At 39.7% G+C, this 144,179-nt stretch overlaps 3 protein-coding genes and 1 pseudogene across 10 annotated transcripts; 2 read left to right on the top strand and 2 right to left on the bottom strand.

The window, feature by feature from the left end:
- The first annotated feature begins 42,333 nt into the window (after positions 1-42,333).
- Positions 42,334-42,503, top strand: LOC129136981 (COP9 signalosome complex subunit 9-like; annotated as a pseudogene).
- A 7,182-nt stretch (positions 42,504-49,685) lies between these two features.
- On the top strand, positions 49,686-66,211 carry GNPNAT1 (glucosamine-phosphate N-acetyltransferase 1). 4 transcript variants are annotated; one of them, XM_063793395.1, is made up of 8 exons: positions 49,705-49,967; positions 56,725-56,892; positions 57,908-57,970; positions 59,487-59,614; positions 60,657-60,718; positions 62,388-62,464; positions 62,547-62,638; positions 62,938-64,262. In XM_063793395.1, the coding sequence occupies exons 2-8, from the start codon at positions 56,739-56,741 to the stop codon at positions 62,995-62,997; spliced, it is 636 nt and encodes a 211-aa protein (XP_063649465.1). In that variant the 5' UTR covers positions 49,705-49,967; positions 56,725-56,738; the 3' UTR covers positions 62,998-64,262. The 4 variants fall into 4 exon arrangements, 3 of the variants coding, with proteins under 3 accessions (XP_522857.2, XP_063649465.1, XP_054521996.1); XR_010151115.1 differs by lacking the exons at positions 62,388-62,464; positions 62,547-62,638 and adding an exon at positions 65,460-66,211 and having other exon boundaries at positions 49,686-49,967; positions 62,938-64,570; XM_054666021.2 differs by lacking the exon at positions 62,388-62,464 and having other exon boundaries at positions 62,938-66,211.
- A 203-nt stretch (positions 66,212-66,414) lies between these two features.
- On the bottom strand, positions 66,415-111,193 carry STYX (serine/threonine/tyrosine interacting protein). Of its 2 annotated transcripts, XM_001159524.7 has the most exons (12): positions 111,113-111,193; positions 110,791-110,863; positions 96,443-96,475; positions 94,859-94,912; positions 90,557-90,654; positions 84,786-84,846; positions 84,043-84,079; positions 83,617-83,656; positions 83,475-83,525; positions 81,645-81,717; positions 72,476-72,569; positions 66,415-70,374 (listed from the first exon to the last, which is right to left on the bottom strand). In XM_001159524.7, exons 2-12 carry the CDS (start codon positions 110,845-110,847, stop codon positions 70,301-70,303), a joined length of 672 nt encoding a protein of 223 aa, XP_001159524.1. In that variant the 5' UTR covers positions 110,848-110,863; positions 111,113-111,193; the 3' UTR covers positions 66,415-70,300. The 2 variants fall into 2 exon arrangements, with proteins under 2 accessions (XP_001159524.1, XP_016781580.1); XM_016926091.4 differs by lacking the exons at positions 110,791-110,863; positions 111,113-111,193 and adding an exon at positions 107,157-107,187.
- A 2,132-nt stretch (positions 111,194-113,325) lies between these two features.
- Positions 113,326-134,417, bottom strand: PSMC6 (proteasome 26S subunit, ATPase 6). Of its 4 annotated transcripts, none has more exons than XR_010151114.1 (14): positions 134,007-134,417; positions 132,924-133,003; positions 132,790-132,829; positions 132,496-132,548; positions 130,149-130,216; positions 129,793-129,907; positions 127,325-127,412; positions 123,162-123,223; positions 122,952-123,075; positions 122,266-122,327; positions 120,325-120,445; positions 117,431-120,196; positions 117,269-117,340; positions 113,326-113,821 (listed from the first exon to the last, which is right to left on the bottom strand). XR_010151114.1 is itself a non-coding variant. In XM_001159476.8 (14 exons), exons 1-14 carry the CDS (start codon positions 134,131-134,133, stop codon positions 113,703-113,705), a joined length of 1,212 nt encoding a protein of 403 aa, XP_001159476.1. In that variant the 5' UTR covers positions 134,134-134,417; the 3' UTR covers positions 113,326-113,702. The 4 variants fall into 4 exon arrangements, 3 of the variants coding, with proteins under 3 accessions (XP_001159476.1, XP_054521994.1, XP_054521993.1); XM_001159476.8 differs by having other exon boundaries at positions 120,116-120,196; XM_054666019.2 differs by having other exon boundaries at positions 120,116-120,196; positions 133,782-134,383.
- Between the last annotated feature and the right edge of the window lie 9,762 nt (positions 134,418-144,179).

Here is a 144,179-nt window from a genome sequence, read left to right as displayed (position 1 = left end):
ACCATCTTTTCATTTTTCCTTCAAAGATGGACTGGCCAGACAATATCTGAAAGAAATGTTGCCAGGCCTGGGGAAGTGTCTACTGCTGCCAGGACAGCATTAGAATAAACAAAAGAGGGCCGGGCCCCATGCATGCACATCTCTGGATTACTCATGCTCACTCCCAGGGCCTCTCCCTGGCACAGCTGTGAAGTAGGCAAAATTTATCTTTAGACTCTCCTACTTCCCCTTCTGGGTCTTGGTCCTCTCTCCTGGTTCCATCCGAGATACTCAATGCCTCGTGCTGTCCAGGGTAGCACCACACCCAGGCACCCACATTCCTCCTTGGAAGCTGACCTTGTCCCCAAAGCAAAGTTTCTTCCTCTCCTTCTCCTTCTCCGCAACCCTCCACTAAAGTTAAAGTTAAAATTTCCCCCCTCTCAGCTAATTGCCTGGCAGGAAAGTAATATAAATGAATTCATACCGGCATGTGAGTCACTAATATTCTTTATTCCTCCCATGTGTACTGGCATTTTAAAAGTTTGTTAAGACAGGGCCAGGCACGGTGGGTCACACTTGTAATCCCAGCACTTTAGGGGGCCAAGGCAGGTGGATCATGAGGTCAAGAGATCAAGACCATCCTGGCCAACATAGTGAAACCCCGTCTCTACTAAAAATACAAAAATTAGCTGGGTGTGGTGGTGGGCACCTGTAGTCCCAGCTACTCAGGAGGCTGAGGCAGGAGAATCGCTTGAACCTGAGAGGCAGAGGTTGCAGTGAGCCAAGATCACACCACTGCATTCCAGCCAGGAGACAGAGGAAGACTCTGTCTCAAAAACAAACAAACAAAATGTTTGTTAAGCTAAAGGAATGTTTCCTTTAGAAGGAAAACTCCATCTGTAGGATACCCAGCAAAAAAAATCTGGGGAGGCCTGAGTTTCCTCAAACCATCCAAAGGCCATGGAGCCAATAGAGTCATTCCCTAGACCAGGTCTCCTCACCCCTACTGCAGGCAAGTTCGTGACCCACATTGACTCTTGGGCAAAGGGCTGCTGAAAAAACTGTGGCAAATGCATGGATTTTGAAAATGTATTAAAAAGTGAAATATAAATCTAAAAGGTTAGATTTAATTCTAACAGTTTTCTCAATGTCAAATAAAACGGAATGATTAACAAGGATATCAAGACCATTCAATGGAGAAAAGGACAATCTTTTTCAACAAATGGTGGCGGGAAAACTGAATATTCACATGCAAAAGAATGCAACTGGAGCCATACCTTATACCACATACAGAAATTGACTCAAAATGGATCAAAGACTCAAGTGTAAGAGTGAAAACTATAAAACTCTTGGAAGAAAACATAGGAGTAGGCTGGGCACAGTGGCTCACACCTACCATCCCAGCACTTTTAGAGGCTGAGGCAGGAGGATTTCTTGAGGCCAGGAATTCAAGACCAGTCTGAGCAACGTAGGAAGATACCATCGCTACAAAAGACAAAAAGTTAGCCAGGCACCGTGGTGGCAGGCGCCTGTAGTCCCAGCTACTAGGGAGGCTGAGGCAGGAGAATGGCGTGAACCCGGGAGGCGGAGCTTGCAGTAAGCCAAGATTGCGCCACTGCGCTCCAGCCTGGGTGACAGAGCAAGACTCTGTCTCAAAAAAAAAAAAAAAAAAAAATTAGCCAGGCACAGTGATGCACACCTGTAGTCACAGCTACTCAAGAGACTGAGGCAGGAGAATAAAACTTCATGCTATTATTGGATTTGGCAATAATTTCTTGGATATGGCACCAATAGCATGGGCAACAAAAGAAAAATAGCTAAACTGAACTTCATCAAAATGTAAACCTTTTAAAGGAAACTATCAACAGACTGAAAAGGCAACCCACAGAATGAGAGAAAATATTCACAAATTGGCTGGCCATGGTGGCTGACACCTGTAATCCCAGCACTTTGGGAGGCCGAGGTGGGAGGATCACTAAGCCCAGGTGTTCAAGACCATCCTGAGTAACATAGTGAGACCTCATCTCTGTGGAAAAAGTAAAAAAAGAAAATATTTGCAAACCATATATGATAAAGGATTAATATCCAGAATATATAAAGAACCCCTAGGATGGATATGGTGGCTTACACCTGTAATCTCAGCACTTTGAAGGCTGAGGTGGGGGGATCGCTTGAGCTCAGGAGTTTGAGACCAGCCTGGGCAATATGGCGAAACCCTGCCTCTACAAAAAATACAAAAATTAGCCAGGCATGGTGGCACTCGCCTGCAGTCCCAGCTACTCAGGAGGCTGAGGTAGGAGGATTGTTTGAGCCCAGGAGGTGGAGGTTGCAGTGAGCCAAGATTGCATCACTGCACTCCAGCCTGGGTGACAGAGTGAGACGCTGTCTCAAAAATAAAACAAAGTAAAATAAAGGAAATTCTAACATATGCTACAATGTGGATGAATCTTGAAGACATTATGCTAAATGAAATAAGCTAGTCACAAAAGGACAAATTTTTATTATTATTATTATACTTTAAGTTCTAGGGTACATGTGCTCAACGTGCAGGTTTGTTACATATGCATACACGTGCCATGTTGGTGTGCTGCACCCATTAACTCGTCATTTACATTAGGTATTTCTCCTAATGCTATCCCTCCCCCTGCCCCCCACCCCACAACAGGCCTCCGTGTGTGATGTTCCCCACCCTGTGTCCAAGTGTTCTCATTGTTCAATTCCCACCTATAAGTGAGAACATAGCAGTGTTTGGTTTTTTGTCCTTGCGATAGTTTGCTGAGAATGATGGTTTCCAGCTTCATCCATGTCCCTACAAAGGACATGAACTCATCAAAAGGACAAATACTATATGATTCCACTTCTATGAGGTGCCTAGAGTAATCAAATTCAGAGAGTCAGAACCTAGAATGGTGGATACCAGGAACTGGCGAGGAGAGAATGAGGGGTTACTGTTTAAGGGGTATAGAGTTTCAGTTTGGGGTGATGGGAAAGTTCTGGAGATAGTGGTGAATGTGACTGTACTGAATGGCATTGAATTGTACATTCAGAAAGGGTGAAAATTGTAAATTTTATGTTTTGTATATTTTAACACATACACACACACACACACACACACACTCACACACAAAACCTACATGAGCTTTTAAGATAACTATCTCACCCCACAAGGTCAGGTTTATAATCTAAAATGCATTTTCAACTTTTTAATATCTAAAACTAATACAAGGTGATTTGATTAGTCCATTTTGACCCTAGAATATAAATCAAGACTTCCAAGTCTCTCTGGATCCAGTTTAACAGCAAATTGTTTGGCTGGGCTGCTAGAAGACCTGGAAGCTCTGGCTGGCACCTGAAATAACTGGCCCAATGGCTGACCCTGCTGGCCCCAGCAGCACTAGTATCTACCCTTCAGAAGAGACATCATGGCCCTCGCATAGAAGCCCTGTGTTTATTACCTCCCAAGCACAAGTCTGAGAAATGCTTTTCCCCCTCTCAGATTAACGGCACCAGAGCCTTCATTCCCCATTTCTGCAGTGGAGAATCGTATTTAGTACATATGACAACGGCCTTCTCCTTCGCCACGCTTTGGTCAGACTCCTCTGAGTCCTCTTCTCAACCATGCCTGGACCTTGGCCCCTGTTGTTACCAGTTGAGGGTGTCCAGGCTCTTGCCATTTTGAAAAAAGAATTGGACAAAACGCACAAACAAAGCCAGGAAAGAATGAAGCAACAAAAGCACACATCTAATGAAACAAAAGCACACTCCACAGGATGGGGGCTACCTGAACAAGCGGCTCAAGGGCGGGGTTACAGAATTCTGTGGGGTTTAAATACCCCCTAGAGGTTTCCCACTGGTTACTTGGTGTATGCCCTATGTAAATGAAGAGGCTGAAGTGAAGTTACAAAGTTATTTACTTGTTGTACCCCCTATGCAAATGAAGAAGATGAAGTGAGGTTACAAAGTTATTTAGTTGGTGTACCTCCTATGCAAATGAAGAGGATGTTTCCTGTCGTAGCTGAAGTAGAGTTACAAAGATATTTACTTGGTCTTAGAAAGCTGGGGCTTTTCTGTTGGATTTAGCTCTAGGAAATCCTTAGGTTCCCTGCCCCAGACCCTATTCGCCTGCCTCACTGTCCTTGCTGGGTCTCCATAAACCCAGTTTTAGCAAGAATCCTGGAGAATCCCCACCCCTCAATATCTGATCAAGTTCCTCATCCCCGACCTTTGACATGTAAGTCCTCGACCTGTCTTCAGCAAGAATCCTACGTTATTAGTTTAGCAAGAATCCCCTTATCCTTGATATCTCTTAGTAATTTCCATCCACTGACCCCCTCACTCTGCTTCCTGGCCATAAAAACTCAGCTGTCTGGATTATATTCAGAGTTGAGCTCAATCTCTCTGTTTCAAAGCTCTTACTACCATTCTCCTGAACAAAGTCTGCCTTACTATATATATATATATATATTTTTTTTTTTTTTTTTTTTTTTTTTGAGATGGAGTCTTGCTCTGTCGCCCAGGCTGGAATGCAGTGGCGTGATCTCCGCTCACCGCAAGCTCCGCCTCCCAGGTTCACACCATTCTCCTGCCTCAGCCTCCCGAGTAGCTGGGACTACAGGCGCCCGCCACCACGCCCGGCTAATTTTTTGTAGTTTTAGAAGAGACAGGGTTTCACCGTGTTAGCCAGGATGGTCTCGATCTCCTGACCTCGTGATCCGCCGCCTCGGCCTCCCAAAGTGCTGGGATTACTGGCATGAGCCACCGCGCCCGGCCTGCCTTACTATTTTAATAAGTGTGTCAGATTAGTTTTTTCTTTAATACACAGCAGGAACCTTGGAAGGCTTTAAAATGTTGGCATTTCAAAAGCAATAGTCCCATGGGAATCATAGTTACTGGCAAAGTAACCAATAATTTATCTGATCATCTAATTGCATTCTGGTAAATAAAATCCAACAGTATTTGTCCATAGAACCCATAGGTTCATGACCTTCTAAAAGCTAGAAAATTTAGTGATTATATCCAAGCCCTCCTGGGAGAATAGAAAAAAAATTATTCAGGCTGGGCACGATGACTCACACCTGTAATCCTAGCACTTTGGAGGCCGAGGCAGGCGGATCACCTGAGGTCAGGAGTTCGAGGGCAGCCTGCCCAAAATGGTGAAACCCCGTTTCTACTAAAAATACAAAAATTAGCTGGGCGTGGTGGCAGGCACCTGTAATCCCAGCTACTTGGGAGCCTGAAGCAAGAGAATCACTTGAACCGAAGAGGTGGAGGTTGCAGTGATCCGAAATTGCACCATTGCACTCCAGCCTGGGCGACACAGAGAGATTCCGTCTCAATAAATAAATACATTAATTAATTAATTAATTAAATCAGGGATTTAAAAAACAATGCCTAAGGCTTGAAATCCTGTTGCAGGCAATCAAAAGCCTACACCCATTTACTATCACCACCTGCCTACCCCACCCCAGGCCCAGCACCCTTTCAACCCTCGCCCCCACATACGGGCACACACGCTGCTCTTGTTAGACAGGTGAGGCGCAACAGTCCTCAATTACCCGCATTTCCCTCCCACTCTGTAGGCTCCTTAGACATGTTCCTTGGTTTCTCAGGGCTGCGGCACCTGGCAGAGTCTGCAACCCACTCCAAGAAATTGGAGGGGGCTGCCGTCACTGTCGGTGACGTGGGAGGCCATTGAGACGCCGCCCTGTCTGTGCTTAAAAGAGAACACGCCCTGGTGGCTGGAGGGTGTCTGTCTGCATGACTCACTGGAGAAGCTGTCTCCTTGGGAGGAAGTGTGGAGCAGCCTCTCTAAATTTCATTTAGGTAAATTAAGGGGTGGAAAACCACTTGAAGTAGGAAGGCAAAGGCCAGAATTTATCCCTGGACATGCAACTGCTTTCTACATTTGGCCAGTACAGATTCATTCAGATGGAAACAATTTATTTCCTTCAAACCATGAGAAAGAAGCATGCCTTTGTCCTCTGTCAAGGTGTCCAGGGAGTCACGGGTGGCTCTCATTAATGAAAATAACTGCTTTGCATTCACATCACACCTAATCTCCTGTATGGTAAATAATGGAAAGTACTTTAGAAAAGTGCTTGGAAACCTCTTCTCTGCAGGTAGTATTAGCAGATCTCCCTTTGGCCCAAGGCCATTTGGGTTTCCAGGGAAGAGGCATTGATGGGATTAGGTAACCGGGCCATTTGTCTTCATTAACTTTATTACTAACTTCCTGACTCTGGTTATAGGCCCCACAATTAGTTTGTTTCTAAGGGAGAATCGTATTTAGGTTTTTCAATGGCAATTGTTTTATTTATTAAGTTTTCTAAGTAACACAAAAAAGCTTTCTTTTTCACAAAAGTAACATCTGCTACCTGGGGATTTCTGCCTGGTAATTAGCTAACTGGTAATAACCTAAATATGTACCCCCCCTCATCAAATTCTAATATTTTTCCTGTTGTTTTTTCTTTAAAAAAAAAAAAAAAAAAAAAACACTAAGCTATTTTCATTGGCCAAAAGAAAATGCCTTTAGTTTTTTTTAATGCCTAATAATTCAGAATTCTCCTTAATCACGTTCTGTTCTGTTATCCAAAGACATATTTTCTAAAGTATGATGTGAACCATCTCTACATTCATCTGTAGCGAAAACATGCCAACACAATGAGTCAGCCAAAATGAAGATGTAATGTGATACACTATATGACTTCCATTTTTGGTCCAAAGAGTTCCATGGCAGCAATTTCAACTGGACTATAAAATATATTGCAACCAGCACATAAAAATGTATTTCAGATGCAAGACCCGTTTCCTTAGTTATCTGTATTACATCATGTGATTCTTTGTTTCCAATTAACTATTCAATGTTATCTGTCTTTATGCATCTAATGGATTTTTCCCCCATCAAATGTTTTCAGATGAATAGTAATTTAATTAAATGTTCCCCTCTGTTTAAAAAAAAAAAAAAAAAAAGCCAGAGCTTGTTATGGGCTAAATGTAGCTTAATTATATTTAGTTTTTTATAAAATACATTAGATAAGGCTTAAGAGAACATATTTTGGAAAAGCCTGTTGCCAGTGACTTCAATGTCTTCTCATTAATTTTTTAAAAACTGAAGCCCTTAGTTTTGTCTTATGTTGTGGACTAATTAGCTGAAGAACAGATCTGGTTCTAATTCCCAAGTCCAGCTCTAATTCAGAATGAACTCTTTAGTCACTAAACTTCAGACGAAAAGTCTGTCGTACCCACTGACTGTGCCCAAGGCAAAGAGGAAAACCTAGATGAGGAAAGCGTAGTAGAGAACCATGGGGCCACGAGATTCATTTAGTCAGGCATCAGTAGGGTATATGTTTCATATCAAGGATCCTGTGCGATCCTAATGAAGTTCTAGTGGGGAAATTACATCTGATATTGATTTGACTCTGAGTTTTGTGAAAACTGCCTTTAACTGAACAATTTCCCTAGAAATTTTGCATCAAAATTGATGGCACCTGGAGCCGGGCGAGCCGGCAGGGGGGGAGGGGTGGGGGGGCTCATGCCTGTAATCCCAGCACTTTGGGAGGCCGAAGTGGGTGGATCACCTGAGGTCAGGAGTTTGGGACCAGCCTGGCCAACATGGAGAAACCCCGTCTCTACTAAAAACACAAAAATTAGCCGGCTGTGGTGGCGCGTGCCTGTAATCCCAGCTACTCGGGAGGCTGAGGCAGGAGAATCACTTGAACCCAGGAGGCAGAGGTTGCGGTGAGCTGAGATTGTGCCATTGCACTCCAGCCTGGGCAACAAGAGCAAAACTCCGTCTCAAAAAAAAAAAAAAAAATTGATGGCACCTATGTTATACAAGACAAGGGAAGGTCGTGGAAATGTTCCAGATTAGAAAGACATGGTAACTTGATCTTATACCAAATAAAGGGGGAAAAATGCTTTAAAGGGTAATATTAGACTAATAGATACTATTGGAATACAGATTATGTCAACGTTAAAATTACTTTAGTTGTTAACTGTATTGGATTAGCAAGAGACTATCCCTATTCTTAAGAAATACACACCAAAGCATTTAGAGGAAAAGACTTGTAGTATATGCAACTGACTTTCAAATAATTCAGAAAAAGAAATATTGTAAGTTGCATACATGAGTATGTGCACAATGACCAAGTTAATGGGTCAACTAGGTGAAGCTGGGTAGAATATACAGGTTTTCTTTGTATTATTCTTGCAACTTTTATGTAAAATTATTTCCAAGTAAAAAGTAAAAAATCAATGACAAGTATAGTCTGATTAGGAGACTTTAAGCACAGCGGTTGACTGGCTAAGTTATTTCTCCTTTAAGATCTGTCACTTTTTCAAATTGATAACTAGTTAGTAGTTTCCTCAGAGGTTACTATAAAAATGATATAGCCCAGTGAAATATCTTACAGTCTTGTTATCCTTTATTGTAGATTTCTTTTTTTTTTTTTTTTTTTTTTTTGAGACAGAGTCTTGCTCTGTCGCCCAGGCTGGAGTGCAGTGGCGTGATCTCGGCTCACTGCAAGCTCTGCCTCCCGGCTTCACGCCATTCTCCTGCCTCAGCCTCCTGAGTAGCTGGGACTACAGGCGCCCGCCACCATGCCCAGCTAATTTTTTTGTATTTTTTAGTAGAGACAGGGTTTCACCGTGTTAGCCAGGATGGTCTCGATCTGACCTCGTGATCCGCCCGCCTCGGCCTCCCACAGTGCTGGGATTACAGGCGTGAGCCACCGCGCCCGGCTATCGTAGATTTCTCATACCTCTTAGCCAGGGTTCTGGAGAGAAACAGAACCAATAGGGGAGATACACACACACACACACACACACGTACACAGACTGACTTTAAGGAATTGACTCACGTGGTTGTAGGGGCTGGCAAGTCTGAAATCTGAAGAGCAGACCAGCAGGCTGGAAATGCAGACAAGAGAGGCTGTTGCAGTCCGGAGAATTAATTCCACAGGGCAGCAGGCTGGAAGTTTGGGCAGGGTTTCCGTGTTGCAGTCTTGAGAATTCCTTATACTTTAGGGAGCCTCAGTCTTTGCTCTCAAGGTTTTCTACTAATTGAATGAGGCCCACCCATATTGCAGAGGGTCATCTGCTGTACTCCCTGCCTATTGATTTAAATGTTAATCATCTAAAACATACCGTCACAGCAGCATCTTGACTGGTGTTTCACCAAACAACTGGGCACTATAACTTAGCTAAGCTGACACAGAAAATTAACTATCAGACTACTGGAAACAGGGTATTCAGGACCAGAGAGATTTAAGCCCTTGTAGGAAAATGGCAATAAAACCTAGCATGCTCCCTGCCTTCAAGAAAAGGAAACTCTAGGGACAAGCCTGTACCAAGTACACACGAAATAACTATATGACAATTTTAAATGACAACGAAACCCTCAATGCCAAGGTGCGGAGCACAGGGGTTCACGACAGGGGAGAAGGGTCGGGAAAGGGAGAGGGCTCAGACGCAAACGAGTAGGCAAGATTTAAGGATGAGAAGGCTTCCTTTGGGGGATGGGGCCACGGGTTCTTCCAGATGAACTCAATCAGCCCCTTACTCTATTCTTTTTACTTTCTCAAAGTATTAAACAAGCAAAGAAACATAACCCTCAGTAAGTAGCATTATGTTATAGGGTTTTATGCCCTACTAAATCAGCATCCTCAGTTCATAAATCCAGCAGATTTATAATGGAACTTTCATACTATAAAGGACTACAAAATTGAGAGCCTGATTCATAATTTTCCGATTGTCTTAATTACTTAAATATGTAAAATTTTAGAAGCCTTGTTTGCCTTTAATAGGAATGTCATATAATTCAATTTTCTAATTCAGTATTTTTTACTCAATAAACGTTTTCAGACCTTTAAAACTTGTTATTACTTTGTCGTGGTTTTCTTAATTGAAAACTCAAGCATAATTTTAAGAGTCTAATCACTATATCTAATTACAAAAAAGCTAAGTAGTGACATTATTTAACTTAAATACAACTTTTTAAAATAATGACTCACAGATGGACAGGAAGCTGCCATTAGAACAGCTGGAGTTGAAAGATGCTTCTGCCATTACAGAAGCCCTCTTTAAAATCTCAGCTTAATCTATGTTAACTTTCCAATTGCATTTGTCAATTCAATTTTAAAATACCAGGAAAATTTTGGAATCTAGGCCTTTGACTGCTTTTTTTCTTTTTCTTTTCCTTTTTTTTTTTGGTCAATAATAGCTCTTCCACAAGAAAAATAAAAAATGTGCCTCTACAGAAGACAAACACCCTTTAAAATCTGGAGTAACTTCATACAAGTCAATGGGAGTATTGAGAAGTCTTCTTAAATTACTTTTGCATCTACAAATAGAGAAAAACCTTGCACTACTCCGTGCCTTGCCCATATTAAGTATTTACTCATTCAACAATCATTTATTATATGCCTGTCTGGATTACTTTTGTCTCTCTCTCTCTCTCTCTCTCTTCCCCACCCCCCGCCTCTCCTCCGCTCTCTCTTTTGGTTTCCCCCACCCCCTCCCAAGTTCTGGGGTACATGTGCAGGACGTGCAGGTTTGGAACATAGGTACACGTGTGCCACGGTGCTTTGCTGCACCTATCCACCAGTCGTCTAGGTTTGAAGCCCTGCATGCGTTGGCTATTTGTCCTAATGTCATCACCTGACGCTGTTCTTCCTCATTTCTATTACAGCCCCTTAAAATGAGGACTCTAGGGCCGGGCGCAATGGCTCACACCTGTAATCCCAGCATTTTGGGAAGCCAAGGCAGGAGTATCACTTGAGCCCAGGAGTTCGAGACCACCCTGGCCAACACACTGGTAACTTCCCCCTGCCAGCCCCACACCCCATCTCTACTAAAATTAAAAAAAAAAAAAAAAAAAAAAATTGGCCAGGAACAGTGGCTCACACCTGTAATCCCAGCACTTTGGGAGGCTGAGGGGGGCAGATCACCTGAGGTCAGGAGTTCAAGACCAGCCTGGCCAACATGGTGAAACCCTGTCTCTACTAAAATTACAAAAATTAGCTGGGCGTGGTTACAGGCGCCTGTAATCCCAGCTACTCCAGAGGCTGAGGCAGGAGAATTGCTTGAACTCGGGAGGCAGAGGTTGCAGTGAGTAGAGATCATGCCATTGCACTCCAGCCTGGGAGACAAGAGTGAAACTCTCTCTCAAAAAAAAAAAAAAAAAAAAAATTAGCAGGTTATGGTGGTGTCCAACTGTGGTCTCAGTTACTTGGAAGCCTGAAGCAAAAGGCTCACTTGAGCCCAGGAGGTCAAGACTTACAGGGAGCCATGATCGTGCCAGTGCACTGCAGCCTGGGTGACAGAGTGAGACCTTGTCTCAAAAAATAATAATAATAAAATACAATTGCTTTCCGTGGTTCCCTATCACTGGCAAATTAAGTCTTTATATGTATATACATAAAAGATAATGTGTGTTGTGTGTCCATGTGATGTAAGCACTGGATTTCCAGAGAAGGCCCCTGAGGCCTTTTCAAGGCAGGATAGTATAGCATTTAGGTGCACAGACTATGGAGTTTGAATGCCTGAGTTCAAATCTCAAATTTATATCCCACCACACCCTCCTGCATCAGCTCCCCTGACAAATTCCGCCTCCCAGGCTTTCTGAACTGCTTGTCTTTCTCTGAGTAAGCTACGTGAACATGTTTGTGCCCTTACCCTTGGCTCTGCATGTCTCTTACTAGATATTTTTCCTCTAACTCTTAGTGGTCCTTCTTTGAGCACCTCCCCAGAACCTCTTAGGCTGTGGAGAGCACCAGGGCTCCCTCAAGCCAAGCACTTGCCTCACAGCTGCTTTTCTCCCCGTCTAGACCACGAGGACAGGTGGCACTCCCTCCGGTAAGTGTTCCCTCCTTGGGCAGGTCTCCCCTGACATTTCCAGACAAAACCAGGGGCTCTCTCCCAGGTGATCTCTTGGAACCTCAAGCATATTTCTGTGTGTGTAGCAAGACTCTGTAATTATCTCTGTCTCCCACTGACACTGAGAGGGACTTTGTCTTATTCCACTTAGTAGCTTCAAGCACAAACATAGTTCTCAGAACACAGGGGGTGTCTGTGTTCAAATAGATAATTTGTCGAACAAATGGATACATATCTACAACATCTAAGAATACTTTTAAAATACAGAAGAGGAATCACAGAAAAATCAACCAAAAACGTCAAGTAAATTGTAGATTTCCCTAGGCAAGCTCTGGCCAAAGAAGTTACACTATAATATTTATCTGAGATGCCTAGAATTCTGTTTACTCATAATCTGCTTTTGTCTTCATCTCTAATTAAGCTAAATTTAAAATGATAAACTGGTAAGTTTATAATTTCACTATGTTTATAAACCATGAGTAGCTCTAAGAACTTTGAGAGAAAATAAAGCCTATTCATTGTTTATAATTTACAAGGCTAAGGCATAAAAATTTCCCTTTTATTTAACACACTTTTACACTATCTTGTTTAAAGGTGAATTATTTCACTATTAATGCCTTTAAATATAGTTACAAAACAAAGCACCCAGAGATAAACATAAGAAGTCTGCCTATAAACACACTGATGGCCGAAAATGGAATACAACTCAGTCCAAAGAAATCATTTTAAAAACAGCCACAAAGGAAATCTTAACTTGAAATCTATTCTTCAACAGCTACTCGAACGTACCAGGCAAAGTAAGTGACGACTTAGTGATTTACCATCAAAGCATGGTATGTTGATAATACTGGAATGAACACAGACGTAAAGATAGATGCTCATGGTGTTAAAAGTAAATGCCCTTGGCTGCTGTCTGAGGCACTGTCACAGTCTACTGTTTCTTAAATCTGATTTTTGTTTGTTTTGTTTTTTGTTTTTGAGGCAGTGTCTTGCTCTGTCACCCAACCTGGAGTGCAGTGGCACAATCTCAGCTCACTGCAACCTCCGCCTCCCAGGTTCAAGCAATTCTCCTGCCTCAGCCTCCTGAGTAGCTGGGACTACAGGCACACACCACCATGCCTGGCTAATTTTTTTGTATTTTTAGTAGAGACGGGGTTTCACCATGTTAGCCAGGATGGTCTCGATCCCCTGACCTCGTGATCTGCCCACCTCAGTCTCCCAAAGTGCTGGGATTACAGGCGTGAGCCACCGCGCCCGGCCTTAAATCTGTTTTTTTAAAGTCTCATGGTAGCCTCACCAACGTTTTTGTTTGAACTTTATCCTCTCTGCACTATGAATATTCCTGTTCTCCTTGGGTTGGATTTTCTCCACTTTTTGAAGAATGTCTTTATAATCTGCAGTAGCCTTCAAGAGCCAAAGTTAAGTATAGTAATGTTGGCCTAGCCGGCAATGTGGTAGGTATTTCTTTCTAGATGAAGAACCCTGTCTTGTGTCCCCTCGAATCACATCACGTAGGTAGCCATCTGTGTACTCTATCTACATTAAGGTAGGCCCCAGGTAGGGAGGAATAGGGAGACAATGCAGGAATTTAGACACTAGAGCTCTGCTAACAATTCCCTATGCATGACTGCTGCATCCTTCCAGAGGTGTTTGTGACTGAGACAAGACAGTATTTTAGGGGTTCAGTGGCAGTTTCTGTGCCCCTAGATCTAACACTTAAGCAGTGTTTTCTCTGAGTAACTGTGTTAGTCTTTAGGCTGCTACCACAAAACACCATCAACTGGGTGGCTAATAAACAATAAACATTGATTTCTCACAGTTCTGAAGGCTGGGAAGTCTAAGATCAAGGTGCTGGCAGATGCAGTATCTGCTGAGGGCCTGCTGTCTGGTTCATAGATGGCATTTTCTAATTGTGGCCTCATATGGTGGAAGGATTAAAATGAGTTCTCTGTGTCTCTTTTATTAGGGCACTAATCCCATTATAAGGGCAGCACTTTCATGACCTAATCACCTCCCAAAGGTCCCACCTCCTAATGCCATCACCTTGGGGATTAAGTTTTCAACATGTGAATTTGCGGGGGGTGGGGCACAAACATTCAGATCCTATCACTAAGAAAACAGAAGCAAACAGTGGCTTCTAAACTGATGGGATCTGGATGCAAGCTTGTAAGACAAGGGCCCAGGAAGTTCCTTTTGTAGACATCGTCATGAAGGGACACAGCAGAAAAGCATTTCAGAATCAGAAGGGATTTTTTTTTTTTTTTTTTTTTGACAGGGTCTCACTCTCTCACCCAGGCTGGAGTGCAGTGGCATGATGATGGCTCACTGCAGCCTCAATCTCCACGGCTCAAGTGATCCTCCCACCTCAGCCTCCTGAGTAGCTGTGGCTACAGAGGCAATGCCACCATACCCGGCTAATTTTTAAATGTTTTATAGTGATGGGGTTTCATTATGTTGCCTAGGTTGGTTTTGAACTCCTGGCCTTAAGCAATTCTTCCACTTTAGCCTCCCAAAGTGCTGGGATTACAGGCGTGAGCCACCACGCCTGGCCAGAAGGGATCTTAAACATATGGAAGTCATGTGACCCAGATTTTCCACTGCAAGCACAATTCCAAATATTCTTCCCCTCCATCAGACTATGAGCCATATAGGTCACCTGGGCTACCATCTTAATTTAATTTTATTATTATTTTTTGAGATTTAGTCTCACTCTGTCACCCAGGCTGGAGTGCAGAGTGCAATGGCGCGATCTCAGCTCACTGCAACCTCTGCCTCCCAGGTTCAAGTGATTCTCCTGCCTCAGCCTCCTCCCGAGTAGCTAGGATTACAGGCGCACACCACCATGCCCAGCTAATTTTTGTTTTTTGTTTGTTTGTTTGTTTTTGAGATGGAGTCTCAGTCTGTCGCCCAGGCTGGAGTGCAGTGGCACGATCTCAGCTCACTGCAACCTCTGTCACTCGGGTTCAAGCAATTCTTCTGCCTCAGTCTCCCAAGTAGCTGGGATTACAGGTGCCTGCCACTGCACCTGGCTATTTTTTTTTTTTTTTTTTTAAGTAAAGATGGAGTTTCACCATCTTGGCCAGGCTGGTCTTGAACTCATGACCTTGTGATCCACCTGCTTTGGCCTCCCAAAGTGCTGGGATTACAGACGTGAGCCACTGTGCCCGGCCAATTTTTGTATTTTTAGTGGAGACAGGGTTTCACCATGTTGGCCAGGCTGGTCTTGAACTTCTGACCTCAAGTGATCCACCTGCCTCAGCCTCCCAAAGTGCTGAGATTACAGACGTGAGCCACTGCGCCCAGCCCCATCTTAATTTTATAGGCAAAGAAACTGAGCATAAATAATTTGCCATTGTGGAAATGTGGATGGTGAAAGAAAAATATATTAAAACAAACATTTTTTTAAAAATTGTCAAATATCACACAAATAGTTAGTGCCAGATGGAAATGCTAAACTGTTACTTCCTAACTGTCCTTCTAACCAATCTCTAGGACACATGTGAAGGTCTCTTGCAGTGTAATTCTAGACTTTTTCACTACTTACACTGAATATGCATTTTATGATTTTCATCATTAAGAAGACAATCTGAATTTTAAAAAGAAGTTTCAGATGAACCAATATTTTCTCCTCCAAAAATGAATGAATGTTTTAAGTTTAGTATTGAGAGCTAGCAAGAGTCTAGTTTAAGTTGAGAGTCTTTTTAGTAACCGGTTTTAGGATAAACTAAGGAGAAGCTAACAAGACATCTGAATGTGTGAGCTTCACATTAGAACACTTGATGAGTTATCATGCATACAATTAAGTTGTAATAATTGAGTCAATTAAAAAAAATCATAAAATAAGGCTAGGTGCAGTGACTCATGCACTTAGGGAGGCCAAGGCAGGTGGGTTGCTTGAGCCCAGGAGTTTGAGACCAGCATGGGCAACATGGCAAAACCCTGTCTCTACAAAAATACAAAAATTAGCTGGGCATGGCAGCACTCGCCTGTATTCCCAGCTACTGGGGAGGCTGAAGTGAGAGGATCGCTTGAGCTGGGAGACTGAGGCTGCAGTGAGCTGAGATCGCGCCACTGCACTCCAGCCTGGGCGACAGAGTAAGACCCTGTCTCAAAAAAAAAAAAAATTCATAGAATAAAATGCATGAGGGAGAGGGAAAACCCTGAAGAAGAAAAGTGGATAATATATATATTCAGGGAGATTTGTTTAGACATGATTATTCACTGCTGTCTAAAATAAACTTTAGATTTTAGGGTTTTGAAGTTTTCTCAATCATAATCAAAGAGCGAAAAGGGAAAGCCAGTGAGACATAATGATTCTGACTCTAGGAAATGAAGCTGTGTGTAGCATTTCCTTCTCATTCTCACTGCCAGTCTAAGGGAGGAGAATGGGAAAGCTGAAAAACTCTCAGCTGCAGATGATCGAATGACAAGTTTCAGAATGATAGGTTTCAAAATCACTCCAAATGCTACTTATTTCATTTTAAAAATAACATTTTTTCTGTCTATAAAGTACTATTTATACTTCATAGAAAACTCGAAAAATAAAAGAAAGTTGAAAGAAGTAATAACTCATACTCTTCATATTCAGATAACCTTTGTTAATATTTGAATGTTTTTCATTCTTTTTCTCCAAATACTGTAATACCAAATACCAAATACCAAATACTGTAATACCAAATACCAAATACAGCTAATACCATGCTAATAGATTTTAGTCTCCTAATTTAGGATAGTATTATGAATATTTTCCTATGTCATTTAAAATTATTTGCAAAAAGTTTGTAAATGGCTGTGAGATATCATAACCATACCCTAATTTATGTAATGATTTTCTTATTTACAAGTACCATATGTAATGATGTAGTCAATATCTTTGCACATAAGTTTTCCATATTTCTGTTTATTTCCTACAGAGAGCAGACTAGAAGTTGAACTACTACGTCAGAGTTTGAAGAATTTAAGGTTCTTGATAACATCTGTCAGATTAACTTTCAGAATATTGTACTAATTTATGCTCCTACTGCCCGTGGGTGAAATGCCTGTCTTACCACTGACTCAGCATCTCTGAAAGATGATCACTTTATGGACATTTTTGCTCATCTGAAAGGGACAAGGGGAGACCATGTTGCTATTCTAGTTTTTGATTCTTAGTGATTTTGAATAGATTTTCATGTAAGTATTACCAATTTTTATTTCCTTTTCAGCAAGTTATCTGTGTTCTTTAACCATTGGGAGTTTCTTTGATAAAGTAATTTAGATGTACACATAATGATAGTCTATTATCTGTCATTACTATCTATTTTCATCTTAATTTGGAGAATCATTCTCTTTTAGAACTTTCTTTTTTCTTTTTTTTTTTTTTTTTTTTGAGACGGAGTCTCGCTCTGTTGCCCAGGCTGGAGTGCAGTGGCACGATCTCGGCTCACTGCAAGCTCTGCCTTCCAGGTTCACGCCATTCTCCTGCCTCAGCCTCCCAAGTGGCTGAGACTACAGGTGCCTGCCCCACACCCAACTAATTTTTTTTGTATTTTTAGTAGAGACGGGGTTTCACCGTGTTAGCCAGAATGGCCTCGATCTCCTGACCTCGTGATCCGCCCACCTTGGCCTCCCAAAGTGCTGGGATTACAGGCGTGAGCCACTACGCCCGGCCTCTTTTAGAACTTTCTAAGAAAATGTCATAAATCAATAAAATAAAATTTTAAACTTGTCACAACTGTGTAATACTGCTTGCAATAACTTTGGAATGACAATACTTTTTGTAAAATGATTCGTACATTAAACACTTTACCGAAAAAAGGCTTTAATCCTGGCTCTGCCTCAAACCAAAATTTTTATCTTAAAACAAAATTTCAATGAATCTTAGTTTATCTGTAAAATAAGATGGTTAATCTTTGAGTCCATCCAATTTAAAAACTAGGCAACTTGTGCTTACAAAAAACAATACACAGCACCACCTAGAGGTAAAAAGGAATACTTTTGTACATTTTTCATTTATTAAAAATGATTTTTTAGCCTTAACAATACAATATTAAGTCAATATATTTTATACTTGCAGAAAGTGCCTGGGTAAATATATGAGAATTGTAATAGGTCTATCACATCGGATAAAACTTTTAGAATGAATGTGACAGTTGTCAGGCCTCTGAGCCCAAGCTAAGCCATCATATCCACTGTGACCTGCACTTATCTATCCAGATGGCCTGAAGCAACTGAAGATCCACAAAAGAAGTGAAAATAGCTTTAACTGATGACATTCCACCATTGTGATTTGTTTCTTCCCCACCCTAACTGATCAATGTACTTTGTAATCTCCCCCACCCTTAAGAAGCTTCTTTGTAATTCTCCCCACCCTTGAGAATGTACTTTGTGAGATCCACCCCCTGCCCACAAAACATTGCTCCTAACTCCACCACCTATCCCAAAACCTATAAGAACTAATGATAATCCCACCACTCTTTGCTGACTCTCTTTTCAGACTCAGCCCGCCTGCACCCAGGTGAAATAAACAGCCTTGTTGCTCACACAAAGTCTGTTTAGCGGTCTCTTCACACGGATGCGCGTGACAATAGTAGCTGTAAGAATTCTTAGCTCCTATATGAATCTAGGTCATTTTCTTTCCCCTATCATGACTTTTTCTTTTTTTTTGAGACAGAGTTGCATTCTTGTTGCCCAGGCTGGAGTGCAATGGCGCGGTCTCGGCTCACTGCAACCTCTGCCTCCCAGATACAAGCGATTCTCCTACAGGCACCTGTCACTATGCCCAACTAATTTTTGTATTTTTAGTAGAGACAGGGTTTCACCATGTTGGCCAGGCTGGTCTTGAACTCCTGACCTCAGGTGATCCACCCGCCTTGGCCTCCCAAAGTGCTGGGATTACAGGTGTGAGCCACCACGCCCAGCCTATCATGACTTTTTAGGGGATCAACTATTCTTTTTCGCATTCCTTAGGAAAATCAGTAACACTCTCTTTTAAGTCTGATACTAAGGATCAAAGATGTCTACCTAATACTGTGATATATTGTATATACAATATATATTGGGTACACTGGATACATTCTTTACCCTGGGGGCTTTGTGGATTTGCTGAAACTATGGTCACAAAAACAGTTCCTCCATGGTTAGATACACAATGCCATTCTAGGGTTCAACTTCAGGGAAGGAATCCCTAAATTGGAAATGTGGCTAGCAACAGAAAATTCCAATGGTGGCACCCTGAATCTACTGGGACTTGAAGAAAAATGTAATCTCTGCAGAAGTGTGACATCTATAGCAAACGTCTGGTCATTGTTAACATCTGAATTATCACCACAGCTTTTTTTCCACACCAATGTTAGCAACGGCTTCCTCCTTATTACCACTTTTGGAACTGTGCTTTTTATTTTATATTTATTTATTTAGAAACGGAGTCACACTTTGTCACCCAGGCTAGAGTGCAATGGCTGATCTCAGCTCCCTGCAACCTCCACCTCCCAGGGAACTGTGCTGTTTTAACTTGTAGTTTCCAAATTGTTCTGAGCGTGTTCTTCAGCTTCATCATGTTTTGCTTCCAATTAAATTGTAAACTCACCAAGTGAAACTGCATCTTCTAACTGTCCTGGCTCCACTGCCCACCACGCCCCCAGGTGTGCCATAATATGAACACTTACGTGGACTAGGTGGCATTGCCTTGCTAGGAATTATGAAATACAACTCTTCGCCAACACGAAGGTGAATGTGCAAGGTTAAACGGAGTTCAGGCAAATAAACATTCAATATTTGTTGTGACAAAGTTCATGAACAGTGTTGCCTCAGATCTAAGTTTACCCTTGAGTGGTGTAACTTAGATTAAAAGAAAAACAACAAAATCCTTTCTGAATCTTCCTCCAGTTTGTATGATCTCCAATTTCTAATTCATATTTTGGGAATAGATTCTGTCTGGGAAATTGCATAATAACTTTTTTTTTTTTTAAACAGGGAAGAGTAAAAAGAACCATATTTTTTTATCCAAGTTTTTATTTTGAAAAATTTCAAACATCCTTAAAAGTTGGGAGAATAGAATAATGGGCACTCATAAACCCGCCACCTTCATCTGGCTATTAGTAACAGTCTTCTTTATCTATTTTTATTTCTGATCCCATTGAAAGTAAGTCACAGATATCATGACACTTTTTTCCTAACATTCCCTGAAGCATCATTTAAGAACAAAGATATTCTCCTTCATAACCCCAATGTCATTATCAAACCTAAGAAAATCAACAGTAATGCCCTCATATCCAGCTTAAATCGAAATGTCTGTAATTGTCCCAATGATGTTCTTTATAGCTTTATTTATTTATTTATTTATTTATTTAATGAGAGTGTCACTCTGTCACCCAGTTTTGAGTGCAGTGGCACGATCACAACTCACTGCAGTCTTGGCCTCCTGGGCTCGATTGATCCTCCTGCCTCAGCCTCCTGAACAGCTGGGACCACAGGTGTGTTCCACCATGCCTGGCTAATTTTTGTATTTTTGTAGAGATGGGGTTTCACCACGTTGCCCAGGCTGGTCTCAAACTCCTACACTCAAGTGATCCTCCTGCCTTGGCCTCCCAAAGTGCTGGGATTACATATATGCATGAGTCTTATTTTTTAAAATCAATGTTTAATCTAGATTTACACATCTCATATGTCCAGGCCATCTTCGAAACTCTCATTCATTGGGCAACTACCATGTCCCAAGCTACACAGGCCATCCTATTTATTTTCACAAAAAAATTTGAGATAGTTTTTGTTTTTACTTAAGATGGCGATAAAGTATCTACTTCTGAGTATTTCGATGTATTTTAGTTTTTTGTTGTTTGTCTTGTTTTGTTTTTGAGATGGAGTCTTGCTCTGTCACCCAGGCTGCAGTGCAGTGGCGTGATCTCAGCTCACTGCAACCTCCACCTCCTGGGTTCAAGCAGTGCTCCTGCCTCAGCCTCCCAAGTAGCTAGGACTATAGGTGTGCACCACCACAACTGGCTCTTTTTGTATTTTTAGTAGAGATGGGGTTTCACCATGTTGGCCAGGCTGGCCTTGAACTCCTGACCTCAGGTGATCCGCCAGCCTCAGGTGATCCACCAGCCTCAGCCTCCCAAAGTGCTGGGATTACAGGCATGAGCCAATGTGCCCAACTGTATTTTAATTATTTACAATTACATTCACAGAGCTTATTAGCACAGAGCCTTGCACATACATAGGTACAAATACATAGCTGTGGAATCAATGAAACATCATGTGCTTTTCCATTCTGGTAAGAAAACTACAACAACAACAAAAAATGATGGTATATTACCTAATTTGTTGTAATGACACACCGAGGTAGCCTCTCATCCACACTCTCCTGCTTCTCTAGGAACTTAAGGGAAAAGTTTCAGAAACCTAACGTTAGCTGCCTAAAGCAACCTGCTGCAGGATAACAATTAAAATTCATGCCAATTTTGCATCTGTTCAATATGTTTTGCTTTAATATTTAAAATGATTTTCAATTTAACATCAAGGAGGAAGAGTTTCCCATTTGTCTTGTTTGGTCATAGGGTGTATCAGATTCAGACACTGAAATACATGGAGCCAATACCAAATATCAGATTTAGCATCCAGGCAATTTCTTTTTTCTTTTTCAGGTCACAAGATTTTGAGAACCCAGATTCAAATAAAGAAATAGATATGGCCAGGTGCGATGGCTCACGCCCGTAATCCCAGCACTTTGGGAGGCCGAGGCGGGCGGATCACGAGGTTAGTAGATCAAGACCATCCTGGCTAACATGGTGAAACCCCATCTCTATTAAAAATACAAATAAATAAATAAATAAATAGCCGGGCGTGGTGGTGGGTGCCTGTAGTCCCAGCTACTCGGGAGGCTGAGGCAGGAGAATGGCGTGAACCCGGGAGGCGGAGCTTGCAGTGAGTCGAGATCGCGCCACTGCACTCTAGCCTGGGCAACAGAGCGAGACTTCGTCTCGGAAAAAAAAAAAAGAAATATATATAAATGGCAATAACATTTTAATCTTTGTGAGTTATGATAGGCTAATCCCTAACAAGATATACACAGATTTATTGCAGTAAAGGGGATAGAGTAAAGCAATTTCAGCCTAATTTTGGTATATTTCTTGACAAGTATTATCTGGTGGGAAGGTAAGTCATTTATGTCATTTGCTGGGCTAAAGGTTCTCTGATTTTTTGTCAGTCTCTTTTAGAATCTAGGAGACATATTTGTCAAAGAACTGTTAGGAAAGAAAGATGTCTAATAATGATTTTTACCATGACTACTATAATTTCGATGACATGTAAGTGAAGAGTCTCAAATAACTCCTAGTAATCTATGATAAATATTAATTACAGCAATCTTGTACAGAAATGTATAGTATAGCCTTTCAGGTGTTAGCTGGATCTGCTAAATAAGCCAGCTTTGTAAGTCACCACCTGCATTTAAGGTAAGCAGTGAAGTCATTCACCTTATTCAGATTTTTATATTTTTTTGTGATACATTTTCCATTCTCTATGAAGGAAAATAATCTAAACCTGAATTCAAAGAAACCATCATTTCCTTCTGCTAAGCCAGCATACATCTATCCAAATGAGCAATTTTCATTTTTTTGTGTGTCACTAGTTTGTATTAAATGGTTAGTATTGATCAGACTGAACGTTTTTACCTTTTTCTTTTAAACCATCCCACTTCACATACTGAGAAAGTAAAAAGTCAAACTCTCTGGGATGAAGTGTTTTCGGGAAGGATGCAGGTTGACAAGTGCATTCAGAGTGTGCTGAAGCTTGGCCATTCCTGCAGTTTTGCCTATCAGAAATTTGACCTTGGCCGGGCGCGGTGGCTCACGCCTGTAATCCCAGCACTTTGGGAGGCCGAGGCAGGCAGATCACGAGGTCAGGAAATCGAGACCATCCTGGCTAACACGGAGAAACCCCGTCTCTACTAAAAATACAAAAAAAAAAAAAAAAAAAAAAAAATTAGCCAGGTGTGGTGGCGGGCGCCTGTAGTCCCAGCTACTCAGGAGGCTGAGGCAGGAGAATGGCATGAACTGGGGAGGCAGAGCTTGCAGTGAGCTGAGATCATGCCACTGCACTCCAGCCTGGGCGACAGAGTGAGACTGTCTCAAAAAAAAAAAAAAAAAGATGATAGATATAAAGAAAATAGATAATAGACCAACAGAGCCAAGCAGATAGAGAAACAGGTTTATATTTACATAGCTATCCGATATATGACAGACGGCATTACAGATCAGTGTGGAAAAGATGGATTAATCAATACATTCTGTCGGGACAATGGCATATCCATATTGGGATACATTTAGATCTGCACCTCACACTTAAATACAAATTAATCCCAGGGAACCTAAGGCTATAACTATGAAAAAAAACACTTTCAAACTCTTAGAAAGACACATGCCACAGTGAAACTTGAAGACATTATGCTAAAAGAAAGAAGTCAGTCACAAAAGGAGAAATACTGTATGATTCCACTCATACGTGGTACCCATAGTCAAACTCATAGAGACAGCAAGTAGAATGGTGCCAGGGGCCTGGGTTTTGGAGAAAATGGGGAGCTATTGCTTACTGGTTATAGAGTTGCAGTTGGGGGAATGATGAAAACTCTACAGGTGAATGGTGATGATGGTTGCACAACATAGTGAATGTACTTAAGGCTACTGAAGTGCACGCTTTAACATGGTTAAAATGATAAATTCTATGTTTTGTATATTTTACCACAATTTTTAAAAAAACTCTTAGAAGACAATGTTACACTCAGCAACGGTATATTGTTATACAGACAGCATCTCCCACTGATAACTAAAAATACTTAATAGACATTAAAAATATTCTTTAAAACATAAAATAACTCACCGGAGGGTAAAATCCAGGCCAAAATCTATGCGAAAGTGGGAACTCAGAGCAGATTGCAAGAGAAGATGTCTTGGTGCTTAGAGGCTTAGGTAGAATAAGAACACGTTCCTAAGAAATTGTAACTAAAACCTGAGCCTCACCTGGGTGTTCTGCCCAAATTCACATCAGCTGATGATTCTCAAAGCCTGCAGCTACCACGTTAAAGTGGTCCTGGGTTAGTAGACCTCTAAGCACCTGGTAGAAGTAAATATAAATACTCTTTGAAGGGATCCACCTTCATCTGAGGCCTCACAAAATCCCCCATAAATAATTTTCTAGGGATAACGAACAGCTTACAGTTAAAAACAAAACAAAACAAAAACCAACCACACAAGAAACAAAGTGCATGAGGGAGAACCAGCAGAAACAAGACCCCAGAATAGGACTCGCAGAGATTATTAACAGAAGGAACAGTCTAGATAGTCTGAGATGCAGAAAGGAGGTAGCAAATAGGTGAATGTTGATTATATAAAATAAAAACAATGATTTATGGTGTAAAATTTGAAAAGACAGAATTAAAATACACTGCAACAATAATATAGATCAGGAGGAGGGTAAATGGAGTTAAAGTGTCCTAAAGTTCTTAGACCAAAGGTAAAAGTATTGCTTAGCTACAGACTTTGATAAGTTAACATGCACGTTGAAACTTCTAGTAACCCCTAAAGAACAGAAACAGTGTGCTTATAAAATCCAAAGGGGAAAACATGTAATGATTATTCCAGAAACCTCAATCAATTCAAAAGAATTCAATAAAGAAGGGAAAAAGAAATTGAACAAATAGAAATCCTGGATGGCTTACTAAGCAAATTTTATCAAATATTCAAGAAATAAATAATTCCTAATTGTTTCAAGGGATAGCATAGCATGTTAGTGCAAAACTTACAAGAAAAGGAGAAAAGATAATTATCCACCAATCTCATTCGCAAACATAGATATAAAAATCGTAAGCAAAATAATAGCAAATCAAATCAAGCAATGTATAAAAAAAGGAAAATATGATGTAACCAAGTTGGGTTTATTTTAGAAGCACAGATTGGCTTCACTTTTTTAAAAAAATAATTCACTACATTAACATATTGAAGTGAAAAATCATACAAGTATCTCAATAAATACAGAAAAAAGCATTTAATAAAATTCAGTATATATTTATGACTTCAAAAAATCTTAGCTAAAAAGAAATAGATTTTTTTTTTTTCTTTTGACACAGGGTCTTTCTCTGTCACCCAGGTTGGAATACAGGGGCACACTCTTGGCTCATTGCAGCCTCAATCTCCCAGGCTCAAGGAATCCTCCCTCCTCAATCTCCCAAGTAGGGGGGACTACGGGAGCAGGCCACCACACCTGGCTAATTTTTGTTTTGTTTTGTTTTTTTGTAGAGACAGGTTTGCCATGTGGCCTAGGCTGGTCTTGAACTCCTGAGCTCAAGCAATCCACCCACCTCCACTTCCCAAAATGCTGGGATTACAGGCGTAAGCCATTGTGCCTGGCCTGAAATAAATAGACTCTTACCCAATGAAATAGGGCAAGGAGGCCAGGCGCAGTGGCTCACGCCTGTAATCCCAGCACTTTGGGAGGCCAAGGCGGGTGGATCACGAGGTCAGGAGATTGAAACCATCCTGGCTAACAGTGAAACCCCGTCTCTACTAAAAATACAAAAAAAATTAGCCGGGCGTGGTGGTGGGCACCTGTAGTCCCAGCTACTTGGGAGGCTGAGGCAGGAGAATGGTGTGAACCTGGGAGGCAGAGCTTGCAGTGAGAGAAGATCGCGCCACTGCACTCCAGCCTGGACAACAGAGCGAGACTCTGTCTCAAAAAAGAAAAAATAAAATTAATGAATTAATAATTAAAAAAAAGAAATATGGTAAGAAAAAATATGTAAGGATTGGAAATAAAGAAACAAAGCTATCGTTATTCTAAAATGATATTTATAATCCAAAATAATACACTATCAACAAGGTTACTGGATAGAAAAATCAATATACACAATTTTTTTCTTTATACTGGCAATTAGTAGGTAGAAAATAAAATTTTAGAATGATACAATTTCTAATGGCATAAAAGCATGAAGATGTGGAAATAAATCTAAAACTAGCTGCGTAAGACATACATGGAGAGATCAAATAAGACCTAAATAAATATACAGGGGCTGTAAGCTTCCTCATTGTAAAGATGCTGAGCTCCACTACTGACCATGAAGTAACTGGTACAGAACATCCTCTCCTATGGTAAACAACAAGAAAACTGGACCAAAGATATGAAACAACTGTTTTCTCATACTGTGACAACAGGCAGGGAAAGACTGAACTTTAAGAGAGGGAAAACAAGATGAACCTTTCAATTGCCCCAGCTTCTTATCTAGGGACAACTTTGAGCTTAGAGGACAGGGAAGGAAAACCTAAAGAAAGCACAATGGCGTCATTAAATTAAGGAGATAGAGACTGGATCTGTGGGATGTGAGACAGCTGGAATCTGTAGGGTAAAGTACCAGAGAGGAGGAAGCTATACAGAGAAAGAACTCCCGAAATTGACACAGGGGTCTTCTTAGGTCTCTGGCTGAATAACCAGTCTGCATATTCATAGAGTGAAACTCCACACACTGGGCAAAGAACAATTGCTAGAGGCTAGAAACTGAACAATTCTCAGAGCACAGAGGACTAAGAGGTGCTCAAATCCTACTGAGCCAGAGAGACCTCACTGAGCCATAGGGCAATCAATAAAAACCCCAGAAGGATCAGGGCTTAAAATAAAAGCTAAACTAGCCCTACAGTAAAGGCTATTCTAGACACACTCTAACGAAGCTTAGAGGCAAATAAAAAAAAGATCTGATTTCATCTAAAGTCACTTCCACAGCTTGATCTTTTTAAAGTTCTTACACTTTTTTATTTATTTATTTTTTAAGACAGAGTTTTGCTCTTGTTGCCCAGGCTGGAGTGCAATGGCACGATCTCAGCTCACTGCACCCTCCTCCTCTCAGATTCAAGCAATTCTCCTGCCTCAGCCTCCCAAGTAGCTAGGATTACAGGCATGCACCACCACGCCCAGCTAATTTTGTATTTTTAGTAGAGACGGGGTTTCTCCATGTTGGTTAGGCTGGTCTCGAACTCCCAACCTCAGGTGATCCACCCGCTTCAGCCTCCCAAAGTGCTGGGATTACAGGCATGAGCCACCGCGCCTGGCCATTCTTATACTTTTTATTTTCTTTATTGGATTCTATAAGAATATACTCAATTACTTTCTATTGTCTTCCCTATATTGTACCAACCTCCAAAACTAAATATAAAACAAGAAAACTATTTTGAAGGAAAAAGCATGTTTTATCACAAGCCATTATTGCTAATGTTTATGTGGGACACCTGTTTTACAGTAACAAAACAAGGTTTAACTGAATTCTTTCAGTCTTCTTAAAAGGTATAGCTCAAAACAATAATATAGAAAAGTTGAAAACAGTAAGGAAGAGAATAGCAGGCAAATACTCAACAAAAAAAAGGTAGCATAGATCTATTAATATAAGAAAAAAGCAATATTTTAAGGCAAAAGCATTACTAGAGATAAAAGGGTCACTAGATATGATAAAAATAATCCAAATCCAAGAAAGAGAGGAATTAGAGACAAATCCCACAATCATAATGAGAGATGTTAACATCTATTTCTATAGTGATAGGTCAAGCAGACAAAAAGATAAAATCAGCTGGGCAGGTGGCTCACGCCTGTAATCCCAGTGTTTTGGGAGGCCAAGGTGGGAGGATCAGTTGAACCCAGGAGTTTGAGGCTGCAGTGAGCTATGATCATGCCACTGTACTCCAGCCTGGGCGACAGAGTCAGACCCTGTCTTAAATACATATATACTTACATAATACATAAAATCAACAAGGATATAGAAAAACAATATTTTTTAAAGCCAATTCTTCTCAAATTGATCTATAGATTCAGTGTAATTTTAATCAATCTCCAAAGTTTCTGTCTTATTTTTGTGTAATTTGACAAGCTTTATCTCATAATATATCAATATATTACTACAATCTAAGACTAGAGGAACGATTATAGCAACATTGAAAATCTTAATATTGAAAATCCTAAATAAGTTCAGTTAGAAAATGGAAGCTGACAGCATATAAGAAAGATATACCCATTACCGGGATGGGTATATCTCACAAATTCAAGATTAATATTAGAAACAAAACATGTGTCGGCTGGGCGCGGTGGCTCACGCCTGTAATCCCAGCACTTTGGGAGGCTGAGGCAGGCAGATCACGAGGTCAGGAGATCGAGACCATTCTGGCTAACACGGTGAAACCCCGTCTCTACTAAAAATACAAAAAATTAGCCGGGAGCGGTGGCGGGTGCCTGTAGTCCCAGCTACTCGGGAGGCTGAGGCAGGAGAATGGCATGAACCTGGGAGGTGGAGCTTGCAGTGAGCCGAGATAGTGCCACTGCACTCCAGCCTGGGCAAAAGAGCAAGACTCCATCTCAAAAAAAAAAAAAAGAAACAAAATATGTGTCTTAGTCAATTTTCTGTTGCTATAGCTGAATACTACAGATCAGGTAATTTATAAAGAATAAAGGTTTATTTAGCTTACAGTTCTGAAGACTGAGAAGTCCAAGAACATGGCATTGGCATCTGGCAAGGGCCTTCCTTACATGGCAGAAGGCATCACATGGTGAGACAGAGAATGCTTCTAGCTCAAGTCTCTCTTCCACTCCTTATAAGCCACTAATCCCATCATGGAGGCCCCATTCTGATGACTTCATCTAATCCTAATTACCTCTCAAAGGCCTCACCTCCAAATACCATCAACATATTAATTTGGGGTGTTTCCAACACATGAACTTTTGGGGGACACATGCAAACCTTAGCAACATGTTTCATAAAATCTAACACATTAGGATTAAAACAAGAAAAAAAAACTCCACAAATAAGGAATAGAAAAGACCTTTCTAACCAGATAAAGGTTATATACCAAAATACTTATAAGAGCTAACATCCTTATTGTTATTATTATTATCATTATTATTATTATTTTGAGGCAAGATCTCACTCTGTGTCCCAGGCTAGAGTGCAGTGGCACAATCATGGCTTACTGCAGCCTTGAGTTCCCAGGCTCAAGCAATCCTCCTACCCCAGCACCCGCTAGTAGCCAGGGATACAATACAAGCATGCACCACCACATCCCGCTAATTTTTAAATTTTTTGTAGAGACAGGGCCTCACTATGTTATCCAGGCTGGTCTCGAACTCCTGGGCTCAAGTGACCTTCCTACCTCAGCTTCCCAAAGTGCTGGAGTTACAGACATGAGCCACCATGCCCAGCCTCTATGTGTGTGTGTGTGTGTGTGTGTGTGTGTATATATATATATATATATATGTATATATATATGTATGTGTGTGTGTATATATATATATTATATATATACTTTTTTTTTTGAGACAGTTTCACTCTTTCCCCCAGGCTGAAGTACAATAGTGAGATCTCAACTCACTGCAACATGCGCCCCCAGGGTTCAAGCGATTCTCCTGCCTCAGCCTCCTGAGTAGCTGGGATTATAGGCACCCGCCACCACACCTGGCTAATTTTTGTATTTTTACTAAAGACAGGGTTTTGCCATGTTGGCCAGGCTCATCTCAAACTTCCGACCTCAGGTGATCCATCTGCCTGGGCCTCCCAAGTACTAGGATTACAGGCGTGAGCCACCATGCCCAGCCAATATATTTTTTAAAGCCAATTCTTCTCAAATTGATCTACAGATTCAATGTAATTTCAATCAAAATCCAAAGTTTTTGTTTTGTTTTTGTGAAAGTTGTCAAACTCTAACATTTGTATGTAAGATCCAGAAACACACTTCTAAAGATGAACAAGATAGGGAGATTTACCTTACCAGATTACCTTATTAAAAAGCTATAGTGGCTGAGGCGGGCAGATCATGTGGTCAGGAGTTTGAGACCAGCCTGGCCAATATGGTGAAACCCCGTCTCTACTAAAAATACAAAAATTAGCCAGGCATGGTGGTGCACGCCTGTAGTCCCAGCTACTCAAGAGGCTGAGGTAGAAGAATTGCTTGAACCTGGGAGGCAGAGGTTGCAGTGAGCCGAAATTGCGCCACTCCGTCGTACTCTAGCCTGGGTGACAGAGTGAGATTCCATCCCCCCCCAAAAAAAAAAAAAAAAAAAGCTATAGTAATTAAGGCAGTGTGGTGTTGATTCAGGGAAAGAAAAAATGGCCAAAGAGAATCATAAACCCAAACAGATCCTTACCTACTGGAAACTTGTTTTGTAACAGGCTTACTTTGTATATTAGTGGAAGAAAGAATGGACTTTAAAAAAAAGTGTTAATACAATTTAAAAGCATGACATTAGACCCCGACCTTCCACTGTGCACTAAAATAAATTCCAAATAGATGAAAGGCCTGAATGTGACAGTCAAACTAAAAAACTTTTAGAGAACCATATTGAAAAATATTTGATGGATTTGGAGTGAGAAAAGATTTATTTAAAAAGATCCAAAAAACATAAATTTTTAAAAAATGATAGCCCAAACCATCTTGAAAAAGAAGACCAAAGTTGGAGGACCCACACATTCCAATTTCAAACTTGTGTAACAAGAAATGTATATGTTTTGGCCTTTGTCTCCAGTTTATGCTAATAAGATGACTTAGAGTGGAACCCCTAGATAACCTCAGGATGAGGCTGGCCACCAGAAAGACCATGTGATTAGATTATTAGAAGGATGGAATTCAGCTCTAAACACCAACCTCAAGGAAATGGGGGAGTATTAGAGCGGGTATTGGAGATCAGGCCTTATAAAAACCCTTCGACAATGAGATTTGATTTTTGGGTTGGTGAAGGCATCCACAGTGCTGATAGGGTGGCCCACCTCATCTCCACTGCAATAGAAGCCCCTGTGCTCCGCCGGGCATGGTGGATCACGCCTGTAATCCCAGCACTTTGGGAGGCCGAGGCGGCCGCGGATCACCTGAGGTCAGAAGTTTGAGCGAGCCTGGCCAACATGGTGAAACCCTGTCTCTACTAAAAATACAAAAATTAGCTGGGCGTGGTGGTGGGCGCCTGTAATCCCAGCTTCTCGGGAGGCTAAGGCAGGAGAATCGCTTGAACCCAGGAGGCAGAGGCTGTAGTGAGCCAAGATTGTGCCACTGTACTCCAGCCTGGGTGACAAGAGCGAAACTCTGTCTCAAAAAAAAAAAAAGAAACCCTTGTGCTGGAGACACTTCCAGATCTTGCCCTATGTAACTCTTCATCTGGCTGTTCTTCTGTGCCCTTTGTAATTTTATTTTATTTTATTTTATTATTTTATTTCATTTTATTTTTGAGACCAAGTCTGGTGGGACCTTGGCTCACTGCAACCTCTGCTTCCCAGATTCAAGCAATTCTGCCTCACCCTCCCAAGCAACTGGGGCCACAGGCGTGAGCCACCACTCCCTGCTAACTTTTGTATTTTTAGTAGACGGTGTTTCACCATGTTGGCCAGGCTGGTCTCCAACCCCGGGCCTCAAGTGATCCGCCCATCTAGGCCTCCCAAGGTGCTGGGATTACAGGTGTGAGCCACTGCTCCCAGCCTGTAATATTCTTTATAATAAACCAAAAAACTCAAGTAAAGTGTTTCCCTAAGTTCTGTGAGCCATCCAAGCCAATTATTGAGCACAATGAGGGGGCATTGTGGGAACCCTGATTTGTAGCTGGTAGGTCAGAAATACAGGTCACAGCTTGGGACTTTCGAGTAGTGTCTGAAGTGGGGAGGTGGGGGGCAGTCCTGTGGCACTGAGCCCTTCACCTGTGGGATCTGACACTCTCTCCAAGTAGATAGTATGGAATTAAATTGAATTCTAGGACACCCAGTTGGTGTCTGCTGAAGAATTCCTTGGTGTGGGGAAGAGCCCACACACATCTGGTCACAGAAGTGTGCTGCGAGTGTGTGGAGTAGAGAGGAAAAATGGTCTCTTTTTCCTTTTACAAAACTATGGTAATAAAGACAGTGGTACTGGCACATAGATAAACATACAAATCAATGGAATAAAATAGAGAGTCCAGAAGTAAACCCTTGTATTTATGGTCAATTGATTTTCCAGAAGATTGCCAAAATAATTGAATGAGGAAAAAAATTGTCTTTTCAACTATTGCTGGGACAACTGGGTATCCACAGGCAAAAGACTGAAATTGAACACCTACCTCAACCATACATAAATAATTACTAGGAGTCCATCATATACCTAAATGTAAAAAATAAAAATAAAAATAAAAACACCCTAAAACTACTAGAAGGGAAACATAGGAGTAAATCTCACCAAAAGCACATGTGATGAAAATAGATTTGCTAAATTGGACTTCATTAAAATTAAAATCTTTTGTGCCACAAACTACACCATCAAGAAAATGAAAAGACAGTCCACAGAATGGGAGTAAGTATTATTCAAGGATGGCAAAGAAAGCCCTCTGATAAAGCAAAAGATGCGAATTTTGGGGAAAGCAAACCCCCATAACTTTCTTTTTTTTTTTTGAGACAGGGTCTCTCTCTGTCACCCATGCTGGGCACCATCTCAGCTCACTGCAACTTCCAACTTCCGGACTCAAGCAATCCTCCCACCTCAGCCTCCTGAGTAGCTAAAGGCATGTGCCACCATGCCTGCCTAATTTTTATATTTTTTTTGGTAGAGACGGGGTTTCGCCATGTTGCCCAGGCGGGTCTCAAACTCCTGGGCTCAAGTGATTCTCCTGCCTCAGCCTCCCAAAGTGCTTAAAGGGATTACAGGCATGAGCCACCACTCCTAGTCAGCAAGCCCTCTTAATATTAAGGCCTAAAAGCACATGGGAAGGACACCAGTAGCATCTGCTATGCAGTACCTGACTGTCTTCAGGGATTAGACAGATCGTAGTTTTAGCTTGTGTTTCTCCAGAAAGCACAGTCTGAGGCAAAAGGCTTATATGCTATTACTTTATTAGGGAGAGCAGTTCCAAGAAACAGGGATAGGGAAAGGGTAGTGAAGTGAGGAAGAAAGGAGAACCAATATGAGATTGCATTATGGAGCTGGCCATCATTAAATGTCACTGATTGCTTGATCTCTTGGGATAGTTCTTAAGAAGCCTCAAAAAGCCCTGGGACTTACCTAAAGACTCAAAAAAATACCTGAATAAAAAAAATTTTTGTAATGTTTCTTTTCCGCTGCAGGTGTTAGTTGATATTTGTAAATTAAGACTCTCTGAGACCTCATTCATAACTTGAGTTCCCTTTAATCACCATCCAGCTCCTAATTGGTAGTAATGGATAGCAGGGATAATTGAAATCCACAGAATAACAGCTACCATTTAGTAAGCGCAAGGCAGTTTTATATAATGTCAAATCCTCACAAAGTAGCTTTTGTTATGCCATTTTATTAATGCCCAAAATGAGATTCAGCTAACATGAGGAATGTGGCCAAGGTCATGGAACTAGTAAATAGCAGACCAGGTTTCAAAACCAGGTACTTTTTTTACCCCCAAAACAATGCTGTTTCTGTTACACCATGATGCCTCTTAGGTGAAAGGATTGAAATTCCTAGATCTTCTCTTAGCCAATACTTTTAAGTTTTTGATTGATTTTTAAAACTAGGTCATACAAACCAGTGGTTCAAAATTCAAGAAATATAAGAGTTTTCACTGAAAACTCCCTTTTTGCCCTGCCCATTTGGTCAGTCACCCAGTGACTGCCACTAATACTGCCAGTTTCTTGGGTATCTTCCCAAAAATGTTTATGTTAAATATATTATTTTCCCCCTTTAACCGAAATATATATAATATATATTATATAGTATATACTATATAATATATAATATATAGTATATACTATATATATTATATATAGTATTATGTATATATATATGTATGTGTATATATATATATATGTATTATATGTATACCATTCTCACCTTGTTTTTTGTTTTTCACTCCACAGTATATCCTACATAAAGCTTAGTCAATACTTTGAAATGTTCTCATCACTAAACCTTTTATTGTTAAGGAGTACAAGATAAATTGCACCAAAATTTATCCTTGTCCTACTTATTCACTACTGAAAAAATAAACCAAAAGCAAAATGGCTGAGGATCAGGCAACAGGAAAGGGATGGAGAAGCACGAAATAACCACAGGCCGATCAGTGGCTTTACATCAAAAGGCTTTTCTTGTTTTTGTTCTTGGCCTATTTTGGCCCTACTTCATTCATAATTTTCAGGTGTGTTTCACAAAGCAATTGCTGTAACTCTTCCCTTCTACATTTTCTGTTCACATGCATGAGTGGAATGTGAATGTCTATTTGTCCTTTTGGCAGCTTGGGCCATCTGACCCCAAAAATTCCAAGATGAGAAGACAGTGTTGTCAAAGTGAGTGGGAAACCTAGATCTTGTTCTTCTCCAGATTTCATAGTCCTGAAGTCTGTATCACACCATATAGCACTTGACTGCATTTAGTCCAATACTTTTCACTGGTTGTTTCTTTTTTTTTTTTTCTTTTTCTTTTATCGAGACGAAGTCTCGCTCTGTCACCCAGGCTGGAGCGCAGTGGTGCGATCTCGGCTCACTGCAGGCTCCGCCTCCCGGGTTCACGCCATTCTCCTGCCTCAGTCTCCCGAGTAGCTGGGACTACAGGCGCCCGCCACCATGCCCGGCTAATTTTTTCGTATTTTTAGTAGAGGCGGGGTTTCACTGTGTTAGCCAGAATGGTCTCTATCTCCTAACCTCGTGATCTGCCCGCGTCGGCCTCCCAAAGTGCTGGGATTACAGGCGTGAGCTATCGCGCCCGGCCTGGTTGTTTCTTTTGTGTAGTAAATTACAATATAAAATTCCCGGCCGGGAGCAGTGGCTCATGCCTGTAATCCCAGCACTTTGGGAGGCCGAGGCAGGTGGATCACAAGGTAATGAGTTGAAGACCAGCCTGGCCAATATGGTGAATCCTCATCTCTACTAAAGATACAAAAAATTAGCTGGGCATGGTGGCACCTGTAATCCCAGCTACTCGGGAGGCTGAGGCAGAAGAATCGCTTCAACCCAGGAGGCGGAGGTTGCAGTGAGCCGAGATCGCGCCATTGCACTCCAGCCTGGGCGATAGGGCGAGACTCAGTCTTAAAATAATAGTAATAATAATAATAATAATAATAATAATAATAATTCTCGAAGACAGAGCCCACATCTCACAGCATGGCAGTAAGTTGTAGTAGGTGCATATTAGTAAGTACTAGGGGATAGAAGATAAATTCGGTGATCCTGACAGTTCCTCCTGCATTGACAAAAGGCCAAGACAACTGGTGGGGTGTAGGGAGAGGTGAGGATAAAAGTAGGTCGGAATCACAGGAAGTTTTCTTAGCATATGTGTATTAGTCCGCCCACACTGCTCTGTCAACATCTCAGTTAGCAAGGGTGTGGGAGATATATATTCTGATAAAGCTCCCTAGGTGATTCTCATATTCTACCATCCTCACACTCCTGATTTATAATTACGGTTAGAAGAATGGAGAGATGCAAAGACAAGAGCAAATACCAAATACCCACTTCAGCTGGAAATTATTAAACAATTTTTCTAAAAAGAAAGAAGATAGGTCTTCCTTTTTCTTTTCTACTTTCCTTTGTGCTTCTTGCCATAGTAGTAGCAATAATACAAAGAAGGATATGCGTATCTCCATGTCTCAGATGGTAAAAAAGAAAGACAGAAGGAAAGAAAGAAAAGAAAGGGCACATTGTAATACCAAAAGCTGCCCATGACTATCCTCAACGAGGCTCAGATGGCCTATTTTTGCAGATCCAGGTGTTCTTCTTGTTTGGTTGCAGTTGTTCTATATTCTTTTTCATATCTTCCTGAAAAATTCCCTCAGAAAGATCCCGGGTCCATGACATTAATGTCCACTAGTACACTAATATTTTCTAATTTGGTAGTTCTTAAATTTGAACAAGATTTTGAATAACCTGAAGGGCTTGTTAAAACACAAACTCCTAGAATCTACTCCTATAGTTTCTGATTCAGTAAGTGTGGGATGGCTGGGTGCAGTGGCTCACGCCTGTAATCCCAGCACTTTGGGAAGCTGAGGCAGGCAAATCACGAGGTCAGGAGATCAAGACCATCCTGGCTAACATGGTGAAACCCCATCTCAACCAAAAATACAAAAAATTTTAAGTGTGGGATGGAATCCAATAATTTATATTTCTAATAAATTCCCAGATGATGTGGATGCTGCCGGTCTCAGGACATTTGAGAACCACTGTTCTGCTTATTAGTAACGTCATACTTCCCATTGTAGATGGGAGGAAATATCCCAGGAACTAGGAAGGGTGATTGGGAATGCCAATCCCAACAGACATTAATAGCAGAAGACTTGATATTTGCGTGGGGAGAATAAATGCTCTTTTAGAATGATCATGTTCAGAAGTTTCACCAGCATTTGGATGAGACTGCTATGTAGTACTAGTGAGATTTTTAAACTAAAATTTGTCTTCCCTGTTTGAGATTTCTCATTTAAAAAAAAATGTGGAGAGAAATTTACAGCCCATGAAGATGTCCCTTTTCCCCAATCTAGCATGAAATATATTTTGGAGCCACCTACCTTGCCGTATCTTTTTTTCTGTAACACTCTGAAACAATATCATCTCTCTTGGGGCATTAACATTGAAGTTAGCCAAGGTGAAAAGCACTGGAACAAAAATATAAATGTGTATATTTATATATGACATATACTATCTATATACAATGTTTATATATTTGAACATTGTGTATTATAATGTTAATATTAAACTGTGTCTACATAGATATAATTTTCTGGTTCACAATTTGCTGCTTTTTTTCTTTTTTTTTTGAGATGAAATCTCCCTCTGTCACCAGGCTAAAGTACAGTGGCATGATCTGGGCTCACTGCAACCTCTGCCTCGGGGGTTCAAGCAATTCTTCTGCCTCAGCCTCCCAAGTAGCTGGGATGACAGGCACGTGCCACCATGCCCAGCTGATTTTTGTATTTTTAGTAGAGACGAGGTTTCACCATATTGGCCAGGCTGGTCTCGAACTCCTGACCTCGTGATCCGCCCACCTTGGCCTCCCAAAGTGCTGGGATTACAGGCATGAGCCACTGCGCCTGGCCTGCTGTTTTTTTTTTTTTTTTTTGAGACAGAGTCTTGCACTGTCGCCCGTGCTGGAGTGCAGTGGTGCGATCTCAGCTCACTGCAACCTCCACCTCCCAGGTTCAAGTGATTCTCCTGCCTCAGCCAGCCTCCCAAGTAGCTGGAATTACAGGTGCCCACCACCACTCCCAGCTAATTTTTTTGTATTTTTAGTAGAGACGGGGTTTCACTATGTTGGCCAGGCTGGCCTCAAACTCCTAACCTTGTGATCCGCCAGCCTCGGCCTCCCAAAGTGCTGGGATTACTGGCATGAGCCACCACGCCCAGGCCCTGCTACTTTTTTTCTATGTCTGATAATTTCTTATTGGATATCAGACATTAAATATTATGTTGTTAAGTATTTAAATTTTGTTGTCTTTTTTCAGAGTTTTGAAGTTTATATTGGCCCACAGGTTAGTATTACAGTCAGGTTAGTTGCCAATCAACTTGATTGTTCGAAGGATTTCTTTTTTTTTTTTTTTTTGTGAGACAGGGTATCGCTCTGTTACTCAGACTGGAGTGCAGTGGAAAGATCATAGTTCAGTGTAACTTTGAACTTCTGGGCTCAAGTGATCCTCCCACCTCAACCTCCCTAGTAACTGGGACTACAGGCACATGCCATCACCCTTGGCTGACTTTTACTTTTTATTTTTTGTAGAGGGAGGATCTGGCTGTGTTGCCAGGCTGGTCTTGAACTCCTGGACTCAAAGGATCCTCCTACCTCAGCCTCCCAAAACACTAGGATTACAGGCATGAGCCATCTGCCTGGCTGATTTTATCTTTTTGTCTGCTTGACCTATCACTATAGAAATAGATGTTAACATCTCTCATTATGATTGTGGGATTTGTCTCTAATTCCTCTCATTCTTGGATTTGGATTATTTTTATCATATCTAGTGACCTTTTTTATCTTTAGTAATGCTTTTGCCTTAAAATACTGCTTTTTTCTGATATTAATAGATCTATGCTACCTTTTTTTTGTTGAGTATTTGCCTGCTATTCTCTTCCTTACTGTTTTCAACTTTTCTATATTATTGTTTTGAGCTGTACATTTTAAGAAGACTGAAAGAATTCAGTTAAACCTTGTTTTGTTACTGTAAAACAGGTGTCCCCATAAACATTAGCAATATTAGCTTGTGATAAAATATGCTTTTTCCTTCAAAATAGTTTTCTTGTTTTATATTTAGTTTTGGAGGTTGGTACAACATAGGGAAGACAATACAAAGCAGTTGAGTATATTATTATAGAATCCAATAAAGAAAATAAAAAGTATAAGAACTTTAACAAGATCAAGCTGTGGAAGCAATCTTTAGATGAAATCAGATCCTAAGTGCAAGGCCAAAGGATAAGAGAAAAAAACAAGAAGTTTTGAAATCTATAGAAAAGAAAAGACTCCAAAATGTGCAGTTTGAAGCTCCAACCACTACAACACCCAAGACCTGGTCTGAAAAGATCAGAAATGCCCATGAACAGGATTGGAAGAGACTATTGAAAGGAAAGAATCATCCAGAACTTATAAAGCAAGATTTAGTGAGTAAGCCATAAGTATGATTTTTATGAGAACCTGTGTTTGCACACATGTGATTTGCACCCTGAGACTTTAGTACTCTCACTGGCTTATTGTGTATTCATGTGATGATCAACTATGATTCACGATTCTCCTTCCCAAGCCTTCCCCTCCTTGAGTATTCCCTGTTTAAGTAAATGGCCTCCACCCATTAGCTTAAGCCAAAAATCTGAAAGTCATCCTTGATTCATTCATCCTTACCTCACGATCTACTGATCCTATTTCTTAAATATCTCATGAATCAGTCCATATTTTCCCCCTTCTCTGTCAGTCCCCAATCCATTTCCTCCAGCTGCCTCCTAATTGGCTTACCCACATATATATTACAGTGTTTGTGCGCCATCATCTCCTCCATTCTGTACATAGTGCCCAGAATGATCTTTTTAAAATGCAAGTGATGACGTCACTTCCCTGCTTAAATATATAAACCAAAAAGCAAAGAAACAAACAAAAAACTTAAATGGCTTTCCACTACCTTCAGTACAAAGGCCAAATCCTTTATAAAGCCTCCAAGATCTGGATCCTGTCTCTCTACAATGTAGCCATGTTGGCTTTCCTTTCGACACTACTTCAAAATCAATTCAATGCTGGATCCTCTGCCTAAACTACTTTCCCCTGTTAGCCAACTAAGAAGTTTCTTAGACAACTCTTCTTCATTTTTCATGTTTTAGCTTTGATATCTCAGGCTGAAGTGGAGGATAGCCTGAGCCTGGGAGGTCGAGGCTGCAGTGAGCTGTACTCCAGGATGGGTGACAGAGCGAGACCCTGTCTCAAAACAAAGACAAACAAACGAAAAACCCAACAACAACACAACACAACACAAACAAAACAAAACAACACAAAACACAAAAAAGGTATTTTGTGTTTCCATTTTTCAGATGAGAAAATTGAGGTTCAGAGATGAAAACTACTGTTTATGGCCTCAAAGCAACTTGGGTGACTGTTAGATTATGATTATGCCTTATGTTTTCTGTGTTTGACACTGAGGTATGGCCACTATTCCAAAACTGTTTTTATGATTAGATAAAGGCTATGCTTAGATAGTCTGATACTAAAAAATAAATCATTCCAAATCCTAAAAATGTTTCCAACTGCATGTCAGCATAATGCCGTAACCCTTCCTTTCTAAGGTAACAACATTGTTCTCAAAATAGAGATTTTGCCTCATATCAAATAGGTTACAATTAGGGTGAACTAAATTATGAGAACCAAACTGAAAACAAAACACAGAGCTTTTTTAAATGTACCAGTCTTCTAAGTTATTCATGTCATGAAAGTGCAATTCTCCTTATGTCTGTAATTCTCTTTGCTTTGGCCGCAGTTCTTCCGACATAGCTTTCCAGCAATGTCATACATTTTCGTTTAAACATTATGTTCTGGTTGTGTGACTAACACTGAGAAATTTGTCTGTGACAAGAGTTCTTCCTTACTACTTGAGCAGCTTGTCACCACTTCCCTTCAATGCAGGGTGGTTCTAAGTGAGTGGTCTTTCAGAGAAACTCCCAGTGGCGTCTGGAAGTGACCTCACAATCAAGTTAAATAAGGTTTAGGGAGTTGAGCAAACTGTTTGGACTGAATGAGGCTGATTTCATTTTTTGCTTCAATGACAATCATCTAATTGTTGAGACTCTTGGGCATCTTAAGCAAAAAATGTAGAATTTACTCAAAATGTTTATGCAGTGTAGCCTGTTTCTATGGCAACAGTAAGTAAATAAACTGAAAACATAATTTATTTTTTTTTTTGAGACTGACTCTCACTCTGTCACCTAGGCTGGAGTGCAGTGGCATGATCCTGGCTCACTGCCACCTCCGCCTCCTGGGTTTAAGCAATTCTCATGCCTCAGCCTCCTAAGTAGCTGGAATTACAGGCACACGCCACCACACCTAGCTAATTTTTGTATTTTTAGTAGAGATGCAGTTTCTCCATGTTGGCCAGGCTGGTCTCAAACTTCTGACCTCATGTGATCTACCTGCCTTGACCTCTCAAAGTGCTGAGATTACAGGTTTGAGCCACCGTGCCTGGCCCGAAAGAATAAATTTAAGTGAAAGAATCATAAGTATGTGACTAAGAAAGGTTTATTTTCCAATTGTATCTTGCATCTGTCCAATTGCTTGAAAAAATATCCAAAGTATTTTTGAACCAACTTTTTTTTTTTTTTTTTTTTGAGATAGGGTTTGCTCTGTTGCTCAGGCTGGAGTGCAGTAGTGTGATCAATCCCACCTCAGCCTCCTGAGTAGCTGGGACTACAGGCTTGTAGCACCATGCCTGGCTAATTTTGTTTTTTATTTTTTGTAGAGATGGAGCCTCACTGTATTGCCCAGGCTGGTCTCAAACTCTTGAGACCTCAGGCTCTCAAAGTGCTGGGATTACAGGTGTAAATCATACTGTCTGGCAGTACCAGCTCTTTAATGCTAAAAACTTTTTTTTTTTTTTTAGACAGAGTCTCCCTCCATCGCCCAGGCTGTAGTGCAGTGGTGCAATCTCAGCTCACTGCAACCTCTGCCTCCTGGGTTCAAGTGATTCTCCCGCCTCAGCCTCCCGAGTAGCTGGGACTACAGGCGCATGCCACAACTCCTGGCTAATTTTTGTATTTTTTTTTTAAGTAGAGACGAGTTTCACCATGTTGGCCAGGATGGTCTCAATCTCCTGATCTCGCGATGCACCTGCCTTGGCCTCCCAAAGTGCTGGGATCACACGTTAGCTACTGCTCCCGGCCCTAATGCTAAAAACTTTTAAATTGCTTGTAGATATAATATTTTCTGCAATCTGCTTTTTTACATCCTCAACATAGTAAAATGCTATAAGAATTAGAGACTGACATACTTAGTAAAGCCATCACTAAGTTTTACTTCTCAATTTACTATTTTTTAATAGATATTTTATTATATGTCCAATCACTTTGAAGGAAATGATACAAAGGGGGGAATAAAAAAGGATAAGACATGATTAAGAATTTAGCAAATAATTGGAAAGATGAAATTAGCATATGAGAAACGATGCAGTAAAAACCAGCAATGTCTGGAGCCAGAGTTAAGGAAGTTGTGGAGTAACAAACAAGTTAAAACATTATTTCTGAGGAGGTACACTGGTAAGATTTTTTTTTTTCTTTTTCTTTTTTTTTTGAGATGGAGTCTCACTCTGTCCACCCAGGCTGGAGTTCAGTGGCACAATCTCAGCTCACTGCAACCTCCGCCTCCTGGGTTCAAGCGATTCTCCTGCCTCAGCCTCCCAAGTAGCTGGGATTACAGGCGCCCGCCACCATGCCCGGCTAATTTTTTTTTTGTATTTTTAGTAGAGACGAGGTTTCAGCGTGTTGGCCAGGCTGGTCTCCAACTCCTGACCTCAAGTGATCCGCCCACTTCGACCTCCCTTTTACCAGGGCTACTTTTTTTTTTAACTTGTTTCATGGAAAATTTCAGACATGTACAAAAATAGTAAAACGCATTTTCAGGCATCACCAAGCCACTCTGACAGTTTTATTTTCTTGGAATGCTCTTCCTCTAGACATAGTCACAAGGCTGACTTCCTCACACCTTTCAGAATTTAACTCAAATGACATTTCAGAGAGGTCTTCTCTGACTACTCTATTTAACACTGCACCTCAACACTCCTTCTGCCTCTTCCCTTTCCTGTTTTTCACCATAACTTTGATCACCTAACATTTTATAATTTTTTACATGTTTTTTTCTGATCTGTTCACAATCTAACAAACTACATGAAGGCAAGGATTAACAAATATTTTCTTCACTGATATGTCCTAGTACCTAGAACAATTCCTGATACATAGAAGGGCTTAACAGTCAATGAGTGAATGAATATTAATATGGGGAGTTGTTAAAAAATAGAAAAATACGAAGCGGCCCCGTGGCCGGAAGTGGGCCTAGAGCGCCGCAGCCCAAGATGAAGCTGGCCGTGGACGAGATGTTTCCAAGGGCGCCGGGCCCTACATGGACCTGGACGAGGCGGGAGGCAGCACCAGGTTCTTGATGGACTTGGCAACTAATGAAAAGGCTGTTCATGTAGACTTTTTAAATGGTTTTGAAGATCTCTTTGATGATGATGACATCTAGTGAGATGCCGTCTGGCTGCAGGCGGGTCCAAGCCCTTGGTACAGAGCCGTGGTGTGAGCCTGCGCAGGGCAGTTTCAGGTGATTTTAAAGAACATATGGAAATACGTTGAAATTAGGACCTGGTTAACCAAGAAAGACAAAATTGTACTTGACCACCTGGATGAGGCTGTTAATCTCTGAACGTGACGAGGTTTTGTCTTCACTTCAGTTAAAAGAAAGCAATGTTACATGCCAAAAAAAAAAAAAAAAAAATTACAACAGAGTTTGGACAGTATTATACGATGCTAGGGAAAAAACAGGTGGATTGTGACAGAGGTTAAGCAGTCACCAAATATTCTCTACTCTGAATTTCCCTGCTAACTTGGTAGCTAGGCAGGGTTACAATTACTAACATGGCAAATAAATTGTGAGCATAAGGGAAGTATGTCAATTATGGGATCAGGCAGTAAAAGTTCCATGCATGATTTTCCAGTCTCTTTTCACTATTCTGGTCACTAAAGATGTCATGTATTTCAGATTTTGACCAGAATAGGGTGGAACTGCCATTAGCCTCCATCCCTGAGTGATTACATGGAGAAAGTGCCCTAACAATTGGTGTAAGACAAAAAAAAAACTTATTGTGTTAAGCCACAGAGATTTGGGAGGTTGTTTGTTATTGCAGACTTATTCTGACTATATGCAAATATATGTACACAAACCAGCATTTATTAAGCACGTACTATATGTCAGGCACAATGCTGAACACTTTACATATATTATTTTATTAAACCTTCATCAAACTCTGCAAGCCTGTACTATTACACTGACATGAGAAAACTGGGACAATGTGAGGACAAATCATTTGTCCAAGGTGGTCAGCTAAATGGAAGGGCTGAGAATGAAACCCAGGCAGTCTGAAGAAACATCTATCAAGCTGTTAACTGTGGTTGATATGGTTTGGCTCTGTGTCCCCACCCAAATCTCATCTCAAATTGCAACCCCCATGTGTTGAGGGAGGGACCTGGTGGGAGGTGATTGGACCATGAGGGCGGTTTCCCCCATGCTGTTCTTGTGATAGTGAGGGAGTTCTCACGAGAGCTGATGGTTTTGAAAGTGTTTGGCAGTTTCCTGTTTGTTCTGTCTCCCTCCTGCTGCCTTGTGAAGGTGTGCCTTCCTTCCTCTCACCTTCCACCGTGACTGTAAGTTTCCTGAGGCCTCCCCAGCCATGTGGAACTGAATCAATTAAACCCTCTTTTGTTTATAAATTACCCAGTCTCAGGTAGTATCTTTATAGCAGTGTGAAAACGGACTAACACGGTGGTTATCTTTGAAGGCAGAAATAAGGAGACTGATCACTCTTTGTTCTATATTTCTGTAATATTTCAAGGTTGTTATTTTTTTTTTTCAACCTCCACCTCCCAGGTTCAAGTGATTCTCCTGCCTCAGCCTCTAGAGTAGCTGGGACTACAGGCGTATGACCACACCTGGCTAATTTTTGTATTTTTTAGTAGAGACAGAGTTTCACCATGTTGGCCAGGCTGGTCTCAAATTCCTGGCCTCAAGTGATCCGCCCACCTCGGCCTCTCAAAGTGCTGGGATTATAGGTGTGAGCTGTGGCCAGCTTTATTGAGTTCTTAAGTTCAAATGTCTATAAAGAAAAAAAGTGATATGGTTTGGCTCTGTGTCCCCACCCAAATCTCACCTTGAATTGTAATAATCCCCACGTGTCATGGGAGGGACCCAGTGAGAGGTAACTGAATCATGGAGGTGGGTTTTCCCATGCTGTTCTCGTGATAGTGAATAAGTCTCATGAGATCTGATAGGTTTTTTTTTTTTTGAGATGGTGTCTCACTGTGTTGCCCATGCTGGAGTAGAGTGGCGTGATCTCGGCTCACTACAACCTCCACCTCCTGGGTTCAAGTGATTCTCCTGCCTCAGCCTCCTGAGTAACTGGGATTACAGGCGCCCACCACCACACCTGGCTAATTTTTGTATTTTTAGTAGAGACAGGGTTTCTCCATGTTGGCCAGGCTGGTCTCGAACTCCTGAACTCAAGTGATTTGCCCACCTCAGCCTCCCAAAGTGCTGGGATTACAGGCATGAGCCACCATGCCTGGCCAATCTGATGGTTTTATACAGGGGAGTTCCCCTGCACATGCCCTCTTGCCTGCTGCCATGTAAGACATGACTTTGCTCCTTCTTTGCCTTCCACCATGATTGTGAGGCCTGCCCAGCCATGTGGAACTAGGAGTCCATTAAACCTCTTTCTTCCTCTCTTTCTGCCTTTCTTTCTTTCTTTCTTTCTTTTTTTTTTTTGAGACAGAGTCTCGCTCTGTTGCCCAGGCTGGAGTGCAGTGGCGCGATCTCCTCTCACTGCAAGCTCTGCCTCCCGGGTCCACGCCATTCTCTTGCCTCAGCCTCCCGAGTAGCTGGGACTACAGGCACCCACCACCACGCCTGGCTAATTTTTTGTATTTTTAGTACAGACGGGGTTTCACTGTGTTAGCCAGGATGGTCTCGATCTCCTGACCTTGTGATCCACTGCCTCAGACTCCCAAAGTGCTGGGATTACAGGCATGAGCCACCGCACCCAGCCCCTCTTTCTTTTTTTTGATGGAATTTCACTCTTGTTGCCCAGGCTGGAGTGCAATGGCATGATCCCAGCTCACTTTTTTTTTTTTTTTTTTGACGGAATTTCAGTCTTGTCACCCAGCCTGGAGTGCAATGGCATGATCCTGGCTCACTGCAACCTCCGCCTCCCAGGTTCAAGCAATTCTCCTGTCTCAGCCTCCCGAGTAGCTGGGATTACAGGCACCCACCACCACACCCGGTGAATTTTTGTATTTTTTTAGTAGAGATGGGGTTTCACTGTGTTGGCCAGGCTGGTCCCGAACTCCTGACCTCAGGTAATCCACCTGCCTCGGCCTCCCAAAGTGCTGGGATTACAGGCATGAGCACCTCTTTTTCTTTATAAATTACCCAGTTTCAGGTATGTCTTTATTAGCAGCATGAGAACAGGCACACAGCCTCACTCATAAAAAAAAGAAAAATTATAGCTGGGTACAGTGGCTCATGCCTATCATCCTAGCAATTTGGGAGGCTGAGGTGGGCACATGATGGCTTGAACTCATGGCTAGTCATGAGTTCGAGACTAGCCTGAGCAATGTGGTGAAACCTCATCTTTAATAAAGATACAAAAAAATTAGCTGGGTGTGGTGCTGCACGCCTGTAGTCCCAGTAACTCGGGAGGCTGAGGTGGGAGGATTGCTTGAGCCCAGAAGGCAGAGGTTGCAGTGAGCTGAGATTGTGTAGCCATATTCCAGCCTGGGCAACAGAGTGAGAACTTGTTTCAAAAAGAAAAGGAAAATTGCTTGAGTTTCACTTGCATTATGGAAATAATAGTGCCCACCTTATGTCACAGGATTCATATGAGGATCAAATGAAATAATTTATAAACATGTTTAGAGAATGTCTTCGCCTATTTTCTACTACTGTAATAGAATACCAAGACTGGGTAATTCATAATAAAAAGAAGCATATTTGGCTCACAGTTCTGGAGGCTGGGAAGTGCAAGAGCATGGTACCAGTATCTGTTGAGGGTCACCCCATGGCTGAAGGCATCACATGGAAGGAGTAGTGTAAGAGAAAGAAAGACAGGGAGGAGCTGAACTCATCCATTTTATCAGGAAACCACTCCCACGGTAACAGCATTAATCCATATTATGTGAGGGAAGAGCTCTCATGACCTAATCACCCCTTAAGGGCCTCACCCTCTTAATACTGTACCATGGCAATTAAATCTCAATGTGAGTTTTGGAGGGGACATTAAAACCATAACAGAGAATTATAACTTTAAGACCATATTAAGTATGTACATATTACCTTTTTTTTTTTTTTTTTTTTTTTTGAGACAGAGTCTCGCTCTGTTGCCAGGCTGGAGTGCAGTGGCGCAATCTCGGCTCACTTAAACCTCCACCTCCTGGGTTCCAGTAATTCTCCTGCCTCAGCCTCCTGAGTAGCTGGGACTACAGGCGTGTGCCACTATGCCCAGCTAATTTTTGCATTTTTAGTAGAGACAGGATTTTACCATGTTGGCCAGGATGGTCTCGATCTCTTGACCTCATGATCCACCCACCTCAGCCTCCCAAAGTGCTGGAATGGTACAGGCGTGAGCCACCGTGCCCGGCCTGTACCATATTTCATCCAATCTTAGACACATCCATTGTATGACACGCCATTAATTTATATACCACTAAGAAAGAAACAATGTGGCTAATTTAAAATTATAATATCTTATCGCTTGGAACTTGTAATACCTAGTGAAACAACTCTTCTATACTTAATTAGACATGGATTGTTATATCTAATTCCTGTGCAAACATTAAGAGGAAAATATAAATGAAATAAATTGGCTAAGGTATTCTTTTTTGGGGGGGGATGGAGTCTCGCTGTTGCCCAGGCTGGAGTGCAATGGCACGATCTCGGCTCACTGCAATCTCTGCCTCCCAGGTTTCAAGTGATTCTCCTGTCTCAGCCTCCCGAGTAGCTGGGACTACAGGCATGTGCCAGCACACCGGCTAATTTTTGTATTTTTTCTGAGAGACAGAGTTTCACTATGTTGGCCAGGCTGGTCTTGAACTCCTGACCTCGTGATCTGCCCGCCTTGGCCTCCCAAAGTGCTGGGATTACAAGTGTTAGCCACGGTGCCCGGCCAAGGTATTCTTAAACTTCTCATTCAGGCCAACGTTCCTGAATCACTTCTCAACTCAATCACTGACATCTATGTTTATCCACGTAATAGCCTTATTTGTGCCAATGAGAATATTGTTGTTGGTCAGACGCGGTGGCTCACACCTGTAATCTTAGCACTTTGGGAGGCCCAGGTGGGTGGATCACAAGGTCAGGAGTTCAAGACCAGCCTGGCCAACATGGTGAAACCCCATCTCTACTAAAAATACAAAAATTAGCTGGGTGTGGTAGCACGCACCTGTAATTCCAGCTACTCAAGAGGCTGAGGCAGGAGACTTGCTTAATTGGAACCCAGGAGGTGGAGGTTGCAGTGAGCTGAGATCACGCCACTGCACTCCAGCCTGGGCTACAGAGTAAGACTCCCTCTCAAAAAAAAAAAAAAAAAGAATAATGGTGAATGTAGCATTTCTTCTAAGAATCTAGAAAAATAAATAAAAATCAACCAAAGGACATACCAATGGTTCCATTAAACCAGAAGTTGAGACTGTCTCCTGGTTATCTTGGGCTCCTCATTGCCAAGTGAACCTACAGGCAAAGAAAGGGGTTAACTGTACTGGCCAGAGTAATCGACCTTGTCTATTAAGGAGAAATTGGGTTCTTATGGCCCAATGTGGGTAAGGAGGAGTATATGTGGAAAGTATGAGATCTCTGGGGGTACCTCTTACAAGCCTTGTGTTCTGTGATTTTAGAATTGCTTATGTTTCACTTTTTGCTAATTTATAAAACATACAGCAGTTTGTTGTACAGGATAAACTCACTGAAAACATTTGACCAGAAGTCTGATAAGAAAAACGGGGAGGGCCATATGCTTAAGATTAGTGGTGTGTACATAAGCATTTTTTTAAATTTTTGTTTGTTTTGAGACAGGGTCTTGCTCTGTGGCCCAGACTGGAGTGCAGTCTTGCAATCATGGCTCACAGCAGCCTCTGCCTCCCGGGCTCAGGTTATCCTCCTACCTCAGCCTCCTGAGTAGATGGGACTACAGGCACATGCCACCATGCCTGCCTAATTTTCAGTATTTTTTTTTGTAGAGACAGGTTTTTACCATGTTGCACAGACTGGTCTCAAACTCCTGGGCTCAAGAGATCCACTTGCCTAGGCCTCCCAAAATGTTGGAATTACAGGTGTGAGCCACTACGCCCAGCCATGAGTGTTTATTTTATTTATGCCTTACATATTCTTTTTTTTTTTTTTTTTTTTTTAAGAGACAGGGTCTTGCTCTATTGTCCAGGCTGGATTCAACCTTGTGGGCTCAAGTGATCCTCCTGCCTCAGCCTCTGGAGTAGCTGGGACTACGGATGCATACCACCACATCCTGCTCATGCCCTATATATTCTTTTGTATGTATGGGTGTAAAAACAGAGATAAAAACAGAGATATGGATGCCATCAACTCACTGATGTTTGAAGTTCTGAGAAAGCATAAATCAGTAAAGGAGTTAACTGAAATTTAAATCTCACAAATGAGCAAAAAATATGATTTCTGGTGTATGATCTATGGGGTTCTTTGAATACTATTGCTTAAGAATAAAATACTTTGCAATTTCAATAAATTGAAAATTATGGTACAAGGCAAGGAAGGGGAGCTACTAGCTATGAGACTTTTGTAAATTATGTAACATCTCTGAACCTCTGTTTCCTCATCTGTTAAAATAGGGACAAAGTGCTACTTAGGTAAGACACTTCAGAAATGGGGCTCTGAAAAAAGTCACTTTTCTTCTCCTAACGAAAGGTTTCTAAACCTCAGCACTCCAGACATTTCAGGCCAGGTAATTCTTTGTTGTGCGGCGCTGTCCTGCGCACTGTAAGGCGTGAAGCAGTATTCCCGGCCTCTACTCACCTGTGCCCTCCACCATCTGTAGATTCCAATGGCATCTCACCCCAGATGAGAGGCTGAAAATGATTCATACATTGCCAAATGTCTCCTGGGAGGCAAAACTGTTGCAGTGGAGAACCGCTGTCCTAACTCCATGTTCATCCAATAAAGGGTTTGAGGGACTGAGAAATGAAACAATAGTCCCGAAGGAGTAGAATGCAGTGGCCCCAACTCCTAGTTTCATGAAGGCAGGAACTGTGACTCAGAGGCCTGGGGATGCGGAGCTCTGAACTGCCAGCTGGTAGGAAAAGTCCTAATTAATGGATTGAATCATGAAGGGAGGGCAACAAGGAACAAATGGAGAGGAACAGTGGCCGAGCCTTCGGTCTCAGGATCAAAGAGGCCCACACTGGTCACCACTTACGCTGCTGGGCTGACTGCTAGGTAGACGTATCTGCAGATAAACCGAGACAATGACGCGGTGGGAAAGTCCTTGGGGAGCGAGGAGGAGGAGCCGGGAGAGGCCAGCTTTGGTCCGGCGGCCACCGCCCCAGGCGCCGACTCGAGCCTCAGGCCCCGCCCCTCGCCCTCCTGGTCCCGCCCCCGCTCTCCGAGCCCCGCCCCTCGCCCTCCTGGTCCCGCCCCCGCTCTCCGGGCCCCGCCCCTCGCTCTCCGGGCCTGGGCGGGTGGCGCCTTGGCCTCCGCCTCCGCTCGCCTGCGCGCGGCCCTGCGTGAGGGGGCAGAGGCGGGGTGGAGGCGTTGGCGCTGCCACGTCTGGGCCGCGGTTCCCAACTGTGGCGCGGGCGGTGGAGGAGGAGGTGGGGCTGGCGCTGAAGCCGGATCCGGATCCGGTGCTGTGCACACTGGTGGGGGAGAGTCCGACGCGCCTGGCTAGGAGCGCCGACCGCAGGGCCTCTACGGGTGAGGAGGGACCGGGGCCGGGGCGCGAGAGCAGGACCGTGTGTCCTGGGGGCTGGGGCGGGCCTGCCCTCAGGTTTATCTAACAGGTGTGTCTGGTACCCCGGCCAGGCCCCCGGGGGTGTTGTGTGGAGGAGCTGGGCGTTAATCCTCGCCAGCTGGGTGCACATGGTGTGGAGCGCGGTTCCCAGGAAGTTGAACGCACGCGCGCCTGGAGCAGAGGTTAAGGATGATGGCCAGCGGTCCGGCCATACGCTGGTCTTGGCCTGGCAGGGCTGGAACTGGGACTAGGGTCGGAACTTCGCTCCCCAGACTTTGGCGTGGGAAATGAGACAGTTGGTCGCGCTCTCTGCAGCCATCGGTTTTGAATGGGCACGAACGTCCCAGGCCCCTTCTCTTCTCCCATTCCCGGGCGCATCCCACGGTGGTCGGAGCCATTGAGGCAGCTGCTCCGAAGACCACCTCCGCACCGAGTAGGTCGGCGCTTTCCCCAGGGTACAGAGGGACATTCTTTGTCTCTTTTTCCTAGGCTCCTACCCCTAGAAATACCGAGTACTGTACTGTGATTTCTGTTGCAGGAGCTGATGTTTATGTAAGCCAAACTAATTTAAAATTTTCATACAAAATTGAACGGGCGATTATAGGATTCGTTTTGTTAGGATAATCCCTCATGAACGAATCCTAGAATGGATCTTAAGAAATTAATTTAGGCAGGATTTGCCAAATAGGGGAGAGAGCGCTAGCTGTATGGTATGATGATGTAAAGATTGGGGTCTGTTGAGGATGGTAATCGAGCTCAAGATGCGAAAACGAGGATTCTAGCCCCAAGTCACTTACTTGCTGTGTTACCTAAGGGGCAAGTCTTGGGAGTTCCAGGTGCTCCAGCTTCCTCATCGGTAGACTGGGAATAACGTCTAGATTGTAAAGGTCAAACTATCAGAAAATACTTTTGAACATTCATGCAGTTACACAATTTAATAAATATGGCCAGGTGTGTTAAAAATCTTTAACGGAATAGATTCAGAATGGATTCTTATCGAAATTGTTATAAAATGAATATAAAGGAATCCGAAGTCCGCCCCTCCCCCATTCACCTGCACTTAGAAGGTTCCCCAGGAGCTCTTGAGAGATACATAGGCTGGTTTAGATTTGGCCTTAGATTGTATTTTTAAAATTTGTAGATCGACTTTTAAAATCTTCATCTTCGGTGTCTATTACTTGTTGCTCTCCGTTGGTTGCTTCTAGCAGCAGCCTCTCTCCCCATTCGTATTCCAACCTGATACAGAGGCTCAGACGCCAAATAGTTGAAGTTTTGTTTAAAAAATATTCAATTGAGTGAAAAAATATTCAACTGATGTGATGACTAGTAAAAATGAATTTGGTGTATGCTTTCCGCGATATTGTGGCAGTTTGGGAATTTTTTTTTTTTTTTTTTTTTTTTGTCCTTCTGGATTTTCTGAAATGTGACCTACAGGTAAGTCTTACTCGTTATTCATTCACTAGGCATTATTGGGCTAGGGTTAGGCTTAAACGGGTCTTCTAAACGCCTGCTAATTTAGCAGTTAATCAGAAAAGGTTCTGAGGAATACTTAAGGAGGATTAGTGTTTAAAGTTCATCTAAAAACTTTAAAGAACCTAATGATATGATGAGATTCCGCTTCACACAACTGTGCAATTTTATTTGCAGAGATTTCCTAGTTTTGCAATATCTGGGCACCTGAAGATGCTAAAAGATTATTTATATAAAATTACTTATTTAATTATGCTCTAAACCCCCTTGGAACCAGGTTTCAAGTCATATCTTGCTTCACTTTGCCCAGTACCTTAGTTGGGCACCAGCAGAATTTTACCGTTTGAGGACAGAGTGAGCTAAAGTGGGCCTTCAGTATGGCTCTGTTTTGTAGAATAGCTCATAAAAAAAATTTTGATGTTAATTTCTGATTGCCTGGTTAAAAGATTCTTATTTCAATCTGTAATGCTTTGTTTAATGTATTTTGACTAGTCTGATTCCCATTTTCCAAATGTAGGTTCTAAGTGCTGCTTATGACTTAATTTTTAACCCTTGTACAACAGTAAGATAGGGAATTTATCTACTCTAGTGCCTCTTCAGTGTAATGGTTAAGAGCAGAGTCTGAAGTCATACTACCTAGCAGGACTGGCTACGTAATCTGTGGTAATCCAAATTAAAATGCAGGGTTCCTTGTTAAAAAATTAAGAACTTCGAAACAGTGGCAGCAGGGTATCAAACTTAAGTGCAGGGCCCTGTGTAACGGCACAGGTCAGGGGCTTCTGAAGCTGGCCCTGTTGCCTCATTTTGAATCCTCACTCTGTTCCTTATTGGCACTCTAACCTTGAGCAAGTTACTGTGCCTGCTTCCTTATCTGTAAAATTGGGATAATAATGATACATCGTTCATTGTTATTTTTAAGAGTTAACATATAGAAAGTTTTCAATAAGTGTTAGCCAATATTATTTATTTTTATGATCATTCGTGGAAAAGGACTGTCTCATGAAAGAAAAGTACAAGAAAATATTAGTATTTCCTGGTTAAAATTCATTATTTAAGGGCTTCATAATCCTAGTTGTTTTCCTGTATACTTCTTCCCTCTCATGAAAATTATTAACCCTATTTTTCATGTTTTCTAGACCACATTTTTATTGTAAACACAGACAACTTTATAGGAAAAAGGAATCTAGTTAAATGTGGTTAAGGTTGATTTAAATTCTCTTTTGAGTTTTCTTTGAACTTTGTATTTACAACTATATGTTTAATAGCAAGACCAAAATGTTTAAATAGTGTGCTGCCTCGAGGAATTTACATTTTTAATACTGTACACATTTCACTTTATTAATACTTAGCCTGTTGATCTACATACCTGAAAAACAATGTTGCTACCTACCATTCAGATGAGATTACACACAAAAACCTCAAGGGTCCAATTTAGACAAAACACTAAAACACGTGGACTCAATTTCATCTATTAAAAACTTGTTTCGGCTGAGCATGCTGGTTCACACTTGTAATTCCAGAACTTTGGGAGGCTGAGGCTAGAGGATCACTTGAGGTCAGGAGTTCAAGACCAGCCTTTCCAACATGGCAAAGCCCCATCTCTACTAAAAATACAAAAATTAGCCAGGCGTGTTGGTATGAGCCTGTAGTCACAACTACTCTGGAGGCTGATGTGGGAAGCTGAGGTAGGAGGATCACTTGAGCCCAGGAGTTTGAGGCTGCAGTGAGCTATGATTGCACCACTGCACTCCAGCCTGGGCAACAGAGTAAAACCCTGTCTCAAAACAGAATAAAACAAAACAAAAAACCTATTTTGAATGGCTATTAAACTTGTTAAATTTGAAATGACTGCTTGATCATCACAATTTCTATATTTTCCTTAATAGTGTTAGAACTGGGTATAGTGTATGCAGCATAATTTGAATCATTTTGTGTGTGTGTGGCTGGGGGGACCTCTCAGCAGTCTACATTATAAACTACATTCTTTTCTACCCAAGAATGCTAACTTTTGGTATAACATAAACGTAAGAGCCTGTCATTCTTTTTGTAGTTCCTGTAACCAGCACAGTGCCTGATTCATGAATTAAAGGTAAAAAAAAATGAACAAGAATTTATAAACTTGAATTTTAAATTTATTGCTAACTAGCATATATCTTAAGTACTTGCAGTATTCCAGGCACTGCTAAGTGCATGACTGCATACAGTAATGCATTTAATTCTCCCAGTAATTTCATCTCCATTTTACAAATGAGGAAACTAGATTCTAAAAGCTTAATTACCGTAGTACATATCACACAGTTGACATTTGAACACCAGGTATGAATCCAAAGCTCATGCTCTTTCTATGCCTAGGTTTAAATCCTGGCTCCGCTAATTTTGTGACCTTGGGCAAGTTACTTAACATTTTCTCATCTGTTAAAATGTAGATAATAACCACTCCTAACCTGTAGGATGGTTGAAATAAATGAATTAGTAAAGCTCTTTCAACAGTCTGGCACATAAGAAGTGCTGAGCAAGTGTTAACTTCTGTTGTTAGATCACATCACACTACCTTCCCATAACTAGTATATTGCAGCATTGCTTATATAGTTACATAGGATTATACAGGCAGAAACTTATTATCCATCTTTAAGGAAAAGTTAAGAATATTTGCCCTAAAGCATACTGTGACTTATGAAATAAGGAACAATTGGGGGTTAAGTTATTGGGCAAATTGTTCTCTCATTAAAATATGGTTTCTTTAACTGGATATAGAAATAAGTTGGGGACTGCCTTTTTTGGATCTCTAATCCAAAAATCCAAAACACTCCAAAATTTGAAACTTTATTGAGGGCCAACATGATGCCACAAGTGGAAAATTCCACATCTGGTGTAATGTACAAAAACTTTTCCATGCACAAAATTATTTAAAATATTGTGTAAAATATTTGTGCTATCTGTATAAGATGTATATGAAACACAAATGAATTTTGACTTGGGTCCCATCCCCAAGATATCTCATTATGTATATGCAAATATCCCCAAATCTGAAAAAAAAAAAAAAAATCCAAAACCTGAGACATTTCTGGTCCCAAGCATTTTGGATAAGGAATACTCAACTTTTAATTGTTGGGAAGCATCTGTTTCTTTTACCAATTCTGTGCTGCACAGAAGCCCCCTGGCCCCAGTTTTATGCTTTGTATGATTTGTTTTTCATCCTTCCTATCGTTACTTCTCTGTTATTTAGTCTCAGTTTTAAAACACTACAACTAGTGAGAACCTGCTCATTTCTAAATGTTCAAAAAAGAGGGGGAAATATCATATCACTTTTCAATAGCATGAAAAACACCGGCTATTTTTAAGCTGCTTAGATGCAACTGAGAAACTTACACTATACAGTTTAATTTTAATTTAATTTTTTTGAGACGGAGTTTCACTCTTGTTGCCCAGGCTGGAACGCAATGGTGTGATCTCAGCTCACTGCAGCCTCCACCTCCTGGGTTCAAGTGATTCTCCTGCCTCAGCCTCCCAAGTAGCTGGGATTACAGGTGGCCACCACCACACCTGGCTAATTTTGTATTTGTAGTAGAGACAGGGTTTCGCCATGTTGGTCAGGCCGGTCTTGACCTCCTGACCTCTGGTGATCTACCTGCCTCTGCCTCTCAAAGTGCTGGGATTAAAGGCACGAGCCACCATGCCTGGCCCACACCACAGATTTTTAGAAAATCTGCTGTGAAAACAAAATCCTGCAGTGTAAATCTAGCATAGCCAAGGTAAAGTATTTCTGAGAATGCCAAAAAAAAAAAAATTAATTTGAGCCTGTTCATCAATTTTCTTCTATTCATGGTTCATTGAAAAAAAAAAAAAAAAAAAAAAGCTACATGTGGCCAGACATGGTGGCTCACACCTGTAATCCCAGCACTTTGGGAGGCTGAGGCAGGCAAATCACCCGAGGTCAGGAATTTGAGACCAGCGTGGCTGACATGGCGAAACTCCGTCTCTACTAAAAATACGAAAAAAATTAGCTGGGCATGGTGGCAGGTGCCTGTAATCCCAGCTACTCAGAAGGCTGAGGCAGGAGAATCGCTTAAACCTGGGAGGTGGAGGTTGTGGTGAGCCAAGATCACATCATTGCACTCCAGCCTGGGCAATAAGAGCGAAACTTCATCTCAAAAAAAAAAAAAAAAAGGCTACATGCCCAGTAAGTTTTTTGAGAGGGAATTTCACTCTTATATTGCCCAGGCTGGAGTGCAATGGCGCGATCTCAACTCACCACAACCTCTGCCTCCCAGGTTCTGAGGCGATTCTCCTGCCTCAGCCTCCCGAGTAGCTGGGATTACAGGCATGCGCCACCACGCCCGACTAATTTTGTATTTTTAGTAGAGATGGGGTTTCTCCATGTTGGTCAGGCTGGTCTCGAACTCCCGACCTCAAGTGATCTGCCCGCCTCGGCCTCCCAAAGTGTTGGTATTACAGGCGTGAGCCACCGCGCACGGCTGAAAGTTTTCTTTATTGGCAAGTAAGACTAAGAGATTACTTTTTTAAAAAAAATTTTTTTCCCCTTGCAATTTCCTGTTGAAACAGATGCCTTCTTGGCTCAATAATAAAATCCAAGAACATAATGTAAAAAATTTAAGAGCCCATGAAAAGTCAGCTATTCATTTAGTAGCACCAACCCAGAGGAAAAACATGTTTTAAAAGACCTGATAATAGCCGGGCGCAGTGGCTCACGCCTGTAATCCCAGCACTTTGGGAGGCCGAGGCGGGCGGATCACCTGAGGTCGGGAGTTTGAGCCCAGCCTGGCTAACACGGCGAAATCCCGTCTCTATTAAAAATACAAAAAAATTAGCCGGGCGTGGTGTCACGTGCCTATAATCCCAGATACTCAGGAGGCTGAAAGAGGAGAATCACTTGAACCCAGAAGGCAGAGGTTGCAGTGAGCCGGGATCACGCCACTGCACTCCAGCCTGGGCAACAGAGTGAGACTGTCTGAAAAAAAAAAAAAAAAAACTTGATAATAAATGGGATTTTATAGTTTAAAACTTACTAATTTAGTCACTTAGCCATTTTTTTATGTGATAGTAGGCATGATTTTTCTGTTTATCTGTAGTTGTGGAATTTAATGTTAGATTCAGGCTGGGTTGCAGTAAAATATCTCGCATATGTGCTAAAGAATGCTTCTAATTGCATTAATTTATATTAACTTTCTCAACAATCATAATTTTCCTTCTATTAAATAAAGTGACTTAATATTCAAATTTTTATTTTAGACCTTACTAGAAAAATGAAACCTGATGAAACTCCTATGTTTGACCCAAGTCTACTCAAAGAAGTGGACTGGAGTCAGAATACAGCTACATTTTCTCCAGCCATTTCCCCAACACATCCTGGAGAAGGCTTGGTTTTGAGACCTCTTTGTACTGCTGACTTAAATAGAGGTAATGTACAAAATCCTGTGTAAAATTAGAGTTAGCCTTCCATTTTTCTCTAAACATTATGATGCAGATAATTTTTTTTTAAATATTTGACTTTTGGACTATTTTTTGTATAATACTTAGTTTTTAAAGTGATGGACACTCAATACCAATGAGTGTGTGTCATGGCTAAGACCAAATATTACTGTGAAATATTTAAAATGACTTAAATACAACATCACTCCTTCCTAATTAAGCCAAAAAGATTTCTCATAAACAAAAATTAAATTATCATGTATGATGACACATAAGGAGGGATCTTAAGAAGCTGGTTGGGGAATGAAGGTGGAAATAATTTTCCTTGGATAAATTGAAAGGGTTTTTATACAGTTATTTCTTTTTTAACATCTAAATTCTCCAAGTTAACTTCCTTAAGCTTTGGTAATTAAAAGTCAACTTTGTCCTTTTCACAATTATCTCTTTGCTAGACAGCCTGAAGGGCCTAATTTTGGCCTAATTATTGAGTGTAGGAAAGTTAAGATTTTCAAAATTCCAGGTGTACTGTTCACATCAATTTCCGGTAACACTAATGAAATTCACTAGAAATTACAATTTTAAAGAGTGTAATCTCAACAGTGTTACTTATACTTTAATTTACGAATATTGTATTTAGCCATATTGCACCTTTAAGTAAAACCAAATCACATATTTGGGAAAATCTGGCACCCTTTGCATTGAACTTAATGTAAAATATAATACATTGAAGAATGTATGTTCTGGGTCTATAAATACTGGATATTAAGGTCAGCACTATTTAAAACATCTTATGCAGGCAGAAGCACTGGTAAAACCTGTTATTTTTGTTATATGTAGTGATTATAGAAGAATAGGGTTCACTTTATTCTAATAATTAAAAGATGATTATAGAAAGTTCTGAAAAAATAATTGCCTATAAGCCCACCTGCTTAATATATTGCTTATTTTCATACTGTCTTCCTTTTGCTATTCTCGTAATTTGAAATCTGTTGTTCAAAACTAGGTTTTTTTAAGGTATTGGGTCAGCTAACAGAGACTGGAGTTGTCAGCCCTGAACAATTTATGAGTAAGTACTATAACCTCTTTTTCCTGAAATAAAGGGAAACATGATTTCATTTTTGTTTAGAGCTGTTCAGTGCCCACTTCTGTTTTTGTTCAAATAGCTGGAAATTATTCAAAGAACAAATTAGCTGTTTTATACAAATGTTTAATGTGGCTGAGTTGTTCTAGAATCCAAATGTACCAGTAACTTTGTTTTTGCAAACTATCTGACTACTTTATTAGATAATTATTGTACCATAGGACCTAGGTGTTAGCTCTAGAGGTTTTTCGTTTTTTTATTGTAGTATTTCCCTTACTGTGGTTATTTACAGAAATTTCATTACCAAATCAAAAAAGCAAGACTATATGCTTTAAATTTATTTTGGGGTTTATTTGTATTGAAGTTTAAGGTTAGCAGGCATCTTAAGAGTTAGTCCACCCGTCCCCTGCCCCTCTTCTTTTAGACATAGGAGAAAATAGGAATTTAGAGAGATCCAGAGACTTGCCCAAGATCACAGGTAGTTATTGCTACAGTGAGGAATAAAACCTTAATTCTGTCCAGTGCTCTACCACTGCTTTTTCCTGTTATAAAGGAAATGAAGTATTATTATCATTACTAAATATTTAGTAATATTTAATAGCTGAGGAATTACAATTCTTCATTTCCTTATAATAGGGAATTTTGTATTGAATTCTATTTGACCCTCCTGAGAATGAGGACCATCATTCTGATTCTCATTGTTCATTTTCATTCACTGAATTTATTTCTTTTTCCCATTTTAGATCTCTATCTGGAATGAGACCATAGAAATTAACAATATGAGAGACTATTAGCCTCAATTTTTATTCCTGAATTTTTCTTTGCATGCACATGAAATTAGATGAGAAACCATGTTATTTCAGCAATAGTACTGAAAATCCATTTGAGGGGAAGTATCTTTGCACCTATTTGCTATGTGACTTGGAAAAGTTACTTGGAAACAGATATGTTTTTACTTCCTTGCAAGGTGCTCTCAAAGCAAACAAGAGCAAGTCATGTTATCACAAAACACTTTCCATCACAAAGGGAAAATTAAAATATATTTTGTAAAAATATTTTGAAAGCAAAAGACTAAAAATTCTAGAATTGAGCCATGTAAACATGCTCTTGTTAAAATGTGCAAAGGTTATATTTGAATATCTATTGAGTATAAAAGTTAAAGAGATCTATTTAAAGTAAATGAAGAAATTGAAGTTTTCATTAGTCATGGAAGTGGCAACATCAGCCATTTACTTGTATTTTAAGTGTTGTTCATCTAAAATAGCTATATTAGTCTTTATTTTGCTAGCAGATATTTTGAATGTGTAGGTTATATTCCAATTGATACTAATTGCTGATATTTCAACTACTTGGTAATATTTTCTTTAGAAATGGAAGGTAAATTACTATGGTAAAACAGCTTTAAACATTTAGTAATTAAGTCAGCTAATCCTAATATTTTTCTGGCTCCCCATAAAATTGAATGTCTACTATGTAACACTTTGTTATCCAATTTCCACAGAATCTTTTGAGCATATGAAGAAATCTGGGGATTATTATGTTACAGTTGTAGAAGATGTGACTCTAGGACAGATTGTTGCTACGGCAACTCTGATTATAGAACATAAATTCATCCATTCCTGTGCTAAGGTATGTGCTGCTTATAAATAAAATGGACAGCTGTTTTCTAGCACAACTGACTTTGAGTTTCCATTAGACAAATCTGTTTTCTCATTGATTTTCAGTGCCTCTTAGAAATCCCTTTTCCCAGTGTGTTCTGAGAGCTTTAAGAAAGAAAATGTATAACAGTATGAATTGTATGCTAAAATTGTTCTGTAAGGTGGATCAATTTGGTATAGGCATAGAGAAACCAAACACCTTAGCAGTAATGCACAAAATCCCTAATGTTACTCTTTTAAAAAAAACAACTCTGAATATACCACGTTAGCATAAATTTGTTTCCACATGGTAAAGGGTTCAGATTATTCCGTTCTAATTATGATACATCTAATGCATGTAGTGCCCTTTCATCCCTCAATAACTCACATAAAATAGTAAATAAAAAAAGAGGGAGAGAAAACCTTAATTCAATGAGAATAAGGTAGGAACACTTGGGATGTGTTCTGTCACACTTAGGAATTTCGGTGGGGTTTCTGTACTAGACATTAATTTTATTTGGATATCTAAATAACTTGCTAGTAAGCAAGGAGTAGAATGATGGATATATTCATGAAAAGGTTACATTTTGGTGATGTTGATCCTGATATTTGTTTAAAGACAATGGGGTGGGAAGGTTGGGGACATAGCCAAAACAAGTTTAGGTCACAACTTGACTCATACTATTTCCTCTAATAAGTAAAAACATCTTTAAATTATTAACTTTTAATAGTAGTACTCTCATACTAGTAGGAAACAAACTTTTGGGCTAATCAGATTTGCCCCAGCTTCTCTGTCATATTTTAAAACAAAGGAAATGTTCAACTATTACAGAATATTCTATGATCTCTCCTTCTCGTAAGTTGTAGAAATACATACTGAAACAGTCTTCACTGTATAATATTTTTTGCATTTGGTTTCTGTTAAGTTCAAGTTTACAAAATATACTACTTATTATCAGTAAATTCTTACCAACTCGTTTTAGCTAAAAACAAAAGTAAATGCTTACTCCTTTAAACATTGTAAATATTTTCAGAGAGGAAGAGTAGAAGATGTTGTTGTTAGTGATGAATGCAGAGGAAAGCAGCTTGGCAAATTGTAAGTAGGCAGAAACAAGGTAACCCTGGATAAATTTTGTTCCAATTTAGTTTCTTAACAAGATACTTGTTTGAAGTTCTTTTTGGCTTCATTAATTCTGAACTTATTCTCACTCTAATAGTTCAGACTGAATTTCATGAAGAAATAAAGTATTATTATACATATTTTGCCTTAAAGTTTGAAAATTGGAAGCATACTTCTTTACAGACAGTAACATCTTTAAATTACTAACTTTTTATAGTAATGCTCTCGTCCTAGTAGGAGTTAAACTTTTGGGCTAATCGGATTTGCCTCAGCTTCTCTGTCATATTTAAAAACAAAGGAAATGTTCAACTATTACAGAATATTCTGTGATCTCTCATTCTCATAAGTTGTAGAAGTACATACTGAAACAGCCTTCACTGTATATATTTATCTAAATCATTTAAAATAAATATAAATAAGTGGTATTGATTTATTGCCATTTTATAAGAACTTGTAGTTCTTATTTATTATAATTTTTAGTTTTTGAGACAGGGTCTGTTTTTGACAGCTCTGTCACCCAGGCTGAGGTGCAGTGGCTCAATCTCAGCTCACTGCAGCCTCAGCCTCCTGGGCTCAAGCAATCCTCTTCAGCCCCCCAATTAGCTGGGACTACAGGTACACACCACACCTGGCTAATTTTTAAAAATTTGTAGAGATGGGGCCTCATCATGTTGCTCAGGCTGGTCTCAAACAGTGCTCCTGCCTTGGCCTCCCAAAGTGCTGGGATTACAGGTGGGAGCCACTGTGCCTGGCCCAAGAACTTGCTTTTTAACACTAACTCTTCTGAGTTTTAAGGAATTAACAAATATTAAATACCTGCTTATGTACCAGATGCTATTCTAGGTATTTGGAATACCTCAGTGAACAAAACAGACCGATTTCTTGTGTTCTAATCTATTTAATTTATGTTTTTGTTTTTGTTTTTTTTTAAGAGATGGGATCTCTTTCTGTTGCCCAGGCTGGAGTATACAGTGGTACGATCACAGCTCACTGCAGCCTTGAATTTCTGGGGCTCAAGTGAGCCTCTCGCCTCAGCCTCCCAAGTAGCTGGGACTACAGCTGCACGCCGCTGCACCCAGCTAATTTTTTATAGAGATAGGGTTTTGCTATGTTGCTTTGGCTAGTCTCGAACTTCTGGACTCAAGTGATCCCTGGCCTCCTAAAGTGCTGGAATTACAGGCATGAGCCACTGCAACCAGCCAGGCATACTTCAGTCAAGGTCTTTTGTTTTTTTAAAAAATAGGATTTTTTAGTCTGTTCAAACATGGGCAGACCCTTCAAGTTTGTATATCTTTTATAGTTTTTATCCTCTAAGGCACTTAGATCCACACTTTAATACTGGGTTTGGATTCATTAAGAAACTTTGTATAGATGTAGACTTGCTTTGTTTCCACTTCATATTAATTAGACCAATCTTGAGTTAATCTGATACACACCTTCACAAATATTAAAGTAGCTTTAAAAATGATTAAAGAGCAAAGCTATTATGTACTCATTTTATGTGGGTATGTCGACTGCTCCGAAGTTGTTTAAATAGATTTAAATAAAGAATTTTTACAAAATAATTTTGGTCTTTTTTTTTTTTAAAGGTTGAGTTTTTAGTGTTAACATGCATCTTAAAATTCGTTTTTCTTTTTCGAGACAGAGACTCACTCTGTTGCCCAGGCTGGAGTGCAGTGGCACAATCACTACTCACCGCAGCCTTGACCTCTCTGGGCTCAGGTGATCTTCCCCCCTCAGCCTCTGGAGTAGCTGCGACTTTAGGCATGTGCCATCATACCCTACTAATTTTTATATTTTGTAGAGATGGGGTTTTGCCGTGTTTCCCAGGCTGGTGTCAAACCCCTGGGCGCTAGCGATCGCCTGCCTCGGCTTCCCAGAGTGCTAGGATTACAGGTATGAGTCACTGCACCTAGCCTTAAATTTCATTTTTAAAGAGGGCTTAGGGTGAGTTTTGTATTTGTCCTGTTTATTAGTGAGCTGGAGATTACTAGATAAAAGTATATTTGACTCTAAGTAAAAATGCTTTGGTGATTTAAATGCTTATCAACTTACATGAATGCAGTGGGAAAAGCCATAATCTAAACCTGTTTCTAAGGAAACTTAAGTTTTATAACATTAATTCATATTGTTACTAGAATCAATTTTTATTAATAAATGCTATCTCCTCACCCTACCCCCTTTTTAAATTTCAGGTTATTATCAACCCTTACTTTGCTAAGCAAGAAACTGAACTGTTACAAGATTACCCTTGAATGTCTACCACAAAATGTTGGTTTCTATAAAAAGTTTGGATATACTGTATCTGAAGAAAACTACATGTGTCGGAGGTTTCTAAAGTAAAAATCTTGTAAGAAAATTGTCAAAGGGGCTAATGCTACAAGGCTACACTCTTCCTAGAGTTGAAATATTTTGTTGCTGCAGCCGAGTGACCTCCATAAATACTGGACTGAAAAAACATTGTAATACTACAAGTATAATGACATTTAGAAGATTACTTTGGGCTGGTGGGACATGCTGTGAATTTAGATTACAAATGAATATTATAAAGGGGATGATTTTTAACCAAAGGAATATATTTTTAACTTGAATCTTTTCTTGCATTGTATTTTTCTAAAAGTTTGGCTTCCTTTCTTGGTAGTCAGGATTATGGGTAATAAGGAGTTATATGTCTGCTATCTGTGTTGCTCATTTAAAAAAAGTATACATTGAATAAGGCTGTTTATCACATGCATAAAATTAAATATTTTCGTTTCAAAGAAACATCTCAATACACTTAGGGGTGTATTGTTTCCCACATATTAAGTCAGGGTGGATAAATTAGTTATTATAACTAAACATAGTATATAGCCCAACATTCGTTGATCCCAATACAGGCAAACAACCTGGTCAACCTTTTGAAGTAGAAGAAATGAAAATTACTTGACAAGATTAAAAGTAAAACAATTTAAATGTTTTACTGAAAGCTTATATAGTATAGTCTATGTAGATAAAAAGTACCACTTGTCTTTTCTGTGAATTATGACTATTCATTTGTTAAAAATACCTAAGAGCAATTATAGTGGGACATCTAAGGTCCTTTTTAAACAGTGAATTAGCAAACCTCAGCCTATGTGTTTCTACCCTGATTTTTTTCTTTTCATGGGTATCTGAAGCCTCTAAGTTTTTTCAAAAATGGAGTATCACAAAATTGAGTGAAACACAATACTTAATGTATTGTACTAGATTGCCAAATTCATAAAATGTTAATGGAAGCTTTACTTTTTGATGTGATTATAATGGCACTATTCTGGTCATTATCCTATTTTGATTTTATTTAATTTTTTAAAGTTGAAGAATTAAATATTTTAATGGTTCTAATCTTTTGCATTCCATGTTGCATTAAACCTGTTCATATGAGTAGTCTTCTGTTAGAATCACATCTGTGCTTTTCTTGAGTCTGCTGTTGAACTATTAGATTGTCATAATTCATAAAATTTTAGTTTAATGTGCTCTTTGTAAAATGAAATTGTAAAGAAAATACCAGTGTTTCTCATCCCATTGACTCACGCCACGTCATCTGGATTTTGGATTTCCCTCCATGCAGCCAGCTATAGTTGGCTTTCCAAAACAACAGAAATCCTTCACCAATAGAGTGCACTACTTACCTGCTTATAGCCTATACAGACGAACTGATCTGTCCTTCGTGAAACGCAACAAAGCTAGTTCTGTCTTTTCAGAAGTCCTACAACCTTGACAAAGAGTAGTTTTATCAGGTAAATCCTGGTAATTAAAAACGCATGTTTTTAAAAATTAGCCTGGTAAGGCCGGGTGCAGTGGCTCACGCCTGTAATCCCAGCACTTTGGGAGGCTGAGGTGGGCAGATCACAAGGTCAGGAGTTTGAGACCAGCCTGACCAAAATGGTGAAACCCTGTCTCTACTAAAAAAAAGAAAAATTAGCCAGACGCGGTGGCATGCGCCTGTAATCCCAGCTACTCAGGAAGCTGAGGCGAGAGAATCGCTTGAACCCGGGAGGCAAAGGTTGCAGTGAGCCGAGATCACACCACTGCACTCCAGCCTGGCGACAGAGCGAGACTCCATCTCAAAACAAAACAAAAAAAATTAGCCTACTTAAAGGCAAAACTAAATGCTTTATTACCTTTCTTACCACTGAACAATTTGAGGTAAAATCATTCACAAGGTTGGCACTTCAGTAAATCCCTTTAAATAGTGTTCCTAAGATATCTCTTAAATCCTCCCATAGGAAATAGAATTACAGGTAAGGTACACCATACAAAAATTGTGTCATTGAGGACAATGGTGATCTGTAATTTTAGTTGAGTATGTTTATGATTTTTGAAGCCATATGGTGAGTAAATGTAAATATGAAAAAAGTGCTACATAAAACACTTCTTAAACTTTTTTTTTTTAAAAACTGCTCCTTGTGGAGCAGGACTACCCCATAGGCATTGTACCCACAATAGATAGCCTTTTGTTGTTGTTGTTGTTGAGACAAGGTCTCGCTGTTGCCCAGGCTAGAGTGCAGGGGCACAATCACCACACACTGCCACCTCAATCTCCTGGGCTCAAATGATCTTTCCACCTCAGCCTCCCATGTGGCTGGGACTATAGGTGCATGCCACCACACCCAGCTAATTAAAAAAATTTTTTGTGTGGAGTCTATGTTGCCCAGGCTGGTCTCTTAACTCCTAGGCTCAAGTTATCCTCCCACCTCAGCCTCCCAAAGTGCTTGGATGACAGGTGCGAGCCACTGCACCTGGCCCACATTTTTTAAAGAGACAGTGTCCCACTCCATCACCCAGGCTGGAGTCCAGTGGTGTGATCATAGCTCACTGCATCCTCCAGTTCCTGGGTTCAAGCCATCCCTCCTGCCTCAGCCTCCCCAGTAGCTGGAACTACAGGTGTGTGCCATCACACCTGGCTTTACATTTTTCTGTGGGGTCTTACTATATTGCCCAAGCCAGTCTCAAACTCCTGAGCTCAAGTGATCCTCTGCCTCAGCCTCCAGAGTATCTGGGATTACATATGTCGGCTACCGTGTCTGGCCGTTCACATCTTTGGCCACTATTTGCTTGTGAAAAGGTATAATGAGGTGGTACTTATCATTTTTACTGTGTCTCATGTTTTGTATACTTTTGTTTCATCAACTAAGATGCACTGTAACATCTCTGAAATCTGGATATATTATCAATGGTTTATCATAGTTTTGTTAGCAATACACTGTCTTTTAGTGGTGCCTAAAATAATGGTATAGTTGTGAGGTGATCTTAGATTTGATGAAGCACAGTATGCAGGTAGGCCTAATGGGGGAAGATGGTAATATAAAAGCAAGAAGTATTTTTTTTTTTTTGTAATGACTGAAAGCTGTTCTGTGGATGACCTACCCTTTCCTTTAAACACGATTCTCTCACTTCCAACTCCAAACTTGCTCAACTAATCCTTAAAAATAAACTTGAGCTGGAATTTGAGGCTTGCCTGGACTACAGACCATAATTTTGTGTGTGTGTGTAACCACAGTGTTTTAGAGTATACTCTTAAGTGCTTCTCAACATTCAATGTTCATCCACTCTTCTTAACTCAGAGTAAATTTGGGTTACTTTTACCCAGCAGATAACAATCTAAGTAAAGAAGTTTTGAGGTATAAGCAGCAGTATGAATGAGCTTTTCAATATTTTGGAGGTATAATGGCACAGCAGTTTTAATACAACCACCAATCTTCACAAAATAATTTTAATACTTTGTGCCTGGGCTAGCAGCATCTTGCACTGTGACATTCCTATACAGACATAAGCATTTTATCCAAGTACAAATGTTAAAAGCAGAGTAACTTAAGCAATTGTGTATACAAAGGTATACAGACACTGTAGGTTATTTTTCTTCTTGAATCATTTTTGCTGCATAGTAAATTGCAATTACATGTCAGTATAATGTTACTGATCTATAGAATACACTTTGAACTGTGAGGTATGGCAGCTCCCTATGAGAGAGAGCTAACATGTAAACCTGAATATTTTGAGTGATTTTTGTTTTAGCTGCCACAGATGGGAAAGACAAAAGAAAAAAAAAAAATTCCAGCATTCAAAGACCCTAGAGACTTACTTTTCTAATCAATTAAAAAAAAAGGTCTTTCAGTACTTCTCATCTATTTTCTAGCATTCCCTTATCGGAGCACTGTTGAACGAAGAAAGAAAGAAAATACTGAGGTGAAGCTATGTTTGTTATGGGATTATGGATTAAATCAGTTATTTAAAAAAAAAAAATCCGCCAGGTAACTGCTCATTTACTTTACATCAAGTTGAGATCTTGATACATATATATATATATCTCAACTTTATAATTCAAGATTGCAGTTAAATATTTCTAATTCACTTGAATTACCATATTAATAAGACAATTAGAAACCTTATATTTTCTTAATACAGACATGCTTAACATTTTCTGACATTACTTCTAAACTCAGATGAAGCATAAACTCTCCCCAAAACTGCTCTAAAAGTTAAGTGGTTGAGTTGGTAGCAAAAGCTATCATGGTTTAACATTTCCACCATAGAGTAGATACAAGTAAAGGTCACTGCAGTTTAAACATCTAACAGGTAAGAAATTAACATGAACCAACTAACTGAAATTAGAATACTGCCATTCCATGTTTGAATATTTTCAATACTCAAGTTTCATATTTTCAAAATGGACAGTAATACAGTTTCCCTATGTTTTGATACAATTTCACTATAAATTATGGGCCCAGATTACACTTTTAATGTTGGAATTGGGTGGTCACTCATACATTATTTAAATACTCTAGAAGATAAATCATGATCAGTTAAATTTATCATAGTTAACTATCACAAAACATCAGTGGTAATAAAAGAATCACAGAAATGGAATCAAATAGAATAAAGAATAGGAAGAGCTACCAGAACTACTTAAACATTAGGTGGACAGACATGCAAGAAAAAACAAACCTGTAATGTTCTTATATGAAATAATAAACTTCATGGTTTGTCTACATTAATATTGTACTCAGCCAGGCGCAGTGGCTCACGCCTGTAATCCCAGCACTTTGGGAGGCCGAGGTGGGTGGATCACTTGAGGTCAGGAGTTTGAGACCAGCCTGGCCAACATGGTGAAACCCCATCTCTACTAAAACTACAAAAATTAGCCAGGCATGGTGGCATGTGCCTGTAACCCCAGCTACTTGGGAGGCTGAGGCAGGAGAATCACTTGAACCCAGGAGGTGGAGGTTGCAGTGAGCCAAGATTGTGCCACTGTACTCCAGCCTGGGTGACATTAGAGACTCTGTCTCAAAAAAAAAAAATCTATCTATCTCTATATATATATACACACAGAGTACTCAAGATGATGACAGTCCCTTTTCCCAGTGTTTGTGAGAGACTGTAATATACAGTACTGGGCAGGCACTTCAGTGACAACATAAAAATTACAGTGGATAGAAAATGTGGAAAATTACCAGCTACAAATTATCAATAACAAAATCTGTTCTTTTGGCCAGACTACTAGAGAGGATATATGTATATTTATGAAACAAGTTTTTAAAACCTAAACTTACTATTATGAAGATTCTTTTAAGCAGAGTTTCTGCTAAATGAAGCATCATAGATTATTATTACACTGTAAGAGATCTTTGCTGACCTGCCCAATAGTGATCTATATACAGGAAAGCTGTGTTATCTGGAACTTTTATCAACTGGAATTTTAGAAAACCCAATGCGAATCTTGACTCCACTAGACCACTGTACATCAAAGGACCTAATCACAAAGCAGAATACTGGACGACAACGAGATTAACAATATGCTGTTTTCACAGTGGTAAGATAAGAGAAGGGAAGGGGAGGGAAATCAGAAGAGAAATATTACCTGGGTCAATAGGAATTAACTCTTAATTAACAATTTTAATTAATCTCCACTCTCCCACTATGCTGGGTAAGAAAGCTTTTACTGTATTATCACATCATAGAGAGGAAAGCAAAGCAAGTAACTTGGTGTAATAGGTTACTTTGCATAGTACCTCTTGGTACCAAGGGAACATACAGAAATCATTCCCATTAGTAAAGCACCTCAAGAGAGGATTGAGAAAAGTTAGATACAAAGGAGTTTTGTTTGTGCTACCCTAAAGTCATCAACTATAAAAAGTTAAAAACACTCCTCTCTTCCCTTACATACTTAAAATAGCAAAAATGTTTTCTTAGAACTTTTATACACACAAACTAAAACATAGCCAAAAATCCATAAAGTGACTTTACTAAAGCAAATTATGGGGCAGATCTGGACTAACTGAATGTCAAGAATGGATTAAAATGCTAATTTAAAATACACTAGAGTCTCCCACAAATCACCTTCCCCAAAGAAAAGCTTCTGTTTGAGCCGGAACAATCTCACAGAATCATTAAGATAACATAAAAAGAAAGAGTAAACATTCTATATTCCAAATAATTTACTAATATTTCTTCCAGCCTCGTACTTTCAGTTTAAACTAATTTATGGTTTAAAAAGAAAGGAAATTACACAAAAATGTTAAGAACTTTTCAGTGTTCTACATACTAATTTAGAGGCCATGAGGATTTAATTATTTTTTTAAAATGATGCAAGGCACTTTTCTTTTTTGGGGCTTCATTTAGAAAAAAATAATGCTACATTGGTTTATTAGATTCTATTTAGAATCATTTTGGACAAAGGAAAAAAGGGCTGGACAACTCTGAAAAGAACAAATACAACGTTTGGCTTTTACTGCCAAAAAATGCAAAAAGGAAAGTCACTCGAAAATCTAACACTATCCTTGTGTTTAAGCACTTGGTACTATAAATCAAAACGTTTTCCTTTTATCATGGAAACTGTAGTTTTTAAAATATAGAAAAACAAATTAGGAAAGTAATAAGAAAGGAAGCAATAATTAGATCAAGTTAAAGTAAGGACAGCTAATTAGGATCATGATTTAAAGATTAATAATGGAAGAAGTATAAAAAATAAAATGGTAATTAAGCTATTAAGTTATACTAAAAAAGAAATGTGGCAGATTCCTGCATTTTGTTAATGTTTCTGTAAGAGGCTCCATCATAAAATTGAACTGTAAAATTATGTTAAAAATGTAATATATAGAACAGAAAAATGAATTTTTAGCAAACCTTAGCAAATTCTTTTGTTATAAATTACCCAAACTTTATAAACAATCCCCCCATACTTGCATTTTGTTTAAAGTAATAACTTTATATCATACAAATAAATTTCAAGTATGAAAAGTGCATTATTGCAATAATACCTCTTTGCAAGTCCAAAATTCTTGGTTTATAATAAAACTTGTAAAGCGTGTGTGTGTGCGCGCGCATGTGTTTTTAAAAAAAGGAGTAAAACCATCAGTGCCATCTATTGCAGAAGTCCAACATCTTAAAATGTTGCTCAACAAGTTGCAGAGAAGTACGTCTGGAAGCAACATGTAATTGAAAAAAAAACTACTTATGTTTTTACCATTTTACATTATAATTTTCTCTTGTATTTTCTCCTTCCCAAATAGAAATTCACACTCTATGATGTTGCTCTTCAAGTCAGCCATTCTGTGCAGTCGCCACTTGCATGGTTCCAAAATCATCCTCTTCTTCATGTGTTCTCTTCAAACTGCCTAAAAGTTATTGCATGAAGATTAAAAGGGCACTAAAATAAATTCATGTTAAAAGGTTACAGCAAGTAAAATTTTGTTATTAAGTGATCATGTATACACTATGAAAATTCCACAACTGATATAGCAAAATTTAGTAAATTCCTTTGTGATAAATTACCTAAATATTATAACTTTTTAATCTTCATGACAGGATATATTTTCCTTCTCAAGTATTGTGTCTTAGGTATTGCATATAAAATAAATAATTTTTGAAATAGTGTGAAAATAGACCTTTTAAAGAGATAATACATAAATGTTTAGTTATCAAGTTAATTGTTTTTTAGGCACCATAAACATGTGACTTAGGGCATAAAATTTAGGAAATTAATCTTGTATTTGTATAATTTTTTGTAGATAATCTTTTTGCTTTCACAGAGGCTGTTATGAAGAGCAGCTGAAAATATTTTTCCACTCAAGCTATCGAAGTCTAGGTTGGGAGAAAGGAAGGCATGTAGCATATAAAGAGATTTTCTTTGATCTATTCTTCATATCAGCATCTGCTAGTACAGAAATCTCCCACATAGAATCAAAGCTATCTCTGTATCCCCAAAAGTTATAATCAAGAAATTAGACTCTCAATGGAGGAAAACTTTAGGGAACAGTTAAACCAGCAGAGGGTCTGCTGTGTTTTTTGCCTAACAATGGCATGACCTTAAACTTATGCCCTACAGGACTGTTATATCATGGTAATAATAATGTTAATTCAGAGGGCATATTCTAATTGAAGAATGTTTCACTATAAAATTCATAAAGATAAAAATATAGTATCAATACAATTGAATGAGATAAAATATCCTAGCCCTCAGGCTAAACCCAGATACTGTGATTAAGTTTCAGATGAAGTGCTGTGCTTCTATGGGAACTCCAAATGACTAGGGGTTAGAGGAAGAGTGCATTAATCATCATGTCTTCCTGAGGAGATGACATATGAACCAAGAATAGGGAGACTAAATGTGATGCATTTTAGGTGGGGAAAAGAAGACACACACAGGAAACCATCAGCAGTTGTTTTCTGAAATGCAGACATAAAGAGGAACAATGAGAGAAAGAAACCAAAAAATCAGAAGGGCATATGGCATTCTATAAACTTTTGTAGGAATGAAGCCAAAGGAGGCTTTGGCAAAGGAAAAATATCAATATTAGAAATATCTTTCATGGGAATAAGTCTGGCCACAATGTACAGAACAGACCAAATAACAAGAGTTTGGAAAGGAGGCAAATCCGGACCTGAACTAGATTAAGGTCACTATTAAAAAAAGGAAGGAATGTTAACAATACTGACAAAACGGACCCTATAGGATGTGGAGAGCAATTATTAGACAGATGTGGCAAAGGAAATGAAAAAGTCAATGACAATTAGGAAGTTGAGCCTTGGGGATGAATATACAGTCATATTACTCACTATGGGCAGTGCAGTAGAGTGCAAAGAGTTCTATACTTGTGGATTAGATCACCTGTCCTCAATTTCCAGGTCAGTGCTAACTAAGTATATAAGCTGTTCTTACTACCTTATATAACTGTTGGTTCAAAGATTGAAGTGAACTGCAGGGTAGGAAAAACTGGAAATAAAGTAAAAATGCCTTGTGTGCTTTGTTGGGAGAGAAACAAAGGTGATAAACACAGGTAGCAAGGTCTTGGGAAAGGAAGATTTTAAGAGCATGCTTGGATTAACTTTGAAAATAAGGGGCTTAGGGTACTTCTGAAATAGCAACAGAGGGAGGAAAGGATGGAAATATTGATGGCAAGAGAAAGAAGCTCACATTAGCCATGCTACACGCTGTATTAACCGCCCTCTACTTTTAATAAGATCACCTAAGCGTGTTTAGGGCCCCTTCTCCAGATTCTTATTATTTTAATCTTTACAACACGGATGTACTACTACTTGAAAGACAAGCTTATTATAGTACACACTTATTCATTATAAAATGAATCCTTCTGGAATTAGCTCAATAGTTTAACAAGTTTTCTAAACAATTTAAATTGTTCAGTGTAACTTGTAGCAAGTTCTCCACCTTTCATTATCTTTCTTCCCAAATTTCTCCAAAAAGAAAAAAATCCTTACCTGTGGTACCAGAATGAACAGATAATGACCTTTCTATCTGGAGTGGTGACATCATCTGTATTGTTAATTTTGCTAGGTAGATGGCTTCATATTCCTAAAAAAAAAAAAAAAGTTAATTAACTTAATTATATATTTACATTCTTGGATACCCAAAATAGTGATTAATGTACACACCGTTGGTATTCTTCATCTGTATTGAAAAATCTAGTGCCATATTGTTTGAAGAGAAATGGAAGTTTAAAATTCCTGTCTCATAAATTCAGAACTACTGATAACTATAAATCAAGCCCGGCTAATAGTTTGTGCTAGGGTACTGCATGCTGAACTGCCAGTCAGTATGGCATTAGCTATAATGATCTCTGACTTCATCTGTTTAAAAAAACCCCAAACAACACCAAAAACTTAAATTGGCAATCTCAATAGTCCTCTGCTTCCAGTTATAGATAGAAGAATAAAGGCATTTTTGTTTCTCTCTTTTCTGAAAACAAGGAAAACATTTGATGAGACTAGGAAACATCCATTACCCTGAAAATGAGAAGAATGAGGGGAAAAGGAATTGATTACCAGCTAGGTCAGGATAGTGGTTACTTTACAGAGGGAGAAACAGATTTGTGCCTGAGAAGCGGCATGAAAAAGGCTTTTGGTGTCCTGGTAAACATTCTGTTTCCATACTTCGGCAATAGTTACATGGATGTTTATTTACATTTTATGCATTTTCTATATTATAATTTCACAATAAAATTTTCAAAAAAAATAGAACCATCCTAAGCTAGGCATAGCAGATAACTCCTCTGTGGGCCAGAGTAGGTACAGTTCATAGCTCGCTAAAAAAGGTGACCTAAAATAAAACCAACAAGCCCTTGCATGGTATGACAAAGTCAGGAAATATGAGTGGCCTATGGGAGAAGGTGGGACATATTAAGGAAAATGTGAACACCTACACCTGCCATTTTTTGCAAGCAGCAGGCTGTTTAAGTATGGTAAGGCGGAAGTGAAATTTGGTTGCATGTAGCCAAGCATCAGTTGATCTTGGATAGCTAAAAGTAAAGGCTAAATCAGCAATTCTAGCCTGGATATACATGAGAATCACCTGAGGCACTTTAAAACCTATATACCTAGGCCCCACTCTCACAGATTTTCATTTCATTGGCATGGTTAAGGATTCCCCAGGTGATTCTAATATGAATCAGTGTTTATCAATTTAAACAAAATAAACCTGTGATATAAGGAGCTCTGCTTCTTACTCACTGATTCATGCCACCAAAGGAACCTGGGAAAATTCAAGCTGTCAGCCTTCCCCAACCACTCCTCTGGCCCCTTTCCCACAATTTTATTCTTGGGTAAATAGCTGATCTAAGACGAATACCTCCAGTTCAAAGATGACCAATAATCAAGAAGGAACCAGTTAGGTCTTACGCAAAGATTTTGCAAGGAAAAACAAAACAAAACAAAACAAAAACAGAAAAGCAAGAGTATAACCAAATGTCATAAAGAAAATGCCATAAAACTTATACCATGAAGCAGATGAAAACTATGAACAAATTAATCAAAGAAAATATGGCAGTTATGGGATTGAATGTTTGCATTCCCCTCATAATTCATATGTTGAAGTCCAAACACTTAATGTGGGGACTTTGGCAGGTGATTAAGTTGGGATGAGGTCATGAGAGGACTGGCCCTATGATGAAATGAGTATCCTTCTAAGAACTATGCTCCCACCTCAAACCACTTACACTTATTCCTCTACCTCGAATGCTTTTCCCCAAATACGTGCATCTCTTTAGGTCTTTGCTCAAATATCACTTTTCAGTAAGCCCATTTCTGACCACCCTTCTAAAAATACAATTCTTGTCCCACCTTCCTTACATGGCCTTATTTTTCTTGGATTCATTACTTCTGGCCTACTACATTTTGTTTGTTGTCTGATTCTCCCACTAAATAAGTTTCGTGAGGTCAAGGATTATTGTCTGTTTTGTTCTCTGCTTTACTGTAAGTGCCTAACTAAAACAATGCCAAATAAATATTTAATGAAACAATGCAGCATGGGACATGGAAAACAAACGTGAGAAAAATCAAGTGGGAAAAAAAAAAAAGAACAAAGCTGCAAATAATTACAGAGAAAATAGCAAATAACAAAGAAAAAAGTGAACATAAACTATACCGGGGTAAGGGGTATACTAAAAAGAAAAAGAAACAGAACAACCAAAAGGGTAAATACACAATAGAAGACAACTTTCCTGAAATCAGGGAAGGCTTGAATTTGCAAGTGGTAAGGGCACACTATGACTCAGAAAAAAACTGATGCAGAGCAATATCAACAAGATACATCTTGGCAGGATATAGTGGCTCATGCCTGTAATCCCAGCACCTTGTGAGGCCAAGGTGGGAGGATCGCTTGAGCCCAGGAGTTTGAGACCAACCTGGAAAATATGGCAAAACCCCATCTCTACCAAAAATAATTTAAAAAACTAAGCCAGGTGTGTGGTCTCACGCCGTAATCCCAGCACTTTGGGAGGCCGAGGCAGGCAGATCACCTGAGGTCAGCAGTTCCAGACCAGCCTGGCTTACATGGTGAAACCCTGTCTCTCTACAAAAAATACAAAAATTAGCTGAGTTTGGTGGCACATGCCTGTAATCCTGGCAACTTGGGAGACTGAGGCAGAAGAATCGCTTTAACCCAGGAGGCAGAGGTTGCAGTGAGCCAAGATTGCCCCATTGCACTCTAGCTTGGGCAACAGAGTGAGACTTTGTCTCAAACAACAACAAACAAAAAACTTAGCCAGGTGTGATAGTGTGCACCCGTGGTCCCAGCTACTTAGGAAGCTAGGGTGGGAAGATCACTTGAGCCCAGGAGGTCAAGGCTACAGTGAACCATGATCGGCGCCACTGCACTGTAGCCTGGGTGACAGTGCAAGACCCCCTCAAAAAACAAAAACACAAAAAACCAGGATACACCTTGATAAAGCATCTTATGGTCATCTAGATGAGGGTCCCCACCCCTGGACTGCAGACCCCAGAATCGGTCCATCGCCTGTCAGGAACCAGGCCACACAGCAGGAGGTGAGTGGCACTCCAGGGAGCATTACCATCTGAGCACCACCTCCTCTCAGATCAACAGCAGCATTAGAGTCTCACAGGAGCGCAAACCCTATGGTAAACCTATCCCTCCCTATGGTATGCGAGGGATCTAGGTTGCACACTCCTTAACTAATGCCTGATGATCTGATATAGAACAGTTTTGTCCTGAAACCATCTCCCCAGCCACCCCATCCGTGGAAAAATTGTCTTTCATGAAACTGGTCCTTGGTGCGAAAAAGGTTGAAGACTGCTGATCTAGACAACCTTCTCCTGACACAAATCAATTCACCTAAGGGGGGAATCTTAAAATTGGTCTGCCTTCAAACTTCTCTAAAACAATATTTAGGCCAGGCATGGTGGCTCACGCCTGTAATCCCAACACTTTGGGAGGCCGAGGAGGGCAGATCACCTGAGGTCGGGAGTTTGAGACCAGCCTAGCTAACATGGTGAAATTCCATCTCTTCTAAAAATATAAAATTAGCTGGGTGTGGTGGCATGTGCCTGTAATCCCAGCTAATCAAGGAGGCTGAAGCGGAGAATCACTTGAACTCGGGAGGTGGAGATTGCAGTGAGCCGAGATTGTACCACTGCACTCATTCCAGCCTGGGCGACAGAGTGAGACTCCATCTCCAAAAAATAAAAAACAAAAAATATTTAATATCAGGTCTGTGTACAAAATCACTAGGGAAAAAGTATTAAATACCTATTTTATATCTAGCCACTGTCATTCAAATATAAGGGCAACAGAAAAATATTTTCCAATATGCAAAGGGATCGTTTCCATGGGAATATAGTTTCCATGAACTATTCTTAAAAATAATAAAGTCCAAGAGTTTAATAAAGACACTGGAACAGGTAATAGGATTGGCTGAATCCTATTTAAATGTAGGATTAAGGGCTGGGTGCCCTGGCTCATGCCCGTAATCCCAGCACTTCGGGATGCTGAGGCGGGTGGATCACATGATCTCAGGAATTCGAGACCATCCTGGCCAACATGGCAAAACCCCGTCTCTACCAAAAATACAAAAATTAGCTGGATGTGGTGACATATGTCTGTAATCCCAGCTACTCGGGAGGCTGAGGTGTGTGAATCGTTTGAACCCAGGAGGCAAAGGTTGCAGTGAGCCGAGATCACACCACTGTACTCCAGCCTGGGCAAGAGTGTGAGACTCTAACTCAAAAAAAAAAAAAAAAAAAAGGAAAAGTAAATAAATAAAACCTTAAAAATTATGTAACAAACATAAACACACCAAAAAATTTTAAACTATAGCAGAAGGTTAAAAAAAGGATTCATTTAAAACAGAAAGCATAATATGAAATAATGATAGATAAGATTGTATCTGTCATTTTCAGTAAATGAAAGTGGGTTAAATTCACCTATTAGGAAACAATGATACCAAATCTAATAGCAAAACTCAATCCTAGACTACACTGAGGAAAAGCATCTAAAATCAAGTGATTTAGAAAGCTTGAAGGAAAAGGAATGGGAAAACTCAAAAGGTAGCAAGCGAACAGAAAGAGTAGGATTCACAATATTAAACGAGGTTAACTGCAAGGTAAAATAACCGAAATTTGTCCAGGCACAGTGGCTCACACCTGTAATCCCAGCACTTTGGGAGGCCGAGGTGGGAGGATCATGAGGTCAGGAGTTCGAGACCAGCCTGGCCAACATGGTGAAACCCCGTCTCTACTAAAAATACAAAAATTAGCCGGGCGTGGTGATGCATGCCTGTAATCCCAGCTACTTGGGAGGCTGAGGCAGGAGAATCACTTGAACCCAGGAGGCAGAGGTTGCAGTGAGCCAAGATTGCACCACTGCAGTCCAGCCTGGGCCACAGAGCAAGACTCTGTCTCAACAACAACAACAAAAAACCCTGAAATTTAAACAGGGTACAACTAAAATAAAAACCTAACTTGAATTTTTATGTACCAAATAGTTAAGTACAGAAAAAAACTTGCAGAACCAAAAAAGGGGAAATAAAGAAAAAATAAACACAATATAGTAAAAGATTTCAATTCACTGATTTCAGCCCAAGACAGATCAAGTGGACAAATACATTTAACTTTATCCCCTGAAAACAGAATGCATCTTCTTTTCAAATGCCCATAAAATTCATGAAAACAACTACATATTAAACCACAAAGAAAACATCAAAAAATACAAGTACTACAAAACATTCTGTGATTACAATGTAATAAAACTAAATATGAACAAAAACAAAAAATTTAAAACCCAGTCACCTATACAATAAAATCTCAACACATATTAGATAAAAAATGAAACCAAAACTGAAATCACAGAATATCAAGCTATAACATAAAAATAATGCAGATGAGAATCTGCAGCATGCGACTAACACAATGCAAAGAGGATAATTAATAGCCTTGAATTTTTGAAAGAATAAAAAGAAACCAAGTTTTCAACTCAGGAAATTCACAACAGCAGCAGCAAACAACACTAAAGCAAAGTACCAAGCAAGCAGAAATTAGAATACAGAAAAACAACATGGACTAACCAGATGAAGAAAAAAAATAATAGAACCAAAAGATATTAAAGTACAAGATATTATTTTCCTTAATTCTATGTAGAACTCTTATGAAATCAATGATTACACAGAAGATCATAAATACATCCAAAGTGACCTGAGGGGTATCAGAAAATCAAACCAGGCCAGGAGCAGTGGCTCACACCTGTAACCCCAGCACTTTGGGGGCCGAGGCATGCGGATCACCAGAGGTTAGGAGTTTGAGACCAGCCTGGCCAATGTGGTGAAATCTCGTCTCTACTGAAAATACAAAAATTAGCCAGTTGTGGCAGGCACCTGTAAATCCCAGCTATTCTGGAGGCTGAGGCAGTAGAATCACTTGAACCCAGGTGGCGGAGGTTGCAGTGAGTTGAGATTGCACCACTGCAGTCCAGCCTGGGCAAAAGAGCAGAAGACTCTGCCTCAAAAAAAAAAAAAAAAAAGAAAGAAAGAAAAGAAAAAATCAAACCGATACACCAAATGAAGAATGTTGTCTGAGAACTGGTCTATTGTCAAAATATATGAATGAATGAAATAATGAATAACTGAATTAGATAAAACATTATGGTCAGATATTTCACAGGTGCCATATACTAATGCATTAAGAGACAAGTAACTCCAATCTAATTTAAATTGATCCATGGCACAAAGAGAAATGGAAAGCTTCCACTAAAAAATGAGAACACTGTGATAGAGATAGTAAAACCAGAACAGGATAGTACAGAAAAAAAAAAGAAAGACAAACCAATTTACTATTTAACTGATTCCAAAATCCTGAACAAAAAGATTAGCAAATACAATCCAGCAATACATTAACAGAACAGTCTATCATAACCAAGTGGGATCCATTGCTGGACCAAAAGGATGATTCAATATTAGGAAATCCAATCTAATGTGATCCAGTAACTCAAGTCACCATATTAACGGTTCAAAAACTAGAACTAGCCATTCCATAAGCACCTTAAAAAAGAAAACTTCAAACTTCTAAAGGACATATCAGAATTTGGTATAAAATAAAAATGATATTTCAAATCGGTAGGCTATAAATAGATTTCCATAATATAAAAAGAGCTCTTACAAACCGGTGAGAGGAACACCAACAAATGATCACAAAAATCTGATAAAACATTTTTGGGCCAGGAGTGGTGGCTCACGCCTGTAATTCCAGCACTTTGAGAGGCCAAGGTGGGTGGATCACCTGAGGTCAGGAGTCCAAGACCATCCTGGGCAACATGGCAAAACCCTATCTCTATTTTTTTTTTCTTTTGTGACAAAGTCTTGCTCTTGTTCCACAGGCTGGAGTGCAATGATGCCATCTTGGCTCACTGCAACCTCCGCCTCCCGAGTTCAAGCAATTCTCCTGCCTCAGCCTCCCAAGTAGCTGGGATTACAGGCACCTGCCACCACGCCTGGCTAATTTTTGTAATTTTAGTAGAGACAGGGTTTCACGATGTTGGCCAGGCTGGTCTCAAACTCCTGATCTCAGGTGATCCACCCACCTCAGCCTCCCAAAGTGTTGGGATTACAGGCGTGAGCCACCACACCCGGCCATCCCATCTCTATTAAAAATACAAAAATTACCTGGGCGTGGTGGCACGTGCCTGTAATCCCAGCTACTTGGGAGGCTGAGGCAGGAGAATTGTTTGAACCTGGGAGGTGGAGGTTGCAGTGAACCGAGATGGCGCCATTGCACTCCAGTCTGGGTGACAGAGCAAGACTCCATCTCAAAAAAAAAAAAAAAAACCTTTTTGGCTACTGGTGTTAATTAGGGTAGGAGGAAATAGGCACTCGGAGGAATAGGCACTTTTTGTTTCTTGGTGATATAAGTTTATTATTACTTCATCTTTTTTGGAGGCAATCTGGAAACATCTATCAAATTTCAAAGGCACTGGAATCCACCAATTCCACTTCAGTTACCTTACAGGTATATTCACACAGATGTACATATCAGGATATTTCCAATATTCTTTTTTTTTTTTTTTTTTTTTTTGACACGGAGTTTTGTTCTTGTTGCCCAGGCTGGAGTGCAATGGCATGATCTCAGCTCACCACAACCTCCGCCTCCCAGGTTCAAGCGATTCTCGTGCCTGAGCCTCCTGAGTAGCTGGGATTACAGGCATGCATCACCACACCCAGCTAATTTTGTAGTTTTAGTAGAGATGGGGTTTCCCCATGTTGGCCAGGCTGGTCTCGAACTCCTGACCTCAGGTGATCCACTCACCTCGGCCTCCCTAAGTGCTGGGATTACAGGTGTGAGCCACTGAGCCAGGCCAATCTTCTTAAACATATGTATATACTATTCTTTCAAATACAAAAATTAATTTTAAAAAAGAATGTTTTTACACACTTGAAAACAAGTAAGAGCATTATTGGATTGTTTGTAACACAAAGGATAAATGATTGAGGGGATGGATACTCTGTTTTTCCATGATGTGATTATTACACATTGCATGCCTGTATCAAAATATCTAACCTACTATGTATCCACAAAAAAAAGAAAAGCTTAAAAAATAATTTAAAAAAAATGAAAAAAACAATGTTTTCTACAACATGGTAAAAGGCAAAGAAACTTACAAAGTTAGAAGAAAAACATTTTACATGAACAGGCTGAACACAGATGACACTGTTTCTCTTTTGAATGTAGTAAAAATTAAAAGTAAATTAAATATTAAAATAAAATTTAAAGCTTGGTAACTATAACAATATATTTTGTAATAAATATTCTTGATGTTGAAACATGAGCTTTATTCCTACATAATTGGATGTAATTAGCCAGAGCACATTCTGCAGCCTATGATTTTGCCTCTTGGAATAAACTGAACAACGTGGTCTAATTAGGTTAATTCATAGACTTATCATCTTTGTCAGTGCATCTGCCAGGCATCAACAAAATATGAAACAACATGGAAAAGATAAACATAGAATAGAAAAAGCTGTTATAGTTAGTATACTTAGAATTAAAACTCTCTTATGCTCTGTGTGATCAAAATGAACAAAAAAAAAATCAGACATTTCTAACAGCAATTATTTTACTTTAGATTTGATAATGTGTCTTTAACCCTTTTTTCTTGGTAATGCCAGCCTTTAAGAAAAAAAAAGTTTTTTTAATTTTTTAGGGATGGGGTCTCACTCTGTGGGCCAGGCTGGAGTGCAAAGGCACACTGTTCACTGTAGCCTCAAACTCCTGGGCTCAAGCAATCCTCCCATCTCAGCCTCCTGAGTAGCTGGGACCACAGCCATGCACCACCATGACTGGCTAATTTTTTTAAATTTTTTATTTTTTAGAGATTGGGTCTCACTTTGTTGCTCAGGCTGATCTCATACTTCTGGCCTCAAGCGATCCAAATGCCTTGTTCTCCCAAAGTGCTGTGATTATAGGTATAAGCCACCACACCCAGCCAAGAAAATACTTCTAAATAGAGATATAAACTTGAATAAAGCATCAAAGTAGTCAGATTATGGCAATTTTAAGTATTCACAAAGTAAATTGTACACCTAAATTACATGTATAAAAGATTTTATATCTTACTTCTGACTGCCTTAAAGAGGAAGAAAAGAGAAGTTACCTGAAGTTGATGGACAAATCCAGCATTAGGATTAATACAAAATCTTCTTTCTTGAACATAAGCAAAAGCATCTCTGAAAACAGAAAAAGAGTATTAATGTGATAGCATTATTTAATGAATTAATCATAATCATACAACTTAGCAATAGAGAGGGGTAATGAGTTGTAATGGAAAAAGCATGATGAGATTAAATATCACAATTCCTTTTCTCACCAGCTATATGCTTACGGCAGCTTGCTCAACTTCTCTAAGCTCTATTTTGTCCATTGGTAAAATGAAGAGTCTAATAACACCTACCTTGGGGAACTACTATGAATAGGAGGTAAGTGTAAAGTGGCCAGGTGCAGTGGCTCGTGCCTGTAACCCCAATCCTTTGAGAGGCCAACACAGGAGGACTGCTTGAAGTCAGGACTTTGAGACCAGCCTGGGCAATGTAGTAAGACCCCATCTCTACAAAAAACTTAAAAATTAGCCAGGCACAGTGATGTGGTATAGTCCCAGCTTCTTGAGAGGCTGAGGTGGGAGGATTACTTGAGTCCTCAAGTCTGAGACTACAGTGAGCTATGATTGTGCCACTACACTCCAGCCTGAGAAACAGAGGAAGACCCTGTCTCTAAAATAAATATATAAAATGTAAGCATTTTGTGCATATAGTACAAGTTCAAGCTCAAAATACTATCACTGGTTAAAGAGGTTTATTTACTTTTGTTATGAGGCTTAAAGTGCCTATAATAGTACTGAGCTCATAGCAGAGACCCAATAAATACAAGTTATTTCCAACATTAATGTTCTGACAAAATTCGAAATAATAAAAACAATATATAAAACATAAAGTCCATCAATACATGTTTAATCTTTTTTCAATTAAATATTTGTATTCCGACTGGGTGCAGTGGCTCACCCCTGTAATACCAGCACCTTGGGAGGCCGAGGCAGGTGGATCACAAGGTCAAGAAATCGAGACCATCCTGGCCAACATGGTGAAACCCCATCTCTAATAAAAATACAAAAATTAGCCAGGTGTGGTGATGTGCACCTGTAGTCTCAGCTACTAGGGAGGCTGAGGCAGGAGAATTGCTTGAATCTGGGAGGCGGGGGTTGCAGTGAGCTGAGATCGCACCACTGCACTCCAGCCTGCCAATAGAGCGAGACGCCATCTCAAAAATAAATAAATAAATATTTGTATTCAAATAATATTCCTTTAAGAATAGATATTTTTAAGCAAAGTTATCCATTCTAATTTAAATATAAAAGGGGACTGAAATAGAAAGATGTGTCAATGATTACTATAAGATTTCTAATTTGTAGAACAAGAAAAGCTGAGAAAGGAAATACTGTACACTGGCCAGGCTTTTGCTTTGTCTTGGGGCAAGAAGCTCATTACCACCCCCTATCTTTTAAAAAATCTATACAGAATGCTTGGAAAAGATGATTTTTGATAAGAAAGACTACTCTGAATTGTAAATAGATGCTGCAAACAATTCCTAGGTAATTTTTCATCCAACTATTGTTAAAGGAGAACATGATAAATTAGCCCTTTAAATAAGGCAAGCACTAACATTTGTGGTCACGAGTTTTTATACTCATACCAACCAATTCCCTTGTGGTAGGTAGGTAGTTTTCCACAGGATTTCCATATTAGCCTATGCATATCTATACAAGTAGATAAATTAGGTTAAGACTAATCATGGAATAAGGGCCTGCCTAATCAAACATGACTACATGAAAAATAATCAAGGGAATAAGAACTTCAAACTTCCAAACCATTCCCATTAAGTTTCATTTTAATGAGAATTTAAACTGTGGCTAGGTTTTAGGGTATTTTCTTACCTGTACTTCATTCCAAATGTTTCCATAATGTATGCAATAACAAAGGCTGCACTGAAGAGGGGAAAATAATTTTAAAAACAACCAGAAAATACAACCCATTAATTAAATGTTATAGAAAGAAAGATTATTTCTAACTTCATACCTTCTGGAGATCCCTGCATTTCCATGCACAAGAACTTTTCCTGAAAAACATGAATTCGTTATTCTAATAGAAAAACACCTGAGTCAGTAGCTGAACTATATTGAAACCACAGTAAAGTAACTCCTTATATACTATAATCACTTGGATATCTTCAAATCTTTACAATTTGTTATTATCAACTGTGTAGAGAATATAGCAGACTCTTATTAAAGAAACTGAAAGCTCACAGAGAATTTGAAAACAGTCTACAGGGATACTCCAGAAAGCCTATCCAAATGAAACAAGTAATTGGGAAAATACAAATTTGGGAGTAAGCTACTACATATAATTGTAACTTCCATAACCTGCATTTAAGAAAATACCAACTAAAAAATTAACAAATAATCAAAATATAAACATTAGTTAAGGAAAGGAAATGTTATTTACCTCCCATTTGTAAGCTCCCATCAATAAATTCCTTAGTCTGGAGGCAAAAGACATGTAGATTAATGTAAGCATAAAATAAATGCATATAATGAAACAAAATGAAACCTATTAAAAACAATTTCCTAATTTATATGTATAAAAATTATTTTGATTCACCAATTTCCAAAATGCTATAAATAGAACTATTACAAGTCCAAAAAAATTAAAGAAGCCAAAATTTAATTTGAGTCTAATACATTCACAATATGATTCCTCAAATTTCTGGAGATCATAAAAAATTTTCTACAAATAATTCATTTCTTTTAAAAACACAATCACATAATTTTCAGTCATAGCAAAGTAAAAGTAGTAAGCTTTACAAGCACAATTAAAGGGGCTGGGCACGGTGGCTCACGCCTGTAATCCCAGCACTTTGGGAGGCTGAGGCAGGCAGATCACCTGAGGTCGGGAATTTGAGACCAGCCTGATCAACATGGAGAAACCCCGTCTCTACTAAAAATACAAAATTAGCTGGGCATGGCGGCTCATGCCTGTAATCCCAGCCACTTGGGAGGCTGAGGCAGAAAAATCACTTGAACCCGGGAGGCAGAGGTTGTGGTGAGCCAAGATTGCGCCATTGCACTCCAGCCTGGGCAACAAGAGTAAAACTCTTGTCTCAAAAAAAATAAAATAAAATAAAGCACAACTAAGAAGTCAAATCATAAATAAATTTTAAATGATATTTTAAAAATACTGGTACCTACCATAGGGAAAAAACGTATTATATTTTCAACTGGATTATCTGCAATATCCAGGACTAAATATCTGAAAATAGAGTATTTTGTGATAAGCACACTTTAAGTAAAACACTTAAGGTACTTTAAAAAAATAACTCATTATTTCTTGGTAACCATGGCAAGAATGCAAAACAACTTTCAAAGTATCATATTCCCAAGAACTGTGTGGTAGATTTTACATTGCTTGAAGGCATTAAAACCTGAAACACCATGTTAACATCTCTGATATTTAAGTATTTAAAAAATCCATCAGGCTGGGCACAATGGCTCATGCCTATAATCCCAGCATTTTGGGAGGCCAAGGTGGGAGGATCACTTGAGCCCAGGGATTCGAGACCAGCCTGAGCAACAGAGGGAGACTCCATCTCTACAGAATATTTAAAAATTAGCTGGGTGTCGTGGTGTGCACCTATAGTCCCAGCTACTAAGGGGGCTGAGGTAGAACTGTGTGAGCCTGGAAGTCAAGGATATAGTAAGCTGTGATTGGGCCACTGCACTCCAGCCTGGGTAACAGAGCAAGATTCTTATCTCGAAAATAAATACATATTTTATTTGCATATAATGAACCATCTGGTTAAAATAGAAAAATCACAAGCAGGAAGATACATTCCTCTAGATTAGAGTGGACCTAGAAATAAAGACAAAAGTACCTGTAATCGTTATGTTATTCTTTTATTTCTACCAATTTCTCTAAGACCAGAAGATTGTTCTGTAAGTGGTCCTGTGACTCCTGCTCATGAACCTACAGAGGACATTTCAGAGGAAGTCCAAAGTCTAAGAGAACGAACAAATAAAAACGGAAGGTATGGTCTATGGAACCAGGAGTCAAACATTCACTGTTTGAACTCATCTTTAGTAAAAGGGGGAAAAAAAAAAAAAAAACTAGCTGAGAGAGCACCTGTACTGAATTTTACACTTTACAAAATACTTAAAAGGCATTTTAAATATGTTAGCTTATTTTATTTTGTAAAAAACTTCCATTTCTAAGCGTTTCTAAGACCACTGTTTATTAACACAACTATAGGCAATTAGCTAAGTTATTAAATTAGTTTTAAGAACAATTTTGCACTAAAAAATACAGTTTTTCAATGATCATTTAGGTGGTAACAACTTCAAAGAATTCAGGACTTTAATACAGAGAAGCTGAGGCTGAGCATGGTGGCTCATGCTTGTAATCCCAGCACTTGGGGAGGCCGAGGCAGGTGGATTGCCTGAGGTCAGGAGTTCAAGACCATCCTGGCCAACATGGTGAAACCCCATCTCTACTAAAAATATAAAAATTAGCCAGGCATGGTGGCGCACACCTGTAATCCCAGTTACTCAGGAGGCTGAGGCAGGAGAATCACTTAAACCCGGGAGGCAGAGGTTGCAGTGGGCCAAAATTGTGCCACTGCACTCCAGCCTGGGTGAAACAGCAAGACTCTATTTCAAAAACAAAAACAAAAACAAAAAACAAAAAAAAACAACAGAAGCTGAACCTCAGGATCTGAGGAAAATCCAATATTTAACCTACAAGGATTTCGACAATGACTGTATCCTGAAGTGACTGGGTATTCCAGTTACATAAAATAATGCTTCAGGGGAAAAATGTTAACTCAGAATGAAATTAAATATTTTAACGCATAACATTTTCAGTGTCAAGCACTGCTAGTAGAACTATCAATCTCTAAGAAGCTAGTATTGTAAAAGTTTAAGGAGAAATGGTTCTTCCATTAGGATAAAGAACCTGCACAAACAACATTATAATTTAAAACAAAAAGTCTGTACACATTAGAAATGAATAGTATGATTTTTTGGCTTTTTTGTTTTTTCTTAAGATTAGTTTCACCTTATATAGTTTGATATTTTAAAATACAACATTCTCATTTTCTTTAATAATTCTATGCATATATAAGTAAATACACATACACAACAGAGAACGATTTAAAAGGAAATATTCCAAATGTTAACAAAAGTGTTTTCTCTGAATTGTGGAACTATAGATGATTTAAATATTTTTCTTGGTGTCATTCTATACCTTCCAAAGTACTTATAAAGAATAAGTGTTTCATGGCCAGGTGTGGTGGCTCATGCCTGTAACCCCAGCACTTTGGGAGGCTGAGGTGGGTAGATCGCTTAAGCTCAGGAGTTCAAGAACAGCCTGGGCAACACAGCAAAACCCCATCTCTACAAAAAAATAAAAAAAATTAGCCCGGTCTGGTGGTGCACCTGTAGTCCCAGCTACTTGGAAGGCTGAGGCAGGAAGATTGCTTGAGCCTGGGAGGTCAAGGCTACAATGAACAGAAATCATGCCAATGCAATCCAGGCTGGGCAGCAGAGAAAGATCCTGTCTTTAAAAAAAAAAAAAGTATTTCTTTCATAATTATAAAAAAATTCAGGCTGGGCGCAGTGGCTCACGCCTGTAATCCCAGCACTGTGGGAGGCCAAGGCAGGCGGATCACGAGGTCAGGAGTTTGAGACCAGCCTGACCAACATGGTGAAACCCCGTCTCTACTAAAAATACAAAAATTAGCCAGGCACATGCCTGTAATCTCTAATACTCAGGAGGCTGAGGCAGAAGAATTGCCTGAACTTGGGAGGCAGAGGTTGCAGTGAGCCCTGCATTCTAGCCTGGATGACAGAGCGAGACTCTGTCTCAAAAAAAAAAAAAAAAAAAAAAAAAATTCAGTGTTTTGGGATATTCCTTTTTAATAACTAGTTTTAATAAACTAAATATGGTGTAAAAAAAAACACTACAAAAGTAAAGAGTCAGCCCTCCATATCCAAGAATTTCATACCTGTGGATTCAACCGACAACGATCAAAAACATTAACAAAAAATAAGGTAAAATACAACACTAAAAATAATAAAAATAAAATCCAATACTATTCACACAGCACTTACACTGTACTAAGTATTAGAAGTAATCTAGAGATGATTTAATGTATATGAGAGAATGTGCACAGGTTATATGCAAATATTACACCAGTTTATATAAGGGACTTGAGCATCTGAGGATTTTGTTATTCATGGGGGTTCCTGGAGCCAATCCCCCATGGATACCAAGGGTACCATGAAAAATATGTCCCTCGGCTGAGAGTAGTGGCTCACGCCTGTAAATCCCAGTGCTTTGGGAGGCCAAGGCGGGCAGATCACGAGGTCAGGAGTTCGAGACCAGCCTGGCCAACATGGTGAAACCCCGTCTGTACTAAAAATACAAAAATTAGGCCAGGTGCGGTGGCTCACACCTGTAATCCCAGTGCTTTGGGAGGCTGAGGCAGGTGGATCAAGAGGTCAGGAGTTCAAGATCAGCCTGGCCAAGATGCTGAAACCCCGTCTCTACTAAAAATACAAAAAAAATTATCTGGGAGTGGTGGTGGGCGCCTGTAATCTCAGCTACTTAGAAGGCTGACGCAGAGAATTGCTTAAACCTGGGAGGCGGAGGATGCAGTGAGCCGAGATCACGCCACTGCACTCCAGCCTGGGCAACAGAGCGAAACTCTGTCCAAAAAAAAAAATTAGCTGGGTGTGGTGGCACATGCCTGTAATCCCAGCTACTCAGGAGGCTGAGGCAGGAGAATCGCTTGAACCCAGGAGGCAGAGGTTGCAGTGAGCCAAGATCACACCACTGCACTCCAGCCTGGGTGACAGAGTGAGACTCCATCTCAAAAAAACAAAACAAAACAAAATAAAAACGAAAGAAAAATACGTCCCTCTACCATCACAGGCCCTGAATTTTCCTTCTTAGAAGCAATTACTATGAAGTTTCTAGCCTGTTGGTCCAGAAATTTTTTATGCATATATTAAGAATAAATATATGGAATGTAGTATATATATATATTTACTCAACACATTGCAAATATATACATTGTTCCACACCCTGCTTTATTCATGTAATGCATTATCTTGGAGATCATCCCAAATCCAAACACATACATATATTTCATTCTTTTTCATGGTTACATAGTATTCTATTATATGTTCACACAATGTATTTTAGAGTATGTATCTTGTATTTACAGATATTTATAGATTGGTTTCATTGTAAAAATAAAGCAGAGCATTAAATTTTTTTTTTTATTTTTGAGACAGAGTCTTGCTCTGTCGCCAGGCTGGAGTGCAGTGGGGCAATCTTGGCTCACTGAAACCTCTGCCTCCCAGGTTCAAGTGATTCTCCTGAGTAGCTGGGACTACAGGCATGTGCCACCACGCCCAGATAATTTTTGTATTTTTAGTAGAGACGGGGTCTCACTGTGTTGGCCAGGACAGTCTCAATCTTGACCTCGTGATCCACCCTCCTCAGCCTCCCAAAGTACTGGGATTATAGGTGTAAGCCACAGCGCTGTTTTTGTTTTGTTTTGTTTTGTTTTGTTTTTGAGACGGTGTCTTGCTCTGTCGCCCAGGCTGGAGTGCAGTGGTGTGATCTCGGCTCACTGTAACCTCTGCCTTCCGGGTTCAAGCAATTCTCCTGCCTCAGTCTCCTGAGCTGCTGGGATTACAGGCATGTGCCACCACGCTCAGGTAATTTTTGTTTTAGTAGAGATGGGGTTTTGCCATGTTGGCCAGGCTGGTCTCGAACTCCTGACCTCAGGTGATCTGCCCACCTCGGCCTCCCAAAATGCTGGGATTACAGGAGTGAGCCACCGTGCTGGCCTAAAATATTTTTAACATATATACTTTTACATAGATATTGAAGGAAGAAGCTGCCTCCCAGGATAGGAGCAAGGTGGCTTGGGTTAAGAGAAAAAGTAGAGTTACTTTCATTATATATGTTTACATATCCTTTCACTTTTGTACCATGTGTAATATACTCTATTTTAAAAATGAAGTTAAAATAAAGAACATTAAAAACCATTACATGCTCAACTGAACTTACAAGATAAATAAGAACATCAGATGAGATACCATTTTTACTCCATTAGACTTTGAGAAATTAAAAATGTTTCATAATTCCGTCTTGGAGAGATACTAAGGGAAGAGTCACTCTCACATACTTGATAGTGGGAATGTACACTGATACAACGCACTGGAAAACAATCTGCAACATCTATCAAAATTTAAAATGTTCATACTCTTATATCCAGCAATTCTGCAAATAAGCCCTATCAATATGCTCACATATAAATTGAGTAATAAGTACAATGATAGTCACTATATGCTATACATATTAGTATAAGGCCAGAAACAATCTAAATATCTAACAGACTAATTGAATAAATTTTAGTATAGCCATACAATGGATTACAATGCAACTTAAAAAGAATAAGCAGTTTGATATACATACCGATATAAACCAATCTCCAAAAAATATAAAGTAAAAAAGAAAGCCAATGTAAAAAAACAAAAATTTATCTATAAGACTATGCTCATAAATTTAACCTAACACTCAAAAACTACCCAATAAAGAGGTAACAGTAGCTGCTGTTTCCCTAAACCTATCCCCTAGATACTCAATTCCTTTATCCCTCAAGAGATAAAATAATGTACACTAAAACCTATTTTTCAGTATACATTATTTTTAAATTCTTTTTTATTTTTACTTTCCCAGAAACTTCTTGACAATATACACTCTTTTGAACCTTTAGAATTCTGCATTATGGGCATAATTTATTTAAGTATTTTAAGTAAAATTTATTTTAAAAAACTATGTACTATATGACCCATTTTTACAAACTAGATATGTACAGAAACAACTGATGGTACAAAACCTGAAATGAAACTTCATTAAGTGTTTTACAAATCATAGCAATAATTCTTACCTAAATAACTGCTGAAAGTTTGGTTTAATAAAGTTTGCTTCAATATTTTGTCGTATGCATATTATATGAGTTATTCCATGTTTCTGTAGTACAGGTAGCTGTATAAAAAAAAAGCAGGGGGAGGACAGGGAAGATAAATATTTTAAAATATCAAACATCATCTTACTATATAACACAGATGTTTGAAAATACACAGAACCCACATCTCTGCTTAAGTCCAGGGAATTAAAGCTAAATTTTATAATATACCTGAAGTGGGCAGCAAGATATTTCAATGATTCAAGATTAATACATTAATGTCCTCAAAAGGTTAACAGGGATATTTCATACCTATAATTTTAGAGCTTGATGGAACCTTTATGTAAGATATTTGGCATAGCACCTGGGACACACAGCAAGTGTTTAATAAATGGTAGTTAATATATATTGACTGCAATCTTTATTGTTTAGAGAGAACTACTAAGACATAAAACAGTTACATTACCAAATACTTGGACATCACTGACCTAGTTAACGGCAGTACTGGAACCCAAATCTCTAGACAACTCCTTGCCTCTCCCAGTATACTTTAAGAGTCAGAATTAATTTACATACTTCACAGAATCTAATTAACCTTTTACCATTTAAAAATTTTCCTGAAGTTAAAAATGGCAACTTCAATGACATCTTATTATATTCAATACAGGTTGAGTATCCCTTATCTAAGATGCTGGTCCCAAGATAGGACCAGAAGTGTTTCAGATTTCAGATTTTGAAATATTTGCATATACATACTGAGATGTCTTGGGGATGGTATCCAAGTTTAAACACAAAATTCATTTATGTTTCACACACACCATATATACTCTGAACGTAATTTCATACAGTCATTTGGTGCATGAAACAAAATTTTGACAGTAACCCATTACATGGGGTCAGGTGTGGAATTCACTTGTGCTGTCATGCTGACACTCAAAAAGTTTCACTTTGGAGCATTTCAGATTTTTCAGATTAGGGATACTCAACCTGTAGTGCTTTTGGCTCCATACTTAAAGCAATTTAACATGACAATTCTAGAAATTACCAGATAATAAGTTTTCATTTGCTAGTGATAAGTTTAAGTGAGTTTATAGATGTTATTTTATTACCTAGAGCATTAAGTTCCATGACAGAAAAGATTTTTATTTGTTCACTGATACATAGTATGTGTAAAATGTATAATACAATTCACCTAAGTATCAAGTATGTATAACTAGTTAAGTTGTTCAATAATCACCTGTTCAATAAATGAACTAACAAGTCACGATGGCATGAGAATCAGATAACCTTGAACTTCTTGACACATTGTTTTAAATCCTATATATTTAATTCCCATTTTCTGCATTTTAAATAGTACAAAACAGTAGCACTAATAATTCATAAGCAAAGTAAAAAAAAAATAATTTATATGTGTTATGAACTAAATGTTTGCATCACCTCAAATTCTTATGTTGAAATCCTTACACCCAAGATGTGATGGTGGAGTCTCTGGAAGATAATCAGTTTTAGATTGAGGTCATGAGGGTAGAAACCTCCATGACAGGATTGTACCCTTGTAAGAAGAGGCAAGAACTCATTCTCTTGGCCATGTGAGGATACAGCAAGAAGGGAGGGATCTGCAAGCCAGCAAGAGGGTCCTCACCAGAGCCGGACCATGACTGTGGACTTTCCAGCCTCCAGAACTCAAATAATCGTCTGTTGTTTAAGCCACCCTGTCTATGGTATTTTGTTTGAGCAGCCTGGGCTAAGACAATATAATTTGCAAGTTTTAAGTGTTAATTTCTGCAGCAAGTTTTATGTCAGCATAGATTAGAATTCAATTATCTTTGTATTTCTTGAGTATAACTTGAGTTAGGGAAAGTGAGATAAGCATTTGGTAAGATTAATAATTAACCAATGTTCTATATTGAGATTTGTGCCAATTTCCACAACAAATTCAACATTAAGTCCTTCGTTTACACTTGATGCCTATGGAGTTTTCCTATCTACTTTATGAATGTGAGAAAGTACAAGACGATGCACATAATTATGTATAAATATGCTTAAACAAGTTTTGAAGGCCCAATAGACTACTACTAAATAAAAATAAACTATCAAAATAGAGCCCTAACGTAACAGCGAATAGATTTTGTACTTTTCAGAGGCAGATCTGCAATTACTTTTGCACCAACCTAATATGAAGCAAATTATGACCTTACCTCACATTTAAAAACAGTAGAAAAACTTTACAAAAACAAACCGTTTACTAATTACAAAGGCCCTAAATTTGTCCCTTTTATTTAAACTGTATTTGAATTTAATAAAAAGATATACTTAAGTAAATGTGGCCAGCATAGCCAGACTCCATCTCTACAAAAACTTTGAGAATTAAGCCAGGCATGGTGGTGTGTGCCCGTAGTCCTGGCTACTTGGGAGACTAAGGCGGGAAGACAGCTTGAGCCCAGGAGTTTGAGGTTACAGTGAGCTATGAGAGCGCGCCACTGTACTCCAGCCTGGATAACAGAGCGAGACCCCACTCCTCTCCCACAAAATAATAACAGTAAATGAGTGTTTAAAAAGGAGTTTATCCATTTAGGTTTATCTCCATTATTTTTTGTTGTTGTTGTTTTTAGATAATGGTATGAAAAGAAATATGGGCTATATTATGGTTACCTAGGGTGGGAAATAAACTGCCATAGAGGCTTTTCCTGTCTAATAAGACCATGGTGACATTTCAAGAAAAGAAGTTTTGAAGAACTAGACCCTTTTTTGTGCGTGTTTTTGTTTCGTTTTGAGACAAAGTCTCACTCCGTCAACCAGGCTGGAGTACGGTGGTGCCATGTTGGCTCACTGCAACTTCTACCTCCCAGGTTCAAGCAATTCTCACGCCTCAGCCTCGCGAGTAGCTGGGATTACAGGTGTGTACCACCATAACCCGCTAATTTTTGTATTTTTAGTAGAGACGGGGTTTTGCCATGTTGGCCAGGCTGGTCTCGAACTCCTGGCCTCATGTAATCCGCCTGCCTCAGCCTCCCATTGAGGAGATAGACCTTTAAACAAATACTTTAATTTAATGTGATAAATACTGTATGTATATTTATAAAGTACAGTGGTAATTTCAAAAATGTTAATTATCCAAAACCATCTGGAAGACTAGTACTTGGTGAATAGCAAATTATATGGACAATAACCTTGTTTACATCTGTCTTTTACAAAATAAATTACGGCTATGTCTATAGTTACCTGCCCTATCCTTTCCCTAGTACTTATTTTTACTAACTCCCTATCTTTCCAACTAAGCAAAAATCATCAAGATGACCAGGTTTACTCTTAGCCATGTCTCAACTGTCAAAAAAATCTTCCAGTTTCAAAATCAATGACCTTTTAAAACCGGTTAAATTCCTAAGAACATCACATTAAATTATGGATATATCAAACACAATTTAAGTATACTGACTTCTGAATAGGCAAAGTATTGGGGAAAGACATCTGTGATATGTTCCACGTTGCAACTCAAAGAGAATTAGTAGCATTGAATCTTTTAGAAGTGGCAAGAACATTGCTATATTTATTAAAATGAGATCTACCTATTTTAACTGCAACTGAGTAAGTCCATTAAAGTTTGACTATGTAGAATATCTATACGGATTGAATATCCCTTATTTAAAATGCCAGGGACCAGAAATATTTCAGAGTTTGGATTTGTTTGTTTTGCCTATTTGCATTATACTTATAATTGAGCATCCCTAATCCAAAAATCCGAAATCCGAAATATTCCAGTGAGGATTTCCTTCGAGTGACATACTGGTGCTCAAAAAGTTTCAAATTTCAGAGCAGGGATACCAACCAGCTCTCTAAAGTCTGGCTGGCAAAACAGAACTAAGGTGAATGACTTTCAATTAACACACACAGTCTTACCCTTGATAAGGAAGGTTTAACTAAACATTGAAATTCCTTATTTTGGGCTTTAACTATATCTCATATTGTTCTGAAGCTATGATTAGCAATTACAGACGTCTAGTGTTTTAGAGAGTAAATAAGTTATTAAAGGTCAGTTATTTGGTAAATCTTTCAAACATACAAATTTCATGAGGAAAAAACAAAAACTCTGATTTGTGGTGAAACACTTGAGAACTACTGGTCTAGTAAAATAGGGAAAGAGGAAGGTACTCCAGAGTGACAATTACTGTTAACAGACAGTATTTGTGGATGCTGCCTAAAATAAAACTCTTTATTACTAAAAAACTTACCCAAGAAAAGTTGGTTAATAAAAGTCTCTCTTGATGAATCTAACAAAGTTCATACCTTGCTTTTCATAGCAGATGAATATGGGCCTAAGAACAATCCAGGTAAAATTTCCTAGAAATAAAAAAATTTGAGGTATTTACCATCAGCAATTTAAATCTATAAGACTATATAAATAAGACAAACCTTATTTGGCCAAATCAAAAGCAGCACAAGATACAACAAGATTGGAACTATTATCTATTTTTTTAATCTTTTTTTCTTTTCTTTAAAAAATAGAGACGAAGTCTCACTATGTTGCCCAGGCTGATAAGGAACTCCTGGGCTCAAGTGATCCTTCTGCCTCACGGCTGGAATTACAGACATGAACTCCTGTGCCTGACCTAAAACTATAATCTATAGTTAACAGAAGCAAATTATTACTGTAACATAAAAATTCCAAATTCAAATATTTGCCAGTTGACAAAATTTCAACAAGTATGTACCTTCCAGATGTTGAATTCAAATTTATTTTATGTAAATTCAATATAGAAAGCTTTCAGTCTGGATATATCATACCCTAGATACTAACAGTAACTTTATAGTTCAGTTCTATAAGTCATAATTATTTGTATATAAAACTGATTTCTTCCACCAGGCTTTTGTGGGCAGAAATTACATTTAGTCATCTTTGCATTCCTCCTAACACCAAGTAAAATGCCTCATAGGTACTCACCTATTTTTTCAAAGTGAACTTTCATTAAGAGAGAAAAGTAACAGATTTTTAGAAGTCATGGGATTCCCAGGAACAAGATACTGCTTAATCCTGGGGCAAACAGACTTGACGGTAAATGGTATGAAATGCAAAAGAAAATGAACTGCTATGAGGGTTAGCTATCGTTTAATTCATTCCAAACTGAAAGTATTCAATTTGATCTTCTAGAAGACTTAATTGTGGAAGTTGATTAAAAATCGGACACAAAATGAACAATGCTTATTTGTTGTACAGACAACTCTCCCTAACTTATCTAGACAAACAGAGAAAGCAAACTGCTTTCAAAAGGAATACAAAGAAAGTATCCAATTTTTCACGTGAGGAAAAAGAAAGTGACTCATTGGCCAGGCACGGTGGCTCATGCCTGTAATCCCAGCACTTTGGGAGGCCAAGGTGGGTGGATCACCTGAGGTCAGTGGATCACCTGAGGTCAGGAGTATGAGACCAGCCTGACCAACAAGGAGAAACCCTGTCTCTACTAAAAATACAAAATTAGCTGGGTGTGGTGGCGCATGCCTGTAATCCCAGCTACTCGGGAGGCTGAGGCAGGAGAATCACTTCAACCCGGGAGGTGGACGTTGCGGTGAGCCGAGATCGTGCCATTGCACTCCAGCCTGGGCAAGAAGAGCGAAACTCTGTTTCAAAAAAAAAAAAAAAAAAAACCAAGAGAAAGTGACTCATTAAGCACATACACCTATTACTACGTTCCTCTTTCTAATTTCCCATCTTTTTAAGATCCAAGATTAACCTTAAATATTTAAAATAATTATTTAAAATACATAATGATGAACCTACAGATCATGAAATCAGCAGGTCTCAAATCCTATAAACTAAGGTTCTTATTATGATAATAACATGGGTTGGTTTGAACAAAGAAAATGTTGCCATACCTGCATCTCTCGTCTCATAGGGTAGGTCCACTCCTGGGAAGGAAAACATAAGAATAAAAGTAGATAACATTTAAAAAGTCACCCAATTAAAGGCTAAAGATGTGACATACAAGTATGTAGATTTTTTAAAGTTACATTATACTTTAAGAACATTTTATTAAAATAGCAGACTTGGTTTCACAAACATCTGAAAATTGAAGTGACAAGAAACAAAGCTTAAAGCATTCTTTAAATAACTAGGCTTCCAGAATTGTTATGTTACTTCATATAATGGATGAAATTACTCATTAAACTTAAGAATAGAATAGATATTCCAGAAGATTCTCCCAAAACTGATCTTCTAAGTCAGAGATGCCAATAGATTTTTTTTGTTTCTCATGCCAACTCTAATCAACTGACAGTAGATACCTAAAACACTGTGTGGTCCAAGACAGGAAGAAGAGTGTCTGATCAACAAATAATATCTGAAATGGATAAAAGAAGAATGCTACGTCATACGTACTTGCCATCTCTGATCTAAAATGCCAAATGCTTATCAAAGAGCCTTTCCTTCATCTCACTTGGGCCTAACATTCTTGTCTAGTTCAATTATTTTAACACATATCACAAAACATAAGAGACTTCATTTTGCCTTTGGAATGCAGACCAATATAAAGAAGCTGTAAAACAACACAAAATGTCAATGGTAAAAGATAAAAAATATTTTAAAAGTTAGAAAAAGAGAAAAGTATAGTGAATTGAAATGAAGAATCGAAATAGACTAAAAGGCCAGGCTCTGTGGCTCATGTCTGTAATCCCAGCACTTTGGGATGCCGAGGCAGGCAGATTGCTTGAGCTCGGGAGTTTGAGACCAGCCTGGGAAACAGGGTGAAACCCCTTCTCTACTAAAAATACAAAAAAATTCGTTGGGCATGGTGGAGCCTGCCTGTAATCCCATCTACACAGGAGGCTGAGGTGGGAAGATCGCTTGAGCCTGGGAGGCAGAGGTTGCAATGAGCTGAGATCACCCCACCACTCCAGCTAGGGTGACAGACTGAGACCCCGTCTAAAAAAATACTATAGTACAGATAGTCCTCATTTGTCAGTGGGTTGACTGTATTCCAAAAGTTTCTAAGTTGGTTGCTTAAAACTCAGAATTATTACTAGTAATTAGGTTTCTGAAGTAGTCTGGAAAATATTTTTTTAACCTTTTATTTTGAAACAATTTTAGGATTATAGAAAAGTTGCAAAAATAGTACAAGGAATTCCATTTACCCTTCACCCAGATTCTCTAAGTCAGAAAAGTTTTTCGTTTTTTTTTTTTTTGAGACTGAGTCTTGCACTGTCATCCAGGTTGGAGTGCAGTGGTGCGATCTCGGCTCAATGCAAGCTCCGTCTCCCGGGTTCACACCATTCTCCTGCCTCAGCCTCCCGAGTAGCTGGGACTACAGGCACCCACCACCACGCCATAATTTTTTTGTGTGCTTTTAGTAGAGACGGGGTTTCACCGTGTTAGCCAAGATGGTCTTGATCTCCTGACCTCGTGATCTGCCCGCCTCGGCCTCCCAAAGTGCTGGGATTTCGGGAGTGAGCTACTGCCCCCGGCCCAGAAAAGTATTTTTAACACAGAAGGTAGAAATGGTATACATCTATAATGAAAAGAGAGAATAATAATCCTACAATGAGAGACAGGTTTTTTTTTTTTAACTAAGAGAAACAGAAAACATTTTTATTTTTAATCTTGAAAACTGTTCTCAGCAATATAGTAGTAGACTATAAACCCCGAGTAATGACAGTTTAAAAAAATCAAAAAGCCGGGCGCGGTGGCTCACACCTGTAATCCCAGCACTTTGGGAGGCTGAGGCGGGTGGATCACCTGAGGTTAGGAGTTTGAGACCAGCCTGGCCAACATGGTGAAACTCCATCTCTACTAAAAATACCAAAATTAGCCAGGCATGGTGGCGGGAGCCTGTAATCCCAGCTACTTGGGAGGCTGAGGCAGGAGAATCGCTTGAACCTGGAAGCGGAGGTTGCAGTGAGCTGAGATCGTGGCATTGCACTCCAGCCTGGGCAACATCAGTGAAACTCCATCTCAAAAAAAAAAAAAAACAAAAGATTCATAGCAATCAATCAGAAGGAGGCCAGTTATCCTGAGCCAGCATAAGGAAGTCCCCTGTGTTTTAACACTATAAAGAAACTAACTTTGAAATGACCAATCCACTTTTTGTTTCATTTCTGCTTTATTTAGCTAGATTTTGCCTATAAATTCAACTTCCTCTGCTCAGCACACTGAAATGCCTTTTCTAAATCTTTTGATGACACACTGCCTGATTCATGAACCACTAATAAAAGCGAGTTAGATTTTTAAGCTAAATTTGTTGTAATTTTGTCTTTTGACACAGGGTAGGCCTATGTTTGGCTTTACTAGATACTGCCAAAAGTTTTGTAAAACCACTGTACACTCCCACCAGCAATGTATGGGACTTCTAGTTGTTCTACATCTTCACTATGGCCTTATTTTAAGTGGAAATGTACTTGTAAACATAAGACAAAGTCTATGATCTGCTCAAAGTCGAACTCAGATCAAGACCAAAAAGCTAGAACTCCCAAAGGCAACATCCTCAGTGAAAGATAAACTAGGGAAAGAAAGAAAAACAAAAACTCAACTCATCCCACAGAAGTGAGTACTCTTGTCCTTCCTAGCTTTGGCTCTGGGTAGGTATTGGTAGTGGTGGAGTGGGGTCTTCCTAACCACAATCTGGCATCCACTCAAGTTTGGGGTTAGAATTCAGTTACTTTTGTGAGGCCAAGTGAGAATTTAATGTAAGTGGTCCTGGGTAGATTGCATCCCTGGATTCCTGGAAGAAGCAAATGCATATTCTCTAGAAAAACACACCTTAAACCTAGATCAGAAATAATTCACACAGATAAAGTCCCAACAAGCTCACAATCAAAAACTAATTTAAAAACAGGAAATGAGCCACCACAGGAAGCGGAAACAACTGAGTTACACTTACAAAACTGCAAATATTATAAGCAATAACGAAAAATATAAAAAAATTAAAGAAATTAGAGTATCAAAATGTGACCAGACTAAGAAATTGATTTTTAAAAACACAGAATATGTAGAAATAAGAAGTATAATTGAAATTAAAAATCAGTGAATAGGCCAGGTGCGGTGGCTTACACCTGTAAATTACCAAGTACTTTGGGAGACTGAGGTAGGCGGATCACTTGAGCTCAGAAGTTTGAGACCAGCTTGGGCAACATGGTGAAACCCTGTTTCTACTAAAAATATAAAAATTAGCCAGGCATGGAGGTGGCACGCCTGTAGTCCCAGCTACCCGGGAGGCTGAGGCAGGAGAGTTGCTTGAATCTGGGAGGCGGAAGCTGCAGTGAGCCGAGATTGCACCACTGCACTCCAGCCTGGGTGACAGAGTGAGACTCCATCTCTCATACACACACACACGAAACTCAAAAGTAAAATCAAAAGATATCATTACATACCATTAGAATGGTTAAAGTTAAAAAAATTGACAACACCAAATGCTGGTGATGATGTCGAGCAACTGGGACCCTCACACATTGCTGGTGGGAATGTAAAATGAAATGGTAAACATACACCTACCCTATTATAATATCTAGCCATTCCACTCCTAGGCTTTACCAAAAAAAAAAAAAATATATATATATATATATATATATAAACATATATCCACACAAAGACTTGTACATGAATATTTATAGCAGCTTTATTTATTGTAGTCTCAAAGAACTCAAATGTCTATGGTCTCGTCATACAAAGGAATAGTAGTACTCAGGGATAAAAGTCTATGAAGTACTCATAAACACAACAACATGGATGAATTTCATTGACATTATGCTCAGTGAAGAAAGCCACACACAAAAGAGTCCATTTGCATGATTCCATTTGTATCAAGTTCAAGAGCAAGGAAAACTAATCTATGTTGATAGAAACCTGGTTTCCTATTGTGGAATGGGAGAGGAAATGCCTGGAAATAGATGTAACCTTCTATGCTAATAGAATGTTCTTGTATCTTGATGGGGTGGATTAGTGTATGTTTATCAAAACTCAATGAACTGCACACTTACTATTTGTACATTACACTATATAAATTTTACCTTTATTAAAAAAGATCAACTAGACAAAAGACAGATTACACACAAAGGAAGGACAGTCAGATGGACACTGACTTCTCAATTGCATGAACAGAAGCCAGAGGACATGAATAATTCATTCATAGTGGCAGGACAAAAACAACTGTTAATTAAGAATATATGCTCGGAAAAATATCTTTAAAGAAAAAAAGTTAAGATGTTCTTTGAAGAAGGGATACTATCACTGTCTATTTTAGTCATAAAGAACCTAAGTAACTTGATTTTGGATCCAGATAGTCTGAACCCAGAGTTCATTCTCTGAATCAATATACTATACAGTCTTTCAATGTAAGAATGAACTTTACGGCAAACATATAGTTACAATTAAACAAATATTGGCTGCATAAAATAATGACTAATTTATGGATATTAACAGAACAGAAATAAAGCATGTAATTTCTAAGACAGCAATGAGGGAAATGTAATTGTTTACTAGATACTTTTTTTTTTTTTTGAGACGGAGTCTCGCTCTGTTGCCTAGGCTGGAGTGCAATGCAGTGGCACGATCTCGGCTCACTGCAACCTCCGCTTCCCAGGTTCAAGCAATTATCTGCCTCAGCCTCCTGAGTAGCTGGGATTACAAGCGCCCACCACCAAACCTGGCTAATTTTTGTATTTTTAGTAGAGATGGGGTTTCACCATCTTGGCCAGGTTGGTCTTGAACTCCTGACCTCATGATCCACCTGCCTCGGCCTCTCAAAGTGCTTGGGATTACAGGCATAAGCCACCGCGCCCAGCCTAGATTCTTTAACTTACCAATGTGTTATGGTAATCTTTTTATATATGAGTTTTTTAGCCAGGTATGGTAGCTCACACCTGCAATCCCAGCCCTTTGGAAGGCTGGGGCAGGAGGATGGCTTGACTCCGAGTTCAAGACCAGCCTGGGCAATATAGGGAGACCTCATCTCTACAAAAATTAAAAAATTAGCCAGGTGCGGTGGTGGTGCATGACTGAGGTCCTAGCTACTTGGGAGGCTGAGGCAGGAAGATCACTCGGGCTTGGGAGGTCGAGGCTGCAGTGAGTCTTCATGGTGCCATTGCACTCCAGCCTGGGCAACAGAGACAGACCCTATCTCAACGAAAAAAAAAAAGAAAGAAAGGAAAAAGAAAACAGTTTTTAAAGACTTTAGGCCAAATACTCTTTTTAGTCATGGTACCCCTAATGATAAGCACAGTGCCTGACACAGAATAAGCACAAAATAGATGCATTTCAGAGATCTACTGCACTAAATGTTATTGACTTTTTTCTTTTTAAAAGATTCTCAAGTAGTCTAACAGCCAGCCTTATCTTCCTGAAGCAACTTGTCAGAGCTGTGAGAAAGAAGAAAATCAATTAAAGAAATGTGTACTTTTGAATTTATCTAAAGTGAAATCACTAAATTTTGTGTAATTAAAGAAAAAAAAACAGGGCAACACATATCAAGGAATGGTGTACATATATTCTGGGAAATACCTGTGTAAGGCAAGGAAGACTTTCCCTCTACCATCAGGATTCGATAACAGTCTATGAAATAAACTAAATGGAGAAAATGTATACAAATTTATTATGTGTATGGGAGTATCACAGGAAAGAAAAGTGTATACCAAAAAAAAAAAAAAACCAGTGATATTTTTAAAAAGTGTATACCAAAAACAAACAAACAAAATCCATGATATTTAAAACCAGTCTATGAAATAAACTAAACGGAGAAAAGGTATACAAATTTATTATGTGCATGGGGGTATCACAGGAAAGAAAAGTGTATACAAAAAAAAAAGTGATATTTAGGAGTTTATATACCCTTTATATAGCATGGGGGTAGAGGTATACAGGCAATTTAGAAGAACAATTCTGGAGAAAGATAAATGGGCCCTTAGAATAATAATAGATGATACTTTGTGTCAGTTTGTCTGGGTGTGGTGCTGACTTTTACTCTCCTCTCCAGTGATAAGAGACAATCTTCCCTGGTTGATCAAACTCCCTAGGAGCAAATTGAGCTGCTTTTGGAGGATCTGTCCTTAGGTAGGTAACAGGAGTTCAGAGAAAGTCTTTCTTTGCATTTGCTACTTTGCAAGTGTTTCCAACTTAAAGTAATCAATATATCAAGGTGTCATATTTTGGAGTGGCATTTCCTCAACACCTTCATTTGGCAATATGCCAAAAGACACTCAAAGCCACTGAAGTATCAATTTTATCAAAAAAATTCTTTAGGGAGAAACAGTATTTTCACTGGTTACTAATTTAAACAATTTTTATATTAAAACAAACAGGCACATATGGGATAGAATGCAAAATTTACCTGAACCTTTTAGCAAAACAAGAGGCTTCAAAGAACTTTTGAGCTTTCCATAAGGTTATATGTAATACAACATGAAAGACTCTCTTGAGAGATATATATATATATGGAAGATATTATAAGAGGGAAAAGCAAGTTGTATAGTAGGAGGGAAAGAAAAATTATTCCTAGTCACAGGACAGATAAGAAACCTTCTTCAGAGAACATTAGTAATTACTGCGATAGGTATGGATCCTTTGAAACCTAGAAAGCTTTCTCTCACAGAAAAGTTCATTTGGAACTATTCCTGGTGTTATCATCAGATGCTGATCTCAGAATCCACCTTCTTTGCTGCCCTAACCCAGATTACCACCTACAGAACAAACCTTAAACCTGCCTGTTGGCCGGGCACAGTGGCTCACGCCTGTAATCCCAGCACTTTGGGAGGCCAAGGCGGGTGGATCACAGGGTCAGGAGATCGAGACCATCCTGGCTAACATGGTGACACCCCGTCTCTACTAAAAATACAAAAAATTAGCCGGGCATGGTGGCAGGCGCCTGTAGTCCCAGCTACTCGGGAGGCTGAGGCAGGAGAATGGCGTGAACCGGGAGGCGGAGCTTGCAGTGAGCCGAGATCCTGCCACTGCACTCCAACCTGTTAAAAAAAAAAAACAAAAAAACAAAAAAAAACCCCTGCCTGTCTATGGATCCTACTAACCAAGATTTTAAGTCTGAATGCTCATAGTCTTCTTCTACCACACATCCGTCTGAACACGCGTCTAATAACCAAGTCTTGCCGCTATCACACTTAATTCTTAATCTCAGCCTGCTCACACTACTCCTGAAATCTATCATTTTAGAAACCGTGGTATTAATGGAGGCATCTCCATATCACCAGCAATGATCTATTTTAAGCTACTATTGTAATTAATTAGTAGAAATCAATTTCCCAAACCTTATGAGTAGCCAAGCAGTTCAACCACATTAACCAAACCAAGGCAAGCCAGATAAACCAAAATAACCCTCTATTGTGAAACACCATGATTCTGAGACAAATTAATTCACAAGTGAAAATCTTTCAATCAACATGAGGTAGAAGGTACCACATGTTAAAACATCCTTCAGAATTATCTCCTTCCTTCCCATAAAAATGATCTATAAAACTGCATTTGGATAGAGAAAAGTTACAAAAATGTTCAAAGACCCTCAAATAAACACATCAATGAAGGATATAGACTGTAACCATTAGATAAAATAATTCTTATATGCATTGAAATATGAAATATGAACTTTTACAAATACAGTAGTCCCCCCTTATCCACAGGGGATATGTTCATACGTTTGAGGATAGTGCTGAATCCTATATACACAATACTAAAATAAAACACAAATTGTACATAGGCTGGAGGTGGGGGGCAACAGTTTGGGGAAGGAAAAAAACATCAGAATACTAGACTTGCACTGGGACATTCCACAAAACAGAAAAGTTAGTATTGCACTTTCTCTCCTAGAAAAAAACAGGTAAATCCCTCCAAAGTCCTTTTCCTTTCATTCCCACACCAAGCTTGAGCTTTGCTTAAATCAAAGGAGAAAAGAAAATGTTTCACTCAAATAAAAAGAGAAGGTGGGCAGGGACTGGAGGGGCAGAAGAGTACTCAAGTAAGATATTTTCTAAACCAGCAATTTTTAAACCTGACTGCACATTAGAATAATCTAGCTTCATTCAGATAAATTAAGCTACAATAGGTGCTGGTAGGGTCCAGGCATCAGTATTTTTTAAAAAATTCCTTACTCTACAGTAAGGGTTAAAAAGCACCATTCTAAATAAAGGAGCTAGAAAAGGAATCCTCAGCCATGTATGTTAAATAATTCCTATCTGTGATCCTGTACTACGGGATTCACAAGAAAAATGGAAAGGGAAACATGGAAAGTTGCTAAACTGCAATGGAAATAAATATTTCATTTTCTATCAGAAGAGAAGATAAAACATTAACTTTTAAATTATAAAACCAATAGCCCCAGCTACAACCAATTTGCTTAAAAATTGGTACTATCAGCTACTCCTTCTTCCTAATATCTAAGCTCTCTTATGAAAGGTTCAGTCTAAATGGAAAATAGACAATGACCAAAAATTGTTAAGTGTTACAAAGGTAAGTATTAAAGTACCAAGTGCCATAGTAGCTGGGGAATTGAACCAGTCTAGAGGATGAGGAAAGGAGTTAGAGAAACTGGCAAACAGGAAAAGCTTCTCTGAAGAAATGTTGCCTAAAGTGGGATCTAACCCAAGGGTAAGCAGTTAATTAGGTGAGGGTAAGGAAGGTGCTGGCAGCCAAGGCAGGGGAAAATAGCAAACATAAAGGCTCTGAAGGCGGGGGGTGGAAATTAAAGCATTCCAGGAACTGAGAGAAGATAAATATGGCTAGGGCTTACAGAGAAAGGAGCAAGAAGAGTAGCTCATAATGAGGTTAGAGAGCAGATGTCAGACCATACGGGACCCTGGAAATAATGTCAAGGGTTTAAATTTCATCTTCAAAACAATGGAAATTCATGAAAAAGTTTTAAACAAAAAAAGTAACAATCTTTTCACAAACTGACTGATCTAAATTTTTGTTAGCACTGTCCTATACAAAGAATACCAATATTTCAAGAAACGTGAAAGTAATATTCTTGTAGAGGTGACAGAATCATCAACCTATCATAGCTTGATCACATTAACATTAAAAGCATTCCCTGAACTCTCTGCTTGAATTCCGTTTTTATTAAATTTGGTCTGTAATTTGGATTTCCAGGTAGTGCTCCCTGTGTCAAAGAAACAATGCTGGCTGATCACTCTAACTACTTAAGACCATTTGACACTTTACATTATCTCACTGGAGATTAGAAAATTAACAGTGCTTATTAGTCAGTTTATTATGAATAACTATATGCTCCTATTTAATAGTTTATTTATGTGGCCCCTATGTATAGTTTTATCAGCCCAGAAAGTACCCTCTACCTGTGGAAATGTTCCTATGGTTTTGGTGGGAGGGCTACCAACAATAAACTTCACTCCTCTAGCCAAGGAATTAGGGATATGACCTAGATGGGGCCCCTCATTGTATCTGCCCTTTCCTGGCTACAGTGACTGATCCAAAGTGTGGGAACATGAACTAAATTGGGCAATTCCTCTAGATTTCAAACACAGAAGCTGGAAGTGTTCAGTTTTATTCCTCAATAACCAAGCTCATAAAGGTGTGACCCCAGATGACCAAGCTTCACATCCTGGAGAAGCCAGAGAGAAAGCAGAGACTCTGAGAGAAAGTAGAGATAAGAACTCATGAGAGACAAAGGCAGTTCTGATGCTTTATAATACCTGGGTTTGGTCAAATCCTTGAAACTAGCTGCACCACTACCCTTCTGGATTTAATTACTTTTTTTTTTTTTGAGATGGAGTCTCGCTCTGTCTCCCAGGCTGGAGTGCAGTGGCTAGATCTCGGCTCACTGCAAGCTCCGCCTCCCGGGTTCATGCCATTCTCCTACCTCAGCCTCCCAAGTAGCTGGGACTACAGGCGCCTGCCACCATACCTGGCTAATTTTTTTTTAAGTAGAGACGGGGTTTTACCGTGTTAGCCAGGATGGTCTTGATCTCCTGACCTCGTGATCCGTCCGCCTCGGCCTCCCAAAGTGCTGGGATTACAGGCGTGAGCCACCGCGCCCGGCCGGATTTAATTACTTCTTCTTTTTCTTAAATTCGTTTTTGTTGCTTGCAACCAAAAGATACCAAACATGCAATATTAAGAAATACGGAACGAATTGGCTTTCAGCAGACAATACTTGCATCATTATCCACTAGCTTTAACCATTACCTCTGTCCCTGTGATATAATATGAAATACATGGTCTTTCTCTCCAGTTCCTGTCACAGTCCTCCTAAAACTCTTGGAATTTTCTAATAGGAGTGTCTTTGGTTATTTATGAGCCACTATTTTTGATCAAACCTGATTATGCTAATGAAGTGATTTAGGGTGGGGCCAGTCACCAGAAAGACCATGTGACAAGAGGGTTGAACTCTCAGCCTCACACACACACACCTCTATGGGAGGGGATGGAGATGAAGTTCTATAAAAACCGTTGAATAAGATTTGTTGAGCTTCTGGATGAAAACACTGGAGGTGCTAGTGAGGCAGGTGAATAGGGTCTGGAGGCAGGGAATCTAAGGCTGTTTCACCCCGACTTCCCAGAACTAACTTGAAGGGAAAACCCTAACTTTCCACGCCTAAGTAACAAAAGGACCAGAGGCTACTCCCGTTGCAAACCACCTACCTTTTCTGCACAGTAGACGGGAAATTAGCTGTCCTCAACAAATCAGACTGATTGCGGGTGGAATCTTCGTTTGCAACTTTGTAACTTCACTCTAGCCACTGAATGGTCGCTGTCCACAACCAAGCGGACTGATGGGGGGGTGGGTCTGGCAACCAATCAGACCAATTGCAAGCCACCTCTTCATTTACATGAGGTGAGCATGGAATGGCCAATGGGAAACTTCTAGGGGGTATTTGGACCTAAGAAGATTCGGTAAAGCAGCGGGGGTCGGGGGGGAGTGCTGCTAGGGCAGCTCCCACACTGTGGAGTGTACTTTTGTTTTCAATAAATCCCTGCTTTTGTTCTTTTGTTGCTTCATTCTTTCTTTGCTTGGAGTTTTGTCCAATTCTTTGTTCAAAACGCCAAGAACCTGGACAGCTTGCAATCATGACTCTACTGGTGACACTGGGATGGTGGTGTGCCCCTTCCCCCATACCTTGCCCTATTCATCTCTTCCTACTGGCTGTTCACTGATCTTTTGTAGTATCCTTTATAATAAACCCGTAAATGTACTTCCCTGAGTCCTGTAAGTCACTCTAGCAAGTTAACTGAACCAAGGAGGGAGTAACGGGAACCCTGATTTACAGTCAGTCAGGAGTGTATAGGTGACAACCTACTACTTGTGATTACCATCTGAGGTTGGGGGCAGCCTTGAGGGACTGAGCCATTAACCTGTGGGATCTGACTAACTTCAGGTACATATGTGTCAGAATTGAATTATGGGACATTCAGTTCATGCCTGCTGGAAAACTGCTTGGTATGGAAAAACCCCCACACATCTGGTAGCATAAAAAAAAGTGTGTTTTCAAGTCCCACACAGAAAGACAGGTATATATTCCCAGCAAGAATTTATCAGTTTTGCAGGAATAAGGCATATATAATGATATACACAGTAACAGATTAAATGCAAAGTCCGGGAAATTTTTAAACTAGAATTTTTAAGATTAGGGCAGGGAAGAATTGAAGTGTATTAAAAAGAACAATGAATTAGGAGGCCGAGGTCCTTCTGTGTCTTGTGCTACTGTGTTGTTAATTTGGCACATCACTTATTTTCAGTAAGGTACAATTTCTTCACCTGGAATGTGGGACTCCTCTACATTATTTGTAAGGTTGCTTGCAGTTAAGTGCTGAAATTACTGAATCATTTTGAGGATATGAAAGCATACTCCTTCGCGGTGGCTCAAGCCTGTAATCCCAGCACTTTGGGAGGCCGAGGCAGGCGGATCACTTGAGGTCTGGCGTTCCAGACCAGCAGGGCCAACATGGTGAAACCCCGTCTCTACTAAAAGTACAAAAATTAGACGGGCGTGGTGGCGGGCGCCTGTAATCCCAGCTACTCAGGCGGCTGAGGCAGGAGAATCTTTTGAACGTGGGAGGTGGAGGTTGCAGTGAGCGGAGATCGCGCCACTGCATTCCAGCCTGGGCAACAAGAGTGAAACTCCGTCTCAAATAAATAAATAAATAAATAAAAGCATACTCTTCATTCACATTATTGTATGTTAAGTATAAATTCATTTTTATAACTAGCCTAAATATGACCTCCTGTTTTCTAAGAGTATATTGGCCGGGCGCGGTAGCTCACGCCTGTAATCCCTGCACTTTGGGAGGCCAAGCCAGGCGGATCACAAGGTCAGGAGTTTGAGACCATCCTGGCCAACATGGTGAAACCCCGTCTCTACTAAAAACACAAAAAAATTAGCCCGGTGTGGTAGCGGGTGCCTGCAGTCCCAGCTACTCGGGAGGCTGAGGCGGGAGAATGGCGTGAACACGGGAGGCAGAGCTTGCAGTGAGCCCAGATCGCACCACTGCAAGATCATTCCAGCCTGGACGACAGAGTGAGACTCTGTCTCAAAAAAAAAAAAAAAAAGCTGGGCGTGGTGGTGCGCGCCTGTAATCCCCAGCTACTCAGGAGGCTTAGGCAGGAGAACTGTTTGAACCGGGACCCGAGGCAGAGGCTGCGGTGGGCTGAGACAGCGCCACTGCACTCCAGCCTGGGGCAACAAGAGTGAAACTCTGTGTCAAAAAAAAAAACACAAAAAAACCATGAGTATATTCTTGGGCCAGGTGCAGTGGCTCACACCTGTAATCCCAAACACTTTCGGAGGACAAGGCGGGAGGATCTTGAGGCCAAGAGTTCGAGACCAGCCTGGAGAAAAACCCCATCGCTACAAAAAAAAAAGAAAAATTAGCCCGGCATGGTCCCAGCTACTCCAGAGGCTGAGGTGAAAGGTTGGCTTGAGCATGGGAGTTCGAGACTGCAGTGAACCGAGATCACACCACTGCACTACATTTTGCAACAGTGATAGTCACAAACAAAGTCTCTACTCTTAAAACAAATGTAATTGTCAAGCATCAATACCACAAGAGAGCCCTCCAAACAAAAATGTGAACCTAGGCCGGGCGCGGTGGCTCATACCTGCAATTTCAGCACTTTGGGAGGCCGAGTCGGGCGGATCACAAGGTCAGGAGATCGAGACCACCCTGGCCAAAATGGTGAAACCCGTCTCCCCTAAAAACACAAAAATTAGCTGGGCGTGGTGGTGCGCGCCTGTAGTTCAGCTACTCAGGAGGCTGAGGCAGGAGAATCGCTTGAACCCGGAAGGCGGAGGTTGCAGTGAGCCAAGATCGCGCCACATTGCACTCCAGCCTGGCGACAGAGCAAGACTCCGTCTCAAAAAAAAAAAAAAAAAGTGAACCTCCAATGAAGATATTCAATAGAATAAATATTCGGAATAAATTGAATGGTCTCCTAAAAATAGGGCTTTATTTTTCCCAACTACTTTAAAGGTATTTTTAACTAGCGATGTTAGATTTTCTTTCTTAATCCTACTAAAGTATAGCTGAGTATCTTCGTCTTGTTAATTTAGCCTCCAGAAAATTCTAATTTAGTAGTCTGCAATGCCGTAAAATGTTAAACTAGCAACAGATGAAAAAAAAATCCGAGTAGAAACAGCAGGCAGGGATCTAAGTTGGAGTAAAAATAGCCACAAATTAGAAACCAGGAGAAAAGGTATATAGTATTTTACTTTCAATATTAATTTTCCTCCAAAGGTCAAGATTTCTGATTAAGAGTTCTCAGATTAAGATGAGCTAGCTTTGACACACTTTATTGTGCGGGTCATAGCTTTGTCTAAAAACAAACAAAAAACTTTGGGAAAGTTTTTTCGAAGGCGCGCTTCCAAACTTCAGGCGCCGAGTCTATTTCACATGTGGGGCCATGTGTCCCACAAGTGAATCGTTTACACCACAGATATTCCTCAAAAGGAGACTAAACCAACTTCGCTGTCTTGTTACTTTGACAATAAAAGACGAACCTTACTCCAGGTCAGTCCTGGATGCCAAGCCTAGGGACTAAGGGATTGCTTTTCCTCTTCTCAAATGTAAGTACACCAGACGCTGCCCCTCCGCGGGGTCTGGAGAGAACGAGGAACTCAGTGGGGATTGGAGCCGACCGCTCGGCTTCAGAGGTCCCGGGACGCCCTTAGGAGGCAGGACGCCCGTACAGGTGGCGGCTAAGACGGTTGGGGACTGGGGTCGCCCCTCGGCCGGAGCCACAGGGAGAGGCCTGTGCGTGGCAGCCACGGGAGCGACTCACCTCGGCGTCTTCCTTGCACTGTGGAAGGGAAGGGAACTCCAGCTTCACGTCCTCCATGGTGCTGGCCCGCGGGCTGGTGGGTGGGGTGGGAGAGTGTTACACAGCCGGCCGACCCTCGGGCTGGCTGCGGCGGCGGAAGGAAGGAGGGCCGGCGGAGCGGAGGGCTGACAGGAGGGCGGCGGGATTACAACTAACACACGCAGACTAGAGGGTCCCAGTGACTCCAGCAGCGGCGGCGGCGAAGACAGGGAAGAGGAGGGTCGGGCGTCTTACACCCGGCCGCCATGCCGCTGCCGTCTCCCTCCCCCCGGAGTCTCCGTACCCCTCAGGCCGCCCAGGATCCAGCACAGGAACCAGCCCGACAACCGTCTCCCCGCCTCCTTCCCGCCCCCTCCACCCGCGTCGCCTCAGCCAATCCCAGCCCACGCTCGCCTTCTGCCCGCCCTCCGCCGCCGCCAGGTGTCAGCGCGCCACCGCCCTGCTCCGCCCCTTCGCTAGAGCGCAGACGCTGGGGGGTGGGGGGGGCGGAGCCTCGGATGCTGCTAGGCCACAGCTCACCCGGCGTGGAGGAGGCGGGGCTGCGGTGGGACAGGACGAGTGAAGGTCCTGGGAAAGGCAGTGGGGCGGTCCGAGCCAGCTCCGCCCTTTCCAGACAGGACGTAGAGCCCTTCTTTAACATAAGAACAAACAGGCAAAACAGGCTACCCACCAGTGGCATCCGAAAGGAAAGCTATAGTTTCTCCCCTCTCAAAATTCTGCGCAATCTATGCTGAGTTTATAACCAAATGACTAATAAATGAAGAGTTCAATTTAAAATCACGTGGTGCCATACAGAAAATAAAATACCCATCACCTTTAAGCAAAGAATTAAACGGCTCAATTTAAAATTTTTTAAAGTATTTTAAGAGTACTTGAAAATACAACTCAGTTTAGATTACCTAGAAAATATCAAGAATGGCAACTAGAAAAAAATCAGAAAAAGGAACTGATAGCTGACTCAGTAAATTGTATATAATACTGTAAAATTTCTTCCATTATTATATTTTGAAATAAAAATAATAAACCAGATGGCTTTCAATATCTTTTAAAAGGAGTTTGCCAGCCTGAGCAAAATAGTAAGACCCCCCCTCTCTAAAAAACAATTTTAAAATTCCCTGGGTGTGGTGGCGTTATGCCTGTAAACCCATGGTGAAAAGATTTGGGCCGGGTGCGGAGACTCACGCCTGTAATCCCAGCACTTTGGGCGGCTGAGGCGTGTGGATTACCTGAGGTCGGGAGTTTGAGACCAGCCTGACCGACATGGAGAAACCCCGTCTCTACTAAAAATACAAAAATTAGCTGGGTGTGGTGGCACATGGCAGTAATCGCAGCTACTTAGAAGGCTGAGGCAGGAGAACCGCTTAAATCCGGGAGGTGGAGGTTGCAATGAGCTGAGATAGTGCCATTGCACTACAGCCTGGGCAACAAGAGCGAAACTCCATCTCAAAAAAAATCGAAAATAAAAAAAGAAAGAAAGGATTTGTACACCAAATTGATTCTTTAAAAAACCACCGCCAGCACAAAGGTAAAAGGCAAGATAGTCACTCCTTAACTAAATGCAAATTATAAGTGAAAAGATCACATAGATATTTGACTTAAACCTCCCCCTACATTCTTTGTCACATAAAATGCACTGCCAACACATAAAAATAGAACTGTACAATAATTTGAGTATGAGATGGCTAACTTGACCACTCCATTTCCTATTTTAACTGTTCATCTTCTAAAATTATAAAAAGGCACGTAATATCCTGCTAGGAAGTTTTTAATTTGAAGAATTATTGTATAATTAGCTAGGTCATGTATTTTTGGTTCTTTAGTGTTTATGAAACTGAAGTTGTCTTTTCTTTTCACCAGCATCTTTAATAATTATTGATGCCCAATGATGATTCCTTTGTGTACTTTGTTATAGCTTTTATTGCCAGATGATATAAGAATCATGTATAGGTAACAGAAATCTTGTTTTGAACATTTCTGACACTCCTACATCCCCTACATCATACACTCTTAGCCAGGTATCCATACATACCTAAAGAGTCCTTGGATGAGCTTGGGAAACAATAAATTTCCTGAAATTATAGTATACCAAAATTGTATGTTAGAATTTTTCCTGGAAGAGGGTCCAGACCTTCACATCCTCAACAGGGACCTATCGTCTTACATAAACCAAGAAAACCCAGTCACATATTAGCAAATATTACGTTGAATCATACTCTTTAAAAAGTTATGGATGTGCATGTATATTTTCAATTAACCAACAATGAGCTTAATCACAGTAGATGAAGAATATGTAAACACTTTCTGAAAGGAGGAGTACAGACATACCCACACATCCATGTTTTATTTAAGAAGATGATCTTATGAACATTAAGTACGTGTACTATTTTAAAATAATATTCAAAAATCCACAATCCATCTGGGTTATCAAATAGTTTACTTGCTAAAGAACCTAAAGGACCACAGTAAATATACTCTTAGAAAAGACAAGAATATATATGTAGGAGAACTGAATCAAACAGATTTTATTCAACTTTTTAGATGAGGAAAACAAATGATACAAAATAAGTCATAAGAAATGCTTTCTTATACCACTATCTCAAACCACTTTCAATATTTTACAAAATGCTCACGCAGCAAATATGAAAAGCTTCAACACTTTCCCTTTGTAACTTGCTGCAATAAATGCAACTTTAACAAACATACAAATTTCTTCTGTATCTTAAAAGTTGAATTACTAATTTTTATGATGTTACTCATATTTTTATTCATATACTTTTAATGACATCATTGCCAATACATACATTATTTTCTTTAACTTTATTTTTACAATAAGCCAACATCTGTCATGCAGCCATCAAAAATCTTACAGTAAATTACACAGGTTTGTAGTCCAATTTAGACTCCAGCTTCTTAGAATCAGCCACTTTTCTGACTGCTTTCATGAAGTCTTCCTGTACTACAAAATCATGATCAGCACGAATTGCGAACATACCTGTAGAGAATAAAACAACATGACTGCTATATATCACATATGAATTATACGTTCATTATAAGAAAAACAATATAATTCTATGGAATAAATGTGAAGCTTAGATTTATTACTTCTGAGCCAGTAGTTGTAATTTGCTAAAAAACACTATCTTTTTTCAATTAAAATCCACAGGCCGGGTGCAGTGGCTCACGCCTGTAATCCCAACACTTTGGGAGGCCAAGGTGGGCAGACTGCAATGTCAAGAGATTAAGACCATCCTGGCCAACACGGTGAAACCCCATCTCTACTAAAAATACAAAAAAAAAATTAGCTGGGCATGGTGGCGCGCACCTGTAGTCCCAGCTACTCGGGAGGCTAAGGCAGGAGAATGGCTTGAACCCAGGAGGCGGAGGTTGCAGTGAGCTGAGATAGTGGCACTGCACTCCAGCCTGGCGACAGAGCGAGACCCCATCTCAAAAAAAAAAAAAAAAAAAAATCCATAGCGGTGTTGTGATTATGTTCTAAAACAAAAACAGGTATGACCACTATATGAATATTTAACATCCGGTTCAAGGCCGGGCACGGTGGCTCACACCTGTAATCCCAACACTTTGGGAGGCCAAGGTGGACGGATTACCTGGGGTCAGGAGTTCGAGACCAGCCTAGCCAACATGGTAAAACCCCGTTTCTACTAAAAACACAAAAATTAGCCGGGCGTAGTAGTGGGCATCTGTAACCCCAGCTACTTGGGAGGCTGAGGCAGGAGAATCGCTTGAACCCGGGAGGCGGAGGTTGCAGTGAGCCAAGATCGCACCACTGTACTCCAGTCTGGGTGACAGAGTGAGGCTCTGTCTCAAAAAAATAAAATAAAATAAAACCAGGCTTAAATGGTCCCTGTATCTGATTGTAGCTCTTAATAAAAACAAGCATAAAAAACCGAAGCAATCAAAACTACCAACACATACACATTTTAAGCGTAATTTAACTTGACAGGAAGCAATTTGCTGGAAGGCACACATTTATGGGGAAAAAAAAATCTTGAGTAAGTTTGATAGCCATTCTTTGTTAATAATCAAAAACGTTGAGAATAGGGAATCATATAGAAAGCCAACAGCGGGTTTTAGCAAAACTCGGAGTCATTATTCATGTGTTAAAATTTACCTACTTTATGTACAAATTGGTATTTTTATTTGATTCATATTTGAGTATCACAACTCAATTTTTTCCTTCGACTTTTTGACAAGTACCTTCTCAAACAGTATTTGACAAAGGGGTAAAAGTTTCCTTGTATGCAGTTTTTTAAACATTAGTTTTGTCATGGATATGGGTCCCAGATTTTGAGATAATCCTAACTCATGATAAACTAAAGCAGGTAAGTTTATTGCTATCTACTAATTAAATGAATTCTAATATTTCCATTGAGGATCTGCCTGTATTGAATTTTCACTTACATAAAATGAGGGAGTTAAAATAGAAGATTTCAAGGATTATTTCCTATCTTCTTTCCTTTCTAGATTTCTACATAAGGAAACAATCTATGTTGTCCTAGAAACCGGGTGAATGGAAATGACTGATTTTTAAAAAATAACAAAGTTTCAAAACTTGTTTAGAAAGCTACAGTGAAACTAGGTAAGTTATTTTTGTAAACCTTGCACACATGGCTATTTTCCAAATCACTTTAGTGAATAAGTAAATCTGCACAAGAGATGCCTGGCCAGGCCTGGTAGCATTTTGGGAGGCCCAGGTGGGTGGATTACTCGGGCCCAGGAATTTGAGACCAGCCTGGACAACATGGTGAAACCCGTCTCTACAAAAAATACAAAAATTAGCTGGGTGTGGTGGCGCACGCCTATAGTCCCAGCTACTGGGAGATAAAGGAGAAATGATCGGGTCTGGGCTACAGGGAGCAGTGATCATGCCACTGCACTCCAGCCTGGGCCAGAGTGAGACTCCGTCTCAAAAGAAAAAATAAAATAGAGATGTATTATAATCCAAAAGAGATAATGTCAGGACCTGAACAGGAAGGGCAACTGTAGTTGAATCAAGTGTATTTTAACTTACAGAAAAATGTTAACAAAAAAGCCTTCAAGTCTAAAAAGAAGATAAAAATTTCAGTATGTTTCCAGATGTGAATGTCCCACCTAGTTAAAAAAAACTAAAATTTTAATCCACACAGAAGTTATAGCTCATTTGCAATAACTAAAGGTAAATTTGTAAGAATACGTAAGGAAAAAAAGCGTATATTTTGATAGCAACAGCCTTTAGGTTCACTGCACAGCTTGCATTTGGATTACAATCTAACCAAAGCAATCTTCTGATAATAATTTGGTCTGGTTTACATTTTGGAAAGGGAATGTCATAAATTACTCTAACTTGTTCAAGCTATATGACAGTTTACCTCTAAATAGTTTAGTTTATTGATAACGCTCTGTGAGCATGATTTACCCTAATTTGTATTGACAGCATTTCTAGACGTGAACAGTATCTGACCTGCATATCTGATGCAGATACTGACTCACAGCATACCCAATACCCATGAAGATACCTGTACTGAGAAGCCCTCCTTGAGCAGCCACTTTAAACACTGTGTTGAATTTACTAAGGCTAAACATGATATGAAAAGCAAGAGGAAATCACATATTCTAATACTTAAGAAAATCTATAACCTATAAAGTCAGTAACTATACTGTAGAAGTTTATTTTTTCTATTTAAAGATTCTGTATGGAAGACAAAAACTAAATGATTCTAGGTAGGGTATTAAAGCTACTTGGTACTGGAAATAAAAATAGCATCACACAATTTTTACATACTATGTAGAAGTGAAAAAAATAGTATCACACAATCCACAGAGAATTATATTTAAATACTACATTTTACACAAATGGCATGATCACATAATTCATAAATCAATCTTTCAAAACACTGCTCACAGACTAGTATTAGACAACATACACAATTCATTTTGCAGCAGATACCTCTGGTGCTGGCCCATTCTAATTCCAGCCACAGATGTGGTAGGCAATTCTGTAGCACCTCAGACTTACTTCAGGGGGCCAGTGTTCTATTACATGCCTCTTCTTCCACATTCTGCCCTAAGGCATGTAGAAGTGCAAAGGAGTCAACACTACCAAGGACAAATCTCATCCAATAGGGGATGAGTACTGGTAAATAAATGTTCTAGTCTCCCAACTTTCAGCTGGGTGATCCTGGAAGGCATTCTGTATGCTTCTCTGAGATCTAACCTCCCTTTCCTACAGCACCTACCTTAATGGTGCACCCTCATATTAGCTTTCCCTCTTTCCATCTCGCTTGCCCTGCTTCTCCTATTTCCTGGAATCGATTCCTAAAAGAACAGCATGAACCCAAATCCTTGCAAAGTCTATGCTCCGCTTTCAGATAAACTCAAAACAGTTTCAGCAAATTTTAAAAATTAAAATCAATAGTAAAACTGTACTTTAAACCCTTACCTGCTTCAGTACAAACATTTCTCAGATCTGCTCCATTAAAGCCATCCGAAAGCTTCACAATTGCTTCATAATCTGTTTAGAAAAAATACTGGAAATTAGTTTTAAAAATTAGACCTTTACTTGATTTATGCCCACATCGAAAATTTAAACTGAAGAGCTTACTTTGAGTTTGATCAGCTAGACATCAGCTCTGTTAACTTTCCACAATATTAATATCCAAAAACTAAGACTTCTGTTAAATAAACCAGCACCAAGAAGAATTAGACACACCCCTGAAACTTTAAAAACAGGAAATATCACCAAAATCTCAAAATATCTTAATCTATTTTTATACAGTGAAATAGCTATGCACATGTGAACTCCAGATACCTGTTAAGCTGTGACTCTTATCAAAACTGTAATCAAATCTTGAATTTGAATAAACCTATAACACTCAAAACCAATTATAACAATGGAATTTACTTTGTTTACTTTAATCATACAAGCCAAATATAAAGTATAGCAAAACTGAAATGTAATCATACATAATTGTATCACATGGAATTTTTAAATGCTACAGCACGCATTAGCTAGCTTCTCTGGTTTCTGTGCAAGATTCAAGTGGTGAAGTATCAGATCTATGGTAGCAGTAATAAAGTGAGTTCTCCATCCACCCACATAACAGACATGAATCAAAGAGCTATAGGATTGGGGTAGCAACAATGGATCTGATACAGAATAGGAAGAGAAGTAAGACAGCACAGGCTACTACAGTTTGAATAACTTTGATGATGCACCGTTTGGTCAGGCAATATAGGGCATGTCGTTCTCTATTTGAAATCACACATATATTCATGAATTGTCTTTAATCAGGTTTAAGTTCATTGTAAGCTTCCTGAGAGCAAGAATTCCCAAGGCTAGCACAGTATCTGGCATCTAGCAAGAGCTCAGTATTTGTGGAAGAAACCTATACATTGACATCCTTTGTTCAGTTCGGTCTTTCCAGCTCAAAACTCTCTAACAGGGGCAATGAAGATAGTGAAAGTCAACAATCAGCTATTTGTCATTATTCTGGACCATTAACTTCTAAAGAGTTTTTAAGGCTGCCTGGAAATTATACTAGATTTCCCTAGTCTGGAGGTCAGCAAACTTTTTATGTAAAGGGCCAGAGAGTAAATACTGTATGCTTTGCAAGCCATATGGTTTCTGTTGTAACTACTCAACTCAGCTATTCCAGTAGGAAAGCAGCCATAGACAATAGATAAATGAGCATGCTTGGGTTACAACAAAACTTTGTGTGTTTCCAAAAACACAGGGCAGGCAGAATTTGGTTCACAAGCCATGTTTTACTGGCCTGCACCCTAGTCCAATCCCTCACTTCCATAGATAATGACTTTATACCTTCTCCTTTGTCTTCAAATCTCTAAGAACACTTCCCTATCTTCATTCTGAACGTGCATTCTACTTCACTGAGAAAACAGAAGCATTCAGAAAAAAACACTTCTACAAGTTCCTGCACTATCTAAGAACCTGTCATCATAAGCATCTATGTACTCTGCCTTTCCTCCAGTCTCATAAAAGTACACACATATATAGGGCCAATCCCTCTTCAAGGAAAGAACACTGCCAATTTCTCTTTCTCCTAGGTCATTCCCAGTAGCATTATTAAAAAAAAAAAAAAAAGGGCAGGGGGGTCGTAAACTCTTCCATCTTACAGAAAACTCTGCCAACTCCTCATCGGCATTCCCCTTCTACTTCTTCTGCCCCCTCTGTAGAACTCTTAAAAGAAATGTCTAAACTCAATGCCTCTCCTCCCAATCTCTCTGAAACCCAACTGAAATAGGCTTTCACCTCCACCACTCCCAAGAAGCTACTTTTGACAAGATTACCAATGACCTCCATGTAGTTAAATCCAAAGGTCTACTCTGAGAACTCTTTATCTGACCTATTGTCAGCATTTAACAGGAATCAATTTAAAAAACAAACAAACAAACAACCAGGCCGGGTGCAGTGGCACACGCCTGTTATCCCAGAACTTTGGGTGGCCGAGGTGGGCAGATTGCTTGAGCCCAGTAGTTCAAGATCAGCCTGGGCAACATGGTGAAACCCCATCCCTACAAAAAAACAAGCCAGGGTTGGTGGTGTGTGCCTGTAGTCCCAGCTAATCAGGAGGCTGAGGTGTGAGGATCATTTGAGCTTGGGAGGCAGAAGTTGCAGTGAGCTGGGATCACACCATTGCACTCCAGCCTGGGCAAGAGTGAGACCCTGTCTCTAAAAAATAAATTACCTTCTTGGTAAGGCCTTCCCTGTGCTAATCCTCCCTGTCATTTAAAAACATATCCTCATGCCTGGTCCTGGCACTTCCCTAATTTCCTATCCCCCTTTTCTTTTTTTTCCCCCCTGAAACAGCGTCTTGCCAAACTGGAGTGCAGTCACATGATCATAGCTCCCTGCAACCTCAAACTCCTGGCCTCAAGCGGTCCTTCTGCCTCGGCCTCCCAAACCATTAGGATTACAGGAGTGAGCCACCATGCCCGCCCCCCACTTTCTTGCTTTATTTTTCTCCATAGCACTTATCATCATCTATTATACTTTGTTTTACTAACTTTATCTGTTTTTTCCTAACAAGAATGTAAGTTCTCTAATGGCAGAAATTTGTCTGTTTTGTTCCTTGCTATATTGTCAGCCCTTATAAAACACTTACAATGGTTCCTAGCTTATAGTAGATGCTCAATAACTATTTGCTGAATTTAAAACCACCACATTTGCTGAATTTAAAACCAGATTTAGGAAACTATCAGTAATTTCTAAAAGTATTTTTCTTCATTTACCAAATGTAAATACATATAAAATAGATGACTTCCTTACCTATTTCACCATGCTTTGTAATGGGACCTGCATGGATTTTCAGTATGTCTAATCTTGCTTGTTCATTTGGCAAATCAATATCTGAAAATAAAAAATTATTTTACAGTCCAGTTTTATCTTTTTTAAAATACAGTGGAAGGTGAAGTGAAGTATGGAAAAAGAAATGGGCACAAAGGGAAATGGACGGTAGGTAAAGAATCTTAACTCACGTATTTTTCTATCTAATCTTCCTGGACGCAGCAAAGCAGGATCCAGTGTATCTGGTCTGTTTGTAGCCATGATCATTTTAACTCTATGCAGAGTATCAAATCCATCCATTTGATTCAGTAACTAAGAATATTAAGAATCAGATTTTACAAAAATTCTAACCATTAAAAAAATAGCACACACCTTTTATATGTCTAATGCCATGAAATGTATTGTCTACAGATAGATATGTTCTATCTTCAGAATGGTCATTTGATAGAATTCTTTTTCTCTCTCTTATATAAAGGGATATACTTTCTAGCCTCAAAGTTCTAAGCTAGATTATGTACCTTTTAATAGCTATGTATCTTTCTATAGCTACCAGGTAGTTTTAATAAATCTGAAGGCTTCCATCATGTCAAGAATTATGAAATTAAACTATGTGGATCTAATTTCCAATGTCCAAAATTTCACCAATTATTTTTTAAAGGAAAAGCTAATAATAAAATCCAATATATAAAGTGCTTATGATATGTCAGACATAACATTTATATTAGGATAACTGGATACAAAGATTTTTCTACAAATTTGATAATAAACTGATTTTTTTTTTTTTTTTTTTTTTTTTTTGAGACAGAGTTTCACTCTGTCACCCAGGCTGGAGTACTGTGGCCTGATCATCGCTCACTGCAACCTCCACCTCCTGGGCTCGACCAGTCCTCCCACCTCAACCTCCTGAGTAGCTGGGACTCCTTTTTTTTTTTTTTTTTTTTTTTTTTTTGAGACAGACTCTCGCTCTGTCACCCAGGCTGGAGTGCAATGGGGTGATCTCAGCCCACTGCAACCTCACCTCCTGGGTTCAAGCAATTCTCCTGCCTCAGCCTCCTGAGTAACTGGGATTACAGGCACACGCCACCACGCCCAGCTAATTTTTGTATCTTTAGTAGAGATGGTGTTTCGCTACGTTGGTCAGGCTGGTCTCAATGCTCAGACCTCATGATCTGCCCAGCTGGGCCTCCCAAAGTGCTGGGATTACAGGCAGAAGCCACCATGCCTGGCCTATTTTTTCAAATAATTCTACTGTACACAGAAATACTAAAAGACATAAAAAATATTGTCCTCAATTTCTAAAGTTTTCTTGAATAAATGAAAAACCTTACTGCATTTAACAAACTCTCTAAAATATAGCTAGTCTGACAATGTGTTAGTTGATGATATATTAGTTACTTGAATAAAATTAGTATTTGTGTTATTTAAAAATATCTCAATTTAAGGTTTCTAAGAGATTTTATAATTTCCAAATGCTATGTTATCTTCTGAGCGAATCTGTATAATTTATGAAAAAAGATTTTTCAAATACTTCTAAGGAGAAAGAATTTGACACTGCATTACCCATGCTACCTAGTTTCTATTTGAAGTGGAAAATGTATTTGGACTCTTGATATCACTTTCACAGAATTTGGAGTGGGGAAAGGTAAAACTGGAGGAAGGCTTTATGTGCATTCTTTCATTCTGTCATCTATCCTCTTCAATTATCAAAACTATTTTAGTTGCCTCAGTCTCAGCAATAAAGTGAGAGAAAAAAATAATTTTTAGAGCAGCTTCATACATAATTATAGCTCATTTATTGCCAACAGTCTTAATATGACCATTACAAAAAATGTCTTCATAAAACTACCACAAGATCACATTCATAAGAATTTAAATATATGAATGACTGATCTACTCAAAAAAACACAGAATAGTATAGGTGTATACCAAATGGAATTTGGCAGATAGCCTTATTTTCTAGTAGTCATTTTCTTAGAGTTTGTGATAGAGAAACATGTTTGTTCCTGACAATATTTTCAAATTTCATATTTCATTTAAAATGTTCTATATATTTTGACTATCAAATATGCAATGTTCAGTTCTTCATTTAATAAACATTGGTTTCTTTATAAACCCCCTTTACCAAATATTACCTCCATTAACGTTCTCTGAATCTCTCTGTCAGCTGAAGTACCCTCAGAAAACCGACGACCACCTAAGATAGTAGATTTGGAAATTTATATGCATTACTCTTTTCCTCTACAACCATCATTTAAGAAAACAGAACATAACAGTCTGGGGCTTAAAACATTAAGATGAAAATTAAAGAGCAAGAATTATGCTGACAAAGTTAGACTTGATTTTGGTGTAACATTTCTCATTTTGTTAAAGTGAAAGGTTATTTATTGAGACGGAGTCTCGCTCTGTCGCCAGGCTGGAGTGCAGTGGTGTGATCTCGGCTCACTGCAACCTGCGTCTCCTGGGTTCAAGCGATTCTCGTGCCTCAGCCTCCTCAGTAGCTGGGATTACAGGCATGTGCCACCACATCCAGCTAATTTTTGTATTTTTAGTAGAGACAGGGTTTCACCATGTTGGCCAGATGGTCTCGATCTCCTGACCTCGTGATCTGCCCACCTTGGCCTCTCAAAGTGCTGGGATTACAGGCATGAGCCACCGCACCCGGCCATGAAAGGTTATTTATTAAAATTGGTTAAACTAACATCTGATTCATTGTGGTATCTACTTCATACAAGTCACAATTACAGATTAAGAGAGGGAAAAAGGTTCTTTTAAATTTAAAAAAAAGTCCTAAAACTTTCAACAAGGGTGTTATTCTTACCAATAGCATCTATTTCATCCATAAAAATGATGCATGGTTGATGATCTCTAGCATAATTAAACATTTCTCTGATCAAACGAGCACTTTCACCAATGTACTTGTCTACAATAGAACTAGATACAACCTGATTAAAGGAAAAACAGTAAGGTAAATATAAGATAATTCAAGTAACATTAAATTTCAATAAGTACAAAATAATCTTCCCTTTACCTTTAAGAAATTGCAGTCCAGCTGGCTAGCAACGGCTCGTGCCAAGAGTGTTTTTCCCGTACCTAAGAATGACAAAAGAAGTCTTAATTAGATGGTAAGGTAGAAAAAAATTTGTTTTGAGACAGGCAATCACTCTGTCACCTAGGCTGGAGTGTGGCGAGATCACAGCTCACTGCAACCTTGACCTCCCAGACCTAAGCGATTTTCCCACCTCAGCCTCCCAAGTAGCTGGGATGACAGGCATGTGCCATCACGCACAGCTAAGTTTTTTGTTTGTCTGTTTGTTTTTCAGAGACGGGGTCTCTCTGTGTTGCGCAGGCTGGTCTTGAACTCTTGGGCTCAAGTGATCCTGCCACTTCAGCCTCCCAAAGTGCTGGGATTACAGGCAGGAGCCACCGCACCCGGCCTATGTGAAACACATTTTTAAAATCCTTTTAAGAATATAATCGTTTGGCAAGTAAATTTTCCAAAATGAAAGCTAAATCCTAAATAGAATTTTCATTTAAAATTCCAAAGTACTTGGCCAGGTGTGGTGGCTCACACCTGTAATCCCAGCACTTTGGGAGGCTGAGGCGGGCAGATCACAGGGTCAGGAGATCGAAACACAGTGAAACCCTGTCTCTACTAAAAATACAAAAAATTAGCCGAGCGTGGTGGCACATGCCTGTAGTCCCACCTACTGGGGAGGCTGAGGCAGGAGAATCGCTTGAATCCGGGAGGTGGAGGTTGCAGTGAGCTTATAATCTCGCCACCGCACTCTAGCCTGGGTGACAGAGCAAGACTCTGTCTCAAAAAAAAAAAAAAAAATTCCAAAGTACTTCTGCTGTCAACATTAAAATTTTAATCAAAATGTTATAATTTTTTAAATCTATTTTAAATTGACAAATAAATTGTATATTTATGGGTTAAATTATGATACACGTATATATTGAAGAATGATTAAATCAGGCAAATCAACATATGCATCACCTCACATGCTTAGCATTACTTTGTGGTTAGAACATTTAAAATCTACTTTTAGCAACTTTGAAATAGCTAATACATTATTAATTATAGTCACCATGCTATGCAATATGTCACCTAGAACTTATTCCTCCTGTCTAAGTGAACTTTATATCCTTTGACCAACATCTCCCCTATCCCCATACACCACCACAACTTCTGGTAACCACCATTCTACTCTTGGTTTCTACGAGTTCAATTTTTTAAGATTCCACATGAAAATGAGATTATGTGGTAACTGTCTTTCTGTGTCTGGCTTATTTCACTTAGTATAACATCCTCTAGATTCATCCATATTGTCACAAATGACAGGGTTTCCTTTTTTAAGGCTGAATAGTATTCCAATGTGTGTATTTACCACATTTCTTTTTCTTTTTTTTTTGAGATGGAGTTTCACTCTTGTTGCCCAGGCTGGAGTGCAATGGCACGATCTCAGCTCACTGCAACCTCCGCCTCCCAGGTTCAAGTGATTCTCCTGCCTCTGCCTCCCGAGTAGCTGGGATTACAGGCATGAACTACTACACCCAGCTAATTTTGTATTTTCAGCAGAGACGGGGTTTCTCCATGTTGGTCAGGCTGGTCTCGAACTCCCGACCTCAGGTGATCCGCCCGCCTCAGCCTCCCAAAGTGCTGGCATTACAGGTATGAGCCACTGCACCCGGCTACCACATTTTCTTTATCCATTCATCCACTGATGGGCAATTTTTAGGCTATTTCTATATCTTGGCTATTGTGAAATAATCATGGGAGTGCAGCTATCTCTGACACACTGATTTCAATTCCTTTAGATATAAACCCAGAAGTGGGATTGCTGAATCATATGGTAATTCTATTTTTAGTTTTTTGAGGAACCTCCATGTTTTCAAAAATGGCTGTGCTAATTTACATTCCCACCAATAGTGTACAAGGGTTCTTTCTCTTTTCTCTACATCTTGCAAACACTTTTGTCTTTTTTATAATAGCTATCTACTTACAACATGGACTATGACAGAAACTTCTGTTACATTAAAATACATTGGTCTATCCTGCGCACTGACTGGATCTTTTACTTATGAATATTTTAATATCAAGCATTGATTATTTGGAAACTACTGGTTGAGTTATGCAAATCTTCCAAATGTTGACATTTTTCACCACACATTATAAAAATTTTTTGTTATTCTCACCACTTATCTCATCAGAAAAGTCTTTAAGTATTAATATATTAGAAAGCTGCCGTGGCTGGACATTGTGGCTCATGCCTGTAATCCCAGCACTTTGGGAGGCTGAGGTGGGCGGGTTGCTTGAGCCCAGGAATTCAAGACCAGCCTGGGCAACATGGCAAAACCCTGCCTCTACTAAAAACACAAAAATTAGCCTGGCATGGTGGCACACACCTGTAGTACCAGCTACTCAGGAGGCTGAGGTGGAAGAATCACCTGAGCCCAAGAGGCAGAAGTTGCAGCGAGCCAGGATGATCACGCCACTGCACTCCAGCCTGGGTAACAGAGTAACACCTTATCAAAAAAAAAAAAAGAAAAGAAAAGAAAAAAAGAAAAAGCTTCAACCACATAGTGCCAGATATATGTTTCTAAAAATTCTAATTTTCACTTGACATTTCAAATTTTATCAATGGCAATAGATAGTGTCAGTTGTTTAACATGACAGGCTTAATTTGTGCGCTTTGGAAAAAATGTGCGCCAAATAACCAAAAACCAGTCTTGAGTAATCAATAACTAATAACCAATAACCAGTCTGATAATCACAGCATATCTGTAAATGGTCCATTCAAGCAAAAATAGTATTCCATAAAAAGCAACGAATTCAGCTGGCAACTTAAATAACTGCACAAGTGCTTTTCCTAAAGACAACTATCTTATTCAATATGCAGCAGTACTTTATATTTATTTTCCCTTTTATCATGAAGAACACAAAATATTACCCAAAGATGAAGATTTAACAAAATTAATAATTTTTACTGTTTCACCAAGGACTTTATAGTGAAACTCACTTTTTTTTTTTTACACTGCAAGTATGTGGCAGTCAAGAACACAATGGCTACTAGCACCGTTTCATGCCACTAATGCTGATACACACTACAGTGCAAGTAATTTAATTTTACCCATGGTGCTCTTGCACCATCAGCACAAATGTCAACACAGTGGAAGAGCCAAACAACATTTTAGTTTTTTGTTTTGTGTCATTGTGGGGCTACATATGTCAAGCAGTATGCTATAGGTACATTTGCTTTATATAAAAAAATTTTTTTTTTTTTTTTTTTTTTTGAGAAGGAGTCTCACTCTGTCAGCCAGGCTGGAGTGCAGTGGGGCAATCTCGGCTCACTGCAACCTCTGCCTCCCAGGTTCAAGCAATTCTCCTGCCTCAGCTTCCCGAGTAGCTGGGATTACAGGTGCACGCCACCACGCCTGGCTCATTTTTGTATTTTTAGTAGAGACAGGGTTTCATCACGTTGGTTGGCCAGGCTGCTCTCAAACTCCTGACCTCTGGTGATCTGCCTGCCTCGGCCTCCCGAAGTGCTGGGATTACAGGTGTGAGCCACTGCGCCTGGCTTAACATTTCAGTATTATAAAGTAGTTTTGACCTTACAGAGTCCATGAAAGCACCTCTGGGTCTGTGAACCACAATTTGAGGTCTGTTGCACTAGAATCACATGGCCTGTTAAGATAAATGTACTGTGAGGCACAAATGCACTAAGCATGCCTCAAAGAACAGTAGACATAAATATCCTATCTCATTCTCACTCTGAAGAGAGGAGAAGTTGGAACTGCCCACATCAAATTTCCACCTTATGGCCAGGCGCAGTGGTTTATGCTTGTAATCCCAACATTTTGGGAGGCTAACGTGGGCAGATCGCTTGAGTCCAGGAGTTTGAGATAGCCTGAGCAACATGGCAAAATTGCTTCTCTACAAAACATACAAAAATTAACCAGACATGGTGATGCACGCCTGCAGTCCCAGCTACGTGGGAGACTGAGGTGGGAGAATCACTTGAGCCCGGAAGGCAGAGGTTGCAGTTAGCCCAGATTGTGCCACTGCACTACAGCCTGGGCAACAGAGTGAGACCGTGTCTCAAAAAAATAAAAATAAAAAAATTGTCTTTTTTTTTTTAATTCCTTAATTCATTTATCTTATTGGTGGAGTAGAAATAATTCAATACCAACCTGGTGGTCCATATAACAAACAGCCTTTTGGAGGTATTATTCCTACACGCTGAAATAACTCTGGGTTTGTAAGAGGTAATTCTATCACCTAGAAAAGAAGTTAAATCTTTCTTAAAAAGTTAGTCAAGATTTTTAATGTACTTTCAAATACTCTAAGTCAAATATCACCTTAGTTAGGTGTACACATCATAATTCTTAATAGACCTAGACTTCCATGCTAGGTAAAACCATTTATATTAAGAGGTTTTGCTCCAGGTAGATTTAAGATCTCTTAAATCTAAAAAATTTCAAATAATGTTTTTTAAATAAACCACACATTGATTGGGGTGATGGTTACACAGATACATAACTTGTCCAAACATATTTGAAATGTACACTTAAGAATCTACATTTTTTTAATGTAATTATACCTCAATGAAAAATTATACCACAAAAAAATCAGTTAAGTCAAATGAACATATAAACAAAAAACACAACTCAAAAGATCTATACTAGTTTGCATTTGAAAATACAACACAAAATAATTCTAAAATGGGGGATGGATTTGACAACATACCAAGAGAAAAGGTATATACAATTTTTATCTGTTGGCATTTTGCCACGGCAGCTTTTAAAGAACAGTATGTTCTGCTCTCAAGATTGATTCAAGGAAGAAAAGTAGAGACTAGAGAAACTGAAGATCTGAAAGTCCAATTTAATTTACTTATAGTACCAGTAACTTAAGAGAGAAATTTCTTTTTTTTTTTTTTTTTGAGACAGAGTCTGTTGCCCAGGCTGGAGTGCAATGGCATGATCTTGGCTCATTGCAACCTCTGCCTCCCGGGTATAAGAGATTCTCCTGTCTCAGCCTCCTGAGTAGCTGGGACTACAGGCGCCACCACCACACCTGGCTAATTTTTGTACTTTTAGAAGAGATGGGGTTTCACTGTATTGGCAGGCTGGTCTTGAACTCCTGACCTCAGATGATCCACCCACCTCGGCCTCCCAGAGTGCTGGGATTACAGGCGTGAGCCACCATGCCTGACCGAGAGAGAAATTTCTATTGAATAGTTGTGTTGGGCTAGGTGCGGTGGCTCACGCCTGTAAATCCCAACACTTTGGGAGGCCAAGGCTGGAGGATGGCTTGAGTTCAGGAGTTCGAGAAGAGCCTGGACAACATGGTGAAACCCCATGTCTACAAAAAATAAAAAAATTAGTCACATGTGGTGGCGCATGCCTTCAGCTACTTGGGAGGGTGAGGTGAGAGGATGACTTCAGCCTGGGAGGTAGAGGTTGCAGTGAGCTGAGACTGCACCACTGCATTCCAGCCTGGGCAAAAGAACCAGACCCTGTCTCAAGAGAAAAAAAAAAAGTTGTGTCCATATGTGCATAAAGCGTGACTGGGAAAAGCCAGAAGTGAGAGAAATCAATACTCTAAAGTGTAAAGTATCTGCAGACAGTAAAGGATACTGCATGTATACATGGGATTCTTTCTGCTCCTATGGCTAATGCAGCAAATCACTGTTGAAAGCAAGTTTTCACCGTTTTATGAAGCACCTGTTCTTCCTCTGTTACCCTTTCATTAATACAGGTGAGAACTGCCTTTTTTTTTTTTTTTTTTTTTTTTTACACTTAGACCAGTGCTTCCTCAAGTATTGTCAAAGAAAAATTTGGTTTCACAATCACTTGGAATGCTTGTTTAAATGCTAATTCCTGTGCCTACCCCCAATCTAGTCCATCAAAACCACTCAGAGGGCCTAGTAATGTGTATTTTTAATAAGTGTTCCAAAAAAAATTAATGTACTGAAGTATGAGAACTGGCTTAAAGCTTAAATCAGATTGTGTAAGACATTCCAATTATTCCCATTAATTCCTAAATATTCACAGCCTAATTTAGGAAAAAATCCATAGGACAATGTAATTTGCTTTACAGATAACAGTTAAGAAGCTGTCTGTGCTATGAAGTAAGGCAATCCTGATTTGATTGTTCACCTAAAAGCTTACAAGATTTAAGACAATCCTAAAGCCAGTGGTTTTCTTGAATGGCAGCAAACAGCTTTAACAAAATAAAATATTTAAGGAACAGGTACCCTACTCTTCTGTAAGAGTGGGAAGCTAGTATTAATGAGGTTATGGAAAAAACTCATCACACACATTATCCAAATATGCTCTGACCCAAGTAACTTATTATGATAATCAAAACCACAGGATATCAGATTACATCAATTATTTTTAGCTTTTTCTCCGTTCCTTTGCCACAAAAAGAGCAGGATTTTTCTAACACCAAATTATCTCCAAATAAAAAAACAACAGTAATTTTCACAGCTAGAAATTCAGTGCTATTCTTCTTAGCAAGAATAGTAAATACATAATATTCTTAACTACCATTTAGACAAAAAGTACTTTTTCATCCTGTTTCTCCTGTTAAGAATCCTAAAACTAGTAGTATTTATTAGCTAAGTTCAGAGAACAAGGCACACAGTACCAACCTCTCTTAATTCCCGGATCTGTTCTGATAGCCCTCCAATCTCAGAATAAGAAACATTCCCAGGGTCCTCATGAGACATGTTATAAACCAGTGGATCCACCTCTCTCGGCAAATATCTAGAATGAAAAGGTATGTATTTTTCTTTTGAAAGATATATTTTCTCTTAGCCTACAGATAGCATATAAATAACTTGCTCAAGCAAGCACCTGTAGCTGATCTCATAAAGATGTGCTTAATTAGAAACTAGTAAAAGGGAAAAAGTGCCAAAATATTCAGTGATCTCAAGAAGCATATATCTCAGATAAAAACCACCCTTTGTGAAAATAAAAGGTAAACTAAATAGAATAAGAAACCCACCTCATGATAGTTAGTGTAGTCATATCCAAAGCAACTCTTGTTCCTGGCTTCAGCTTACTTTTGTCAAGCTAGTTTTGTAAAACAAAAGATATTACATCAACACTTAAAAACGGAATAACACTCTAACGAGAGTTTAATATTTAGAAGCCAAACACTCATTTTTACCCTCCAGAGAGAACACAAATATCAGATTATAAACTCTATGCTAACAAAATGGCTTATAAAATAAGTAATTCAAAGTGATTTCCACCTGCTCCTTAAAAGCATGCCCCTTTGTGTAATCTCAGTGTAAAATGTGAAATGACTAACACACAAAGCTTGAGGCAGCAATGGTACAGTGACTTTGGGAATTGCTACCAAAGCATTTATAGAAAAATCCCTTAGTGAACATTTTAGGGAAAGGAAAGGGAAGCATTTTAAAGGTGTGCTCATCAGATTTATTTTGAAACGTACAGCTTCTGGGAAGAATGTGTTAAATGCTCATGAGAGTAGAGAAAAATGCACGGTTTCCCCTTAGAGATTTTTATTAAAATGCTTTAAATTTAAAGCCCCAAAACCCAGCAACCATCATTCATGCCTTTGCTACATGACAGGCACATGCTGAACACATTACACATTAGGTTGAATCATACTAAATAATTTCTTGGCTTATCTGGCTAAAATTAGAATCTACTAGATCTGCCTCACTCTCAGGATGTTGTTACTTTTCAAAGATAAAGTTACTTTTTTTTTTGAGATGGAGTACGGAGTCTCACTCTGTCGCCCAGGCTGGAGTGCAGTGGCGCCATCTTGGCTCACAGCAACCTCTGCCTCCCTGGTTTAGGCAATTCTCCTGCCTCAGCCTCAAGTAGCTGGGATTACAGGTGTGTGCCACCATGCCCGGCTAATTTTTTTTTTTGTATTTTTTAGTAAAGACGGGGTTTCACCATGTTGGTCAGGCTGGTCTTGATCTCCTGACCTCGTGATCTGCCCACCTCAGCCTCCCAAAGTGCTGGGATTACAGGCATGAGCCACCCCGCCCGACCCAAGTTACTTTTTAATAGTTTAAAAAACTGCGTGCCAATACAATTTCGGAATCATATAAATTACTGACCACTTGTCACAGGATTTTACAAAGAGCTTCAAATTTAGGAAGATAGGCAAAACACTAGGATTAATATAACAATTAAGGAAAAAACGGCTAAGAAGTGAGGTTACTTGAAAAAATAAGAGGAGAAATCAATATGAAGCTATTTCAATGTTTACATCTATAGGAAATACAGGCTGAGTATTCTTAATCTGAAAATTCAAAATGCTCCACAATGTGAAACTTTTTGAATGCTGACATGATGCTCAAAGAAAATGCTCATCGGAGCATTTCAAATTTTTGATTTTTTTTAATTAGGGATGCTCAACCAGTACAACACAAATATTCTAAAACCTGAAAAAAAAAAGCCAAAATCTAAAACACATTTCTGGCTCAAGCATTTTGGATAAGGGATACTCAACTTATATATACTTTGGCTTTTCTAATGTTTTTTAGTCTTCAAATACAGTCTTGTCCTCATGCAACCTGAAATATCTTAGAAATGCCAACTTTCGGCATCCACAGAGCCCTGAAAGGGACATGAAAATCCCTTGTCAGTTTAGGTATCTAATATTTTGACTTAGAAAATGTCAACCGCTTATATACTAGGCAAAATCCTAATAGGAGATTTATAGTTCCTGGATTAAATTCTCCCTTACAGCCATGTTCTGTGAATGTTTTAAAACCTGAACCTGAAATGACAATTAAACAGAGAAAACTCTTCCAATGAATTTAAAAGAATTATCTAAGGACACTTCCTAAAGAATAATACATAAATTGATTTCAGACACTACTGAATGACTTGAGGTCATTTGTTGGCATCTTTGATAACTGTAAAATAAAATTTAGAATTATTTCAACTTGCCCTACCCTAATCTAAATGACCTCATACAAAATTAACTTAGGCCATGGTACAGTCCATAAGTAACAGTTCTGAATGTCTAAATATAAACACAGGTAACTGATATCTAACACTTTTAAGTCCTCTTTAAAAATGACATTAAAATAAGTCTGTTTTCCAGTTCTAAAATACTTTTATTTCTAAGTGGCTATTAATAGATCTGACTGAGACAATGTAATACAGTAGAAAGTACGGAATGCCAGGAGTCAAAGCCCATGGTTTGAATTCAGGCTTTGTTAATAACTAGCTATGTCTGAACAAATCATCCTTGTAAGTTACGGGCATAAATGCTCCACCTGCTTGACTCAAGAATTGGAGACAATAACTTACATGAAACTGCTTTGTCAATCATCAGGCACTATACAAATATAAAGTATTACCTGTCGACGACAACCCACAACATATCTTGGTCCATTGGTAGCTTTAACAATGACTAGAAGAAAAAACATAAAAGAACTAATTGAAAAATAGAAAGTAAAAAAATACATACCCACGTTGACAGAGGGTTTAGTTGTATTTCTGTCCTCCAAGAAGACATTAGTTGAAGGAAAACTTAAGTCTATTCAAAAATACTCTCTCTCTCTGCATTATTGTCATTAAAATAATAAGCATTTCAAAAGTGAGAGAGAGGTGGGCTGTTTCTTTACTAATTAATAAGCTAATTCATCACTCACATTTTTCTTCAGTTAACTGTTTAAGCACTTCACCCACGATCTAAGGAAGAAAATAAAAAGCATTACTTTTTGGCAACAGCTAAATAAAAAAGCAAATTACCATCACCCCCTATTCCCCAAACTCCATCACCTACCTGCCCAACACTCTGTAGGGCCTTCAGATCATTTTCAGACTTTTCATACTGCTTGGTAAGTTCTTTTAATTGTTCCCTTACTGAAATAATACAATTTGAACATTTTTAATTGAACAGTAATCTTAGTGTGTTTAAGTCGCTACGTCTCACTTTACTGTTTACGTAAGTCTATTTCACTTTACCTAAGTTTCACATCCACTGTTTCAAACCATAAAAGAAATAATGCTGTTTGTAATGAGTAGGTGGCATGTATAACCACAAAATGTTACAGAGAAAGCACCATATTTTTACTTTGTTGATCGGCAATACTTGTTTAAGCACATCTTAAGTTATAGTCTTAGAAGATATTGACACCCTGACACTTAGGATTTGCGACTACAAATCCGAATGATAATCACTTAGACCCTTCCTCACCTCTTCACCTACCCACGTGGATTGTTCTCTGACATTCTACCCTAAATAAAGTCAACAAATGCAGTTCTCCACAGAATCATTTAATTATGGTCCTCCATTTAATTAAACCACTCATGCTTTTCAATGAAAATGCACTGAAAAAAAAGTTAAGCACTCAGGAGGTAAGGGAAATTTATATGCCTGATACAGTACAACACGAAACACAAGACGATATGGGTTATTATGACAACTGGAACACTTCTCTCTTAAGCTCCGCGGCCGTCTTTCGACTCCAAGAACAAGCCGACTCCCTGAGTCTCATCTCTTGTTTGAGCTTACTTGACTCAAGCGCCTTCCCCTCTCCAAGTCCCGGGACTCCACCAACACTGCCCTTCTTGCACCCTAACCTGGGAAACATCCTCGGCCCACTTCCCCACTCCTCCTCTACTTCTTTTTCATTTTCACCTCAAGGCCGCCGATGTTCTGTCACCTGGGCTGGACTGGGCCATTTCTACACCCGAAGGAGTGCTGCTCCACAAGCTCAGGGCCGGATGACAAAGCGCCTTGTCCCTGGCCCTAGGCCTGGTCATCTCTAAGGCTCGGTTGCCGGGCTCGGCGAAAGGCTTCTACTTTGTCAGTGGCAGAAGCGAGTCGAGGCACTTGATTACATGGAAAGAAAGGTGCACTCACACTCCTTAAGACGGCCGTCGATCTCCTTGTGTTCAAGCAACTTCTTGCGGTAGTCCTGAAGCGCCTTATCTCTAGGGTCCGCCATGATGAGAAGCCGTCTCTCATAGGGGATGCCGGGAATGGCCATGGCCGTCCGGGCGGGGGAAGGGGCGGGGCGAGGGGCGAAACCCTGCCTGGAGGGGTGGGTTCGCCCATGAGCCCGCCCCTTCCGGTTGGCCCCGTCTTTCTACTCCACTTCCACCTCTATGTCTCGGTTCACCTAGAGCGCCGGCATACACTGAAAGAGGCCTCCACCTATACCGTTTCTTGCAAGCCGAGATAGGTAAAGCAGGACTCAGTTATCCCGGTCTTCCCCTGAGAGGCCTCAGTATTAAGTCACTGCTGTCCCGGAAGTATAAAAGGCTCTGTAATAAACTGAGATGGAAGTGAAGTAGGAAATGTGTAATACCTCAAAGGAGTTCCGATGGCCTGTCGACACAACACAGATGGCCTTTGTTATAACACAGTACTGTCCAAGACCTCCACGTGCTGGAGAAGTAGACAGTTTTATTCATCCATTCAGTCAGTGAATGAGGTATTAAAGGTAGATCTGCTTATCATTTGGTAGGAAATAATAATAAAAAAACTTCAGAGTTTAACAAATACTGTGAAGGAATTAAAACACGGTGAGAAGTATGGTGGGAAGAATTAATCTAGAACAGATATCTGAGATGAGAAGGAGCCAGCCTTGCAACAACTGAAGAAAACCTAAACAAACAGTGCAAGTCCTGGAGTGGAGTGGGGTGGGGGGGTGTGGGTGGAAAGCTTGACTCACTTCCAGGAACAGAAAGGAGGCCAATGAGACCAGTAGGGGGTGGGTTGTAGAGATGTGGGGTACAAGATAAAGATGCTGAAGTAGGCTGAGGCAGGAACTTTGAAGTCTGATAGAACCTTCAGATTTATGTATTTATTTATTTATTTTTGAGATGGAGTCTTGCTCCTGCCGCACAGGCTTGAGCGGTGACGCGATCTCAGCTCACTGCAACCTCCACCTCCCGAGTTCAAGCAATTCTCCTTCCTCAGCCTCCGGAGTAGCTGGCATTACAGGTGTGCGCCACCACGCCCGGCTAATTTTTGTATTTTTAGTAGAGACGGGGTTTCGCCATCTTGGCCATGCTGGTCTCGAACTGCTGACTTCAGGTGATCCACCCTCCTCAGCCTCCCAAAGTGCTAGGATTACAGGTGTGAGCCACTGCGCCCGGCCAGATTTTTTTTCTTTTTTTTTTTTTTTTTGAGTCTGTGTCTCACTCTGTCACCCAGGCTGCAGTGTAGTGGTGCGATCTTGGCTCACTGCAACCTCTGCCTCCCGGGTTCAAGCGATTGTCGTGCCTCACCCTCCTGAGAAGCTGGGATTACAGGCGCCCGCCACCACGCCCGGCTCATTTTTGTATTTTCAGTAGGAATGGGGTTTCACCATGTTGGCCAGGCTGGTCTCCAACTACTGACCTCAAGTGATCCGCCCGCCTCAGCCTCCCAAAGTGTTGGGATTACAGGCTTGAGCCACGACGCCTGGCCAACTTTCAGATTTTTGTGATTTGGGGAAAATTACATACTCCCTCAATATCTCTGTAAAATGATCATAATAATTGCACTTATCTAATGGGGTTGTCATGAGTATTAAATAGGATAATGTGCCTAAACACAACATCTGCCACATAGCATGTACACAATAGTGTTCTTTTGAATAGATACTTATTTTAAGGGTAGTAATGGCTCCAATTTTTGCATTACAGGTCCTCATTGCTATACCTCTTGCTATCATTGTTCCTGGGGACAATTAATTGTTGTCCAAAAAAAATGAGTAAAATTCTCCAAATAGATTCCATTTGGTCTCACCTTATCCAATGGCCATGAATGTTTGAGTTTAAATATATACATCCTAAATATACAAATAAAGTACAAATTTTTGTAAATTAATGACCCAAAGTCACATAAAGGATGCCTTCAAATTTATTAGGAACAATTCTCATGGGTATTGTGTGAATATTCCATTCTATTTTTCTTTTTTCTTTTCTTTTTTTTTTTTTTTTTTTTTCGAGTTGGAGTCTTGCTCTGTCGCCAGGCTGGAGTGCAGTGGCGCGATCTCGGCTCACTGCAACCTCCACCTCTCGGGTTCAAGTGATTCTCCTGCCTCAGCCTCCTGAACAGCTGGGATTACAGGCGCACACCACCACGCCCAGCTAATTTTTGTATTTTTAGTAGAGACAGGCTTTCACCATGTTGGTCAGGCTGGTCTCGATCTCCTGACCTCGTGATCCGCCCGCCTCGGCCTCCCAAAGTGCTGGGATTACAGTCATGAGCCACCGCGTTCGGCCAATTTTTCTAAATGTGACTGGGTTCTTGCAGTATACAATGAACAAGGAAGCTGTATTGGGCAGGGATAGTCCCTTCTCCCACTCAGTTGCAACTACTCTGGTCAAACTAGTCCATCCATACCAAAACATGTCACCTCTGACATCAAGAAGTAAAGAAGAGAGGACAAGGCAGAGAAAGAAAGCTCAGTTTGGCTCAATTTAAAATATTTATGAGCACATACTGATAGGTTATTTTAACATTAATCACATCAATATTTTAAAGTCCCTTAACCCTTGTTCTTTTTCTTTTACCCATCTGGCAGCATTTCAACTTCAGAAGAATCTTCTATTTTCCCCATGCCTACACTAGCCCTGTTACTTTTTTGTTTGTTTGTTTGTTTTTTGTTTTGAGCAGGAGTCTCACTCTGTCACCCAGGCTGGAGTGCAGTGGTGCGATCTCGGCTTGCTGTAACCTCCGCCTCCCGGGATCAAGGGATTCTCATGCTTCAGCCTCCAGAGTAGCTGGGACTACAGGTATGCGCCACCACACCCGACTAATTTTTGTATTTTTGGTAGAGATGGGTTTTCACCATGTTGGTCAGGCTGGTCTTGAATTCCTGAGCTCAGGTGATCCACCCGCCTTAGCCTCCCAAAGTGCTGGGATTACAGGTGTGAGCCACCGCGCCTGGCCGTTACGTTTTTATACATGCCTATAAGACTGTATTCCTCTCCATCTGAAAGCGTAGCTCAACTTGTAATTATATATTCTTAAACGTGATTAAATGTTTAGAGTCTTTTCTCTGCAGTGGACTGTAACCCCTCGGAAAACAAGGACTATGACTATTTATTTCCCCTGATTGGATCCCCAGTGTCTAGCACAGTGTCTGAAATAAAAGAGGTATATGTATATTGAATGAATGAATATCTCAGGCACTAAGATAGGTAAGCAGAGTTATAAAGAGGCTAAGAAATGTGACCAGTACTCAAGGAACTTAAAATATCATAAAGTGAAAACAGAAAAATACAAATGTGACCAAAAAATGAAAATTAGAACATATAGGGTGGAAGAGATAAAAGAAGGTAGGGCATATCTTAGTTTATTTCGGAGTCATTAAAAGTGATGTCATAACAAACGGTAATGAGATTGATGTAGACCTTCAAAAATCATGTAAGGATAGTTTCTCAATCTATTTTCCTATAACTTGGCACAGATGAGTGTGGTCATTTTAAAATATGTACACAAATTATTTGACACTTTCCACTTCAAGAGGTGGAGCATAATTCCCCTTCCTTGGACCTAGTGACTTGCTCTTGATAAATAAAGTGGAAGTGACAGTGCGCAACGATGGAGACTAGATCACAAAAAGTGTTGAGCCTTCCTTTTGACTCTCGCTTGGATAACTCCCTGTGGGAGAGCCAGTTGTCATGGCATGAGGACACATCAACAGATCTATGGAGAGACCTACATAGCAAGGAACAGCCATCCAGGAACTTAAGGCCTCCTGCCAACAGCCATATGAGTGAGCAGTTCCTGGCAGAGATCCTCCGGCTCTAGGCAAGCCTTTATTACTGCAGCCCTAGTATTGATTGCAACACCATGAGAGACTGAGTCACACAACTCAGTTCAGCTGCTCCTGAATTGCTGGTCCCTAAAAACCATGAGATGATAAATGTTTGTTGTTTGAAGCCATTTAGTTTTGGGGTAATTTGTTACACAGTGATCGATAACAAATACAACAAGAACAGATTTATTTTTAAGAGAAAAATTGGGAAACTGTCAAATAGGCAAGTAGCAACTACTTTTGCTCCCACATTGGCCACAACACTTAAGTTTTTAGAAATTTTTCATCCCAAATGTCTACTTCCAAATACCTACGAAAATGCACTTAAATTAGGCCAGGCGCAGTGGCTCACACCTATAATCCTAGCACTTTGGGAGGCTGAGGCGGGTGGATCACAAGGTCAGGAGATCAAGACCATTCTGGCTAACATGGTGAAACCCCGTCTCTACTAAAAAATACAAAAAAATTAGCCGGGTGTGATAGCGGGCGCCTGTAGTCCCAGCTACTCTGGAGGCTGAGGCAGGAGAATGGCGTGAACCCGGGAGGTGGAGGTTGCAGTGAGCCGAGTTTGCGCAACTGCACTCCAGCCTGGGCGACAGAGTGAAACTCTATCTCAAAAAAAAAAAAAAAAAAAAAGAAAAGAAAAGAAAAAAAGAAAGAAAATGCACTTAAATTAATGTGTCTGTGTCTAAGCAGTGAGATGTTGAGGTAGGATTAGAAGTTAGAGTTCAGGCCGGGCATGGTGGCTCATGCCTGTAATCCCAGCACTTTGGGAGGCCGAGGCAGGTGGATCATTTGAGGTCAGGAGTTCAAGACCAGCCTGACCAACATGGTGAAACCCCGTCTCTACTAAAAACACAAAAAAATTAGCCAGAAGTGGTGGCACATGCCTGTAATCCCAGCTACTCAGGAGGCTGAGGTAGGAGAATTGCTTGAACCTGGGAGACAGAGGTTGCAGTCTCTGGAGCCAAGATCTTGCCACTATACTCCAGCCTGGGAGACACTGCAAGATTCCAACTCAAATAATAATAAAAATAAAATAAATAAATAAATAAAGAAGTTAGAGTTTCTAGGCTTCTGGGATGTGCTTTTAATAAAGTAATACCATAAAGAGAGCTTTTTAAAAAAGTACTAAAGATTAAATTGAAAAAGAGGTGCCTATTGTCTCACTTTTCTCTAATCCCGAGTTCCACTCCCCTAATTTTTAAATGTGTTTCTGCTATACTTACCTTTGTATTTCTAAATAATATCCTTATGCTGCTATTTCTTGATATATAAATTTTGGGATTTATCTTCTGACCAAATTAGGAAGATAAAGATTTAGCACCCTTACTCCAGACTCCCACTTTTCCTACTTGCATCCTCCATGAATGCAATATATGTAAATTTTGGTTAAATTGCTATCCAATATTTGTGTCATTGTGGGGCTATGTATGTCAAGCAGTATACTATTTGCTTTATTAAAAAAAATTTTTTTTTGGCCGGGCACGGTGGCTTACACCTGTAATCCCAGCACTTCAGGAGGCTGAGGCGGGCGGATCACGAGGTCAGGAGATTGAGACCATCCTGGCTAACACGGTGAAACCCCATCTCTACTAAAAATACAAAAAATTAGCCGGGTGTGGTGGCAGGTGCCTGTAGTCCCAGCTACTTGGGAGGCTGAGGCAGGAGAATGGCATGAACCCAGGAGGCGTAGCTTGCAGTGAGCTGAGATCACGCCACTGCACTCCAACCTGGGTGACAGAGCGAGACTCTGTCTCAAAAAAAAAAAAAAAACTTTTTTTTTTGAGACAGAGTCTCGCTCTTGTTGTCCAGGCTGGAGTGCAGGAAATCGAATTGAAGGAGAGAGGAATCAGCATTGTCAGAATGCAGCAGAGATTTCATGAAAATTGATCATTGGGTTGGGCAATAGGAAAGGAGAGAGGAATCAGCATTGTCAGAATGCAGCAGAGATTTCATGAAAATTGGTCATTGGGTTGGGCAATAGGAAGGCCCTGTAAAGAGGAGTTTCAGGGGAGTAGAGCTGGAAACCAGACTGCATCATGGGTTAAAATGTGAGTGGGAAGTTGAGGAGTGAATGAGAAGTGAAGTCAGTGACTGCATACAGCTTGCTTTCAGGAATTTGAGGTAAAGAAGGTGAAGATGTTACGTGTCATGTCTTCCCCCTTCAGATGATTCTAAGCACCTTGAGACAAATGTCTAGTAATATACCACGTGTGCAACCATATTCAGTAAATATTAATGACAGGAATGATTCTAATAAAAATATCAGCACTAAACCCATTAGGTTTTTACTTAGCCTTTCTTTGTACTAATTTATTTCCTTTAAATTGTTTTCTTCCAGTCTATTCAATGACAGAAATTGTTTGGGTACTGAGAAGCTTCCCACAGAAATCCCCACATACCATTTTGAGACACTGGACTCAAGCCATTTCCTGCTTTGGTCATTAAAAAAAAAAATAGTAGCTGTTATTTACACAGTAATCAGAATTCCATCAGGAAATGCTGTGTGCATTAAATCTAAGTCATGTTATTGTTATAATCACTAGTATTAGAAAAACAAGTTTGTGACCTTGTTCATCTCTAAAAAATTTAATGTTGTTTAGCAAAGTTGTAATGAATGGGAAGTTGGGCTTTCAGAAATCAAAGGTTGATCTATGTACCCTGTGGGTGCTCTTTAAATAGTTAATGAATCAGTGATTTCATGGCCCCTAACACAGGTGAGACGATTGCCTGAGCAGGTATATTTGAAGAAGCAAACTCATGCAAAGGGAGTTTCCTTCTGGCCTGAAAGATTCTCATGGACACTTCAGTGATATTCACATCACACACATAAAACTGTATTTACTTATTCTAAAATCGCTTACAAATCTGAAAGAAAACATTATAATTATCTAGACAATAAGGTAAAAAAAGTGGATACTTTTTCTAAGTTTGCTAGAAATTTATTCTGGGAAAGAGTTTGAGTTTTATGGAAAATAATTTCTATCATGAGAACACTGACATTTTTAAGCTCCCCCAGGTTACAGGTCATTGCATTAGGGTAAAATGTTAAGCTGATTCATATTCAGATTGCTTCCTTCTAAAATCATAGGCTTTATTCATTTCCTCTTTTCTTATTGTGTTTCTCATTTTTGATGGCCTAATCTTCATTTATTAGTACTGTGGCCAATGAAAGATTTTCATTTATTCCACGAACATGTACAAAGACAAGATCCTTGTTAAGGATCTCTGGGAGTCTCAGGGACATTTGAAACACAATCCCTGCTCAAGAAGTTTAAAGATGTTACAATTCAGTGAAGAAATATGAAGTAGAAAATATCATAAAAGATTATATACTAATGCTGAAATGAACATGGGAGTGCAGATATTTCTTTGACATACAAATTTTATTTTTATTTATTTTTATTTTTATTTTTATTTTTAAGACAGAGTCTTGCTCTGTCACCCAGGCTGGAGTACAATGGCATGATCTCAGCTCACTGCAACCTCTGCCTCCCAGGTTCTAGAAATTCTCTCACCTCAGCCTCCCGTGTAGCTGAGACTACAGGCACACACCACCATGCCTGGCTAATTTTTTGTATTTTTAGTGTAGACAGGGTTTCACCATGTTGGTCAGGCTGGTCTTGAACTCCTGACCTCAAATGATCTGCCCGCCTCAGCTTCCCAAACTGCTGGGTCAGGTGTGAGCCACCATGCCCGGTCTGACACGCCAATTTTAATACCTTTGTATATACACCCAGAAGTGGGATTGCTGGATCATATGGTAATTCTATTTTTAGTTGTGTGTGTTTTTTGTTTGTTTGTTTGCTTTGTTTTGTGAGATGGAGTCTCGCTCTGTTGCCCAGGCTGGAGTGCAGTGGCGCGATCTCGGTTCACTGTAACCTCTGTCTTCCAGGTGCAAGCAATTCTCCTGCCTTAGCCTCCAGAGTAGCTGGGACTACAGGCACGTGCTGCCACGCCCAGCTAATTTTTGTATTTTTAGTAGGGACGGGGTTTCACCGTGTTAGCCGGGATGGTCTCCATCTCCTGGCCTCATGATCTGCCTGCCTCGGCCTCCCAAAGTGCTGGGATTACAGGTGTGAGCCACCGTGCCCGGCCTATTTTTAGTTTTTTGAGGAACCTCCATACTATTTTTCAAAATGGCTGTACTAACTTACATTCCCACCAACAGTGTACAAGTGTTTCCATTTTTCCACATCCTTTCCAGCGCCCGTTATCATTCATCATTTTGGCAATAGCCATTCTAACAGGTGTAAGGTGACATCTCATTGTGTCTTTAATTTGCATTTCCCTGATGATTAGAGATATTAAGCATTTTTTTCCTATACCTGTTGGCTATTTGTATGTCTTTTTTTGAAAAATAACTGTTCAGATCCTTTGCTGCTTTTTAAAAATCAGACTATTTTCATAACATTGATTTGTTTCTTATACTCCCATGTTCATTTCTGCATTATTTACAATAGCCAAGATATAGGAACAACCTAAGTGTTCATCGAGAGATGAATGGATAAAGAGAATCTTGTGTGTGTGTATGTATGTGTGTGTATATATATATATATATATATATCTACTATACAGCCATAAAGAAGGAAATTCTTCCCAGTACTTTGGGAGGCCGAGGCGGGCAGATCACGAGGTCAGGAGATCGAGACCATCCTGGCTAACATGGTGAAACCCCGTCTCTACTAAAAATACAAAAAATTAGCCGGGAGTGGTGGCAGGCGCGCCTGTAGTCCCAGCTACTTGGGAGGCTGAGGCAGGAGAATGGCGTGAACCCGGGAGGCGGAGCTTGCAGTGAGCCGAGATCGTGCCACTGCACTCCAGGCTGGGTGACAGAGCGAGACTCCTTCTCAAAAAAAAAAAAAAGAAGGAAATTCTGTAATTTGTGACAATATGGATTAACCTAGAGGCCATGATACCAAGTGAAATAAGCCAGGCACAAGAAGACAATTACCACATAATCTCACTTACATGTGGAATCTAAAAAAGTTTATCTCATAGAAACAGTAGAAAGGTAGTCACCAGAGGCCGGTGGGCAGGGAGGATGGGGAAAGGGGAGATGTTGGTCAAAGGGTGCAAAGTTTCAGTTAGACTGCAGGAATAAGTTTCAGTGATCTAATGCACTGCATGGTGACCACAGTTAATAAGAATTGCAAAATTGCTAAAAGAATAATTTTTTAATGTTCTCATCAATGAAAAATGAAAAGTTGGTGAGGCAATGTATCTGTTAATAAGCTTTATTTAATCTTTCTACAATGTATGCATAGATCAAAACATCCCATTGTATCCTATAAATATACACAATTATTATTTGTCAATTAAATATTTTTAAAAAAGTACATACTAAGTTCCATGGATGTCTCTCCAAGTGTAGGAACTGGACCTTATACATCTTTGTATCCCAAATGTCAAGCTCAGCTTGTCACAGAGTAAGTTTACTGAATTGAAATCATTGAGAGACTGGAACTGGGTTAGGAGGAAACCAGGAAGACGACTTAAGACAGGGAGAACATGACCTGGGTCTGGCCCTAAAAAGGATAACTGGGGCCTGTATATAGGAATATGAAAAAGAGCTTTTGGCCAGGTGCGGTGGCTCACGCCTGTAACCTCAGCACTTTGGGAGGCCAAGGCAGGCGAATCACGAGGTCAGGAGGTTGAGACCATCCTGGCTAACATGGTGAAACCCTGTCTCTACTAAAAATGCAAACAAATTAGCTGGGCGTGGTGGCACGCGCCTGTAGTCCCAGCTGCTCAGGAGGCTGAGGCAGGAGAATCACTTGAACCCAGGAGCTGGATTTGCAGTGAGCCAAGATTGCGCCACTGCACTCCAGCCTGGCGACAGAGTGAGAATCTATCTCAAAAAAAAAAAAAAAAAAAAAAAAAAGAAAAGCTTTCAGGTTAGGAGGGAGATTGTATTAATATGTACATGTGACATGTTGTAGATACTAGAATTAGAGCTTCTCAGGTCCATCAGGATCTCAGATGGGTTGTTGACTTTTACTACATGTCTACTTGGCAGTGATAGGCAGAGCTCTAGGGTTTGCAGTAAAATACATGAGTTTAAGTCATTTGAACTATTTCAACATTTAATGTGCATGCAAGATGTCGGAAAGCTGCCAGTTTCACCTAGAAACTACCTTCTTAGGCTTGGTGAAGTGGCTCACACCTGTAATCCCAGCACTTTGGGAGGCAGAGGCAGGCAGATAACTTAAGGTCAGGAGTTCGAGACCAGCCTGGCCAACATGGTGAAACCACATGTCTACTAAAAATACAAA

Source organism: Pan troglodytes, chromosome 15, assembly GCF_028858775.2.
Source record: "Pan troglodytes isolate AG18354 chromosome 15, NHGRI_mPanTro3-v2.0_pri, whole genome shotgun sequence".
In the NCBI taxonomy this organism is placed as follows: Eukaryota; Metazoa; Chordata; class Mammalia; order Primates; family Hominidae; genus Pan; species Pan troglodytes.
This window is presented reverse-complemented; position numbering and strand designations above follow the sequence as displayed.

Bases quoted from the DNA above. Each gene is read 5' to 3' on its own strand.
- STYX (XM_001159524.7), bottom strand. From the start codon at position 110,847: ATGGAGGACGTGAAGCTGGAGTTCCCTTCCCTTCCACAGTGCAAGGAA. The intron at 84,080-84,785 runs GTAGGTACCAGT...TTTTGCCTCCAG, and splicing joins TAATACGTTTTTTCCCTATG to ACTAAGGAATTTATTGATGG. The intron at 83,526-83,616 runs GTATGAAGTTAG...TCCCCTCTTCAG, and splicing joins AATGCAGGGATCTCCAGAAG to TGCAGCCTTTGTTATTGCAT.
- PSMC6 (XM_001159476.8), bottom strand. From the start codon at position 134,133: ATGGCCATTCCCGGCATCCCCTATGAGAGACGGCTTCTCATCATGGCG. The intron at 117,341-120,115 runs GTAAGGAAGTCA...TTTTCTAAACAG, and splicing joins TACAAAGCATGGTGAAATAG to ATTATGAAGCAATTGTGAAG. The intron at 113,822-117,268 runs GTAAGGGTTTAA...TATTCTCTACAG, and splicing joins AAATGTTTGTACTGAAGCAG to GTATGTTCGCAATTCGTGCT.
- GNPNAT1 (XM_063793395.1), top strand. From the start codon at position 56,739: ATGAAACCTGATGAAACTCCTATGTTTGACCCAAGTCTACTCAAAGAA. The intron at 60,719-62,387 runs GTAAGTAGGCAG...TTTTCGAGACAG, and splicing joins GGAAAGCAGCTTGGCAAATT to AGACTCACTCTGTTGCCCAG. The intron at 62,639-62,937 runs GTATGAGTCACT...TTTAAATTTCAG, and splicing joins CCAGAGTGCTAGGATTACAG to GTTATTATCAACCCTTACTT.